The sequence below is a fragment of the Carcharodon carcharias genome, chromosome 9, assembly GCF_017639515.1.
Source record: "Carcharodon carcharias isolate sCarCar2 chromosome 9, sCarCar2.pri, whole genome shotgun sequence".
NCBI lineage: Eukaryota > Metazoa > Chordata > Chondrichthyes > Lamniformes > Lamnidae > Carcharodon > Carcharodon carcharias.
This window is the reverse complement of record NC_054475.1, coordinates 23,826,383-23,970,561: the sequence shown is the minus strand read 5'-3', so window position 1 is coordinate 23,970,561 and position 144,179 is coordinate 23,826,383. Positions and strand designations below refer to the sequence as shown.

General features: G+C 43.7%; 1 protein-coding gene and 1 non-coding gene across 3 annotated transcripts; both read left to right on the top strand.

The window, feature by feature from the left end:
- The first annotated feature begins 2,767 nt into the window (after positions 1-2,767).
- Positions 2,768-2,926, top strand: LOC121282686. The gene has a single exon (XR_005944111.1). It is a non-coding gene; the product is annotated as a U1 spliceosomal RNA (small nuclear RNA).
- A 54,462-nt stretch (positions 2,927-57,388) lies between these two features.
- LOC121282069 (hematopoietic progenitor cell antigen CD34-like) lies at positions 57,389-123,771 on the top strand. 2 transcript variants are annotated; one of them, XM_041195484.1, is made up of 5 exons: positions 57,389-57,704; positions 84,206-84,289; positions 94,319-94,524; positions 117,904-118,044; positions 123,486-123,771. In XM_041195484.1, the coding sequence occupies exons 1-5, from the start codon at positions 57,635-57,637 to the stop codon at positions 123,519-123,521; spliced, it is 537 nt and encodes a 178-aa protein (XP_041051418.1). In that variant the 5' UTR covers positions 57,389-57,634; the 3' UTR covers positions 123,522-123,771. The 2 variants fall into 2 exon arrangements, with proteins under 2 accessions (XP_041051418.1, XP_041051417.1); XM_041195483.1 differs by having other exon boundaries at positions 57,392-57,704; positions 123,431-123,771.
- Positions 123,772-144,179: the final 20,408 nt, after the last annotated feature.

Below are 144,179 nucleotides of genomic sequence, written 5' to 3'. Positions count from 1 at the left end.
CTGTCAATCTGCGATATGGGGAACACTGGTCCAAACCGGGATGCTGAGATTGCAAGGGGCTGTGAGAACCTCCAGCAGTGACTGCTACATGGCCAACGTTGGTGAGGAGATTGTACAACGTGTGCAGTCCAACTGCTCCGTGATCCAATAAAGTGGTGGCAGACCCAAAGTCTGTGCCAGGGGATGGGGGAGGAGGCGGCAGGGTGGGTTGGGGTTAAGGTATGGAGCGCTTGGTGGCCCTTTGGTGCCTTCACAATGCGTGCATGGGTGGGCAGGCTAGGAGCCCGACCCCAGTCATATCACTGTGGCTACAACTGATCTGCCTCAGTTGCAGAGGCATGATCAGTTTATACAGGTGTCCCTAATGTGTGGCCACTTCCCATGCTTACCCTGCCCCCCACCTCAATTGCCTGTGCACGGGATGCAGCGCCAGGGCAGCACTTGACTTCCCCACCACACCGCCTCTGAGGCTGGCCAGCACTTGCCCCAGACACTCCTACCTCCCCCCCCAGAAATTGTCTGATTTTCCATCCATTAAAAGTAATGACTATAGGAGATAAAAAATCTCCCACAGTGAGTGTTGGAAGGTTATTTAACACTTTGTCACCTTTAAGCTCACACTGGACTTTGGAAAACCTCCAAGATGTTGCGTCATCACTGATTGGGTTATTTACTAAAAGCTCGGTGTGATAACCAAGATCCCCATTGAAAATGATCTTGAAAAATGTTACTATCCAGTTCAGGGCCAGTAACTATTGTTGTAAGGCAGGTGAAGAGAACAAAGCCACAAGATTCCACGGTTTTTAAACAAACAGGAGAATTTTGCTATATAAGAGCCAACAAAGCAAACAGTCAATACTATCTACCTTATACTTCTTATCTCTTCTCCCGTGACTGCATTTCACTGGGTTTACAAGGCTGCATCCCAGCTTTTAATCAACAGCACAATCACAGCTCTCTAGCTGCACTGAGCAAAACACCACTGCTTATGGACTTTCTTTGCCCCAACTCCCAGCCTCATGGTGCAAAGACCTCTTCACCTTCACTGAACTGACAGTTTCCAGGCTTCTTTAAGCCCCAGGTTCCCAGCAGCACAGAGCTATATCTACTGCTTCCAGCCTTCTTCTGCCGAATCCTATCATGCCAAATCCTCTCTTTGCTCCATGCACATCGTCCCATGGTCGCACTTTCACACTGCACACCAGATCTCCTGGTTATGTTTTTGCACCATTTCCAAGCATGAATGGCCTGTGTCCCTGTCACTCTCTGAGCTTGCACTGGAGCCTGGGCATGCCAGGAGCTGTAGTCCTCTGCCCAGAAAACACACCGCATGAACTCAAAAATACACACTCCCCCTCACAATAATGATCCTTCTTACTTATCAAACAATGCAGCAGGAAGAAATGTCTGTCCCAGATGACCTCGTTTATAACTTGCAGACGTACTTGCATCACTTCTATTTCATTTTGATTAATGCAGCAAAACCCAGTGACCCCTTCCCATGATAAATTCGTATTTAACAATTGCCTCTTCTCCAGCAAGTGAAAATTGATCTTAAAGGAGCTGCACTTCGGCAGGAAACATGGGTGGCTCATTGGATGTGTCATCCAATGTTGCCTAAGCGTTTAGAACTTCAATCTCCAAACAGTCAGATTGTGAAAGATATATGAACTCGCCTCGCAAACGTGTCAAGAGACATCATTTACTTCTAACATCTGGTGTTGTGAATAGTTTTAAAAAACATTTCTCTCTTTATACAACCAATAGTATGTTTGTAAAAGTGCCACATTCGCAGTGGTTAAATTGGAATGAAATGGCTTGGACATTTTGGAAACTCTTGTTGGCTTCAACACATGACTGGAATTTAAGAACACAAAAAAAAAGCACAAAGAGGCCATAAGGCCTATAAAACCATTAAATAAGACCACGACAGAACAACTTCTACATCAGCTCCACTTTCCTGCTCTACCAGCAACTCCTTTGATTCCATTAATGGCCCAAATTTTACAGATTATTTCATTTCCTTTGAAAATTCTGTTTAGCCATTATATTGGGAGTTGCCAACCATCTTTGATTCTTTGTAATTATTCAGGAATCGATGTCCTGTATCCTGGATCTAGAAAGGCTTCATCCAGGATTTAATTTGCATAGAAAGTGCCTTGTGGGTCAGGCCTCCCATATCAGCAACCTTTACAATCTATCTTAAGGCTCGTCTGCAGTTTTTGCTGGTGGCAAAATATAAGTGTTCTGCTCTGTTACTAATCTTCCTCCATGGAAAGCCAGGACAAAAAAATGCTGTCTCATTTGGAGTACAGCATGAGAAAATCAATCACCTTCATGTGACCGTATACCAACCACAAGCAATTAAATATTTTTAAGGACCTTAAATGCTATCTGTGGGGAACATGGCCTAAGAATGCCACTTACCCAAAGTACTTCCATGTTGCACATTGGGCCCTGTGTCTACCAGTGGACAAGTGACTCCAAGCAATGCTTAAACTCAAGGAACCTTGTGCTTCAACCAGTGTAGCACTTAAGTTGGGAACAAATACCAAAAAGCACATGGATCTTCCTTGCCACTGATCTACAAAAAAGACCATTAGTTTTATATTCGCCTGCCTGCCAGCTGCAGGAGACCTGGGCTGCTAGTATCAGCAGCTAAAGATCTTTAGAAAAAACAAAGTGCCTGAATAATGGGCAGTTTAACATTGTTAGCTCCACTAACTCTCAAGATTAACTGGATTCATTGCGCATCCTTATGCCCACTATGCTTACCTGGCAGGGGAGAGACCATGATCATGAAAGTGGTATTCCTAGGACAAGGCTAGACCATTGCACTTTGGGTGTGCTGACTCCTGCAATGTCCCCTATTGCGGGATACTAGACTGCAAAATTTGTGGTATCGTTATGATGCTGCCTATTAATCTAAAGGCCTACTACCCACCAAAATAAGTTGTAGGAAGGGTGGTGGTACAGTGCTATTTTCACCGGACTAGTATTTTAGAGATCCTGGGTAATGCCCTGGGGACCTGGGTTTGAATCCCACCATAGCAGATGGTGAAATTTGAATTCAGTACAAATGAAACCATTGTCGATTGTTGTAAAAACCTATCTGGCTCGCTAATGTCCTTCGGGGAAGGAAATCTGTTGTCCTTATGTGGTCTGGCCTGCATGTGGCTCCAGACCCACAGCAATGTGGTTGACTGTTAAATGCACTCTGAACATGGGCAAATAGGGATGGGCAATAAATGCTGGCCTAGCCAGTGACATCCATATCCCATGAATGAATAAAACAATAGTCCCATGGCACGATTCAAAGAGCAGGGGAGTTCTCACAATGTCCTGGCTAATATTTGTCCCTCAATCAACACAACATAAAATAATTCATTAGCTGTAAAGTGCTTTGCGATATCCTGAAGATATCAAAGGTACTTTAGAAATGCAAGTTATTTCTTTGTGATGATCAGTTCAGTATGCTGCCTGTGGTTGAGAGTCTGTTTGGATTTTGCAAATGCTGTGATTCTCTGACTCTGTAACTTGTATAGTTAATTCAGTCTCTGTTGCTATGCTGCAGGGTTCAATACATATGTGTTTAACATTTGCATTATTCTGCTTCAGTCTGAGATCATGTCCCCAAATGGGACCCCATTGTGTGAATAAGAAACAGCTGTTTTAAGCATGATGCAATGTTGTTCACATCTAATAGAATCAAACATTCACAAAATTTCATGTAACGCCAATGTGCTCTTCTAGCATAAATACTTTCCCATGTTCTTGCAAGCAGTATGGGGCAGAATGGCAGCCATTTTATCTTGCATTTCTCACGGCAACATGCTTTCCTCACCTATTTCTGTCAATTCACACCAGGATCAACAGTTGGACCTCTGCCTACATCTTTCTCTCTCTCATTCTCTCTCCCAGCTACAAGCAGTTAACTTCAGCATGGTGTTTATTTCACTTTTCTGAATTTGGAACAGCATATTTTTAAAAAAAAATGAAAGGAAACCAACTGCAAAATTTCCATTTTGTAACAGATATTGTGGAAGGTATTGTAATGTTTGTGTATGGTAGCCTAGAGTTTATGGCACTGGACTAGCAACCCATGGGAAATTGGTCTCTGAATTCAATAAAAATTCTGTCCTACCCAGAAACAGAACCAAAATACTGCCTGTCTGAACCAGGCGTTAGGCTCATTGTCTTTGCAAATCAGGGGCCTACCGCCTATTGCAGGCCCTTTTCCAGTGGCCCTTAGAGGGACAAGATGACATATGAACAAGGAGCAGGAGTAGGCCATTCAGCTCCTTGAGACTACTCCACCATTTAATAAGATCATAGCTGATCTGATTGTAACCTGAAATCTGCATCATGCCTACCCCCGATAACCTATCACTCTCTTGCTTACTGAGAATCTATCCACCTCTGCCTTAAAAATATTCAAAGATGCTGCTTCCACCACCTTTTCAGGAAGAGAGTTCCAAAGACTCACGACCCTCTGAGTGAAAAAATTTCACCTCATCTCCGTTTTGAATGGATGACCCTTTATTTTTAAACCGTGACCCCTAGTTCTAGAGTTCCACAAGATGAAATATCCTCTCGACTTCCACCCCATCAAGAACCCTCAGGATGTTATATGTTTCAGTCAAGTCGCCTCTTATTCTTCTGAACTCCAGCGGATACAAGCCTAGTCTGTCCAACAATTCCTCACAAGACAACCTGCCCATTCGAGGTATTAGTCTGGTAAATCTTCTCTGGACTACTTCCAATGCATTCATGCACTAAGACACCCAGATTCCTCTGTTGAAGGATGTCGCCAAAAAAAAGTAAGTGAAAAACGTTTTCCCGGCCTGGACTCCATATTAAGACTGGGGGCAGCTTTACCTTCTTTATTATTTGACTTCTTGAACACTGTGAATTTTACTACTTTGATCTTAATGCCTTCTTCAACTCTCCCAGACCCTCCATAGAATTCTCGTCTATCTGACCTTCACCTAATTTCAGGGATAAATTCCTCTCAACTTTAATAATGATTACTTTAAAACATCCTCATATTTTTGCCACATCCTTTACCTTTGCTGTTTGTTCCATTTCATTTCCTTCATGTGTTTCCTATAATGTTGGCTCGCCTAAAAGTGACCTTTATAGACTCACTGCTGTTTTCCATCTCTGTTTTCCCTTAAAAGTGTCAATATTATGATCACTTGGCCCAGACTTTCCTTCACTACCACTTAATTTATTGCCTCCTCTTTTTTAGGTCACATTGAATCTAGTGTTCTACTATTGCCCCTTGCCAGTTAACTTGCATGGAGTTTAGAATCAAGTTCTGCACAGCAACACTGATTAATAAGACCATAAGACCATAAGACATAGGAGCAGAAATTAGGCCATTTGGCCCATCAAGTCTGCTCTGCCATTCAATCATGGCTGATAACTTTCTCAACCCCATTCTCCCGCCTTCTCCCCGTAACCTTTGATCCCCATACCAATCAAGAACCTATCTATCTCGGTCTTAAATACACTCAATTGCCTGGCCTCCACAGCCTTTTGTGGCAATGAATTCCATAGATTCACCACTCTCTGGCTAAAGAAGTTTCTCCTCATCTCTGTTCTAAAAGGACTTCCCTTTATTCTGAGGCTGTGCCCTATTAATGGAAACATCTTCCCCACATTCACTCTATCCAGGCCTATCAGTATTCTGTAAGTTTCAATCAGATCCCCCCTCATCTTTCTAAACTCCATCGAGTATAGACCCAGAGTCCTCAAACTTTCCTCATGTGTTAAGCCTTTCATTCCTGGGATTGTTCTCATGAACCTCCTCTGGACCCTGTCCAGGGTCAGCAAATCCTTCCTGAGATACGGGGCCCAAAATTGCTCACAATATTCTAAATGTGGTCTGACCAGAGCCTTATAAAGCCTCAGGAGCACATCCCTGCTTTTATATTCTAGTCCTCTCGAAATAAATGCCAACATTGCATTTGCCTTCCTAACTACCAACTCATTCTGCAAGTTAACCTTAAGAGAATCCTGGACTAGGACTCCCAAGTCCCTTTGCACTCCAGATTTCTGAATTCTCTCCCCATTTAGAAAATAGTCTATGCCTCTATTCTTCCTACCAAAGTGCATAACCTCACACTTGCCCACGTTGTATTCCATCTGCCGCTTCTTTGCCCATTCTCCTAACCTGTCCAAATCCTTCTGCAGCCTCCCCACCTCCTCAATACTACCTGTCCCTCCACCTATCTTTGTATCATCTACAAACTTAGCCAGAATGCCCTCAGTTCCTTCATCTAGATCATTAATGTATAAAGTGAAAAGTTGTGGTCCCAACACTGACCCCTGCGGAACTCCACTAGTTACTAGCTATGTCCTTCAGAACTCTGGTGTGTAATCCATCTGGTCCAGATGATTTATCCACCTTCAGACCTTTCAGTTTTCCTAGCACCTTCTTCTTGGTAAGGCCACCATACTCACCTTTGCCCCCCGACTCTCTTGAACTTTGGGGATATCACTCGTGTCTTCTACTGTGAAGACTGACGCAAAGTACCTATTCAGTTCCTCCGCCATTTCTTTGTTCCCCACTACTGCTTCTCCAGCATCATTTTCCAGCGGCCCAATGTCCACTTTTGCCTCTCTCTTACACTTTATATATCTAACAAAACTCTTGCAATCTTCTTTTATATTACTGGCTAGTCTACCCTCATGTTTAATCTTCTCCCTCCTTATTTCTTTTTTAGTTGTCCTCTATTGGACTTTGTAGGCTTCCCAATCCCCTGGTTTCCCACTGCTCTTTGCCGCATTGTATGCTTTCTCTTAATCTTTTATGCTGTCCCTGACTTCCCTTGTCAGCCATGGTTGCCTCGTCCTCCCTTTAGTATGCTTCTTCTTCCTAGGGATGAATTTTTGCTGTGTCTCCCAAATTACTCCCAGAAACTCCTGCCATTGCTGTTCCACTGTCTTTCCTGCTAGGCTCATCTCCCAGTCAATTCTGGCCAGCTCCTCCCTCATGCCTCTGTAGTTGCCTTTATTCAACTGTAATACTGTTACATCTGATTCCAGCTTTTTCCTCTCAAATTGCAGGGTAAATTCTATCATATTATGGTCACTTCCTCCTAAGGGTTCCTTCACCTTAAACTCCCTTATCAAATCTGCCTCATTACACATCACTAAATCTAGAATTGTCTGTTCCCTAGTGGGCTCCACCACAAGCTGCTCCAAAAAGCCATCTCGTAGACATTCCACAAATTCCTTTTCGTGGGATCCACTACCAACCTGATTTTCCTAGTCTACCTGCATATTAAAATCCCCCATAATCACTGTAACCTTGCCTTTCTTACACACCTTTTCTATCTCCTGGTGTATCTTGTGCCCCACATTCTGACTACTGTTCGGAGGCCTGTACATAACTCCCATTATCTTTTTTTACCTTTGCGGTTCCTCAACTCTACCCACACAGATTCTACATCATCTGACCCTACATCATTTCTTGCTATTGATTTAATTTCATTTCTTACTAACAAAGCAACCCCCTCCCTCTGCCAACCTACCTATCTTTTCGATAGGATGTATATCCTTGGATATTTAGCTCCCAGTCCTGATCCCCTTGCAGCCATGTCTCCGTGATGCCTACTACATCATACCTGCCAATTTCAATATGCACCACAAACTCATTTACCTTATTTCGTATGCTGCGTGCATTCAGATACAAAACCTTCAGTCCTGTATTTCCCATCCCCTTTCTCATTGTCGTCCCTTTATCTGATGTGCTTGAAGTTAGATTCCTAGCCCTTTCCAAACACTCTGTCCTATTTTGTGTTCTGGAGACTGTAATAGCTTCTCCGGGGCACTCCTTTTCTTTTCAGCTTTTTCATAATTTTCCATGAAGTTGAATCCACCAACCCCCACCACCCCCCCCGCCCCCCCACATTCTAACCTGCTGCTTTGTTTCCCAATAGTCATACTTCTTGGAATTTTACCTTTCCCTCCCCCCCACTTTCTAGTTTAAAGTCCTGTTGACCACCCTATTTACCCTTTTCGCTAGAACATTGGTCCCAGATGGAGACCGTCTGAACGGTACAGATCCCTCCTGTTCCAATGATGATGCCAGTGCCCCATGAAATGGAACCCCTCTTTCCCGCACCACTCCTTTAGCCACGTGCTTACTTCCCTTATTCTCGCATTCCTATGCCAATTTGCACGTGGCTCGGGTAATAATCCGGAGATTATAACCCTTGAGGACCTGTTCTTTAATTTAGTTCCTAGTTCCTGATAATCCCCAAAGAGGTCCTCTTTCCTAGTCTTATCTATGTTATTTGTCCTGACGTGGACCACAACAACTGGATCCTCCCCCTCCCTCTCCAATTTCCTTTCAAGCTGGTCAGAGATGTCTCTCACCCTGGCACCGGTCAGGCAACATACCGTGCGGACTCTCGATCCTGCTTACAAAGGAAGCTATCAGTTCCCCTAATTATAGAATCCCCTACAACTACCACTTTATAAAGTCCAAAGTCCATCTAGTTCATCTTCTACCATCCTGGTAGTTACATTATATACTGATAATGGAGACATTTACTACTTATAGCAGTCAGTCTCTATCTTGCAGTCTCCAACAAATCCAAATATGAGACAAATAAGCATCCAGTGGTGGAGAGCTTTGGCAACTATCGGTCCAAAGCCACCTATTCCTCTCAAAAGTTCTTCATCTACCACACCTCAAGTCTCAAATTACTCATATCCTAAAACATTATTTTCTGAAAGAAATCACTTCAATAAATTCATGCTCACTACAATACTTTCCATATTGTGCATATTCCAGTCAATATTCCATTTTCCCCCATATTACTGTGGACTTTATTCCCTCCCAGAGCATTTTACTTACTTTACTTCGATTTGTCGCTCGGGGTAAAACCAGGGAATGAAAGGTCCAACAACTAACTATGACAAAAATGAAATGCTTTTCTCTATGATGGATCACCTTATTGGCTTCTTTCTATCTGGTACAAAGGGATTTAAGAACAGTTTCACTTATAGAAAGTGGCCCAACACTTTTTGAAACATAACAGCTGCTGAACAGAAATCACTTCACCTATTCCTTCTCTCTTTCTCTGCCTTTTTTTTAACCGGTGGTATGCATGGTCCTTAAAGGGGCCACTTTGGGCTGTACAGAACATCTTAAAGATTTGCTGGGTTTTTTTTATACAATGGAACTGTTTGCCATGTGAGTATGGCTTATGGTAGGATTCTCGCCCCTGAATCAGAAGGTCATTGGATCGAGTCCTACTCCAGGGAACTGAGTGCATAATCTAAGCTGACAGTCCAGTTCTGTACTATCGGAAGTACTGCCTTTTGGATGAGGCGTTGAATTGAGGCCCCATCTCTCAAGTGGATGTAAAAAAAAATACAATGGCACAAGAAGAGCAAGGGAATTCTCCGGAGTGAGTGTTCTGGCCAACATTTATCCCTCAGCTAACGCCTAGAAACAGATGATCTTGTCACTATCACATTGCTGTTTGTGGGACTTAAAGTGTGCAAATTGGCTGCCATATTTCCCACATTACAACAATGACGACTGCACTTCAAGGTATCTCTGTCCCCTTCGGACTAACGCACCTACTCCTCCCCCTAGTGAATGCTTGACTTCCAGCTCAGTTCTAAGGAGGCACTGCCAGATTTCTCGTCCACCCCCAATCACCGAGCTGCCCATTGATTTGCTGGTGTTATTGTAATGAGGTCCGATGGTGAAAATGGTCCATTGGATGGTCAGAGTAGATGCCCTGCCCACTACCCACCCAATTTGGATGCAAATCAAAAATTTCCCTCAGGGTCTCCAGCTTCATTTGGTGAAAGAACTCAAACATGGTGTCTTGAGCCAACTCTCTGCATATGACAACATCAGCAATGATCCATGGGCTGCCTCATTTGCATTATTTGTTACTATGTTTCGTTAGTTGCTATGTGAACTTTCATTATTTCTGTTGTGGTTGACAAGGCATTTGTTTTGTTCTCTTCATCCCAGTGCGATATTTTATTTACATACCAGGTAGAATGGTGGGGAGATACCCAGGGGTAAAGTCACATACAGGTAGTGATCTAGGAAATATCATGAGGAAAGCCCCGTACAAAACATATTTCAGGAAAGGAAAACATTTATGCTGTGAACAAAATCTAACGGGTGGATTTCCAACAGTATGTGGGCACTTTTACGAGTAAGCTCAAAGCTTTTTTTTGTAAGTTACTTGTTTTTGAGTGTTTGCTATGTTAGAAATTGAAGTTTTTAATTGTATATAATAGACCTTTTAATGGATTACCTGCAATTCAGTGGAAATGGATTTGGGAGAGAAGGAGGTGGATCTAATAAACAAGAGGAGCTCGAAGAATGAGAAAAGATTGAAAAAAGTGATGATAGTGGATTTCCTCATGGAAACTGACAAGGATTCTTAGCACAGTGACAATAACACCACTCAGATTCTAGCCCCGGTGGTTTTTAAACAACCAGCTTTATTTATATTGATGAATAACAGTACAATATTAGGTTTTATATAAATATTCTATGTCAGTATATTGAATTACAAGATTACATGCAAATAATACACACTAGTGCACAGGCCTGGAGTGATCACTTTTAGCTGGCCAGGCTGCCTGTGTGGCTATGAGTTTTTGACTACCTATGAGAGTGCTCTGACTCCCAAGAGATCAACACAGCCCTGTTGCTGTGGTCTGGTGACCAGTTCCACACTGTTTGTGCCACTCTGTGGCTGAGAATGAACTGCAGGGTGTTTCAACTCAAATTCGGGGTCCAGATGGGGTGTCTTTAGGGTTGCCTGTTACCCAAATGCTACCATAGACTTTTATTCGTACAAACCATTCTTGATTATTTACAGGTCTATATATAGCTCAGTACTCTACACAAGATTGTACTTCTGCTTTTCTCCAGATCTCAGTTACTTAACCATGTGACATTGCATTATATTTACAACAGTACAACAGCAACAGGTGCTCCTGACTTTAAGCCTTTATTCTACATCCCCCCCCAAATTCTTTACCTCAATTATATACCTCCACCTACATCTCCCCCCAAAGTGTCAGACTTCATAGGGTTAGTCTCTGTAGTGCCTTGACCAATCTCCCTGATGTGGCCCTGACGTCATTTTGAAGTTGAGGACAAACTATGATCTCTGTTGTTCAATAGGACTGTCTACCACCTGGGTGGTTGTAGAGTTTCTAATCGTTTCTGGATCCTTGTCTCCAACTGGATCTGGATAATAAGTCTAAAATTCCATAGATTTCCTGCCCATTGATATCAAGGCTCTTCAGTTCCTTCTGATATTTCCTTGGTCCATCTCAATTCTGTAAGATCTTGGTTGTTGAGCTCCTTGTGTTACAGTGCCTTTTTTCTGTTAGTCTCATATCCACACACTCTCCCCAGGATGTAACAATTGTAAGTCACTTGCTCTGTGCCTGAAGTTGAAATCATGAGCTTGACTGTCTCTTTTTGCTCCTCACACTTCCTGACTCTCTCGATCATATACGGTAATGTTAGGTTATAGTTTGTTGTAGAGCTGGAAGTTATGTTTGAAGCCATCTTACCAACAATAACTCTGATGATGAGAACCCATTTTTTTTAAGCAGTGAAGTTCTGTATTTAAGAAAGGCAATGTTAACATGTTCATTCTTTTTCATCAATTCCTTGATTGTTTGAGCTCCTCTTTCTGCTTCTCCATTCGACTGAGGATATCTGGATGAACTAGTCACATGCATGAAACCAAATTCCTGTGCAAAACTGTAGAACAGCTTGTTAACAGAGGGCCACGGTCTGACACCACCTGCAGGATTTTCCGCACCCACCTGCCCCCATGATCTTCCAGCCCCACCACAAGGCAATGGACCTCTGGCTGGGCACCACCTCGCCTCCCATGGGTCCCGCCCGCGACAGTGCCAGAAAATCCCAGCCCACATATTGCAAAGCTTCTTTGTGGCGATGTAATGACCGACTCCAACATGGTGCTGTGCAGTCTACTCACTTCGAACCATATGGAATAGTAATCAATGATGATAATCAAAGCTTTGCCTTTAAACTCAAATAAATCCATTCCCAGGCACTGCCATGAACTCAAAGGAAAAGTGAATGGTGCCAGCGGTTCACTCTGGTGTTGGCTATTCACTGCATACTTAAGGCAATGTATTATTAACACTTCAATGGATTGACTGATGCCAGGCCACCACACTGACTGCTAGGCTCTTACTCTGCATTTCATTATCCCCAATGAGCTTGATGGATTTTCTGGAGAATGTCAAGTCAAAACTTTTAGGGATAACTAGTCTGTCATTAAAAACTAAGGGTGGAATCATCCCATTCTGCCAGTGGTGGGGCTTGTGGCAGGAAGTGACGGACAATACAGCAGGAGCTGAAACTTGGTTTTCCGATGGTGGGAAATGATGGCGGGAACTTGCTGTCCCGACTGTCATGGCAGAATAGTGGCGGGCTGCCATTCCCACCAGAGGTCATCAGGAAGCCATTTTGCATCTCATTGTTAAGATTCAAATGAGCGCTCAACCAGGGTTGTCCCCCATCCCGTCCAATCATCTGCCACGCCATTGGGATCGCATGCTGGTCCAGAACACATCTGGATCAACATGGCATGCACATGTCAGGACTTACCTAGATGGAGGCCTGGAGCAGCTTGTGGACCCTGAAGCAGGTGGCGGATTCTCGCGATGGTGGACCCTGGAGTAGCACATAGAAAATCGAGCAGGTGAATTACCGAGCACCTGGACAATTGAGGAGCAGGTATAAGGCTGCAGCAGATAATGGAGTGCGTCGATGATCATTGTGTTAGTGGGTGAGGTGGGGGTGGAAGATGGGGAGGAGAGGCACAAAGTGGTGGTGCAGGTGTGGAGGCCAAAATATGTGGGGGTAGAGATTGAAGTCTTGTGCGGTCTTGGATCTGTACGATGGGGGATTGGAGTGGAACCATGGCAAAGGCCATGAGCGAAGGAGGGGACTGTGAGAGAGAGGGGGTGGGGTGCACAGGTGAAGGAGTGGACTGAGAGTTGGGGGGCGTTGGAGGAGGTGGAGAAGGGGAGCATGAATGGGGGTGGCAGGTGGAGATGGGGACTATGAGTTGGGGGGGGGAGGGGCAATGCAGGTGGAGAAGGGGGCCGTGAGTGGGGGGTGGGGTAAGGCTGGAGAAGGGCACTGTGATTGGGTGGCAGGTTCAGAAGGGGACTGAGTGAGGGCGGAGAATGCAGTTGGAGAAGGGGTCCATGAGTGGGGAGGTGCAGGTTGAGAAGGGGTCCGAGAGTGGATGGTAGAGTTCAGACGCAGGTGTCTATGGAATCGATTGCTGAAACCTCAGGGGGCGAGGGGGGTGCAAAGCGGCGGAATTGCTTGTAGGTGGAATTATGACTGTGTAGGGGGTACTGTTATGCGGTAGGGTGGGGGGTTGAGGGTCTTACGATGATGGGTGAAGGGGCAATTAGGGTTGTTGGAGGGGACATGTAATGAAATGTGGATCTTTGGAGTGGGAAGTGTGAGAGTTCTTGGGATAAGCTGTGCAGGGAGGGAGGCGACGTGGACAGTGACTGTGATGGGCCGAAGAGTAATGGGGAGTGTGGGTTCAAGAGTGGCCATGGGGAGGTTGACTGTGATACAGGGTCGGAGAGGGTCAATGGTGATGGGGTGGAAGATAGAAGGTATTGGAGCTAGTCTCAAAGGACACGTGCACCATGGCCGCTGCGAACCTACCCAGTGCCTCAAAGTCCAGATATCGAAATCCTAGATGGGAGTTGGGTCATCAGATGGGCGAAGATGCAGGTCAACTCAACTGGACAACTGAAGGGGAACCCCAGCATGTAGATCTGACTATGCAAAGACATTTGATTCGAAGAGGGTGTGAAGGGCAAAGGGCCAGCATATGCGGGAGGCTTCTCGCACATGGCTTGTAAGGGCCTTGGCAAGGATCGATGCCCCCCCTGCACATTAATGATTCTGGAGGGCATAGACCCAGCCTGGGTAGTGCCCTTGAATATAGTGAGTGCACACAGGCTTTCAAACTAACAGACACAATAAAAGCACATTAGACCCCCTTAAAGTGCAAGTGGGCATATACTAACAACTGTGCACCAACAATAAACAATGAGAGTGCATCTGTGTTACCATTGTGAAATCAGAACTTCTTAATTTTCTGTTGCCTGTCACTGCATCTAGGTGCTTCCCTGGCATCTACAGAAGGGTTAAAGGCAGCTTGCTGATCACTATGCCTTGCTGCCTTTGGTGACTTTGGCGGGCATTCTCTAGATCCTCAAGGCCTGTAGGGCCCTGGCTTACTTTGGGTGTCCTGCTTTGGGGCAGGTGCACCTCTGTGGTCCTAGTGGCCGCAGCTGATGCGGTCATGGAGAAAGGGGATTCGGAAAGGCCCGACACCCTCAGAGTAATGAGTGGAGGTCCCAGGGGTGTTCACCTGAAACTCCTCCTCCCATTGGGTGCCTGAAGGCCCCTCCTTGAGGATATGGGGCACCTGGAGGGAAATTGAAGTGCCCCACCCCCCCTCTCCCATAGCCACTGAAAAAATTTGCCCATGGCTAAAGTGATGGAGTGCAAGTTTACGCGCATCTCCGGCAGAAACTGGGCGTTCTGCTAGACCAGGATATCCATGGCATCTGTCATCCTTCCCATGGAGACCTCAATGTGTGCATATGTCAGCACCACTTCATCAGCCAGCAAGGGGGGTGGACTCCTACAACTTATGTGCCACTCTCTTGGGGGCCTTCAACACTTCTGCCTTATGTTCCACCTCTCACTGCATCTCCAGCGTCTTTTCTAGGACTGCTTTCTGAGGCTCATCATTTGACTCAGGCTTCGCAGGGGTCTGTTTCCCAGCAGTCCTCCGAGTACCGGTGACCTTGGCTGTCCCTGCCTCCTCCTGCTGCAGACATGTGTCAGTCAGATGACCACCAGAATTTGAGGCCCTGCCTGAACTAGTTCTAGTACCCACTGAGGTGTGCGTCTCTGGGTTGGTGGAGGGTGCAAGTGTTTGCTGTGAAAGCTCAACAGGTGCACTATCATCCTCCTCGCTCCTCTATGGGCTGGAGCTGGAGCTAGACTGGGGTTTGGGGTTTCCTTCAACATAGCACCGAGCATGACCCTTAGGTTTTTATGAGAAGACATCAAGCATGGTTCCTCACTGGATGGCTGGGGGTGGCCAGCCTCGCCAACTCTACATTCATGGTCTCAATCCTCTCATGCCTGCTGGGAAACTCGCTCTTCGAATGGCGTGAGGGGGAAGAAATTGGCCATGCCCCTTCCTGTCTTCTCTCTCTCATACCTGTTGCTCATTAACTTGTCCTGCTCAAGGTGACAAGATGCTTTGAGAGCAATTGAGATGCAGGTGATGAATGCATGCTACCAATCCTCACCACCAACCCACTGGCAAATACATGCCATGTGAAAGTTACACCGCAGCTAATCGATAAGTGTTCCTCGGCAGCACCCTCCAGAGTAGCGAGCTCCTGCAGCTTGAAGGACAAGGTCAACAGAGGCATGGCATCAGCAGTGAATGCTGCAGCCCTTTATGCCAACACCCCACCCCCCCGACCCCCAAATTTGAGCTCTCAGTGCGGCAGGGTCAGAGACCCACAGTCTCCTCCCTACTTGAAGACTACATTGACAGCAGTGGGGCGCTAAGGCATCACTGCAGCATGCTGAGGCTCGCCTTTATGCATGGCAGTGCAAACGTTGGCCTTGCCACTGAGGCCAATGTCAGTTCCCATTCAGTGAGGTGAGTATGGGTAGTAGAGGGTTCATTTACCTGGTGGAGCAGATGAGGTCATTCATCCTTTTCCTGCACTGCAGGGTGGTCCTCCTGTGCGTGGAGTTATCTCTCACTACCCTGGCGACCTCCTCCCATGCCAGGGCAGTGAGACAGGTGGGTCTGCTCCTCCCATCTCTCAAGTGAAGGATGTCCTTCCTTTCCTCCACTACATTCAGCAGTACTTCCAGTGATGCATCGCTGAAGATGGGGACCTGTGATCTTTGGCTTCAGCATTCCATGTCCTGGTCCATTGTGAAGAGCGAGACAACAGTGGCTGGTCCAGGCGCCTTTTAAATATGGTGCCTGGATATGACAGTGAGGCCCACAACATTCTGCCCGCCCACCATGAGAAATGTTGGGAAAGCCCCAGCTGCACAATTAATAAGCCCAATATGGCTTGATTTCCTGCTGGACTCCATGGCAGTAAACATTCTCGCTTCCTGCTCTCCATGGAACCTAGGCCTGGAGTGGATGATTCCATCCTAAGAAATTATCAATGATTGTGAGATGTTTTCTCTGTTCAAAGAACTGTCGAAGTATTGGATTGTTAAGAGCATAATCTGGCCATCCGTTTTGGCAATACTCTTTTATTTTGATACATTTGTTATCCTGCTGTTGTGCTTCTTTAATCTCTTGCAATCTCTTTTCCGTGGCTGGTAAGTGTTTACTGTACTCTAAGTGTACAGGCCTATCTTTATATCTTTGACTGGAGCATATGATGTCTTGGTGGCTAGTCTTATCAGGATGGGCTTATTTTTGACCTTGGTGTTTATCATTCTCTTTCTAAGCTCCAAACTGTCTTTGGTTATACATTCGCCACAGAGGTAAATAATGCTCAACAAAGCATGCTGGGATATATTGACCAACTTACTGGGGACAAGGGAACCAAATCCTGATGGGAGGCAACAATTGAGCAGACCTACAGTTGCCGAAGTGGCGTGATGAGCAGCAAGCCAAAGGTTAGACCTAGGGGAGTTTGCAAGTAGAGATGCAGAGCATTGTGGGTGTGCCTGCACCACACAGTCTGCTGTGGTTCACGAAGGCGGCTCATCATCACCTTCTCAAGAGCAATTAGGGATGGCAATAAATGCCAGCTTTGTCAACAACATTCATATCCCATGAACAAATTTTTTAAAAGTAAGTGATTTTGGTGAGTTTTTCTGAGGACAGATGCTGAAAGAAGTGAGTTTGTAATTGGGATTGGGGTATGTGAATGGTGAGGAAGACAGACTGCAATCAGACATGAGCTTGTCTGTGATTCCAATGATGGGAGTAGAGAGGCCACCTGAGATGGAGAAGTTGAAGGGGTGGCTTTAAATATGGACAAGCATCTTCCTATAGAGGGTGACACTAAGGAAGGGAGGGGGACAGTGAAATCAGGGAAAAGAAGGCAAGGTAAATTGAGATGGAGATTGAAATCACTGTGGATAATGAGTTGTTCAGTGCAGAGGCTGAGGAATGGAAAAAGTGAAATTATCCTAGTGAAAAATTCAGGGTGGAGCTTGTGTGACAGTAGGGAGCAAGTACTTTAAATTGGAGGTGAGCAGGTGAAGCAAGGTAGAGTGCTTCAAGGAAGAAAGGTTTTCTGTAGGGACAGAGGTTAATATGGGATTATAATAAGGACCACATCACCGTGGCAGGGATTTGGATGGAGCAGATGATGGAAAGTATAGCAGGCAGGGATATTAGGGTTACTGTATCAATGCTTGTGACCTTCCTCAAAGCCATAATGTCATTGCAACTATCCCCAATAAGGTCATGGATGGCAAAGGTATGGTTTGTGAGTGAGCTGGTATTCTAGGGGGAAATGAGGAAAGGGGCAGTGACTCATGCTCTGCGGGTGGAGTCTGAGGTGGGAGCTGTAGATGGGCTTAATGGGTATGGAGATTGGTGAGATTAACTTCTAGCAGGGGCACACATAGCAGGAAGATCAGCAAGAGACAATGTTGAATCAATTGGGGTCAGTGAGCGTTTGGAGGTAGGTATGTGTGCCTTCGTGAACCCTTTGGAGAATGCTGAAAGAGGCACAGATACTTAGGGCTGAATTTTGTACATTCTCCATTGCAGGTTCGGTAGCGTGGGAGGCATTTAATTGAGTGAAATGATGATGGGCAAAACCACTGTCACTTCCACAAGATCCCGCACTTGGTGTAGGTTAATCAAGGGGGATTCAAACCTGGGATAGAAGCAGGAGAGTAAGATGGTAGAGGAATGCTGTCTGTGACTGTAACCATGGTGCAATATCACTCCTCATGTCTCAACCTTTCCACAACATTTGGCACAGTTGACCATAACATCTTAGTCCAATTGCTGTCCTCCATGGTCCAGCTAAGTGTGCCTGATCTCACTTAGTTCCACTCTCACCTATACAATTGTAGATAGAGCAATGACTTCTATATCATCGCTGCACTGTTACATCTGGTGTCCCCTAAGGGTGTATTCTTGGCCCCTTCCTCTTCATCATCTACATGCAGCTGTTGGTGACACCATCCAAACACGTTTGGGGTAATTTTAATATCCGAAACCAGATGGATTGGGATAGGATAAGATAGTAAAAAATTGACCAATCCCAACATGACCCAAGCTATCTGCAACCCACCCATATTTAACTGTAACAGATGTAGGATTAGCTGCTGGACCTGTACTCATTGGAGTTTAGAAGAATGAGAGGCAACCTTATTGAAACATGTAAGATTCTTAGGGGACTTGACAGGGTAGATGCTGAGAGGTTGTTTCCCCTTGTGGGAGAGTCTAGGACCAGAGGGCATAATCTCAGAGTAAGGGGGTGCCTGGTTAAAACAGCAATGAGGAGGAATTTCTTCTCTCAGAGTGCAGTTAATCTGTGGAATTCTTTACTGCAGAGGGCTGTAGAGGCTGAGCCGCTAAGTATATCCAAGGCTGAGACAGACAGATTTTTAATCAGTAAGGGAATCAAGGGTTATGGGGAAAAGGCAGGAAAGTGGAGTTGAGGATTATCAGATCAGCCATGATCTCATTAAATAGCAGAGCAGACTTGATGGGCCGAATGGCCTACTTCTGCTCTTACATCTTGTGGTCTTATGGTCTTATAGATGCAGAGGGTTGGGGTGGAGTTTTTTTTAATTAATTGACGGAATGTAGGTGTTGCTGTCTAGGCCAGCATTTATTGCCCACCCCTAATTGCCCTTGGCGGTGGTGAGCTGCCTTCTTGTAGGTACACCCACAGTGCTGTTAGGGAGAGAGTTCTGGATTTTGGCCCAGTAACAGCGAAGGAACGGCGATATAGTTCCAAGTCAGGATGGTGAGTGGTTTGGAGGGGAACTTCCAGGCGGTGGTGTTCCCATCAATCCCATGAGAGTGTGGGGGGTGGGGGTGGGGGGTGGGGGGGGGTGGGTGGGTGGTGGGGTTGCTTTGAACAATAGGTAGTCAAACCACTCCCAGGAGGAGAGTTAACAATTTCAATATTTTACTGTGATACCAGGGTTAAAAGTGGTAAATTATGAGGCTGCTTTCCCTTTAATATAGAAGATTAAGCATTGATCTAACTGATGTATTTTAGATGATTAAAGGATTTGACAGGGTAAATAGAGGAAAACCATTTTTTTTGATGGGAGAGTTCAGGAATAGGGGCACAACCTTAAAATGTGCTTTAGGCTGTTCAGTGGTGAAGTCAGAACTCAGTTCTTCACATAAATCACAATGGGTAATTGGAATCTGGAATAATTTCTGCCAGAGGCTGTTCGGGCGAATTCAATTGAAAATTTCAAAGCTAGCTGGCATTGGTAGATTTTGTTAATGTGATGAAACGCAAACACTTATCTTGATTTTTCATCAGCATTTCGGGTTTTTAAACGTAATTCAGACCTTTCATATTTGCGCTGGTGGGAAATGGCCGCACATGTGCATTAGTGTATTTTTCAGGCTAGGAACTGGCCTTGTATACCTGTGCAGAAGAAAAAGAGAAAAAGAAGTGAAATGGCATGAGAAAGCAAGTCAGGTGACCTGAACAGGACTACTATTCTAGAGGAAGTTGTCCCAGGGAACAGGACACGGGGAGGGGGACAGGGAGAAAGTCCCAAACCAGGGAATGGGACAGAATCAAGTCCTCGAAGGAAGTCCCAGGTAAAAGGCAAAGATAGGGATTAGAAAGAGATCCCTTAAGTAAAGTTAAAAGTAAGGAGCAGAGAAATAGGCTCAAAATTTAAGACAGAGCTGCAGTGAGCAGACTTGAAGTAAAGTGGGCTCAAGAGAAGCCCAGAAGATCTGAGAGGGCAGCCTAAGGTTGGTGACTCTGTGCTGTGGGTAGTAAGGGCAAAGCTGTCCCTTTGGAGCAGTGCTGTTCTGCTTGACACAACCAAAAATTTAGGAATGTGCTTGGGAGGTGAAGCCTGAGTGTATTCAGAGATCCAGGGGAAAGGAGTCTCCGAAGGTAAGATTGGAACCCTGGAGGTGGATCCTTGTTGAAGCCATCCGAGTGGGAGTGATGTTTGGAGAGAATTCCAAGGCGAGTTCTTCAAATATGGAGATTGGAAGCCCTCATGAGAAAGATGAATTTTCAGTGAGACCGATTGGCTCATGGTGTGACAAGCACTTGGATGGGTTGTTGAGAAATTCATGGACTGTGCTTTGGTCACACCTGTCATTTACTTTGGAGTGTGGTGTGTCTGTCCACAGTTTGCCAGTCAATTCACATGTACCACATACTTACCCTGAATATTAGAGTATAATATACATATGGTAAATTGTTTTAGTTTTCCTAATTTGTGTGTGTCCATAAAGATATAGCTGGGGTGAAGGAGTAGTGAATATTTGAATCTTTTTCTTGTGTTTGTATTGAGATTTTTCCAACCTCTTTCCCTGGTGTAATATAGTTCACTTTTTGCTGTTTAATATGTTTTATTCTTTGTGTTAAAAGTTCATTAGCAGACTCCTGTGAATTTGTTCAGTAACTTTCTTCCACTGTTTCTAAAAATAACAAAGTTAGGATCTATCAAGCCAAGGTTCACTCTGGGATCTGACTTATCCAGTATTAACACAGCAGGGATCATAATATTAGGCAAGGCTATTGAGGGTTACAAAACCAAGGTGTGTGGATGGAGTCAAGCTACAGATCAGTAATGATCTAACTAGAAGGCAGAACAAGCTCAAGGGCTGAATGGCCAACTCCTATTCCTACTTTTTTTTTCACACCAACTTCCAGCTCTCCACACCTCTCGCATCCCCACCACACCCTCAGTGTTCCCAAACTACTTGTCTAACTGCCAGTACTAGAGAAACCATAATTTTCTCCAGTTAAACATTGGGAAGACCAATTGTTACGAGCTCAAAGGCTATAACCTTTCTATTGTAGTGTCTTTATTGAACTGAATGTACAATTGTTGCCTGCAGAGATTTCCTCATGGTAGACTATGACTATAGCCAGCCAGATCAGACAAGTAGTAATGACTGCATTTCAAAACCCAAACATCCCTCTTTTCCTAATGAACAAAAGACAAATTTGCATGCACTATCACGCGTAACTGTGAGTTACTCAAGTTACCCACGATACAACAATGTTCTCATGCATTAACACACTATTCATTATTCTCATCGGTCACTGCACATGCATTGCATACATAGTCATTAAATTGTACAGGTCTCATAATGGTACCCATGCGCTTCGCATTTGCTGTTCGTCTGAGTGATGTTCTCTCTCTGGGAGGGTTGTTCCTGTGGCACTTGTTGTTGCCGTGGTAATTGTTGCTGTTGTTCTATTTCCATTGTTGGGGATTGGTGGACCTCTGCGACTGATGGTCATTCTGTATGCAGCTGCTGAGATCCCATCTTCCTGATCAGCCACCTGCAGTGAAGGAACAGCTTCTCTAGTTGTTCATATATATCTGTGGTTATGCCAGAATCTTTGGTGATTCACTTCAACTGCATACGATCAAGATGACAACTGCTCTAAGCATGTCCCAAGTTGCCAGTTGGACTGACTCCTGTTGAGAGCGTTGAAGGTTTGCATCCTGGCTGCCTCCCCAATGGTCAACTCTTACAATGGTTTGGAGGTCTTGTCAAAATGAAATGGCTTTCTGCCATTTCACATTGATTTTTTCACTCATGTCTGTTACTACTTCTGGATTCTGTAGGTTTTTTGCCATTGGAAGAGTAGTTTGAGTACAGCATGACATTAGTCTTTGGACTGGATTACTTTCCATGCCTTCAACTGGTATGTTTCTCCACTCCAGCATTGTCTTGTATACATCTGTACTAGATATGCTCAATTTCTTGATTCCTTTGGCAACGTTTACTGCCACCTCAGCCTTTCCCTTCGACTGGGGATAGTGCAAAGAAGATGTGAAATGTTGAATTTCTCAATTTTTTGTGAAGCAGATGATTTCTTCACTCGTAAACTGAGGGCCATTGTCACTCACCACAATGTCTGGAATTCTGTAATGACTGAAGAGTGCTTTCAAGCATTCTACTATCTGTCCTGTCATCACTGAAGTCAGCTAGTCTACCCCCCCCCACCCCCCCACCACCACCCCAGTAGTCAGAATAATAGTCTACAATGACAAGATAATCAGTTCCTGCTATAGTGAAGAGGTCTACTCCCAGCTTGATCCATATTCTGTCTGTGATATCATATGTCATCAACGGCTTTCCAGCTTGTCTAGCTCTGTACTCATTACAAACAATGCACTGACCTATGTGGTCTTTAATTTCATTGTTCGTGTTTGGCCAGTAGAGCATTCCTCTTGCCTTCCTCAGATTCGATTCAATTTCTTGATGTGCTTGCATGGATGCCATTCAGCATCTCTCCTTTAATCTCATTAAGGATGATGACTCTATTTCCTTTGTACAAGATGCCATCTTGGGCTGTCAGTTCATCTCAATTTGCCAAATATGCTCTTGTGACCACAGATGTGTTCTTGTGCTCTCAAGCCATCCTTCTATCCTTACTTCTTGCAGCACTTGGAGAGTTGCATCTTTTTGGGTAGTTTGCTTGATTTGAGCAACGTGCTTGTCTATCAGATTCAATGTTTCTGTTGGGTTGATGACTTCCAGATCATGTCAAGCTGTTGCTTCACATTGAATATGGAAGATTTCACATTCTGTTGGAGCATCCTCAATTTTCTTCATGGGGAGTGTTGCTCTCAACAGCATGTCAATGATGTACATCTGTTTCCCTTGTTTGTATGTTATATCCAGATGATGTATCTGTAAATGAAATAACATTCTTTAAAGATGCTTTGGTGCAGATAGCAATGGTTTGAAAAAAGTGTTCTGAAGCAGTTTGTGGTCAGACTCCACCATTATTTTGTCTCTCCCAAGCAAGTATTGATGAAAATACTCACAAGCAAAAACAATAGCCAGGCACTCTTTTTCGATCTGAGTGTAGCGTCATTCGTTTTGCATTAATCCCCTGAATGTAAATGCGACTGGTTGTCATTGCTGCATTAGGGTTGCTCCAAGACCTGTCTCGCTGGAGTCACACTGCAAAGTGACTTCATCATTGATGACATAGTACTTCAGCACTGGCATTGTCTTCATTAGTTGACTTAGCTAAGTGAACGCTATTTCGTGTTCTGAGTCCCAATATCACTGCACATCCTTAGCAGTGAGTTTGTGTACTGGTTCACACTCCCGATGACAAATTAGGCAAAAATCTTTGCTAAATAGTTCACAAATCCAACAAATCATTGCATTGCTTTCACATCTGTTGGACACTGCATTACTGCTATAGCTCTCACCCTGTCAGGATCTTGGCGAAGACATTTTGCTGTCAGTACATGACATATGTGCTTGAGTTCAGACATCTTCAATTGTAATATTTTCTTATTCAACTTCAGGTCCATCTGGTGACCTCTCTCTAGCAATCGTACTAAATTCTAACCATGGTCCGCTATGGCTTCTTCCATTATGTCTCCATATCCATAGACTAGTAGATCATCCATTATGACTTCTGCTCAGTGAGGATCACTGACTATCTCATGCTGTCTATGTTGACACTCTCCTGAAGCCTTGACAATGCCAAATGGCATGCGCAACCATCTGTATCTCCTGAACGACATCCAGAATGTAGTTAGAAAGCTGCTGCTTTCATCCAGCTTCACTTGCCAGAAACCATGCTTCACATCTAGGGTATTAAAGATCTTTGCCTTGGCAAGTTGCAGCAAAATTCCTTCGAAGGTTGACATGGGGTAGAGAGACTTCTTCAGAGCTATATTTAGATACATTGGGTCTAAGCAAACTCTCAGCTTTTCAGGTTGTTTCACTGCTACCAGGCTGCTAATCCAGTCTGTAGGAGTTGTCACTTTTTTGACTACTCCCTTCTTTTCCAGCTCTTCTATCTTGTTTTTTAGGCTGTACTTGAGGGCAGCTGGAACTCTTCTTGGCAGACGCTGAATTGGTCCACACTCTCATCTACTACTTAGATGATATTCACCTGGTAGAAATCCCAACCCTGGAAACGTATCCTGTACTCCTCTGGGATCTGTTCAGCAGTCAATGGTTTTGTGTGGTGCGACATGTTGTAAATCTCTGTTGGCAAGTTTAGGGTTATCTGTCCAAGCTTTAGACTTGCTCTAGCTGAGGTGAGTGGTTCTTGCATACTGTCTATGATCTGGAACTCCAGATCTTCATTCTTGCCATTGCATTGGGCTCTCAGACTAATTTGTCCTCTCAGTATGAGTATGATGCCATCAAAAAGCCTCGACCTTACTTTCGAGGGCTTCAGTCTTAGATCGCCATGTTGAGCCACTTCGCACAGGTCTGTGAAGATCATGATGTTTGCATGACGCACCAGAGTGACACTTCTTGTTCACTCGATTCCTTCTGCAGTCATTATTCTAACAGTCACAAAACATTTATCACCTAGAGACTTGACAGAACCAACATGTTGAATGGTGTATAATGCTTAATCAAATTCTTCTGCTGATATCTCTCCAGGGACTATCTGTATAGTTTTGTTTTCCTTCTTTCTACCTAAACACTTGTGTCCAAAATGATTTGGCTTCTTGCAGTTAAAATATTGCTTCCCCCATGCTAGACTATTCTGCTTTTCCTTTGTATGATTTCTTCCGCAGTTTTTGCATCCTGCCCTTTGTCCGTGATTGTTCTGCCCTTTCAGCCTGGAATGTCTTTCAGCATAATGTATCTTCTGGTCTGTTCTGCCATACATACGCTCTTGCTGATGTTTTATAACCTCCGTGTTTATGCACACATCTATTGCTTCCTTGAGAGTAAGTTTCTCCTCTCTCAGTAGACTTGCTGTCGCTGTCAGATCTCTTAAGCCTATGAAAATTCTATCTATAATGACATCATCTTTTAGTTGTTCAAATTCACATGATTCTCTGAGCTGTGTTACTGCAGTCACGTATTGATCAATGAACTCTTTTTCACCTTGAGCCCTAATGTTGAACACATACCCTTCATGTGTTACATTCACTTGGGGTTCACAGTATGCCTTCAAGGCTTTCAAAATTTCTACAGTCTGTTTTTTCTGTTCCTTGGATAGATTTAGGATGGAATACAATTTGTAGCTGTTCCTCCCCAGCAGTGTTAAAAGTGTTGCTACTCGTATCAGCTCTGGCTTATTAATTAAATCTGTTGCAATCTCATGGTTTTGCCATTGCAAGTGGAAAAATTGTCAGTTCTGTCATTAAGCTCCTTTCAGGAGCTGGGAGTGGAAAATTTACATCCATTTTTGTCTCAATCAGCATTTTACTTGCAGCCTTCAGCTTGTGCTGGCTTTTGCGTGTCTGTGTTTTTTTAGTGGCTTTTAGCAGGTTAGAACATTTCAGTGTTCCTCTTTCAGAAGCTATGGCTTCTCTTACAGCTTTTCAAATCTCAATCTCAGCTCCACTTCATAACACCATGTTATGAGCTCAAAGACTACAGTCTTTCTAGTGTAGTGTCTTTATTGAACTGAATGTAAGATGGCTGCCATTAGGGAGTGCCTTGTGGCAGAGGTCACATGACCACAGCACGCCAGATAGGCCATGTAGTAATGATTGCATTTCAAAATCCAAACACCTGCCTCTGCAAACACCTATTTGTTATTGTTATTGTCTTAGGTTGAAGCCATTTGTTTGCAACCACGGTATCCTATCTGACTCCGACTACTTATCTGACTCAATATCTTCTTTATCACTAATACTACCTCGATAAAGTCTATGTCTATGCTGCTGCCACAGACCATCTACCACCTGAAACCATAATCCTTGCCACCTCTATACTCAATCATTCCAATGCTCTCTTGGCTGACCTTCCATCCTTCAATCTTCATAAACTTCAGCTCAGCCAAAACTACTACCTTTGTGGTTGTGGACCCAAATTAGCAATCCAATCACTGCAATCTACCCTCAACCTCAAGCTTCCAATTTAAAATTCTCACCTTTATGCTGAAATCCTTTGTAGCCTTGCCGCTTTCTATCCCCATAATCTCCTCCAGCCCTACACTACTCCAAGGAAACTTCATGTATCCAGGTCTGATGCATCCCCTGTTCCATACTCCCCAGCACTGACTTCAGTCCTATGGGCTACCAACTCTCGAATTTTCTTCCTTAACCTATCCCTGTCCATCACTCCCTCCCTCTGGAAGACCCATTTGATCAAACTTTTAGCCACCTCTTAATATTTCATCCCTTGACTCAGTATCAATTTTTGTCCAATTTCTGTGAAATGTCCTGGGACATTTTCCAATGTTAAAGGCATTATACAAATGTGTGATGTTGTTGTTGAGGAACCAATATGGTAATTCAAAGAACCTGGAAAATATATGTTGTTTGATGTTGTTGTTGAGGAACCAATATGGCAATTCAAAGAACCTGGAAAATATATGTTGTTTTTGGCTGTTTTTATGCTGGTTAATGATTTCTGACTGGTGCACTGCTCAATATCTTTAATTGAAGGAAAATAAATGCCTCTGTTTATGAGTCATAACTTCTTCCTGGCCAAATATTCCTTTCCATCTCAATTTGTTAGCATTTCATTCTTTGTTTTCCCCACTCATGTTATTTCTGTAAGTTTCTTACTTATATCTTAACGCAAATCACCTACATTCCTGATTTCATTGTAATTTGAAAATTATGTATATTGATATCAAATTGAGTTAAAGTTATCATGTGTTTATGAGTATTCGGTTTTATTTGTTTCTCCTTTACAAAGTGTGAGTTTTCTACTAGAATGAAAGTCTTTATCAGTTACATCCAGCAGAAGAAATAAGCAGCCTGAATTAAATGGGGAAGAAAAATTATCTTGACACACAATGAATTTTATGCAAGAATTTAAAGCTTGTCCTCTGGTCAGTAAGACTCGGAAAGAAAAAAGTACAACGATTGTACTTTAGTGATCAAATAGTAAGATTCAAATGGGGAAATCTTCTCCTCCATTTGTCGAGAAGTAACCTGGCAGAGTGAATCAGACACCCACTGAAAACTAAAATTGTGCATGTTCTTTAATAGGCAGATAATTCACTCTGCCAGTTTACGGTCTAAGTGGTAAAGATGAATATTTCTCCTATAACCACACATTAGTTAGGATAACAAGCTTGTTTACATTTTTTTCCAAAGTGAGAACTGTATTTTTTCTTAGACTCGAACTTAAAAATCAGTGTTTTAAACTGTTTCAAAAAGATTGTTTATTAAGGATGCTTCAGCTTGCCACTTGGAACCACCTTTTCAAATCCCAGCTCAAAATGACTAATTTCCTGATTGCATGTGGTTTTACTCATCACAAAGTTCCCCATCTGTCTGAAACACAACTCCCCAATGATCTTGTTTAGGCTTGTTTTCCAATTGCGACTTGCAGCTGGAAATGTGCACAAACTGACTTTGAAAAAAAAAACTGCTGTTCATGTCCAAGTTGAGCTTTGTTTTGGCCGAGCCCAGTCAACCAGCCAAGCTAGGATAAGCTCACATTTCTGGTCCAGATTAAAATGTATTCCCAGCTGGTACTGCTTGTGCTGAGTTAACCACCTAATTATTTTCAATAACTCAGTTCTCAGTTGGGTCATTATGTGCAGTTTTCCTATTCACCCAGCAAAAAGACAAAAGCTCAGCATATCATAATTAAACTAATTAAATTGCCTTCCCAACTGCAAGAGCTTAGGGTCAAAGTGGAATAGTTGAAAATTAGAAATATAACAATCAAAACTGTGAACAAGAAGGAAATGTTAGTAGCACGACTATAATCGGCAGTTTAACACAGACTACATTTTTAAAAATGTGAGCTTTAGTTAATTTTTTCAAATGACCTTCATCCATCAAGGTTACATTTTTTAAACAGGTGCAGAACACAGATCTTTGCCGCACTCCTTTAATTCAATGTTATTAAACTTACATAGATCTTCCTTGATGCTTTCCCCTACCTATTTGATGTTCTATAACTTCAAAGCTGAAAAAAGAAATATTTTTATTAAGAGCTTCCATCTCACTGAGGAGGCTTCAGGCCAATTCACATCTACCAACCTACTCTGAAAACTCTGCTCACATTTTGACAGCTCTGACAAATTCCACCACAGACTAAGATAGTTCACAACATTGTAAAACAATCTGTAACATCCTAAATAAAATGACCCACAACATTCTAAATAAAAAAAGTCAATTTTCCCTAAGTCCCAATGTTAACAGATTCTTAAAAAAAAATTCCAGGATCGAATCCGGATCTGCATCTTCCCCAAAATCTGGTCAGTTCTTCCGTGGCCCATTCTCTATTTGTGTCCCAAGTTTCATTGAAATCCTTCCTTTTTTTTTGAGGTACAGGTATATCATTTACAGACAAGCAAACTAAAGGGTGAAGACATTACCTCCTGCCAGCTTCAGGAGGAGGTAACTAAAACAAGGAACTATGATTGATTGATACTTGGAAGCTCTGAAAAATAAAGCTATCCCACTTTTTCAAAGTATAATGTATTTATATTATACCCTCTTTCAAATCCTGCAGCAGTAATGATTTTGCAATTATGTCACTTTAGCTACAGTATGGTATGTTGGCCTTTATTGCAAGAGGATTTGAGTACAGCAGTAAAGAAATCTTGCTGCAATTATATAGAGCCTTGGTTAGACTGCACTTGGAGTACTGTGTACAATTTTGGTCTCCTTACCTAAAAAAGGAATTACTTGCCACAGAGGGAGTGCAACAAAGGTTCACCAGGCCTGGCATGGCAGGATTGTCCTGTGAGGAGAGATAGAGGAGACTGGGCTTATATTCTCTAGAGTTTAGAAGAATAAGTGGTGATCTCATTGAAACATACAAAATGCTGACAGGGTTCAACAGGTAGATGCAGGAAAAATGTTTTCCCTAGCTCAGGGGCTCTAGAACCAAGGGACACAGTCTCAGAATAAAGGGCAGGCCATTTAGAACAGAGATGAGGAAGAATTTCTTCACTCAGAGAGGGGTGAATCTTTGGAATTTTTTACCCCAGAGGGCTGTGGAGGTCCAGTCATTGTGTATATCCAAAGCAGATATTGATAGCTTTCTAGATATTAAGGATATCAAGGGATATGAGGAGAGTGTGGGAAAATAGTGTTGAACTAGAAGATCAGCCATGATCTAGTTGAATAACGGAGCAGGCTCGAGGGTCCAAATGGCTTACTCCTCCTGTTCCCTGTGTTCCTATTCTTTTTGCAATCTCAGTTGACGTTAGAATTCCTATATCAAAGCAAATTTGGTTTTCTTCACTCTTGTGAATTGGGCATTGCTGACAAGGCCAGAATTTATTGCCAACCCTAATTGCCCTTGAGAAGGTGGTGGTGAACCACCTTCTTGAACGACAGCAATTTGTGTGGCGTAGGTGCACCTACAGTGCTGTTACAGTGGGAGTTCCGTGATTTTGATCCAGTGACAATGAAGGAACAATGATATACTTCCAAGTCAGAATGATGTGTGATTTGGAGGGGAATTTGCAGTTGGTGGCTGTCCCATCTGCCTGCTGCCCTTGTTCTTCTAGGCGGTAGAGATTGAAAATTTGGAAAGTGTTGTCAATGATGCCTTGAGGAATTTCTGCAGTGCATCATGTAGATGGTACACACTGCATCCACAGTACACCAGTCGTGGAGTGATTGAATGTTTAAGCCAGTAGATGTGTGCCATTCAAGTGGGCTACTTTGCCCTGGATGGTGTCAAGTTGCACTCAACCAAGCAAGTATAGAGTTTTCCTGCATGATCCTGACTTGTACCTTGTAGATGGTGGACATGCCTTGGGTGAAGGAGGTTTTTTTTTATTCATTCAGGGATTGTGGGCTTCATTGACTAGACCAGCATTTATTGCCCATCCCTAATCGCCCTTGAGAAGGTGATGGTGAGCTGCCTTCTTGAACCGCTGCAGTCCATGTGGTGTAGGTACACCCACAGTTCTGGTAGGGAGGGAGTTCCAGGATTTTGACCCAGCGACAGTGAAGGAATGGCAATATATTTCCAAGTCAGGATGGTGAGTGGCTTAGAGGTGAACTTCCAGGTGGTGGTGTTCCCCGTATGTGCTGCCCTTGCCCTTTCAGATGGTACTGGTCATGAGTTTGGGAGGTGCTGTCCAAGGAGCCTTCATGCATTTCTGCAGTGCATCTTATAGATGGCACACACTGCTGCCACAATGCATCGGTGGTGGAGGGAGAGAATTTTTGTCAATGGGATGCCAATCAAGCGGGCTACTTTGTCCTGGATGGTGTTAAGCTTCTTGAACGTTGTTGGAGCTGCACTCATCCAGGCAAATGGAGAATACTTCATCACACTTCTGACTTGTGCCTTGTAGATGGTAGGCAGGCTTTGGGGAGTTAGGAGGTGAGTTACTTGCTGCAGGATTCCTAGCCTCTGACTTGTTCTTGTAGCCACAGTATTTATATGGCTAGTCCAGTTCAGTTTCTGGTCAATGGTAAACCCCAGGATGTTGATAGATGAGTTACTCTTCACCAAATAGTCAATCTCTGACCTGCTCTTGTAGCCACAGTAGTTACGTGGCAGGTTCATTTAAGTTTCTGGTCAAAGTTGAGTGCTTCTGCCAAAATCTAAACTGAGCAATGATGAGGTTATTGGTGAGTAAGTGCCACTTCATAGCACCATTGATGACACCTTCCATCATTTTGCTGATAATTGAGATTAGACTGATGGCGTGGCAATTGGCCAGAATGGATCTGTGCTGCTCTTTGTTGGTAAGACATACCTGAGAAATTTTCCACATTTTTGGCTTTAAGCCAATCTTGTAGTTGTGCTGGGAGAGCTTGGCAAGAGGCATGGCTAGTTCTGAGGATAAGTCTTCATCACTATAACTGAATGTTGGCAGTATCCATTGTCTTTGCTGTCTGAACTTTTGTGATTCCCTGATTTTAATTGCTCCAACATTGATGGTTGTGCCTTCAATTTCCTGGGCCATAAGCTCTGGAATTCTCTCCCTAAATCTCTACAAACCTTCAACTCAATCTCTTCCTTTAAGATGCTTCTCAAAGCCTACCAGATTTATCAAGCTTTTGACCATCTGTCCTAATATCTCCTTATGTGATTTGGTGTTAAATTTTGTTTTGCTCGGGTGAGGTATGTTGGGAGACATTTTACTACATTGAAGGTGCTATATAAATGCAGGTTGTTGTTGTTCTTCTTCTGAGTTGATCTGAGCCAGGCTTCCAATCAATGCCTCAGCACTCTTGAACTTCCAAGGGAAATTCAATGGTGCTCTCCTTTATAGTCTTAAAATGGGCACATAAGCTGCAGTCATTCCATGCCCAAAGTGCATTGCCCACTGTGTTCATAAACAACCCTGTACTGACCTCCAAGGCAGGTACTAGCCTCAGGCGTTTAATGCCCGTTTGAGGTCCCCTTTCCAAATTTTGTTTGTGTCCGACCTCGGCTTGTACTGCTCATTCTGTGGAGAGTATCCTGAGGCACTTGGTAGCTCAGCCAGCAGTCCTTAAAGGAACCACTGGAGGGTGCCACAGGAAAGACAAGTTATTATACTTTTACTCAAATTACTGTGGAGTCAGGAAGAAGAAGAGGACTGCTGCTTCCTGACCACATTAATGTTGTGGGCTGGCCATTGCTTGCTCCCCATCTCAGTTGCTTTGGGCCCAGCACATATTCCTCCCTGGACTTTTGAACTCCAACATCAGCAATTATTGGAGCCTATGCAGCCGTGACTGACACCTAATACTTGCCAATAAATAATGAGGCTGGCGACCAGTTTGCCTGTCACCAGCAGGCTTGATTCAGGTGTGAACCAGTTTCCAAGCCAAAATATAGATACTAGGCGAGGCCAAGATTGAGTTTCACTGTGATACCCCCACTAAACGCAAATACCTGATGACACTCCCCATCAAGGTTCACTTTTAAGGGAGGAACGGTAAAATTCCTGGTATCGAACAATTGTCCAACCGAAGCCCACACCAACAAGGAAGAAAGAAAATAAATGAAATCTACCCTAAATATCATATCTCATCAGGAAAATAAAGCATCCAGAGCTTTGCTGAAAGCAAAATAATGAGGATGCTGGAAATCAGAAATAAAAACAAAAAATGCTGGAAAAGCTCAGCAGGTCTGGCAGCATCCACAGGGGGAGAAACAGTCAACGCTTTGAGTCCGTATGACTGAAGAAGCGTCATATGGACTCGAAGCATTAATTCTGTTTCTCTCTCCACAGATACTGCCAGACCTGCTGAGCTTTGCCAGCATTTTTTGTTTTTAATCCAGAGCTTTGCACTCCCTATATCATAGTTTAGAAATATTAATTCAACCCATGTTCTGTATTATGTTGAAATAAAACTTGACAACCGTTAACAACCATAGAAGCACACTACAGTGTGCTAGCACACAAACAGTAACTGTCAATCACCTGAAGCCTGATTAGGGCATTGATTACTATTTGAAGCTTAACTAGTGTAAGTCATCTCAGCTGTGTTTAGGAAAGGGTCTGTTTAAAAGCATAGTACAGTGTGCTTGCACATGAACAGGGGAGAGAGCTCATTCTGAGTGAGACACAGCCAGAGTGAGTGTGGGTATTAGCAACTTGGTGCACAATGGGAATTGAATTGGTAAGTCTTTCTCTTTTCTTTAATTTCTCTTTAACTTTTGTAAGTTCGGCAGTCTAGTTAAAAGGCTGGTAAGACAGCTGACTCAGCTGACTGTGTGGCAGTTATCAGGCTTCAGGTGATTGATAGTTTAGGGTGTTAATTACTATTTGAAGCTTAGCTAGTGTGAATATCTCAGCTCTGTTTAAGAAAGGGTCTATTTAGAAGCACACTACAGTGTGCTTGCACACAAACAAGGGAGAGAGCTCATCCTGAGTGAGACACAGCCAGAGTGAGTGTGGGTATTAGCAATTTGGTGCACAGTGAGAATTTGGTGCATAGGGGAAAAGGTACTCTTTGCATTTTTTTCTTTGCTATCCAACTTCTTAAATCTTCAGAGAGTAGTCTTGCCCTGTTGCAGCAATAGAGGCTACCAGTAGGTAAGGTCGGGTAAGTATTTACTACTTCCATCGTTTAAAGCTTAAGGTCTTTTTGTGGTTTATAGTTTGTATATTCTGAGGTAACAGGGATCAGGAAAGAAGGGCCCTACAGTAATTGATTTAAAATGTTTAATTTAAAGGGATAAGTCATGACAGAAGAGCTCAAAGCCATAGTGTGCTCCTTGTACTCCATGTGGGAAGCTGGGAACGTTTCTAGTGCCTGGGACCAGCATGTGTGCAGGAAGTGTGTCCAGCTGCAGCTCCTGGTAGCTTGGGTTTCACAGCTGGAACAGCGGCTGGGGACATTGTGGAGCATCCGCGAGCCTGAGAGCATCATGGATAGCACATTTAGAGAGGTGGTCACACCACAGATGAAGGGACTTGAGGAAGGAAGGGGTTGGGTGACCACCAGGCAGCCCAAGAGAAACAGGCAGGTAGTTCAGGAGTCCCCTGGGGTCCTGCCCGCAAATCGGTATTCCATTTTGGAGGCTGGTTCCTCCAGGGAGTGCAGACAGAGCCAGGCTCCTGGCACCATAAGCAGCCTGTCTGTACAGAAGAGCAATAGTAATAGGGGATTCTATAGTCAGGGGAACAGATAGGCACTGCTGTGGCCGTCAGTGTGACTCCAGGATGGTGTGTTGCCTCCCTGGTGCCAGGGTTTGGGATGTCACTGAATGGCTGCAGGGCATCCTGAAGGGGGAGGGCGATAAGGCAGAGGTTATGTTGGTACCAATGACATAGCTAGAAAGAGGTCTTGCATCAAGAATTCAGGGAGTTAAGCAGTAGACTAAAAAGCAAGACCTCTTGGGTTGTAATCTTTGGATTACTCCCAGTGCCATGTGCTAGCAAGCTCAGAAATAGGAGAAAAGCACAGATGAATACATGGCTTAAGAGTTGGTGCACGAGGGAGAGTTTTAGGTTCCTGAATCACTGGGATCATTTCTGGGGAAGGTGGGACCTGTACAAGCGGGACAGTCTACATCTGAACCAGAGCGGGATTAACATCCTTGCGGGCAGGTTTGCTAGTGCATGTGTTGGTGTGTGGGGGTGACAGTGAGTGAGAAACCTGAGACTGGGTGTAAAGCAGACTCACACTGGGAGGAGTTTAATCTAATTCAGCAGGGGGAGGGGACACAGAATGTTAGCAGAATAAGGACACATCATAATACAGTAAAACAATCAAGTCAGAGGGAGTACAGCTGCGTTAAGTTTCAAGGGAGTAAGGCAAGGCTGGATGGCCTCTACTTTAATGATAGGAGCATTACAGGCAAAATGGATGAGTTAAGTGTGAGGATTGACACGTGGAAATGTGATATAGTAGTCATCACTGAGACGTGGTTGAGGGAAGTGCAGGATTGGTAGCTCAACATTCCAGGATATAGAATCTTCAGACGAGACAGGGGAGGGGGTAAAAGAGGAGGAGGCATTGCATTATTAGTTAAGGAGTCAGTTACTACAGTAAGGAGAGATGATATCTTGGAGGGGGCATCAAATGAATCTTTGTGGGTAGAGTTTAGGAATAAAAAAGGGGTAACCATATTGTTAAGTGTTTATTATAGACCCCCAGATAGTCAGCGGGAAATTGAGGAGCAAATATGTGCACAATTTGCAGAAGTGTGTAAAAACAGTTACAATAGGTTAATTATATTAGGTGATTTCAACTTTCCCAACATTACTTGGGATAGACATAGTGTTAAGGGCTAGGATGGAGTGGATTTTTTGAAATGGGCACAAGAGAACTTTTTAGGTCAATATGTAAAGGGTCCAACAAGGGACGGCGCAGTGCTGGACCTAATTCTGGGGAATGAAGCCGGGCAAGTGGCTGAGGTGGTGGTGGGGGAGCATTTTAGTGATAGCGACCACAACATGGTACAGTTTATGGACAAAGAAATAGACAAGTTGCAAAAAAAAATGTTTTGGATTGGGGAGAGTGGATTTTAGTAAAATAAGGCAGGATCTGGCCAAGGTAAACTAGGAACAGCTACTTGTGGGGAAATCTACAGAGGAGCAGTTGGAAGCATTCAAAAAGGAAATGGGGAAGGTACAGTCTCAACATGTTCCCTCGAGGGTGACAGGAAGGAGTAACAAGCCCAGAGAACCAGAACATGGATGACCAGAGATATTCAGGATACGATGAGAAGGAAAAGAGAGGCTTTTAGCAGGTACAAGGGGAGCAAATCAGCGGAGGCATTAGTGGAGTACAGAAAGTGCAGGGTGGAGCTTAAGAAAGCAATTAGGTGAGCAAAGAGGGGATATGAGAAAACTCTGGCTGGGTAAAAGTAGGGAAAATCCCAAGATATTCTGTAAGTATATCAATGGGAAGAGGATAACCAGGGAAAGAGTATGGCCCATTAGGGAACTTGGGGAGAGAGACTGTGAGGTTCTTGAGCAAATTGGTATAGGGAGTGACAAAGTAGTGGAGGCTTAAAAAGTGGACAAATCTCCCGGTCCAGATGATTTGTGTCCCAGACTGCTAAGGGAGGCAAGGGAGGAGATCGCAGGGGCTCTGACCCAAATGTTTAATTCCTGTCTGGCCACGGGGTAGGTGCCAGAGGAATAGAGAACAGCTAATGTGTTTCCGCTATTTAATAAGGGTTGTAGAGAGAAGCAAGGGAACTATGGGCCAATGAGTCTCACGTCAGTGGTCGGGAAACTATTGGAGAAAATTCTGAAGGAGAGAATCTATCTCTACTTGGAGAGGCAAGTCAGCATGGGATAGATGGATGTCATGCCTAACAAATTTGATTGAATTTTTTGAGGAAGTGACCAGGTGAGTAGATGAGGGTAGTGCAGTTGATGTAGTTTATATGGATTTCAGCAAAGCCTTTGACAAGGTCCCACATGGAAGACTTATAAAGAAGGCAAATGCACAAGGGATACAAGGTAATTTAATGAGGTGGATTCAAAATTGGCTTAGTTGTGGGAGACAGAGGGTGATGACAGAATGATGCTTTAGTGACTAGAAGCCAGTGTCCAGCGGCGTACCACAGGGATCTGTGCTGTGTCCCCTATTATTCATTATTTATATAAACAACATAGATGACACTGTGGGGGGTAGGATTAGTAAGTTTATGAATGACACAAAGATTGGCCGGGTGGTTAGCAGTGAGGTTGAGTGTCTTGGGCTACAGGAAGATATAGACAGGATGGTCAAATTGGCAGATAAGTGGCAGATGGAATTTAACCCTGAAAAGTGTGAGGTGATACACTTTGGAAGGAGTAATTTGACAAGGAAGTATTCAATGAATGGCATGACACTAGGAAGTTCTGAGGAACAAAGGGACCTTGGCGTGTGTGTCCAGAGATCTCTGAACTCGGAGGGGCATGTTAGTGGGGTAGTGAAAAAGACATATGGGACACTTGCCTTTATCAATCAAGGCTTTAGGTTACAAAAGTATGAAGGTCATGTTGGAGCTGTATAGAACCTTGGTGAGGCCACAGCTGGAGTACTGTGTGCAGTTCTGGTCACCACATTATAGGAAGGATGTGATTGCACTGGAGGGGGTGCAGAGGTGATTCACCAGGATGTTGCCTGGGATGAAACATTTAAGTTATGAAGAGAGGTTGGATAGACTTGGGTTGTTTTTGTTGGAGCAGAGAAGACTGAGGGGCGACCTGATCGAGGTGTACAAGATTATGATGGGCATGGACAGGATGGGGAGCAGTTGTTCCCCTTAGTTGAATGGTCAGTCACGAGGGGACATAAGTTCAACGTGAGGGGCAGGAGGTTTAGGAGGGATGTGAGGAAAAACTTTTTTACCCAGAGTGTGGTGATGGCCTGGAATGCGCTGCCTGGGAGGGTGGTGGAGATGGGTGGCCTCATATCCTTTAAAAAGTACCTGGATGAGCACTTGGCATGTCATAACATTCAAGGGTATGGGCCAAGTGCTGGTAAATGGGATTAGGTTGGTAGGTCAGGCGTTTCTCACATGTCGGTGCAGACTCAATGGGCTGTGATTCTATGATAACTCAGTCTTGTTGCACCAACACTGGGGCCTAACCTTTGTTCTTGTGGTTTGTGGCACCCTCAGAATCCCTTAGTTAAATCAGTCACATGATTTCTTTGACAGTCAATATTCTTTCTATGAAATAAACTCAATACTTAGCCAGTGAAGAGAAGGTTTCCTTTGGACGTCGGCTACAGCCAACATATAATCACTATCATGTATAAATGCATTTATGCTTTTGCTACATCTCATGCACAGAGAAAGCTTCTCCCCATGATTTTTTAGTAAAACGTGATTTTCTTTATGCTAATTAAATGTTTCTGTTCCAACATATTCATTTTAGTCTGATTCTGCCAGGAAACGACATTCACAAGATTGTAGCTGCACACTACACTTCTAATCCCAGTCATTTAAAAAAAGGAGTAAAATATTTTAAAAAGCAGGAAGTAGAATTGTAGAAGGTTTTGTAATCCAGGATGTTGGGTTGGGGGCTCCCATTGTTACATAGCCAAGCCCTAAATTGGTCATAAAAAGGAAATTGCCTTAAGAGGGCAAAAGCAAAGTCAGTTTAACATCCAGCATTAGGAGGAAAGAATCAGAGGAAATGACTGAAAAGTGGAAGTAAGTAAAAACACAGGCGACAGCTTCTTGCCAGTAGTCAGAAATAGTGCTATAATCATGTGGGTAGCCATGGGTGGGCACACAAACTGCCACTCAAAAAGGGCAACTTGATGGATCTGATAATGCAGAAATTGCAGTGAATATGGTGCAGGAGTTAATGGAGCGAGTTCAGTTACAATCTGATGTAATCAGCACAATGGATATAGTAGTGGATATAAAGAACCCCAACAGTAGATTAGAATCAAATCTTTGAGTCAACCTCTTTGATGTTAATCATAATTACTCTGCTATTGCAAATCACAATCTGAATTTCACAGGGGACAACGTATGTTAAAAAATATGAGGAGATGCTATCTCAGCAGTGGTGGTACAGATTAGGAGAATTTTTTCCCCCCAAAATTACAGTCCTTCATTCTAGACTCTTTTACAAATGATAGTTTATCGGGATGTAATTATTCCTGATGAAACAGTCAGTCTCTCCTGCAGGTATGCAGCTTTTGGTAGAATCTTAAGCTTGTCCAGCAATTAACCCTGTTACTGCAAACAAGAGTTAGTATAATCTATACTACAGGTTTGGATCCAGGAAGTCTTGTTCCTATGAACCTGAATCAAAGTTTTTAACATAACATTAGTGAGCAATGGTTGAACTAGCATCTCACGTCCATCCTTAGAGCGTATGCAGTTTTTGACCATGCTCCTTTCTGTAGATCCAGCTGTTTTATAAGACCATGGGCACCTTGTGATCACGCTGAAAGGGTGAGTAACAACAGCAACTTGCATTTATATAGTGCCATTAATATAGAAACATACCTTAAAGTGCTTAAAATCAAGCTAGACACTCCAGTGAGGTATTGAGGGAGTTAGCGTTGTTGGAAGTGCTATTTTTTGGATGTGTTAAATCGAGGCCTCATCTTGCCTCCCAGGTGAATTTGAAAGATCCCATGGCAGTATTTCGAAGAAGATAGATTTTTGATTTACTTGGGAGTCAAGGGTTATGTCGAGCAGTCAGAAAATTGTACTTAAGGTCACAATCAGATCGGCCATGATCTTACTAAATGGTGAAGCAAGTCATCGTAGAACATCACAGAAGAGATTCGGGGGAAGACCATAAAAGATCACAGAAGAGGTCAGGTGACCTCTTGGAACATGGCAGAAGAGATTGGTGGATATATGTGGCAAATATCTAGTTCACACAACAGAAATTTCCAGAAAGCCTATTCCTAATCTGGTACTTCTATACAGAAATGGTGGCAGCCCAGGCATCAGAGTACTGTTTGGAAAAGAAATAGACCCAAGTTTGAGCAATGTTCTCATGTAGTGGTTGCCAATCTCATCTGCTCCAGACCACAGATTGTGGAGGCAAACACCATGTAGAAATCATGTTAGTTAGAAAAAAACGGAACAAAAGTGCCACGACTACAGAGATGCTGAGAGCTATTCCATTCTATCAAATCTTGAGAGAGTTGTCAACAAGTCTTTTTCTTCAACTTGTAATTGGAGCGCCAATTTCTTGTTACATATGTCAATAATTATTAACACTACTAAGCTTAGCTTGTGTACTGCAACCAGTCGCTCAAAACATGTCTCTGCTGGTAAAATATAGCTCACAAGCGCAGCTCTGCTGAAATCAAGTCCTGATTTCAATGTATTTCAATAATGTATTCAGGTATACAACTTCTATTTAACTGTTAGTGCAAGAGCAGGTCTTATCTCGCCAGGTTCCGGTCCTTTATGGCAAAAGGTTGTTCATTCTGACACAACTGAGAGGCACTGTCATTATTACCCTTTAGAAATTCATGTAATGAAAGAAACATTTATTCCCTGTTTGTTCAATTGATTGTTTTTTTAAAGAATTGCCATCATTTAAGCAACTGCTGATGACATTTAAATAATGTATTTCATTTACACAATGAGTGCTGATGACATTACCAGGGGAACGAAAGAGTGGCATGTGCATTAACATGCACAGTTGAAGCTGAAACACTTGCAAGTCACTGACTGCATCTTAACCAATGTTAAATCAGCTGTCACACTGTCAGGTTCAGTAATGACAAAGACAGAAATAAATGAAGAGTGTGGAGAAAAATGCTTTTATGTGATGTACTCACATAAATAGGTTTCCCTGCGAGCAAGAAAGGAAGACTTGCATTTGTATATTGCCTTTTCCAACCACAGGACATCCTAAAGTGATTTACAACCAATGAAGCTCTTTTAAAATATGATCACTGTTCTAAAGTAGGATACGTAGCACCCAATCTGCGCAAAGCAGGCTCCCACAAACAGCAATGTGATAATGCCCTGGCAATCTATTTTTGCGGTTTCGCTTGAGCAATAAATATTGGTCAGTTTCAGGGAATGTTCACTTGGCTGATTCCATGATGAAGGGCTTGTCTTACGAGGATAGGTTGAGTAAGTTGGGCCCATCGCCATTGAAGTTTAGTAGAGTGAGAGGTGGTACTATTGAAACACATCAGATTCTGAGGAGGTTTGACAGAGTAGATGCTGAGAGGATGTTTCCCTTTGTATAGAAATCTGGACAGGGGGTACACATTTTAAAAATAAGGAGTCTCCCATTTAAGATGAAAGTGAGGAGGAATTTTTTTCTCCCAGAAAGTTGTTAGTCTTTGGACTTTTCTTCCACAGAGAGCAATGGAGGCTGGGTCATTGAATATATTCAAGATTAAGTTAGACAGATTGTTGATATATAAGGGAGCCAAGGGTTACGGGGGACAGGTAGAAAAGTGGACTCAAGACCACAGTCAGATCAGCCATGATCTTATTGAATGGTGGAGCAGGTTTGATGGGCCAAATGGCCCACTCTCCCATTTCTTATGACTTCTGATCTAAGACTCCAAGGATAACTGCCCTGCTCTTTTTAAAAATAGTTCTGTGGGGTCTTTTGTGTCAATGTGAGAGGGCAGACCTTGGTTTAAGGTCTCATCTGAAAGGCTGAATCATTGACAGTGTCAACTTCGATCTTCCTTTAGAGATCCTGGACTGGGTCTTGAATCCCCAAACATCTGGCTCAGGGGCGCGACTGCTGTACCAACTGATCCACAGTTGACATAGAGGAAATTATGGCCTAGAAATTTACTGATGTTGTGTCTGTTCTATTGATGTAAAATGGATGTTTAAACATCCAATATTGCATGTGGCTTTTGCATCCACATGACACATTAGAAATGCACCCTGGCCACAATGGTAAAGCCATGTTTATTTGTACTGCAACATTAGGAGGCACACTTCCTGCATGTGCACAGTGTCAGCTGCTGCACTGAAATGAGCAAGTTGTCTTAACACAGACTAACAATAAAATCCAAGCTACCTATTTTTAGGTCTATGCAGTCCTTATTCTAGTTTGCCTATAATTTATCAACTGTTCCCTTTGTGAAACATGCTTCTGGCAGTCCAGGAAATGATAAAGATATATAATCAGGAAATTTCAGTGAATTAGATTCCCAACTTCTAATAAATTCAGAGACCATAGAGAATTGACTGTAACATTTTTTGGTAAGAATGAATAAAAAAAGTATTTTGAATAAAATATTTTTAAAATTTTTCCTCATGTAGGCGTCGAAACTATGACCCTGGGATTAAGAGTCCCATTATCTACCAACTGATCTACCTGGGCTGCATTGATGCTCCTGCACAAAGCTTTAACATGCTGTGGGGAGAAATAGAATTTAAAATAAACTCATTTATTTGTTTTATTTTCATTGTTTGATTTATTATGAATTGTGGCAAGTTAATTGGTGTTCTGTAAGGTGTTGGAGGGGGGTGCGGTGGGGGCGTGGGTTAACCCTTCTGTAGTTCCAGTCATTTTTCTTCAAAGCCCTTGAGCAACTTTTTAAACCCAGGGCAGAATGGGTGTGAGGCATGAAGTGTCAGTTCACTTCCCAGGGTTTTACTGCTGGTCGCAAAATCAAAACTGTCTAAAAATCATTGTAATTACCCAGGATTTAGGCAAAAGTTCCATCCTACTGCCAACTGGAAAGGCATCAGGAACTGTTGCACATGCACGCCAGCTGCCGCAGGAGTTACAGTGCATTAGTTAGCATGCAGCTGCAGCAAGCAATTAGGAAGGCAAAAGGCATGTTGACCTCTAGTGCAAGGGGATTGGAGTACAAGATTAAGAAAGTCTTCCTACAGTTGTAAAGGGCTTGGTGAAACCATACCTGGAATATTTTTGGTCTCCATAATTAAGGAATGATATACTTGTCTTAGAGTTAGTACAGTGAAAGTTCACCTGCTTCCTGGGATGGGAGGGTTGTCCTTTGATGAGAGGGTGAGTAAATTGGGTCTGTACATCCTGGAGTTCAGAAGAGTGACGGGTGACCTCATTGAAACATATATGGTTCTGAAGGAAATTGACAGGGTAGGCACTGAGAGGTTGGAGAATCTAGAGCACAGGCCCACTCACAGGGTAAGGGGTCAATCATTCAGGACTGAGGCGTGTAGAAATTTCTTCACTTAAAGGGCTGTGAACCTTTGGAATTCTCTACCTCAGACGGGTGTGGATGCTCCATCATTGGACATATTTAAGGTTCAGATAGACAGATTTTTGGTCAGGGAATCAAGGGATATTGGAGAGCAGACGGGAAGATGGAGTTGAAGCCAAAGTTCAGCCATGATCGTATTGAATGGCGGAGCAGTCTTGACAGGTCATATGGTATACTCCTGCTCCTATTTCTTGTGCTCTTGCTGCCCATTCCTGGCCCCAAAATATATTGGAATGAATTTCCACCCCCATTACTTTTGACCGCCATTGGGATCAGAGTCAGTCACAAGTTAACCATTAGATTGTAAGTCGTCACTGCTACTAAATGTCTCTCATGCGGCTTTTAGACTAGGATGACTGCAAGAAAAGCAAAGTACAGACCTGACATGATTGATGTTGTTTTTAAGAAAAAAACCTGTCCAGTGTTTTCCATTAACTGTGCCTGTCTCACAATTCCAATTTCACCATAGGTAATATTTTCTGCTGTGATGGTACAAATACATCTAATGTTGAAAGAACAGAGGAAAGAAGAGAAGTACCCTGTTCTTTTTCAAATAGTGCTATGGGACATTTCTGGCAGTTTTAATGTTGCACTCATGATCAAATGTTTCATCCCTACTCCAGTGTCATCTTACCAAGAAACAGGTCGGAAATGGTCCATCCCATGTACAGGCTTCCCTTCTCCATATGTCCGTGATGGCAGCTGCCTAGTTCTGAGGCTGGACTGAGGGGAAATGTGGCTGCTGCTGTGCTAAAGGGTTGTTGCAGACAGCAGCACAATTGGAAAGAGAATTGGGCTGCAAGTACACACTTCAAGAGCGGACTGTGCCAGCAAATGTTTCAGAAAACATTTGTGGAAATAATAGTGGCAATCTTTCCTGAGAGGAAATTAACATCCTCATTAATAAAATCCTGAACCAAGTGAGGAAGAGTCTGTTTGGAAAGGACCAGAAAAACATACTTCTTCAATCAATATGATCTTCCAGGGTGGAACAAACAGGAACTTCATTCTTCCTCTTCAAAAATTTCAATTAATGGCCCCTACGACCTACTTTGAGGTTAATTTCATTCGCTTGAATCTTAATTTTTGCCATATGTTTTGTAATAATCACTATTTCACTGGTGTGATTTAAAGTGAAAAAAAAGGTTGATTGCCATCAGAAGTAAAAGATATAGACTGGAAATTGGGCTCTGTGGCATCCATAATTTCAACACCGTTTAGGTACTGAAATGGTGCCCGCGCCACACATGCGCCCATCTGGTGCCGCCACACAGTGACAAATACAATCCTGATGAGGGCATGAGTGCTGACGTTCGAACTCTGTGCTGAAAGCATGCAGAGTGGGCAGATTGTAACATCAATCAGCCTATGGCACTGATTTAACTCTACCATTGCCCTTTTAAACTTGTTACTCCAGTGGATATTAATCTCACGCATGCACTCAGCAGCAGGAAGGCCTCCACACAGTACTGTTTAAAGGGATCATTAAGAACTTGTTGCTAATTAATCTCTACTGGCTCGGTTTGAATTTGTAGAATTGCCCGGTGCTTTGCAGAGTTGGCTAAAGTTGGCGAGGTTGACAAAAAATGGGGCATGCATGTACAGAAGGCCTTGATTGTGACTTCCAGGAATTTTATGCCTAGGCATGTTCTTGGCATTCATCAGGTAACCCAGCTGGTTTTACCCAGTTTTGAGCCCTCTTAGTCAAATCATTGCATATCTTGCTGGTGTCCTGATGTGAGAAATGAGGAGGTATAAAGAGGCCTCAAGGGGAGTCAGACAGTCTAAGCGAGTGGCTAGAAACATGGCAGATGGATTATGAAGGTCAAAAGCATGAGGGTCTCCATTGTGGTCTGAGGAATAGCAACCGAGAGCTTTTCCAAGATGGTGAGATAATGAGAAGTGGAGGCAGCCAAACTGACCTCATTGTCCTAGTCCAAAAGTAATTGTAACCTCACATACAGGTGTAGCCAGCAAGTAAGGAGATAATTGGCAAATTGGCCTTGATTGCAAGAGGGGTTGAGTGTAGGATTAAAGAGTTCTGGAGCAGTTGACTGTAGCCTTGGTGAAATCACACCTGGAGTATTGTCTGTCCTGTTTGTGTCCTTACTAGGGAAGGACTGGTCTCAGATTAAGGGATTGCAACCAAGGTTCACCAGGCTTATTCCAGGGACTGGGAGATTATCCCATGAGCTGAGACAGCCGCAGCTCCCGAACTTGCCAGGATCTCAATGTTTTGCGACCCGTGAGTCAGGGAGCAAATCTGCTGTTGTGCTCTCCACAGAGAGGAGAACACAGCTGAGCATGGTTCTCATCCACTTGACTCATGATTACTAGAATCTCTTTAGTTGGCCAATAATGCTGACCATCAACACTACCCACCTGAGAAGACCCTTCTCCCGCTCCAAGGAATCAAACTTCTGGAGCTACTGCATTCTCAGTACCAGCTTCAAGAAATGTTGCGAATCACTTTCAAAACTAGATCCACCACTTTCCACACTCCCCCGTCATCCACTAACTTCTCCCCATCACCCTTGACTCACCCAATATTCCTCTCCCCTCTGTCACCTTTGAACCTCCCCCTGTTAGCCTTGAACATATAACCATCACCCTCCACATGCCTTCTCTCCTCTCTGAGCCTACATCTGTTAGTGTCCCATGCCCATCCTGATCCTAACCCCTAGTATTTTCCAAACCACCTGCTTTCTTCATTTCCATGACCCCTGCCCCATGGGACCATCAGCTACACAACCATTACCCTGGACCTGCACCCCCCCTCCCCCCAACCCAACCACCACCCACCACCCCCCCCTCACTCCACCCCACTCCCCACTTTCACTGTGATTGCTCCATCCACTGTCCAGTTCCCTCAGTTCAACACCCAGGACCCCATCCTTTAGATCCGACTCTCTCCCACCATCCCTGCCAGGAAACCCCCTCCTCCACCTGACCATAGGACCCCACACCCAACAAGTTGGGCCATTCCCTACCTCCCATATCCCTGCACCCTCGCATTCCCTCACTGCCTCCCTCCCTGCCCCAGACAGTCTGCCTTCCTTCCCCGGACACCCTCCCACTCTGCCTTGCTGACTCTTGACCCTTTGCCCAGGCCCAGTTCTACTCTTCCCCACTGCCCGTGCCTCCCCTGTGCAGCTTCCTTGACCCTCGCTCAGTCAACTGCATCCTGCCTCCCTTGATCACCCTCCGTGCACCTTGGACAACCGACACCCAAATTCAATCAAAGCCTGCCCTAGAGGAATGTTCCTGAAAGACAGCAGGTTTGAAGCTACTCACTCCAAAGCGCAAGAAGAAGTCTACCTCGCCAGGTGCAGCCTCTCATATATGGTTGTGTTTCTGAAGGCACGTTTTTCTTGCTCATTACTTACAAGATTGCAACTGTGAACATAATAGCGGCAGGTTGGAGAATTTAACGAGTATGCATTTCTTGCTTATGAATGCAAAAAAGAGCTTCCCGACCATCAGAGTTGGGAAGGTTAACCCACCTGAAACCTCCTTCTATCTTAAAACCAAAAGTTTAACCAGCCATCGGCAATGCAAATTTCGGCCTCCTGCACAATTCAATTCCCCATCCCGTCTTTCTTCCTGCTCCAGGCAGGCTTGGAAAATTCCACCCACTGTCTCTTCAGTTCCAGCATTGCAACTTTAAGAAGAGGCAATGCCACATCCTGTCATGATGTTGGGAGATCATCAGGAGTGAGTAGAGGCAAAACTTCTCCACGTATTCAGGCACCCTTGTCAGTTAGAATCTTTGCAGCCATTCTGACTTGATTGAAAGCCACTTAAAGCCCCTTAAATGACTTTGTCAAATGAGCTATGTCTGAGTTCTGAGGTTAAATCTAGTCCCTGTCCACAGAAGAAGGCATGATCATGAGGGAATCAATGAGTTAAGTGTTACGATCCCAGCTGATGTTAGTACTGGTCAAGCCAGATCCTAACTTTTTTTCAGAAGTGGTGGAGGAAATTATTGAACAAATTAACAGGAGTCTGCTGATGATCTTTTAACACAAAGAATAAAACACTTATTAAACAAGAAAAAGTGAATTATATTATACCATGCAAAGAGGTTGGAAAAATCTCAATACAAACACAAGAAGATGATTCAGGTATTCACTATTCCTTTACTCCAGCAAAGTCTTTACAGACACACACAAATTCAGAAAGATAAAACAATTTCAAATATGTATCCTATATGCTAATTTCAGGGTAAGTATGAGTTACATATGAATTAACAGGTGAACTGTGGTCAGACACACCACATTCCAAAGTAAATGACAGATGCAACCAAAGTAGATTCCATGGATTTCTCAGTAGCCCACCCAGATATTTGTCACTTTGTGAGCCAACCAGTCTCACTGAAACTTCATCTTTCTCACGAGGGTTTCCAAATTCCATATTTGAAGAGCTCGCCTTGGAATTCTCTCCGAACATCATTCCTACCCAGACTGCTGCAACAGTGGTCCACCTCACAGGATTTCAATCTCGCCTTCTGAGGTTCCTTTCCCCTGGATCCCCAAGTACACTCAAATTTCACCTTCCAGGTGCAATTTCAAATCCTCTGCCATGCCAAGCAGAACACCACTGCTCCAAAAAGCCCACAGTAAAGAGTCACCAAGCTTAGGCAACCTCCTCGGATCTTCAGGGCTTCTCTTAAGCCTACTTCGCTTCAAGTCTGCTCCTTGCAGCTTTCTCTTTAACTCAGAGCCTATTGCTCTGCTCCTTTCTTTTAACTTGGCTCCTGGGACTTCTTTCTGATCCCTGTCTTTGTCCATGTCTGCAATCTCCTGGGACCTCTTTCTGTCTCCCTCCCATGTTCTGCTCCCTGGCACACACCCAGCACAATGGTGCTCCATTATCAGGTCACCTGACTTGCTTTTCACACCATTCTACTTATTTTCCTCTGCACAGGCATGCAGGGCCGGTTCCAGCCTAAAGAACGTAAAAGACACGAACTGTGTGTGTGCAGCCATTTCCCGGCCGGCGCGCGTGTGTAAGGCCCAATACTCGCTGGAACTGGAATTCCCAAACTCCAAAGGTAAGTATTTGAGTTTCATCCAATAAGTAAATTTTATTTTCTACAAAAATAGATAGAACCAGGGTATATAATTACCTTGAGCTAAACATAACCTAAGGAGTACTATGTACACAACATCTGTTAATTTGTGGACTAACAATAGGTGGAATGATTGCAGACTTAATGAGCACATCTGAAGAATTCCTGATTTAAAAGGGAATTAGGAACTTAGGACTTAGCAGGAATAGGCCATTTGGCTCTTCGAGCCTGTCTGCCATTCAATATGATCAAGGCTGATCTGGTTGTAGTCTCAATTCCACTTTCCTGCCTGAACCTCATAATCCTTAACTGACTTGTCTATCAAAAATCTATCTAACTCAGTGCTGAATAAATTCAATGAGCCAGCCTCCACTGCTTTCTGGGGAAGGGAATTCCTAATGACCCTCTGAGAGAAAAAAATTCTCCTCATGTCCGTCTTAAAAGGGAGACCTCTTATTGTGTCCCCTGGCTCTAGTCTCGTCTGCAAGAGGGAACATCATCCTGGTAACCAGCCTATCAAGTTCCATCAGGATCTTAAGTGTTTCAATAAGATCATCATCTAAACTCCAATGAGTACAGGCCCAATCTGTTCAACCTTTCTTCATAAGAAAAACTCTTCTTCCAGCGAGTGAACCTTCTCTGAACTGCTTCCAACACAATTATATCCTTTTTCAAATAAAGAGACCAAAGTTGTACAAAACATGGCCTTACCAAGGCCCTGCACATCTGCAGTGAAACTTCCCTACTTTGATATTGCATTCCACTTGCAATAAATGCCAAGATTCCCTCCTAATCACTTGCAGTACCTACATACCAACATTTTATGATTCATGTACCCGGACATACAGATCCCTCTGTACCACATAGTTCTGTAATCTCTCTTCATTTAAATGGTATACTACTTTTCTATTCTTGCTGCTAAAGTAGACAAGTTTACATTTGCCCACATTGCACTCCACCTGCTAAGTTTTTGCCCACTCACTTAACCTATCTATATCCCATTGCATGAAAAGAGTAACATGAAATTGTCCTGATTATAACCAAACACAAATAATTTTCCTTGGAGGTAAACCATTTTGGCACTATTAACATGGCAGAAATTGCACCTTGTTTTGTGCATTTTTACAAATTGAGGTTCAAAAGGTCAATTACGGGATTTATGCCCCAGGACCGAATGACACCTGAAATATGTACATTCAGACATCCATTCAATTTTTCCTGTTCCTTCTGCATCCTAACCAGAGATTCTAAATGGGACTGCTGATGGCGGCCAACAGTAAGGTCAGGTTTGTCTTTCTTTTCAACGCAAATGGAGGCATGCTCCACAGGGTGATTACAAGCCATTGTTGAATCATGCTAACACCCTCTCATTAGCCTCCAAAACCATTCCTAAAAGAATCTAACTGGGAGTTGCTGTCAATGTTGCAGCTGTCCCAAGTTGATCCAGAGGGAGCCAGCATAGGTCCTCAGGGGACTTGAGAAGGCGCCTGCTATTCACTGGAATTAGATGAGGCTTGTGCATCAAGCCTCAGGCCAATCTCATTCTGGAGGGTGGTATCGTGACCATTTGGGGCCCAAAAAATGGGACTAATCAATTTCTTCCCACTGCGTTTTCAAAAATGTTCCCTGAGATTATAGCAAATGACCAGTTGAAACTGGAGAGGGAAGCACACATAAAAGATCGGTATAAATTGAAGGGCACTTTCAGCTCTGAATTGGGCTGAATTTTATGTGCCACAGGCAGGCGCGCGCACAACCTGATCGGACATAAAATCGTGTGAGGAGACATTGGGCGAGCATCCTTACGTTATCACGCACTCGTGCGATATTTTGCTCAGTGGGCATGCGCAGAAGTTGGAAGCACACCCACCGACAATAAAGAGGGCAATTAAGCCCAGTAACAATGCCACTGTCTCCCATTTTTCTTGTGGTCCATCCAACCTTACGGTTGACGGACGGGCTAATTGGCCAGTCAGTGTTTGCATTTTTCATCAAACCTCATCCAAGGGAGGATGAAATTTCCGTTATGAAATATAATAAAAATAAATATTTGTGGACAGCATTTTTATCAGTTATACTTTCAGGTGATTGATTATGATGCTGGGATATTTGAAGCTTTTTATGCTTTTATTTTAGCATTTTCAGGTCCGTAGCTCCCTGATGCTGCTGCCTGCCTTCTCGCAGCGCCCCACCCATGCACGTGGAAATGTCATCGCTCACCCTCTTCCTGCCTTCACCCTGGTAGCACTGAGCTTTTCAGCGTGCGTTTCACGCAGACTAGCCGTTAATTGGCCAGCCAGCGTGAAATTGTGGCCGGGGGGCTGATCGCAGCTGGGGGCTCATTTCCTGACTGCTCCCAAGCCCGCCAATTGCGCACGCCCTCCAGAGGTAAAATTGAGGCCAATAACACAGAATATACAGGCTTTGCTGTGAATTGTTCAAACAAAATCGCAAATAACTTGCAAAGCGTTTCAAATGCATTTCATACCACCACCCACATTAACATTATCAGAGAGGCAGAAAGCACAATTATTTCGCTAACCTTCAGTTCCACAGATCAATATTCCACCGATATTCAAATTGAGAAAGTCACGTTTCTAATGGTTAATTTATATTTGCTGTGATGTTTTTTTGAAAGTGTAATTCGAAAAGAATAGCATGACCAATTGTGTGAAAGCTCTGAAGAAAAGCACAGAAAAAAATGCACCATCATCACAGACAATATCATTGCCCCTGTTTTGCCCCAAGACGGAGCATTAGCCCATCCCTCTGTTTAGACCCAAATTTAGACCCAAAGTGAAAAGACAAATTCAAGCAATCCAGGGAAGTGGGCTTGAATCCCACCGGGGCAGTTTGTGAATTTGAATTCGGTTAATTTAATAAAATTGAAATGGAGATCAGGAAGCTTTTGGATTGTTGTAAAAGCCCAACTGCTTCACTAGTATTCTTTAGGGAAGGAAACATGTCGTCCGTACTTAGTCTGGACTAGACATGACTCCAGGTCTGTTGCAGAGTGGTTTTACTCTTAACTGGTCTCCAAAATAGTCTAGCAAACCACTCAGACTGCTATAAAACATACAATAACAAAACTAGACCGACCACCTGGTATCCGCCTCAACATCAGATTTGGCCATGACAAAGACAGGCCCTGCTCAGTTAGCCATGCAAATTCTTGCTCACTAACATCTGAGGACACATGGCAAAATTGGGGGAGCTGTCCCACAGGCTAACCAAGCCATAGTTACAGAATCACATCAATCAACCAAGGTCCCAGACTTCACCATTCCACCTGCAGGATAGGTCCATCAGAGGTACTGTCCCAATGATTTTTAAGTACTGTATCTTTTTAGAAATCTGCACTAGCGGTATACAATTGGAAGCGAGTGCCTCCAGAGACCTTATTATTGAACCCAGACCCCGTGAAGTCTCATGACAGCAGGTCAAAGCTGGGCATGGAAATCACCCGCTGATTACCACTTACTCTTGATGTTCAATGGCATTACCATCATCAAATTACTACTATTTGGATGCTGGAGGTCAACATTGAAAAAAACCTAACAGGACCAGCCACATAAATACTGTACCTACAAGAGCAGGTCAGATGCCGGGAATTAGGCGCCAAGTAACTCATCTCCTGACTCCCCAGAGTGTTCCACTACCTACAAGGCACAAGACACAAGTGTGATGGAATACTCTCCACTTTTCTGGATGAGTACAGCTCCAAAAACACTCAACACCATTCAATACAAAGCAACCTGCTTGACTGACACCCTGTCACCACCTTAAATATTCATTCTTTCCACCACTGGTGCATAGTGGGAGCAGTTTACAAGATGCACTACAGTAACTCATCAAGGCTTTTTCAATAGCATCTCCCAAACTCATAGTGTCTAACATCTAGAAAAACAAGGGCAGCAGGCACAGGGAACACAACCACTTTTAAGTTCACTCCCATCTTCCCCCCTATCCCAATCCAAGTCACACACTGTTCCTTCATTAAAGCTGAGCCACAATCCCAGAATTCCCAACGTAATAGGACTGCAGGAGTACTGTCACCACACGCACTGCAGTGGTTTAAGAAAGCAGTTCACCACTACCTTCTCAAGGACAATTAGGGATGGGTAATAAATGCTGCCCTAGCAGTTTTACTGTAAGCACCTATATATCGATAAAAAGACATATAAGCAGTGAAAATTCACTCTTTACAAAGCAAAGTTCTAGTAAACTTGGGGCAAAGAGGAGGAAAATTGCAGCGTATCTCATTTCCACTGGGTTTTCACTCCCTACCTGCTCCACAAACACATTTCAAAGAATGGGGGATAAGGGAATGCCATTCCATTTGGCAATATGTGCGTAAGGATTCCAAGTTCCCTCAGAAATTTGACCAGTTGCACCTACCATGCGGCCAATGTTAAGTGCATCTACATGAGCCAGACATACCTGCCGTTCAGTCTGTAATTGAGTCCCAGAGTGCTGTATTCAAATGGAAATCAATCCTGGAGAGATGAACTCCTATTTGAACATTTGGCCTACCAGTGAGAGGACAGCAGCAATGAAGATGTGGGCCATTGGATCTATGGTTATGCTGATCTGTCCTTCCCTGTCCACCCATGAAACAACAAGCCACCACTCTGCAAAACTCACTAAGCAGGTGAGGAGGTTGCTCCAGTAGTGCCAGTAATGGTACTTCATGAATCTTTAGGCTATGATCCACAAACAGATCATGCTAGATGTGCATAACTGTTGTCTCTCAGGTGGACGTAAGATATCCCATGACATAACTTGGAGAAGAGATCGTCCCTGCCAGTGTCCTGCGCAGTTCTTACCCCTCATTCAGTATCACTGACAAAAAAAAGAATGCCCGCTCGTTTCCATCATTGTTCTTTCTGGGAGCTTGCAGTGTACAAATTCGCTGCCACATTTCTTACATTACAACAGTGACTACATTGCAAAGCAGATTCATTGACTGCAAAGCGTTCTGGGACGTTGCAAGGTTGTGAGAGGTTCTACATAAATACAATTTCTTTCCTCCTTTTATTTCCTTTTAGTTACAAAGTGAGAATTGAAATACTCAGACTATTTCCAAAGTAGGGAAAGGGCTGAGATTTAATAGTGTTTTTTTTTAAATTATGAAAGCTTTATTGAGAATTATTTCCTTTGGTTGATGAGACAGTTATTAGTGTGATCACTTTAAATTATCTATGAACAAACCATCTCTCTATATTCCTTACAGGAATGCTACAGTTTATGCATTAGTCCAACACTAGTGTGGGAGAATAAAATACATCTACAGGATAACAAAGGGTTAAGTGGTTAAACGGTAGTGGAATACTACAACGCAGTTTCCTTGCACCAGTAGCAGACAAATCTGCGCTGTCAGCTATTGTGAAGGAAGAAAAAACAAGTATCATAAACAAACTACCAAGAGTCCTTGAAACAAAGTTAGGATGTCTGTTATCAGCACATGAGGCAGGGCCTAGTCATGCTGTCTGTTGTCTGTCCAGATGACTAGTCGCCAGATGAGCTACTCAAGGTTTTGCGTAACTACTCAAGGTTCTGTGTAATTATAAGCTAAGTTAGAACAATTGTATGCATGCCAAAGATAAAATTTCAATGTTATTAATTACTAAAGGTCAAGCAACTTTGTAATTTGCATGACCTCTGTTACGCACACTTTTACTATAACTGTGTGTGTACTCTGATGCTTCCTCAGAATGCCGGCTAGCTCCGTTGTATGCTGCTGGGCTCTCCATGATATCACAATTCAATAAAGGCTTCTGAGACAAACCTCCTGGGTCTGAGTGTTCACTCCGTTTTCTGCCACAAATTGGCGACAAGGATGGAATCCGACTGAAGTCCAGCAGCCTCTTAAGTTGGAGAGGTGATAATTAACGTCTCAGCTACCTCTTCAGTTGGAGAGGTGGCCTCTTAAGTTGGAGAGGTGAAAGGGGGACGAAAAGAAATTCTGGGCTGTCGGATCTCTAAAAAAAAGAACCCTCGCGGAAACAGGGAGGGACTACTCTCCCAAGTTGGGGAGAGTACGAACTGCATCCTAGCTGAAAGGGGGAGTGCGGTTAAATAGCGTCCCAGCTACCTCTTAAGTTGGAGAGGTGGCCTCTTAATTTGGAGAGGTGAAAGGGGGACGAAAAGCATCCTAGCTGAAAGGGGAAGTGCTTGAAAAAGGGTAGCTACCAACCAGACTCAAAAGACCCAAGGAACTGGAGGACTTGTTAAGGAACTCTTAAACACCGGTGAGCGCATAGGGTAGGAAATGCGCTGCGCTGTTAATTGAACAACAAAGGGTTTAGATTCTCTGTTGTTGGAGATGATCGTTGCCGGGCACCAGTGTGGTGTGAATGTTACTTGCCACTTGTCAGCCCAAGCCTGGATATTGTATAGGTCTTTCTGCATTTGGACATGGACTGCTTCAGTTTCTGAGGAGTCGCAAATGGTGCTGAACGTTGTGCAATCATCAGCTAACATCCCCACTTCTACCCTTATGATGGAGGGAAGGTCATTGATGAAGCAGCTGAAGATGGTTGGGCTGAAGACACTGCCCTGAGGAATTCCTGCAGTGATGACCTGGAACTGAGATGACTGACCTCCAACAACCACAACCATCTTCCTTTGTGCTAGGTATGACTCCAACTAGTGGAGATCTTTACCCCTGATTCCCAGTGACCCCAGTTTTGCTAGGGCTCCTTCATGCCTCATTTGGACAAAAGCAGCCTTGATGTCAAGGATTGTCACTCTCATCTCACCTCTGGAGTTCAGCTCTTTTGTCCGTGTTTGAATCAAGGCTGTAATGAGGTCAGGAGCTGAATGGCCCTGGCTGAACCCAAACTGGGCGTCAGTGAGCAGATTATTGCTGAGCAAGTGCCGCTTGATAGCACAGGTGATGATCCTTTCCATTACTTTACTGATGATCAAGAGTAGACAGATGGCCGGGTTGGATTTGTCCTGCTTTTTTGTGCACAGGACATGCCTGGGCAATTTTCCACATAGCTGGGTACATGCCAGTGTTGTAGCTGTACTGGAACAGTTTGGCTCGGGGCACGGCAAGCTCTGGAGCACAAGTCTTCAGTACTAACGCCAGAGTGTTGTCAGGCTCCATAACCTTTGCAGTATCCAGTTCTTTCAGCTGTTTCTTGAAATCACCAAAAGTGAATCCAATTGGCTGAAGACTGGCATCAGTGATGCTGGGGACCTCCAGAAGAGGCCAAGGTGGATCATCCACTCGGCAATTCTGGCTGAAGATTGTAGCAACTGCTTCAGCCTTATCTTTTGCACTAATGTTCTGGGCTCCCCCATCATTGAGGCTGGGGATATTTGTGGAGCCTCCTCCTCCAGTGAGTTGTTTAATTGTCCACCACCATTCGTGGCTGGATTTGGCAGAGCTTAGATCTGGTCAGTTGGTTGTGGGATCGCTTAGCCCTGTCTTTCACTTGCTGCTTATGCTGTTTGGCACTCAAGTAGTCTGTTATAGCCTCACCAGCTTGACACCTCATCTTTAGGTATGCCTGGAGCTGCTCCTGCACTCTTCATTGAACCAGGGTTATTCCCCTGTCTTGATGTTAAGGGTAAAGTAGAGGATATGCCAGGCCATGAGTTTCCAGATTGTGTTTGAATGCAATTCTGCTGCTGCTGATGGCCCACAGTGCCTCATGGATGCCCAGTCCTGAGTTGCAAGATCTGTTCGAAATCTCTCCCATTTAACACGGTGATAGTGCCACACAACACAAAGGCAGGTATCCTCAATGTGAAGGCAGGACTTCAACTCCACACTCCTACTGATACTGTCATGGACAGATGCATCTGCGGCAGGCAGGTTGGTGAGGATGAGGTCAAGTATGTTTTTCCCTCTTGTTGGCTCCCTCACCACCTTGCCGCAGACCCAGTTTAGCAGTTAGGTCCTTTATGACTTGGCCAACTCTGTCAGTAGTGGTGCTACTGAGCCACTTTCGGTGATGGGCATTGGAGTCCCCGTCCAAAGTATATTCTGCACCCTTGCCACTCTCGGTGCTTCCTCCAAGTGATATTCAACATGGGGGAGCACTGATTCATGAGCTGAGGGAGGGCCGATTATAGTAATAAGCAGGAGGTTTCTTTGCCCATGTTTGACCTGATGCCATGGACTTCATGGGATCCTGAGCCGATGTTGATGACTCCCAGGGCAACTTCATCCCGATTATATACCACTGTGCCGCCACCTCTGCTGGGTCTATCCTGTTGGTGGGGCAGGACATTCCCAAGGATGATGATGGTGTGTCTGGAACATTATCTGCAAGGTATGATTCCATGAGGATGACTATGTCAGGCTGTTGCTTGACTAGTCTGTGAGACACCTCTCCCAATTTAGGCACAAGCCCCCAGATGTTAGTATGGGGACTTTGCTGGGTCGACAGGATTGAGTTTGCCATTGTCATTTTCAGGTAGTCAATGCCAGGTGGTCCCTCTGGTTCCATTTCAGAGGGCATGTAAGAGTCAACCACATTGCTGTGAATCTGGAGTCACATGTAGGCCAGACCAGATGAGGACAGCAGATTTCCTTCCCGAAAGGCCATTCTTCAGAAGGTTGCAGGTTCAAGTCCCGCTCCAGGGACTTGAGAACACAGACCCAGATTTTCACTCCATTGGGGCGAAAATTCAGGAGATGCCATGGAATTCTAAGTCCCGACCCCAAACACGGCACATCCAATTTTCACAGGGCTGGGAGAGAGGCGTGTCAGTGCTCACGCATGCACAGTTCACAAAGGCAGTTGGCCAGTTAAATCACCAGCTGTCTCCATTGATGTGGGGTTTTGGTGGCCCAAGAGTGTGAACGCCAGACTGTGCAGATTCGACCAGATAAGAGGAGGTCTGAACTTGGTCGATTCTTTTGGATAGCTAGGGTATCCCTTTGAGAGGTAAGGTACCCCTTTGGATATGGTCCCTGGACGCTTTTGGGAGAGGTAAGGCATCTTTTGGGATTGTTATAAGTGAGCATTATTGTGGGTAAAGCCAGCACCTCCAATTGTTTGCATAAACTCATTGGAATGGTCGAAGCTGTCAAGGTGTTTTCAAGCTATCAAAGAACTGTGAAACTGCCAAAGTATACTCAGTGAGTTGGTATGGAGGGGGTAAGGTGAGTAAGGTGGTCAGTGTGGGTCATGGGTTGGCATGAGTTGGCACTGTTGGCATAGAAGCTATAAAGGGCCATAGGAATGTGGGAGACATAGGAGGTATGAAGGACCATGGGGGTGTGTAGAGGCACATGGGGATATGAGGGACCATGGGGTTGTTGGGGGCAAGAGGTGGCATAGGTGGGGGTGAGGGGCTAAGGGCTGTTTTTGTTGTAATGTTTTTAAAAATAATTTCAACAAAATAACAGAGCACAAAGGCAGACCTTCCGCCCAGCCTGCCTCCGGACCCAGCAGCCTCTGCACTCGTTCCAGGAGTGGTGGCTCTGACTTCCAATCCGACTCGCAAGGTCCCATCTACACTCTCAGATGGACAATGCAGATCCCATGGCACTTTTTCAAAGAATAGCAGGGAATTTCTCCTGGTGTCTTAACAAAGACTTAAAGCTCAGGCAACACTAAAACAGACTATCAGGTCATTATCACATTGCTGTTTGTGGGAGCTTGCTGTGTGAAAATTGGCTGCTGCATTTCTTATAGTACAACAGTTGCTAGACTTAAAGTGTATTTTATTGGATGTAAAGAGTTTTGGGGCATCCCGAGAAAAGCCTTATGTAAATGTAAGGTTTTTTAAAATTCAAAACAGTGCATGCCATAAAGTTGAACTTGTTAACTACATTCCAAATATATTAAGGCACTTTGCACATTTGTTCCAAAAGTTTAAGGGTGTGGCTGACTTAGCAGGATAGGGTTAAAAGTGACACACTTAATTGACGCGCGCTCCACTAGTCAAATCCCAAAGGAAATGAACTAGAACAGAGTCCTGGGGAAAATATGTTTCATGAAGGGGTGTATAACGTAGAGAAAGCTTTTGTGACCTAATAGTTCTTTGTATTTTTTACTGTTTCCTGATGCTGCAGCAGCTATCCACTTAGCAATTATCAACATTTCCCCTTACTTAGGGAGCTCCAGACATGGAGGTCTGCTTTTTGATATCCCTGTTCCTGAATGTATTTGTCATTAAAGGAGGTGGAGAGAATGGGAGGGGGCTATCAGTATAAAACATCCAGTCTCAGCGAGACCACTCCAAAGCACACTGTGTGTAATGCTGGGCACCGACTTTACAGAGTAACCAACAAGAAACTGCAGCACGAATTTAGCTTTTAAACATCATTGTCTATCATGTGGAGTTTAGTGAACATTTCAAAAGGACATCAGTTCTCCCTAATGCTGTGTGCATTGTGTTTGATTGGTAAGTAAAAGCATGGAAATAATTGCCAGCAAGTTGCTTCTGATAAAATGAAAAATATATTATATTAATTTCCAAATACGACAAGGAATATAATTTTTCTTTAGTATATTTGTTAAATATTTCCTTTCTCCTAAATATAAGTATTTATTCATAAACAGGGAACAAGGTTAATGCTAGATTTTTCAAATGCAGAGAGTTGTCTTAAAAGAAAGTCTATTGAGTATCATACTGTTAATTTTGTTAAAATGTATGCAACAATGTAGAGAATTAAAGCAATGGAAATTATCAATTTTCAGAAGGAAAATTATAGCATTGAGTTGTTGATAAGAATTCTGACCTTAAACTTTTGTTCACCTCATATGGTAACATTAGTCTGAGCAAAACTCCAACATATCAATGATTAATTAATACAGCTGTAACGCTTTTCATTTAAAGATTCAAACACATTTTATAATTCTCTACCATTTTCAAAAAGGTGCTTACTTGAGATTATGTGAAAAGTTTATATATTTCTCATAATTCTGACAAATACTCCATTGTTTTAAAAACATACCAAGCAAACAAAATTGTGCAGGCTATTACAACTTTAATAAATTTCTAGCAAGTTCTGCAACAAAGTGACAAAATTAATTTCAAAGAAATCATAGATTAAATCATTACAATCAAGTATGTTCTTGATCACATTATCTTGATACTGTTCAGGAGAATGTACAAAAGACAAGGAAATTAATTCATGTGATTTAGATACTAGTGAATGTCTTAAAAAAAGTCATTATGCATGGAAAAATAAATGTTTTGTGATCTAGGAGACGGTAGGTAGGGATAAATAGAGTAAAAAACTGAAGAGTGAATGAATGAATAATTGAAAGTGTGATACTTAGAAAAATGTCAGTGGAATCATTATTTCAGTTCGCATGTGCAAGCAATTAAGGGTGCTGTTTGAAACTGAATGGAGATTAAGCAAAATCCTGTTATTCCCTCAGCTCCACCCTGGACAAGAGAAGCCAAACATCGGCATATTTTGCTGGGCTTTAGACTTGGATTTATGATAGGGTTCCAATTGGTCAAGAGTAGGGTGTAAGGAGATTTCTACTTAATATTTGGACTCCTGTAGGCCAAAATAATCCATGAGCGTTGATACATTTATGACTTCTCATTTATTATTGTCTGATTCTTAGCTGATTGATTGTTTTAAATCACTTAGGCACGTCATCAAGTATAAGGGTCTCCAAACTAACCAACTGAGAAATCCAAACAGAGCAGAGTTTCTGTTTGTCCAATTTGGAGTGCAGAAGCTCTCCCTGCAGTGTCACACTCCAGTTACTGAGAGCTCAAACTCAGATTGGCGGAGCCAAATCTTAGCTAATTTAAAAGCAAAAACAGAAAATGCTGGAAATACTCAGCGGTCTAACAGCATCTGTGGAGAGAGAAAAAAGAGGGCAGAATATTGCTGTTGGCATGCGGGGGCAGGCCTGACATGCCGACATGTAAAATGACAGGCGATAACGTTCTCTCTAGGACACCCTCAATCACCCCCACGTCACCTTCCCGTGCAATCGCAGAAGGTGCAACACCTGTCCCTTTACCTACTCCCACCTCACTGTCCAAGGACCCAAACACTCCTTTCAGGAGAAGCAGTGCTTCACTTGCACCTCCTTCAATTTGGTCTACTGCATTCGCTGTTCCCAATGCGGCCTCCTCTACTTTGGATAGACTAAACGCAGACTGGGTGACTGCTTGCAGAACACCTTCGGTCTGTCAGCAAGCATGACCCAGACGTTCCTGTTGCTTGCTATTTCAACACCCCATCCTGCTCTCTGGCCCACATGTCCATCCTTGGCTTGCTGCATTGTTCCAGTGAAGCCCAACGCAAACTGGAGGAACAGCACCTCATCTTCTGATTAAGCATTTTACAGCTTTTCGGACTTAACGTTGAGTTCAACAACTTCAGACCATGAACTGTCTCCCCATCCTCACTCCTTTTTTTATCCCTTTTTTCAATATTCATTTTAATTGTTTAATTTGTATTTTTTATCCACTTTTATTTATTTATTTTCATTTCTATTCATTGTTTAATCCCCACCTTTTATCCTATTTTCAATCTTTTTTCCCACCACCATCCCCTCCCCCCACCCCCACAAGGACCATCTATCATTTGTTCATGTTTTTCTTTCCAGAGTGCTTGAGTTCTTTCCTTGTCCTGCTATTATCACATTCTTCTTTCTTACCTTAATGCCACCATCAGCACCTCCATTAGCCAGTATCATCATCATTAACACCCCTTTGTCCTTTTGTCCATGACATCTCTGGCAACCTCTCCTTTACCTCCACTTATCACTGGCCTTCTATCCAGCTTCACCTGCTTCACCCCCCTTAAACAGTATAAATTCAATTACATTTTTACTTCTCTTTAACTTAGCTAGTTTAACCAGCTAAAATGGCACATCATGCCAGACAAAGCACAGGTAGACTTACTGTTATTTCTGCAGCAAGAACTACACTACTGTACCCACTTTGGTACAGTTTTGGAACTGAATGCAAAGCATCCCTGTGTACAGTAATAGGTTGCCTGCACACTCCTCCCCCACCCCCACCCCCACCCCACCCCACCTTCCAGATTCCATTAGTGAAATGAGCAGGCTGGCTGGTGCTGGTGAATCATCGGATGTGTCCTGGAATACTGCTTCCAGTATTAGATTCCAACATCTGTTCAGAAGTTGGTTCTGAACATCCATGGGCGTATACCCTTGGATCCATCTAAAACCCAAAGGGACCTCAATCAGGTAGTTAATCATTTGTTGGCCATTAGCCAACTATGAGCACTGGTTTGAGCCTTCACTAGGCAGACAGTAGGTACCAGGAGCTCCTTATGAGCAGAATTAGGAACATCACTTTAGAAATTTAGAGCACTGGCTACTTCTCAAGCCATTCATTGTGGGCACTGTACCTGGATATAAGATTCTTCTTCTCTGGGTAGCTCGATTACCTGAAAATTGCTAAACCATGGCTTATGCATTGGTTTTACCACAGAGCAGGGCGATGTGGCAGGCCCCACATCTACCTCAGCTGGAATGGGGATTGAATCCCATGCTGTTGGCATTATTCTGAACCATACACTAGCCAACTGAGCTAACCAGCTCCACAGATATAAGATTAGATATTCTCATAACCACCTTCAGGTAATGCCTTCCAGCATCTGTTGTCCCAAGTCCTAGAATTTCCTTGTGGAGAAAATGGAGTGTGATATATGTCTATCCAGGAAGATGACAATAGTTACTAGCCACCGTCAGTTTTTTTATCACCTGTTCATTAGACATTTGCCATCAATGTAGTGAAAGAACCTAAAGAAGATAGTTTACAATGTGATGTACTGGATGCCCAAGTTTAACACAGTGTGCCAGGCTTAGTCATCACCAGTTGTATAATCCAGATCCATGGGCAGAATTTTACGTGGGTGCGCACCCGACCTGATCGGGTGTAAATTAGCGCGTGATGACATTGGGCAAGCCAGCGTGAAATCGCAGTCGGAGGCCGATCGCAGGTGGCAGGCCATTTCCCAGGCCTAGCCGCCCAACGACCCGAAAATCAAGCCCCATGTGTGAAGGGCCTTAGTGAAGAGTTATGTACCTGTGAAAGGTTAGTGTAAGTCAGCACTCTCCATTCCTGCAACTGCTTCTCACTCTTGCCACAAATTCACTTCATAGAGAATGCATTGCTCTAACAGTGATTGGGTCATCATGGGTGCATTTATGTTAAGCACAGGAGGATAATAGCAATGCATTCACACACTTTATGATCAGTTGTGCTGTTGCCCATACCATTTATGAGGAGTTCCTCAAACCAGTAAGGGTGATTCAGTAATCTACCATTCCCAACTTGCAATTTGTGATTTTCTGTCCCTTAAGTTCCCAAGTTAAATCTATAAAATTGCTGATTTAGTTGCTGACAAGCAGTGCTGTTGCTAGGCCCTTCATAGGAAGTTCCTGGAACCTGTTCCTCTGCCATTTCCACCAACTCCAGCATGATGCCATCACAAAACACAACTTCCCTTCAACCCCTCTGTCAGCATTCCATTCCCTTGAGGACATCCTGGTCCACTCCTCCATCACCCCCAACACCTCGCCCCCTTCCCACGGCACCCTCCTATGCAACTACAGAAGGTGCAATACTTGCCCCTTTACCTCCCCCCTCCTCACTGTCCAAGGATCCAAACACTCCTTTCAGGTGAGGCAGCGCTTCTCTTGCACCTCCTTCAATTTAGTCTACTGCATTCGCTGCTCCCAATGCGATCTCCTCTACATTGGAGAGACCAAATACAGACTGGGTGAGCGCTTTGCGGAACACCTTCTGTCTGTCCGCAAGTATGACCCAGACCTCCCTGTCGCTTACCATTTCAACAAACCATTCTGCTCTCATGCCCACATGTCCATCCTTGGCTTGCTGCAATGTTCCAGTGAAGCCCAACGCAAACTGGAGGAACAGCACCTCATCTTCCAATTAGGCACTTTACAGCCTTCCGGACTTAACGTTGAGTTCAACAAATTCAGACCATGAACTCTCTCCTTCATCTTCACCCCCTTTTTTAATCCCCATTTTTCTACATTCATTTATATTTTTTGTCCACTTATTTTTATTCATTTACCCGTGATTTTATTCCCTTTTATGTCCAAGTTTCTATCCTTTCTTTCCCCCACCACCATCCCTCACAGGGCCATCTGTTACTTGTTCCATTTTATTCTTTCACACAATGCCACCCTTGTTCTGATGTAATCACATTCTGCTTTCTTACCTTTATGCCACAATTAGCACCTTTTTTCGCACTAACCACTACACCAACACTCCCTTTGTCCTTCAGTTTATGACATCTTTGTCAGTCCCTCCTTTGTCCTCACCTATCGCTGGCCTTCTATCCAACTCCACCTGCAACCCCCCCCCAACCCCTTCCCCCCCCCCCCCCCCCCCCCACCCCCACAAACAGTATAAATTTCATCACATTTCCACTTCTCTTCAGCTCGGAAGAAGGGTCATATGGACTCGAAACGTCAACTCTATTTCTCTCTCCACAGATGATTCTAGGCCTGCTGAGTTTTTCAAGCATTTTCTGTTTTTGTTCCTGGTACCTGTTCTCTGTGCAGTGAAAGTTCAAACCCAAATAAGTAATTAAATTCCTTTTGTACTTTTGTAGCAAAGTACATTCAAATAATATAAAGTTAAGAATACTTTGCAATAATTGGTGAAAGAATCAGTGGGGAAGATGAAAGGAATTTATGCTATGCAGTGATTTGTTATGATCTGGAGTGCACTATCTGAAATCAGATTCTATAGTAACTTTGAAAAGGAAACATTTGCAGTGTTACCAGAAAAAGACAGAGAGTGAGACAAATAGGATAGCTCTTTCAAAGAGCTGATGCAAGCCCAGTGGGCCGAATTACCTCCCTCTGTGCTGTATGATTCTATGATTTCATAATTAAGTGAAGCCTTCATGACTGCTGGAAGCCATTTACAGATGCTTTAGGGAATTGTGCACCTTTGAATTGCTCTTGGTGGCCTGAGGACTAGTGATCAGTGTAGCAGCTGCTAAATTTCAGTGGTGAAAATTTGTTACATTACTTGCCTGGTGCTTTTCCATCTGTCAGTAGCTCATGCAGCTAAAGGAAGGACATCATTCCAAAGTTTACTGGATCAATACTGTAACTTAGACAACGCAGTTTCCTTTACCCAGTGTAGCCTTGTCTCCTCAGTGACTTGTGTTTAAAAGTTTCACACCCATTTTCTACATGAAAATTAACACAAATGTTTGGGTCAGTGTGTGTCCTCACCCACATGGGATCCTGTGAGCAGGTCAGATTTTGCAAACATACAGGTATTTTGAAACAGCGTTAATTTGGTTACACAGTGAGTTCTGTCCAAATGTGAGACAATGCAGAATGTTTGGAGATTACTATGTTCTGTTTTAAGATGTAATCTTCACCAGAGTATCCAATGTGATAATTTTGAAGCAGAGAAATTTGTCACTGGACCTCATTATTTTAAACTATCACTTTTAATACTACCTGTATTTGTCAAAACACATGCACTTTAGTTCCCTTATTTTTTATATTATTGACATCAAAGGGACAATTTTCTGAGACATCAGATAACTGTTAGGAAGAGATTTTTAGAATTTAGCGGCAATGTACAAACAAGGCAGTTAAGCTAAAGAGGGAACTAGATGGTTCAATGAGTTAAAACACTTGTCTCTCTGGGGGCAGAGTTTGAATCCAGCTCAGATTCATAGAGCCTCCTCTTTCTGCAGTAATAAATACAGGAAGACCTGCATGAAATGGGCCTGTGCTCTCTCAAGCCCAAGCATGATGCAACAGCACAAAAGGTTCACAATTTGTGCAGGCTTAATCAATGCCTGAGCCAGCATGATCACGTGTGGAATTGGGCCGTGCAGACGACTTCTGCTCCCTGTGAGTTAGTTGCACGCAGCTGGAGCAGCATTTGTGGTCTCACAATTGACCTCAGTATTTCCGGGTGCAGAGGCTTTGAATATCATCCAGTGTTCCCTCTTTTGACCGCAGTGACTCCTGCTGAAAATGCACATTGGTGTATATCAAGTGAGAGCAGAACTGGGCTCAGTTATGATGATCCTCATTAGACCAACGTTCACCAGGCAGGCTCACAAACAACAACATCGCTATTTCGTTGAGGCAACAGATATAGATCAGTGCCCATGAATCAGTGCTAATGGGAAAGAGAGAAATTAGAAGAGAAAAAAGTGCAGACCCATTCAGGGTGACGTTAGCTCTACCTGTCTTGCTGTACCCGAATAGGTAGGCAGTTAAAATTGCCCAAAGTACTTAAGCACCCTGAAGCCATTGAGAGCTACCTGATCCTGAATTTCACCCATTCTCCTAAGCATTTGGCAAGGACACCTGTCCAAATCTGGTAGCATCCTTTTTAATATTTGCATGTTAAGTCCCGATGGTGACTTGAGGCCAGATTCTATTTTCACTAGATGGCCTGATTAGACAGCAGCAATGATCGAGTTTCCCACCAAGCCAACCCTGTGGGGAAGAAGATCAGGGCCAGAAAATGTCTAAAGAGTTAAGTTTTTAACTTTGATCTTATTTTCCTTTAATTACGCCAAATGTGTGTCGGTGCCTTGTGAGAATGGTTAAATGGCCTGAACAATCTCGTCCTATGTGGGTTTAAAGGTCAAGCCACAGGCTGCATCTGAATAAACATCATTATGTAACTGCTGTAATTATTTCTTAGTCTTATTAATCATTGGTTCGATGACATATTTATGGTAAAAACACAGTTCAGCCAGATTTTAAAGTGCATCCTGTCACCTCTGCTATAAATAACGATCAAAGTGATTTCTTTTTCACTCAAACAATGCAGACCGTTTGTTTTTTAGAGGAACTTTGCATTTTAAGAGGCCAGCAGAGAGCCCTGTTTCTGTCCCTTCGCATGTATGCATTTGGCACTAATAGAGGCTATAACGTCTCACCTTTCATACTTCCTGGTTAAAACAAAGGTTGCATTGTCAACGTAATTCATTCTTCCTTTTGAAAATATTGAGCTGGATCTTGCTGAAATGGGACATCTCATGCCATACGGCATTAATTAGACCTTTTCTGCACCATTCTGCTCGAAAGAAAGTTTCACCATAACTTGCTGGAAGTATACACCATCAACAAAAAAGATGTGATGATTTAGAAAGAGGAACAAAGGAGTGTGAATTAGAGTCAGAACAAATAGTGGAAGACAAATAAAGAGAGCCAAAGAGGATTAGATTGAGAAAGAAAAAAGAAACAAAGTAAAATTGTTAAAATTTGACATTTGACATTTTCCCTAACAACAATTTACAGCAAGCAGCATTTGTTTCACCAATGGTGAGAGGGATGTCAGGAGGCTTGCGCCCACCCAAGGGCCAATTGAGACACTCCTCCTGCCACTGCTGGGATTTAACCAGCAGCAGGAGAGGCCTAGGTCAACCATTCAGACTGGCAGCTTTCACTTGGAGGGCAAGGAGGTGTCTCCTTAATGGGCCTGCTGGGCCCAACAGGGGGCACCCTTCCTTCGTTTTCGCCTCCTCCTGGCCTGTCTGCCCAGGCTCCCCAGCCCCCATCGTCCCCCTCGTTAACCCCCCCACCCCAGAATAAAATATCTTCTGTGGCCGTATCTTCCTCATGCAAGTTGGAATGTGCATTGTCCAGCCAGTAAGAACACTGTTTTCAAACACGGAGATTAAATAATATTTTACCTCTTTGGCTTGAATTGTGAAAACAAACTAAAAGGTGAAGATTTTTCAGAAAAAAGTTACCTGCTAGAATCAGAGGGCGGAATTTTCCATCTGCATTGGAGTCGGGCGTTATGGCAGGCGTGAGCAGACATTAAGGCAGGAAGGCCAAAAATCAGCTTCATGACATCGTGAAACCAGTTTGCTATTGTCTGCTCCTTCCGTCAATGTCTGGCCACCTTTCCTGCCACCACACGTTGGGAATGTCATTTTAATACATCTGCATCTACTTGAATGTGTGATGGATTTGTGAGTGTGTGAATTGAGAGTGATGAGAAAAGTTACTTGCCCCGCTGTAACAGATGAGAGCATTTATCCTCTTCCTGCACTGGGTGACTGTCCTCTTTTGAATGGCATTGGCAATGACCGCCTCCCATGCTGGGTTGGTGACCATGCTTGCTGGCCTTCACCCAGAGCGGGGGTAGAGGCCTTTGCGGTGGGCCTCCACTGCATCCAGTAGGCACTCAAGGGAGGTGTCGCTACATATGGAGGCAGCATGTTTCCTCCCTTTGGCAGCCATCAGTTCCCAGCAGCATCCTATCCCTTGAAGAATGCTAGCTCTGTGCAGGGGCGGCCTTTAAATATGGCGCCCGGTTTACTGAAAGCCTGAGGTGACAGCGCAGCCTGCAAATCAGAGGCCGGCCCACCAGCAGCCTGGCAAGTTTCCTGGGAATGCATAATTAATGAGGTGGGAACAGGAGGATTTAGCGCGAAAATCCGCCATTGCAGTGGGCGGGTAAAACGTCCTTTTTCCCGCCTGTTACCACATTTAGTGAAAATCTGGGATGATTATTCCCAGAGTTTTTAATGAACTCATTTAATCATTGCAGTGTATTTTGGATCAGGAAAAATATCTGATAACATGAGGGTCAGCAGTAGCAGTTTGATGCAAGGCTGGTGGCTATTTCATACTCTCATGCCGTGCTCAACCATTTTCTAGAGTTGCTATCCTACTAACTGTGGAGCCATTGTTGTGGATGCAATGTACAAAAAAGGTTCATGTGAAACAAACTAATGTCAAACACAGATGAGAGATGGATTGCTGCACAATAATATGACAATTACCCAAACCTCTAAATTGCAGTCTTTTTTTTTAGATAATTGGTAACATCTTTAATTCAGAAAACAGATTTAATACATAAACATACCAGCTTTATAACATTTTCCAAGACACATTGTTTACGTGTCCCAAATTACTTTCACATACTTGTGCACACAAATGAAAATGTTAGTTTGAAATAAGCCACCTGTTCATCATGACTTTTAAAAGCATCTCCAGTATTTCTATGTGCAGAAAGAATTACACTTGCCATTTATAGGAGCACAATGCCCAAGGTAGATCTTTGAGTCTGTAACATTTAGTCCATATTTCAGGTGAAAGTATCAAATGCAACTCAAATGATATCTCCCGCAATCTGTTTGGATTCTTGATATTTAGATCACATCGCTAATGGCCCAATGGTTAAAGGACATTGTTTAAAGCTCCATATCTATTCTCCATCTCCAGTGTTTTAATAAGAAAGTGCTTGTGGAACTTGAATTAACCAGTTTACTGATATTACCAGAAAGCTTTTAATCTCAAGAATTTAAACGTGCTTTGTTTCTAATCGATGCCCCTCTATTATTAAAATAACACAGTTTGGTTCTCTGTCCTTTTGTTCGAACCATATAAAATTATCAGTCATAGTTCACCATTGAACAATCTGATGTAACAGCTATAATAAGCAAACTGGCCTTGTTAGATTCCACACCAGTTTTCCTACTCTCAGCCTGGCCCTGTAATCAGCCTCCTGATGCCTATTCCTTCCAACTCTGCAGTTAGCTTGCTCCATCCCATTAGCATAATTCCCAGTGGAGCCTTTCTGTTTCCTGCCCCATGGTACCATATCTTAATCCAGTCCCTAATCTCATCCTGAACCTTGGTCCTATCTACAACCTTGGCTCTGAACTGCCTCATAATCCCCAGGTAATTTTACAGAACCTCCCATTGCCTTGATCTAACCATTTTGCCTGCTGTCAGCCATGGCGTTCTGTAACCTGGAAACCAACCATATTTACATGTTCAACCCTCCAACTCAGAGCTACTCCTTACAGATAAGCAAACACTGTGTGGAAAACAAAATCCAGAAAAACTTGTGAAAACAACTGAATTGCATTCAAATACATGGGCTGAAAGATCTGCAAGACTTATTTGCTTGGTAGCAGGTTGTATTTGATAAGTGAGGTCTGCATCTATTGACATACAACAACAATTTGCATTTATATAGCATCTTTAATTTGACACCGAGCCATGTAAGGAGATATTCGAGCGATAATCAAACCTTTGGTCAAAAAATGAAATTTAGGATGTATCATAAATAATGTTGAGAGATGGAGAGTTTAGTGAAGGAATTCCAGTGTTTAGGGTTGAGGCAACTGATGGTGAAGTGATGAAAATTGAGGATCATGCCAATCAGACAAGCAATGACTGAATTCAGCTCCATCTAAATCTTCTCCTTTTATCAAAACAATAGCATCCTCACTTACTTCCACTTTTACGGACACTGAGTAGGTATATTTACATTTTCATAGTGAAAGATGAGATAGTTGAGATACTGGATGAGTGCAAAATTCTTAAAGATGAGGTATTGGATGGGCTGGATGTATTTAAAACTGCTAAGTCACCAGGGTTAGATGGGATGCATGTGAGGATGCTGAGGGAAGTAAAAATGGAAATTGTGGCAGTATTGGCCATAATCTTCCAGTCCTCCTTAGATATAGGACTGGCGCCAGAAGACTGGAGGATTTTGAATGTTACACCCTTGTCCTAAAAGGGAGTAAGGATAAACCCAGAAATTACAGGTCAGTCAGTTTAACCTTGGTGATAGAAAAGATAATCCAAGATAAAATTAACAGTCTCTTGCAACAAGTTTGAATTACTTAAGAAAAGCCAGCATGGATTTGTTAAAGGAAAATCTATTTTAACTAACCTTATTGAGCTTTTTGATTAGGTACCAGAGAGGATTGATGAGGGTCATGCTGTTGATGTGGCTTACATGGACTTGCAAAAGCTGTATAATAATGTGCCACATAATGGGCTTGTCAACAAACTCATCACTTTATTGAGTTCTATGGCTGATGTTTCAGTTAACTACCATCCCAATAGCCTTCTGGCTTTACTTTTCAGAGAGCTTAAAATCCTTTTTTCTCTCTCTCTCTGACAGACACTGATCCCTCTCCGTGTCCCTTTGTCACTTGACCACTGCTGCTAGGTAACAGCACAATTTTTTCTACTTTGTGCTTTTCCCAAAATCACTAAACTCCTACTCCTTTCAAACCATTATTTTTTAACTTCAGGATTTGTAAAACCTTATTAAAAATGTACGTACACAAACAAACCCAAAAGGCCTCACCTTTTAGTCAAGAGTCCATCCAGACTTTCCAGCACTAAGGCTCACAAACACAACCTAAATGAAACTGGAACCCTTTCTCCCTTACTTAACACAAAAATATATATATATATATTCAACTTAAAAATTATACATAGGGCCATAACTTCCAACTAGCTTTGGGAAGTGCTGGCCCACAGGAATTAGAAGAAATAAAGGCACATTTACCTGGTCTTGAAAATGATGCTGGCCCTTCCTTTCACCAGAGCTGCTTGGGGCTTGCATCGAAAGATTCCTCGCAAGCCCCAGCGAAGTGTAGCTCTGGTGGAGTCAAGGAGGCTACCCCCCCCCCACCCCCCTTTTACAGCTCTCGCTGCGGTAAAACAGGTAAGTTTAAAGGGCCAGGGAAATTGACAGGCCAGGGAGAAGGTAAATGTCTAAGGTAAGTGGATAGGATTTGGGGGGTGGAGGGGTCCGGGTGGGGTGGGGGGATGGGGTCCGGTGAGGTGGGAGGGTGCTGGAGAGTTGGGGGGGTGTTCAATTGTGGGGGTTGTCCCATGAGGGGGCCAGGGGTGTGGGGGAAAACCCATGGGTCAGTCTGGGTCTTTGCAATAGCTACCTAAAATTTAGAAGAGGTTTTAATTCTTCTAACTTTCTCTGAGTAAATATTGTAACCCTGGCGGAACCATCCGAAGTATGCAATTTAAACCGCATTTTCAGTTGGTTCCCAGCACTGGGTAGTTGTCCAGAGAAAGTGTGCACTTCTGGGTAATGGCCATGCAAACGTTTACCTGGGTCTTCCGAGAGGCATTCCCCAGCACATCTTTGCGATATCAGCCCCCGCAAATCCAACACTGGGGAGCTCGAAGGTTATGGCCCATTGTTCCCAACAATACATCATTGAAGATGGCAGGGCACTTTAAGAAAGTGGTTAGAAAGGCATACTGGATCCTAGGCTTTATAAATAAAGTACAAAAACACGAAGGTTATGATCAACTGGTATATGGTGTCCAATAATGAGCAGCACACTTTAGGAAGGATGTGATGGCATTAGAAAGGGTGCAGAAAAGATTTATGAGAGTGGTTCCACAGATGAGGGACTTCAGTTACATGGATAGATTGGAGAAGTTGGGACTGCTCTCGTTAGAGAAGAGAAGGTTGAGAGGAGATTTGATAAAAGTGTTCAAAATCATGAAGGCTCTGGACAAAGCGGATAGAAACTGTTACCATTGTTGGAAATATCGAGAACCCACAGGACATTGATTTAAAGTAGTGAGCAAAAGAACCAATGGCAACATGGGAAAAAACAGTTTCAAGCAGCAAGTGGTTTTAGGATCTGAACTGCACTTGCTGACAGTATGGTGGAGGTAGATTCAATCATGTCTTTCAAAAGGGAAGTAGATAAACACCTGAAGAGAGACAATTTGCATGGGTAAAGAGAAAGGGCAGGGGCGTAGGACTAGGTGAACTGCTCTTGCAGAGAACTGGCAAGGACAAAGTGGGCAGAATGGCCTCTTGCTGTGATGTAACCATTCTATGAAATGCATCTATTTACAATCTGATATTTTACTTTATAATCAAATATATTTATATGTAACAATGTGAATAATTTTAAATTATATACTTGAATTTATTTACTATCATATGGAATTGGAAAATGTGATTAATTTTTTCTTTTACACTGATATTTATTCATTGTACCCTATATTGTATATTCTCTATGTTTATGATGGTCAGCTACTCATTTGTAATGATTTTATAACAAGGTGCAGCCACAGCTGAGAGGCACACATTGAATTTTGTTAGTGTTGTTCATGTAAGAAATATTTATTTATCCAAGTGCAGTGAGTGTATATGCATTTATTTATTTCTATGTTCCATTTTTCATTTTTATTAAAACAAAAATCATGAGGAATGCCTTGTGAGATCTGTTAGTTTTACAAAAAGTTTCAGATGGAATAGTGCAAAGCTCTAATTATTTTGCAGTTTTGAATATTTATTTACCAGAGATCATTAGAAATTAAAGAACATCACCTTTGAAAGGAACTTAAGATCTAGGTTATCTCTTGAAAAAAATGAATGTCAAGCCTGCTGTAAAAGAGTTTGTGCAGAACATTTTGTTATTTTTAACCTATAATCTACACAGTGTAAAATTCTTATTCAGATTCTATTTGCATTACACATTGGGATAACCATTGTTTATTTAAACAATTAGCAATGCAAGAAAATCCGTAATGATCAAATCTACAGAAATCTTTTGGGTAAATAGAAAATTAACTTTCAGTGTTCGGTTCCACTGTGTGTCAATGAGGTACATTCACATGTGCGTATTGAATAGTAAGTCTTCGTATCACTGTCATGATTTGGATACTCTCCAGATACTATTTCACATGAGCAACACAAAAGATTGCATACAAAGGCAAGTCCTTGCTTCCTATGAGCTGAAATGTTGCATACAAAGCAATCATTGGGCAATGATCTTATATATTTTCAAGGTGTACGCAGGAAACAAATGGATTCAATCTTGACTTTTGGAGGCTGACTGGCTTGGCCATTTCCACATTTTAAAGGCACAGACAGTGACTCCATGTTAGGGTGTTTGTAAAGGCTGTGCATATAAGTGATCAATATAACTATTTTTTAACACCTGGACAAGCTTCATATTCAATGCGGCTTAAACAGTTCATTTAGACAAAGGTGAGTCTGCCATTGCTCTGGTATCGGCACAAGAGACAGATAATAGTAATGCTGAAATCCTACAAAGAAATGTTACAAGTATAGAATCCTTCATGATTTGAAACAAGACTTATCTGTCAGACTGCCTACTTCTAAAACTTCTCAATCATATTTAATGAAGACTGACATCTGGATATTATTTTATGTTGGATTATCAACAGATTTCATTTCATTGGCTTCAGATTTCCCAGTGTCTCATGCTGGTGGTGAGCAGTAACTGCTAAGAAGGCTGAGGGTGGAACTTTCTCTGAATTGCACAGAGTGCGGTAGCAGGCAGGTAAAATGGAGTCCTACCCGCCGATAAAAATGGTGGGTTTTCACGCCTTATCTTCCCCAGTCTGCCTCATTATATATTACTCCTGAGAAACATGCCATTTCCATGGCAGGCGGGTTCTCATTCGCCCGCTCATCATCACCCTGCAGTTGAATCATGCCGGCTACCATCTTTAAAAGGCAGCCTCCAGCAAAGTGCTCATTGCCACCAGCTCACCACCGCAGCCTGGGAGACATGACCAGCAAAGGCAAAAAGACTGCAGCCCTCCTGCTTCAACAACGGGTCCCTCGAGCGACTGCTGGTGCCATGGAGGCCCGCCAGGATGTGTTGTATCCCAGCCCTGGCCACAGGATGGGCAGCAGTGTCACCAACATGGCTTGAGAGGCAGTGGCAGTGGTGGTCAGCGCGAACGCTCTGCAGAGGAGGACTGCCACCCAGTACCGCAAAAGGATGAATGATCTCCTCCATTCCACCAGGGTAAGTCACTCTTCTCATCACTCCCAACTCACACACTCACAAACCCATCACACACCCACAGGGCCCTCACTCACTGCCAGTGCAAGGAACATCACCATTCACTCTTTCACACACACCATCATTGCCCTCACCCCATCCATGGGACCAGGCACACAGGCCAGGTATACTTAACATCTGGCCTGGCATGTGTCTTGATACAATCTCCCCATCTCTATCCATGCAGGACAAACTGGCTCACAACAGGAGGGAAAAATCACAGACAGGTGGAGGGATGCTGGAGATCAAAGTTCTGACAGAATTCGAAAACAGGGCCATCCAGCTGGCTAGCGATGACTGGGACCGGTACTGTGCTGGCGGTGAGTCCAGCACTGTTCTACCAAGTGAGGATCCAGTAGTGCAACACCCATCAGATAACCATGTTGTGAGTGATGTGTCCTCTTTCACAGGCCACTGCCATACACTAATTATCTCCCCTTGCTTTCGCAGGCACACCTGCCGAACAACCGACAGAGTCCATGACCCATGGCCTCCAATCAAGCTCTGAAGAAACCTCTGAAGAGGAATCCGAAGGCACCCTCCCTGAAGTCCCGTCACAGAGCGCCCCCTCACCCTCAACCAGTGCAGACACACATCTCGGTGGCTTTAGAGTAGCCTTGGGATCACAATCTGGTGAGCACAGTAGGCAGCAGCAGGGAATTCCCAGGTTCCCGGAACTCAGAGGAGTGCTGGAGGCCAGAATATTGCTGAGTCCAAGTCAGATGACAAGCCTCTGGACTTGGTCATGTCACAGTTGCTGGAGATGCAAAGGCAAGCTCAGGAACATCAGAAAGGGATGTTCGCTGCAATCCTCAGATTGCAAGGCTCGATGGAGGAGTCCGTCCGCCTTCGGACCAACACTGACAGGATGGCATCCACCATGGAGGCCTTGGTCCAGGACGTTGCTCCTGCACTGCTGCACGGGCTTAACTCCATCACTGATGCCATAGTTGGCCTCCAACTGTGCATATGTGAGAGGGATGCTGAGCAGCTTGATCTCACTCCAGCTAACCCTTCCACTCTTGGAGTCAGCCAGGGGCCCTCAGATATCCATAGGGAGGAGGATCAGCGGGTGCACGCTCTGGGGCCACCCAGTCAGGTGACTCTGGGAGTGATCAGCCCATCTGAATCCCCTCTTCTTGTGACCTCCGCAGATCCAGCTTCACAGGCCAAGGAGGGTGCAACTACCACACTGCAGGACCCCGAAAGCAGACCAAGGCCCTCCAAGTTTCGGCCCTCCAGAGGACACCAGCCAAAGTCATCATAGACAAGGCATCACAGTCAGCAGGCTGCCTTCATCTCTGCTGTGGATGTCCGGGGAGCACCAAGACATAGCGGCAGGGTTAGGAAAGTTAGGCAAAAGTCATTGCACAGCCTGGGCACAGGTGTTGATCACTTGTACATACTGTTCACTATTGTCAATGAACTGCGTAGAATGTCTCCCTGCCTATGGTTCCTTGTTCTGATGAGCAGTGTTCTTGTCACTCAGATGTGAAACCTTTCTGCAGAAGATAACAGGCAGGTGTCTCAGTCCAGGGCCTCTTCCCTGTGCTCTGAGTGGCCTTCAGAGCACAGTGATGGTCCAGTGATGGCGGTGCTGGTCATTGCTGCCAGAAAGTAGTGGGCAGGTGCCACAGAGTTCTCTCATTCTCTCTGTGTGCTCTCAGCACATTTAAAGTGGGGCTGGCCCCCATCACACCAGCATCTGTGACCAGTGATGCTGTGCACCAGCTCCTGAAGGGCTGAGGTGCTGAAAGCGGACACAGCATCAGATGCGTCTAAAGTTTCATGGCTGCATCTCTGAAATGGCCCTGATCACAGAGCACAAGCAAGCTGCCCTCAACCAGACAGGAGTCAGACATTCTCAGTGTCTATGTGAAGATCTATGGAGTGTCCTCACTGCATGTTGTCATGATCCTGCGATCAAGCGACTATTAGGGCCTCCCCTGCATCTGCATGACAGGAACATTCTCACAGTCAAACGTTCACAACTGCGATGTGACGATCTATGGGGACACCTCACTGCAGGTCGTCATCATCCTCCACAAATCGGGCAACTATGAGGGCCTCCTGCACATGTCTGCCCTGTTTCGCCAGTGCAAGAGCCTCATTCCCATTATCGTCACCATGGAGGGCACCCTCACCCTCATCCTCGTCGGAGGAGATGTGCAGCTCCTCCATCTCCTCCTCAGCCAGATCCTCTCCACGTTGCACCGCCAGGTTGTAAAGGGCGCAGCAGATGACGATGATACATGATACCCTCTGCGGACTGTATTGCAGGGCTCCACCAGATCGGTCCAGGTACTGGAACCGTATCTTCAGCATCCCGATGGTCTGCTCCACCAAGTTGCGAGCTGCTGCGTGAGCCTCATTATAGCGTCGCTCTGCTGCAGTCTGAGGCCACCGCACGGGTGTCATCAGCCATGGCCTCTGTGGGTAGCCCTTGTCCCCAAGGAGCCACCCTTGCAGCCTCTGTGGACCCTGGAAGACTGCAGGGATCTGTGAGTGACTCAGGATTAGGCATCGTGCACACTCCCTGGAAACCGTGCGCACATCTGCAGGATCCATTTCTGGTGGTCACATAGGAGCTCCACGTTCAGTGAGTGGAAGCCCTTGCAGTTGATGAAGTCCACTGAGTGTAGTGATGGAGACCTGAGCACCACATGAGTGCAGTCAATCACACCCTGCACCTGTGCAAATCCTGGGATCAGGGCAAATCCAATGGCCCTTGCATCCCGGCTGTCCTGGTCCCGGGCAAAATGCACAAAGTTGTGTGCCATGGAGAAGATGGCATCCGTGACCTCATGGATGCATTTGTGGGTGGCAGATTGTGAAATCCCACAAAGGTCACCTGTGGAGCCCTGAAAGCAGCCACTGGCATAGAAATTGAGCGCCACGGTCACTTTCACAGCCACTGGCAGTGGATGCCCTCCATGTCCCCTCGGTGCCAAATCCTGCAGTAAGTGGCAGATGTGAGCCATCAGGTCCCTAGACATCTGCAGCTGTCAGAGACACTGGTTCTCAGTCATCTGTAGGAATGGCAGGTGGTGTCTATAGACCCTGGATGTCGCTAGGTGCCGACCAGCCTCGGCTCACTGCCGCTCCTGGGCAGCGTGTGTGGGAGCCCCTGCTGCCCTTTCTTCCTGAGGTTGCTGCTTCTGCCTTTGCATGGCCAGATATAAAGCCCTTGGTGGCCCTTTGATGCCTCCGCGATACTTGCATGGGTAGGCAGGCTACCAGCCCGACCCCAATCATATCACTGTGGCTGCGCCTGATCCATCTTAATTGCAGAGGCATGGTCAGTTTGTGAAGGTGTCCCTAATGCATGGCCATTTCCCTCACTTACCCTGTCCCCCACCCTTATTGCCTGTGTGCAGGATGCAGCACCAGGGCAGCAGTTGACCCCCACCCCCCTCAGCAGTGGCCTCCGATGCTGGCCAGAATTTGTCATCAGACACCCCCAACCCCAGCAGTCACCTCCGAGGTTGGCCAGCACCTGCCTCCCGACATCCGCCCCCAGACACCCACCCCACCACCCCCCCCACAACAGTCGCCTCTGAGGCTGTCCAACACTTGCCCCCAGACATCACCCCCCACCCCCCCAGTCAGAAGTCGCCTCCGAGGCTGGCCAGCACTTGTCCAGAGACACCCCCTCACCCCTCAGCAGTCACTTGCGGGGCCGGGCGTCAGTTTCCCCCACTTCCCCTTGCGCTCCTAAGGCCTGTAAAGAACGGGCAAGCTGTGGAGAACGCTACTGCTCAATCATCCCAGTTCCCCCCCAAAGTGAAGGCCTCCAAGTGCACGTCACCTGTTTGCTGTTGTGAAACACGTTGGCATGCTTTCCCGCCGGCGTGGACGGACTATATGGCGGCGTTCCAAGAGCCAGCCATCATGAAGTGGGTCCCGCCATATTTTCCGCGCATGCCACCTATCACTCCCGCCACCAGCGGACTCAGAAAATTCCGCCCTTAGTCTGGTCGTACTTTCACACTACATGGCATGATTTCAATTCCCTCTGACCAAACAAGGGGTACACTTACCATTCATTTCCACCAATTCAGCTATTTTAACACTGCTGTTTTATGATCAAGCTTTTAGGTGCAAATGGGGGGTCATATTACCTAGAAAGGACCCCAATGTTATTTTAACTGCCTACTGACTGGGCCACTTGCCACAAACACACCACTTCCAAAGTGTAACTTCCCAAAACCCCTGCCCACCTGTCAAGCAATCTTCATCAGTGTGGATCCAGCAAGCTGCTTCAGGACACATGTTTCAGCTGGCCAGCAGGATGCAGGGTAATGCAGGCCCATTCATCCTGCCAGATTCTCCCCCAAGAATAAAAATTCTCCTTATTTGTATTCTTTTCAAGTCTGCACTCATTTTGACCACAGCCGAAAATCTGTCAGGCAGAACACAAAGCTCTCTTATTTGGGGCCTGAAAAGTGCAGTGAACTAGATACTGGGGTTTCAACTCTGGCATTTGATTTCAAATTCAGTGCCCAATGGCTCAATGGGATGAAAATCTTCTCTGTCTGTTGCTTGTAAGAATTTTGCATGATTTATATTGACTGTTCTCCAACCAGTTCCTAGGGGACATGGGCGGTGTTTCCACAGAGCTGTCCTTAATAACAACAAATTTGGCACATCGCTTTGGGAGGTCAAAGGTTATCTGGCGTGGGAAATGAAAAATGGCATTTGCTACAGTAATGGTGCAGCGCAAATTGCCCACCCAATATGGAGCCTGCCCAATTTTTCTTCCATGTAATCAATGGATGGGTGAGAATCAACTCTGCTAGGCTACTGCTAGGTGATGAAGAAGAAAATTGACCCACTGCTTAGGTAAAACTTTAAAACAAAACCCTGAAATCACAGCATGGATGCTGGTAAATGAAAACTAATGGTTTTGTCTGAAATTATCTGGCCATTTTTACTAGTAATTTAAAGCTCCAAGATTCTTCCCAAGGTAAAGAAATTCTCAGTCACTGTGGTGTAAGCAGGAACCTACCTGGGTCAGTGTTCCCCTGGGAAGATTAATTACCCATTACTTTGGTTTCTCCCATAAGCTTAGTGTAAATTCTGCTGGTTTTCATGATAAGAGTATTTTTTTTTAAAGCATCACATTGTCGAGCTTTCATGGGAACATCTTGTCTGAGGTATACTAAGAAAGAAAATGTCTTTAATTCGGGGAACGCTTTGCTCCATATTGCAATTGCAAATTCTAATCTGTTAACTGTTCCTCTGTAGTTCAGGCCATAGCTAGTGTAAATATGCTTAAATCTTATAAAAGCTCTTAAACTTTGGTCAATACACAATAACATTTGTCAAATTAGTTCTTGTAGTAAGCACACTTCATGTTGATGCCTTCCAGGGGATAATCATCTGAAAGATTAATTAGGAGACAGGAATGTTCTACGTGTTATCTCTCAACCACTAGCTAAAAATCTTCAAAGTGAAACATTTGTCTTTGGCAATGTTTGGTATTTGCTGTGCAAAATGTTGCTTTATAACAATGATTTTTTTTAAAACAAGATTCAGCATTTGAACATTCAAAAGCTGATCAACCTGAAATGATAAATTGGAAATATTGATTTTCTCTCTAGATTTTGTCCTATTTCTTGCAGAAATATACAATCTATTCCAAGGACATCTGTAACTTTATTATAGCTCATCAATGGATTCAAATTTGCCAACTATTTGCTAAGTAGGATTTGTGAAACATGATGAAGGCATTACATCAGTACAATTAGGTAAGATTTTCCAGAGTACAGCTGGAAAACATAACCCAGTCAAACCACTCTTTAGAGGCTTCTTCAATCCAGTTTCAACGTATTAACCCTGTGTGGAGTTTGTTGACAGTTACACATTGTTTAAAAGAAACCAGGATGTTTTAAATTGAATACTGATGGCCCTTACTGTTCCTTAATTTGTGGGTTGGCAGCCAAGTGTTTTGCTATATTGGTTCGTCAAAGCAATGGCTGAAATGAAAATTGTTGCCATGTACTAACAACTGAATTCATCGAGATATTTGACGTATTGTTTACTTGTAATTATTTTTATCAAGGTGAAGGATTCCATTGGTGAGCCAAAAAATATATGGGCCACGATTTTAATGCCCAGTGTACAGCAGAAACTGGGTTGGGGAAGTGGCAGTTAAAACGAGGACAGGGACCTATCACCTCTGATTCCGTAGCAGGAGAGCAGGTCACAAGCAGGAAGGCAGAGGGGTCCTCTTTAAAAATGTAGATTGGCATCATCAGGGCACACCCAGGCAGTTTTAGTTGGGGGCCTGAGTGGGGGAGCAGACAGCTTCTCCATATGGCCTGACTAACTAGGAGGTGGATCATGAGTCAGAGGAGGCCCAGAAAGGTAAGTTATTAGATTTTATTTTAGATTCCTTGTGGACCAGGAGGAACAAGACAGCTTGTTCCAGGCTTCACAAGGATGAGTTGGGCTTCCTTTGCCGTGGGGTCCCTGACCTCACTCTCCCTTCTCCCTCACTGATCATATCAAGTGCTTCTCCACCTCCTGCTGACTGCCAGGAATAGTTCTCACAGGCCCCTGGCTGCAACCTCTTCCTGCCGAATTCCAGTTACCCTTGCCAGTCAGGTAGTGGAACTGGGAGGGTTCGAACGGAAGTCCGAGAAAATTTACAGAAATGAGGCTCAGCAATTAAAATTGAGCCTGGCTTAACCTCTCAGTTCCATCCAGGCATTCTTCAGGACTCACGTACTCCATTCTCTGCCCTTACCCAATTGAAATCAGGACCATGAATTAGTAAAAATTACTTGGCTGATCAAGCCAGTTCATTTTAGCTATACACTGTGACCTATGTTGATTTCCTTATTTCAGACTGGGATGTGTTCCAATATTTCTGCAGTTTTGCTATTATCATAAGAAAGAACCCTGAGCTGCATCTGAAACCAATTTGATGTTATTTCTGAGCTGGAAAGAAATTAATGGTCCAAATCTACTGGTCTCCGGATCATTAGAGACTGGACATATGACTGAGATGTATGTTGGGACCCTGTGGAAGTCATGACGCACAGACATGGCATGTTAACGACATATGGGGCAGAGTTTACAGTCCCATCGCAGCAGGGGCATGACCAAAAAATGTGGCAAGCCATTTGAACATCTATTGACTTTGGTGGGACCATAAAATCCAGCCAGCATAAAATTCCACCCATGGTGTTATTAAGGTGAAAATCAGCCAGGAAATTCAGGGGATTAAGAGATTTTCATGAGTTGCGAATCTCCAGAATTGCTGTCCAATTTACACTGTACTGCCTTTGTCTTCACACAAATAACATCTCACCTTAACCTCACCATTATTTTTAAGAAATTACTGGAATTGAACATTTATTAGCCATTAGACTTGCCATGGAAAGTTAAGTCTGATAATTATAGACATGATATTTACTGATGCGATACCAATCAACCTCTCTGGCCCAGAAAGAGAACAATTTAAATTGTTCAATCTCATTTTTGCATGTAGTCAATTGTTATTAGAGATTTTATCAATGTCATCTTTTGAATTATTAAATATCTTTCTTACTTTTTCTTTCTATCTTTGTTTCTTTCTCTCCTAAATTAATCTATCATTTTCTTTATTTCTCTTTCTGGTCCTGATTTAACTCTACTTCACCCTCCTTGTCCATTGTTCCTCTGTTTCTTTCTCAATCCTTAAACTGCATTTGTTAGCGAGATACACAATTGGTCCTGCCATACACTGAGGTTTCAGATGCCTTGTTCCCTCATTGAGACATTATCGGCTTGCACTCCCAGTGAGTTAAGTGCAATAGCATTTCAAATTGAAAGGTGCAGGAAAAAGCCTAACTAACATCGTGGACCATGAGATGCCCTGATTCAACAAGACACGGTCCATTATGTTGGGGAGTCCCTCGGTTTAATAGGCTTAGCTGGACTTCACATGGTGCTAGGTCATTTGTCTATACTGCAGAACTGCTTTTACATTATCTGAAAAAAATATTCCTGTTAAGTTATACCTTTTATATACAAAATTGCAAAAAAGGATTATTGAAAAATGCTTGCATTTATAAGAATTAGAACTGTCTTGTTGGATGTTCCTTTATTATTGGTGCAGATATGGGATGATCAGAATGAAGAATAACAATATTTGGAAGCTTGCACCCAGTATCATTCATCAGGTGCTCCTAATGACAATGTTAATAGAATTTATGTACAATTTCTGTTGATACACTGAAACTGACCTCAAGCTACTTCAGCAGTGTGATATTTACTTGCCCATATTTTCAATATTTTTCTCAACAAGATTGCTGAATTAATCCAATGCAGTAATGCAAAAGGAACAGTTTATGCCATGAATTTTCTCAGTTGGGAAATTAGCCCAAACCACTTAGCAGCAAACTGCTGAGGCACAATGACTTTTTTATATTTAGACCCATTACTATCAGCACACTACCACTAATCCTTTCTTCTCAATCAGAAAGTTATGGAATGATATAGCACTGAAGGAGGCCATTCAGCCCCTCATGCCTGTGTCATGTCTTTGAAAGAGCTGTCCAATTACAAGAGTTTCACCTCCTGCTCTTTGCACATGGACTTGTAAATTTGTTCCCTGCAAGTATTGATCCAATTCCCTTTTGAAAGTTACTTTTGAACCTGACTCCCCCACCCTTTCAGGCAAGTACAATGCAGATAAAAATAACATGCTGCATGAAAAGAAACAGTTGTGTGATGCGGTTCACTTTTATAACTCTAATCAAGATTTAAAATTTTTCTCACAATGGTAACAATTATTATACATGATTATCCAAGATTGTTGAAGAAAATACATTAGCCTTTAGGGTGCTTAATATTCTCATCACTTCTCCAATTAACCATATGCTTGCTTAATATAGTCCTCACTGAATAAGGCAGTACTGAAAACAGGGCTGAAAAATAAATCTACACATACAAACTGGTGGAAAAATAAACACAGGCATGGATATCTTTTATGAACATTGTTGTTGCAAATACTTTGTGATGTTGGGATTCCTATTGAATAAGATCATACCCAATAACTTACACAGTGTGAAGGTGTCTGCCATGGGCATAAAAAAGAATAAATGCTTCTTGCAGATTTCAATGATCAGTTAGAAAAAACAATAAAAGTGAAGGGGATTCGCCACATCTTAACAGCATGTACTGGTATTGTGGAAGTCATAATCTTCAAAGCTGCAAATTGTTGGCTTCACATTATTAAAACTATAACTCCAGGGACCACTTTAATTGGTTAGTTTAGGCCTCCTATTCGATGATTATGGAACTGTTAAGGGAATATTTGCTTGTCGATGTCCGAATTACTGTATTGCGCAGGAGAAGGGAAATAACTTCTGGTGTTTAAACTTGCAGCATGCTCTGCTGTTCATATATAAGGAACAGAGGTAATAGCGTTATAAAAATACCATATGTTTGTGCCAACATCTCCAGTCCTTTCTCGAATTTCTTGCTGCCCTGTTTTCTGTTACTCACACAAATACTGCAATAACAAACTTTGGCATCAAGGTTTGAAGCGTGCTTCATTGTTTTTCTACAATTACTTCTCTCTAACTGAAGTTTTTGGTTTGTGAAAGAGTTAATTTGTGCAGGTATAAAATAGAAATCTAGTCAACAAGCGATAAGGAATTTTGAAATTTTATTATTGAAAAAACAATAAGCAAACAAAATTCCAGCATAATTGTTAATTATGCATGTAAATCAAGCTTCTATGAGAATGCCTTGCAGTAGAGTTCTAAAGGATCTGACCTTTCTGACAGGAACCTGATACTCTATCCCTTGGGATGCTAATTTCTTACTTGTTCTAAAAAGAGGAAGTGGAGCTCAAATCCCCATGAAAAGGCTTCTCAAGGGATTACTGCCAAGCAGGAGAGCAGGAAAGAGCAAGTCAGCAAAAGTCCTATTGTATAGATTAGTTGTCATCACCACACTCCTGTACTGTAGTGAGACCTGGACAGTATATCAGTGACACATAAGAGTGCAAGAGAAATTCCATCAACAATGCCTCCGTCACATCCTCCAGGTTAAATGGGAGGGCCGTCAAACAAATGCTAGTGCCCTTCTTGAAGCCAGCTCCTCAAGCATTCAGGCAAAACTCCTGCAAAATCAACTTTGATGGATTGGACACTGTCCAGATGGTCTAAAAGCATCTACCCTGCCAGGTCCTGTTTTCTCAACTCAGCTTTCTTGGGACACAAAGAAACTGCTTCAAAGACACCCTGAAGCTCTCCTTGAAGTGTGGCAGCATTGACATTAATGACTGGGAGGAGCTTGCCCCAATCATTCAAAATGGCGACAATTTGCCCATCAAGCTGCATCACGCTCTGAGTCTTAATGATGAAGCAGAACAGTGGCAGAGAAAAAAAGAAAAGGAAGCAAATCCTGTACTCTGGATCCCAATACCTCATGAGCTATCCTGACCCACATGCCCAAAAATCTGCAGGTGGAGAATTGGCCTGTTCAGTAACATGAAGATCCATGGCAGAAACTCGCGACCCTGAGTAAAGCCAGCTTAAAATTGAAGGACAGCCGCCAAGGATGACAACATTCAAGCAATCTAGCTTCCATACAAGATGGAAGTTTTCAACTGTAGGATAGGATAGTGTGTGTGTGTGGATTTTTTTGTTTTTGGTAGATGAAGAAGCCCATACAAGATATAGCAGCTGAACAACTTTACATCAGAAAACTCATTACAATAAATTGTCTCTGAAATGTAATCTTTATGCAAAGAAAACCTTCTGAAATATCAACCCAAAATTTGCCTTTTACTAATTTAAACCAGTGCCTCCAAATGTCCAATACTCTTCATGTAATTTAAAGTAGATTTCCAGATTAATCTCTTCCACAATAATATTCATTTGGTAGTGCAAAATTTGAGTATTGGTGAAAAAAGTGACTTTTTTTGTTAAAGCTTTTCATCTTGCACACATCAAGATAATTCGCAAGAAAATGCCAATGTCAGGGGAAACAACAAATTTATACTGTATGAGAAAAGAGTGCTGATTGGTTTGCAAATGGTCTCTACTTGGTGGAGGCATTGCCATGTGGAATGCACCAGTTGATGTGACTGACAGTTAACTGCTAAGCATTCTTTGAAATTTAAACCAGGCATCTTGACTCTGATTGGTCAAGACATTGCCCTGTGGAATGAACCAACGAATGGCTGTCACTTGTTTTGTTTACCTGCAACAAGTGCAATGTGTGTTCTTGTTCTTTCTGCCTACAGCCATTCGCTCGTTCAATGATGCAAATGATGTCACCTTGTTAACCACCTTCTGATTCTTTTTCAATGTAGTCCAATGGAGTTGTCACAGTTCAGCACAAGCCATTGACACAACTCCAACCGTTGCTGCAGCAAAGAACAACAATACACTATCAGGTGAGTTTAACTATCATTGGTAGACTATCAGCTTCATTATTTATATTTAATGTATTAGTATTTTGAGCATAATTAAATCAAATTACAAATGTCAAAGGCCATTAAAGACTCAAATTTATGCTAAATATGTAGAGAATAATTTTGTCATCGGGAGAATAATTGGATAGATTTTCAACTTGTCAGTTGCATATTATAGGAACTGTCCTTCTTTGTCTTTCTACTGATTTCAACACTGTCTATAGCCCAGGCGCTAAGTTGTAAATCTGCTCGAAGGTCTTCAGATGTATTCTCTGATGTAAACTACTTGCTCACTTGTCTCTCAATGTTGCCAACTAGCCTCAGAAGTTAAACATTTTTCTGAAATGAATAAACTATTTTAATTTTGTATCTGCCTAACTCTAACCCCTGCATATACTGTTGGTAATAAATTGGACTGTGATTTTGTCATTTGGTTTCATCTCTCACCTGCCTGCTTGTGTTAACATGCAAGTAGCTTGGTGGAAACTAGTTTACATGTTTTGAAAGATGTCTGTGTATATAATGGGTTTTAATGTGCTCCGGAGAGAGGAGGCAACAACACCTGATGTTACAGGTAAGATGAAATGGCCAAAGTCTTAATCTTGATTATTAATAATTGCTCCTAAAGGATTTTTAAACATCAGAATTAATTATTCCTGATTAAAGCTTGATGCTAAATAGAATGACATGAGTTTCAAAGATCCTCCACTCTTATAAACTCTATTGCAATTGTTAAAATGATGAGTGAAAATGCAAAGCAAATGGTTTGTATTTTGATGATGCTTGTGATTCCACCAAGACTTTGTTAAATTGCATTACCAGGAGGCCCACTTTTTAAAGTATCTTTACCCCCATCTTGTTTCGGTCATAAAGAAACCTGCAGCCACTATCTAATAAATTATTGTATTAGGATTTTTAAAAATCAGGTTGTTGGCAAAACACTAGAAATTCATTTCATCTCCTCAATCCTCTGCGGAAATTACTCTGATTCCATTCTGATATCAGAAATAATAGTAGGTTGTAATACATGAAAATTCACTACAATATATTTACAGCATCAATTGAGTACCATATGCTAAAGTATCTGTTGCTATATTTGTACCATTTATCTATTATGAGACAGAACAATGACTGCTTTATGAGTTGTAAAATTAACTTCATTTGTATTAAGTACTTCAACAGGTTGAGTCTCTCCCTCACACATGTACACACATGCAGACACATACACACACACACATCCATCATGCACATCTTGACAAACACATACAAATGTAGACACACCTTTGACCCAGAAGGAGTAAAGCAAGGAAAATTTGTAATTTCTTTAAAAATGTCAGTGGAATCTGTAATTGTTTAAAAAGATTTTTAAGAGTTTATATCAATTGTAAAGGGATCAGTTGTAATTTTATAGTCGTTTGGTAGGACAGAGCTTGAGTGTTGCTGAATAAAGAGACAACAGGATGCTGCCATCAAGCCAAAAAGATGCTCTGCTTATCACACAAATGAGTAATGTGGTATATGAATTTCAGAACCAAATGTCCCAACAACTGGCAAATCATATTGTTACGACCAGTCCCCGGGCAAGGTTCCCCCAATTTGTTATGATCTTGGACAAGCTGCCCCAAATTGTTATGCTCCCAGGTGAGGAGGGATGAACTGGCTCCCCTTCTTTATTCAACCCCCTAGGTTGGTTGCAACAAGGTTAACTTAAAAGGATTCCTTCCCTCGTGGATACCTTTTCCCAATCCAAATGTATTTATGTTTTAAAAGGAGCCAATTTAACCGGGCTTCCTTGAGTTAAAGAGTGAGTAAGTTTATTAGTTACTAAAACACAAGAAAAATAGTAAAAATGCAACACACATACACACAGATTGGAAATGAGAAATGTGTCCAAAAGTAAAAGTTAAAAAAGATACATACGAATCAGTCTTTTGCCTTGTCCGTGAGGGTAGATGATGAAACATTGCGGTGCTAAGTTGGGTGATTCTGGTAGGGCTGACTCCAGCAGTTGAGCAGAGGGTTTGGAGATTCTTGATTCTGCAGGTTAGCTGAAAGGAGTTGTTTTGTTTCCTTTACGACTGTAGGCTTTGGTGACTTGTGGCTTGCTTCCACAATCAGAGAAAGATGACTTTTTTACCTGCAAGTGCAGGGATGCCTAGTTGATGTTCTGCAGCTGTGACGTTCACAGCACACTCTCACACACCAGGCCTGGAACATCAAAACTAGCACACCGAACTAGGGTTATAGTTGTCTTTTTTAAAAACCCCTTTCCTTGTGTATTCCTGGAGGGGGAAAAACAAACAGATCTTTCGCCCAGATCTGCTTTCTTTTCAACTCACACCATGTCCACAGCCTGGGATATAACTCACAGCAGATGGTTTCTGCTGAGATGTTAATCAGACTTCATTACCTCCACAACCACAGAAAATTACAGTTCAGTTTTTGCATTGCATTTTTTCCGTTGAAATGTCTCTGTCTGAAGTAGGCCTTGACACTTTTTAGGAGTGACATTCCATTCTCTGGACTGGTTGGTCCACATAGGAATTTTCCTGCAAGTGGTTACTTAACAATCTCAGTTAGCTTTTGCTTGTATGTCCTTTTTTAAAAAATACATGACTTACTTAAAAGTTCAATATGTCCATTAGTAATACAGGGCTATGACTTGCTAGTCATGACAATATCAAAAGCACTTGCCTTCAGATCCAACCAGTCCATGTCTGCAAAACTCAAAGCATAGAGTCCAATATTAGATGTGATTCTGCAATTGGACTACACTTGCTATGCAATCCTGATTGTGCTAAGAATTACACTGAAAACCAATTTAAGATTATCAGCTGAATTCACAGCATAGCTCAGTTATGCATGCTAGAAGCCACATATATTCACACACAGGGCCCTATCTTTTGCAGACAGAAGGATTATGTCCATGCATTGCACTCTTTTCAGCTAAACAAATGCATTTACCTGATAATTTGCATTGGTTCTAATTCATGCTAAAATAAAAGTTACAGAAAGTGAAATTTTGTTGGTAATTTCTTCACATGGGAGTCATAGGAACAGGGTCATTTGGTTATTTTGGTTTTCAGGGCTCATAATAACAAACACACACACACACACGAAGAAACACACACACACTCACGAAAAAACACGTACACATTTGTGCGCACACACACACACGTTACCAATGGACAAGCCAGGTCCCAGAGTGGAATCCAGCTTGATAGATCCTAACTTTTATTTGTTTGTTTAGATACATTGAGAGTGGCTACTGACCAGAGTCATCAGAGTCAGCTAATGAACATTTAACAAAGGAATAAAACATTTATTACACAAGAAAAGATTAAATATACTAAAATACTCCTTCACCCATAAATACACCTTTACAGATATATACAGATTTGTAAGGATGACACAAGTCACAAAAGCAATCTTATACTTTAAGGTTTAAAGTAAGTACACAGTCCATGTAAACGTATGGAGACATCTGGTCAGGCACACCATACTCTGAAATAAGGTGACAGATGCCACCCCACATAAATGCTATGGATCTCTCCTCAGCTAACCCCCCAGACGCTTGTCACACCGTGAGACAACCAGTCTCGTTGCAATCCATCTTTCACCGAGGGTTCCAATCTCAACCCTCCAAGAACTCACCTTGGAATCTTCTCCCAAACCGATGTTTTCTTTCAGATGCCTTCTGCAAAGATTCACCTCCAGGGTTTCAAACTCTCCTTTTGATGTTCCTCTCCCTTGGGCCACCACATGCATTCAAGTTGTCTTCCACACATTCTCTCTCACTGACTCAGCCATCAACAGTACACCACTGCTTCACATGCCCATAGCAAAGAGTTACAGATCTTCAGCCACCTCCTTGGACCTTCTTGCCTCTTGCAAGCTGTTCTCACTTTAAATCTGCTTTCTGCAGTGTAATGAAAATATAATAATTCTCATCATATTATTGTGATTTATTGTAAAAGTGGGTTAATAGCGGGGTTTGGATAGTGTCTGTGTATTGTGAATCAATAGGATTTAATTGAATTGGAGACAACTGGCCCGGGGGCTTTGATGTGTCAAAAAGAAGCTAGGTTTGAAATGCTAAATATGTAAACATGGCTGAAGTTTTAGAATATGAGGTATGAGGAAAATTTGCATTTTTAAATAAAACAGAGTAGTTTGAATTTCAAGGAGATGATAAGATGTTACATCTATCCAGAAGAAGCTAAGCCAAACACCGTGTTTATTTTCCCAAAGGTTACTGATAAAATTAGTACTATGAAAAGATTTACATTATGAGAAAAGTAAAGTTGCAAAAACATATGGGAACAATGGAATTTGTACTAAAAGGGAGAAACGTAGATAAAGGAGATGAGGTTATGTGTAAGGGGAGAAGGAATCCTAAGGTACCACAAGTGTGAAAAGCCTCCAGCCTCTGTGCATCAAGTTGTTGTCTATAGGAACCGGAGCTGAGAAAACTCACTTTGATTATCATTGTCCAGGTTATCATGTTGTGTTGCCTGGGTCTGTTTAAATCTATTTGTATTTACTGTTGCCTTAACAGAGGTGTAACTGGGAGCCAGGTTAATTAGGGGTTTTTAGGAGTTATTGGAGTAGTAATTTGTAGACCCATGTGTGTACTTAAAATCTTTTATTAGTAAATGTTTAATTTAGTTTTCTAAAACCTCTGAAGCCATGGTAGTCTTATTACTTCTGAATTCAGGGCAGACAACTCAAAAATAAAATACAAATTGCAAAACAGTTGTGGCAGATGTTTCAATTTTCCCTCTGGGATTTGAGCAGCTCAGCATTTTCATCCACTGTGCCATAACATACTGTTTTTGTCTTTGCTTATCTTCACTTTTAACTTTACTTAACAGGACCTTTCCCAGGCTTCTATCCTTCCCTTTGACTAGAAGATCTTCTTAGGACCTTCTCCTGTTCCATTCCCCGGGACTTTGGGGTATTTTCTTTAGTTTAGGACTAGCTATCTGTCTTATTTGACTCATGGACTCAGCGCTGAATTCTCCCCCCATCAGTGGGGGGTTGTGCGGGGGAGGGGGAGTGAGCATGAACCCAATCGACACCCCCGACCGGGCGCACGCTGCCATTTTATGTGGGCGGGCCAATTAAGGTCCACCCAGCATGATGCACACCTGGAAGCACTATGCGCTCCCTGTGCGGGCAACAGAGGGATTCCCCGAGTCGGGATCTGCGCTCTTTCATGCATGAGGCACGGATGTGCCTCAGGGAGATTAGCTTAAGTTCTGAAAAATTTAATAAAGAAAAGAAAATATTTCAAGGACTTGCCCTCTCATGTGAAACTGTCACATGAGCTGGGGCATGTCTATTCATTTTTTCAAAAAGTTTTATTCAATTAATAAACCCTTCATGAAACCTCTTCCCACCCGTGGATGAGGATTCATGAAAAATGCGAAGGCCGCCTGGGCTCTTCGCCTGCCCGCCAACCTTAAGGTTGGATGGGCAGCATTCTTAACAACTTTAATTACCTTCTTAATGGCCTTAATAGGCCTTTGACAGTTCGGCGGGCGCACAGCCGCGTTGGCTGCCCGCCCACCAAACTAACAATCTAAATGACGCACGGTGGCATCGGAACGCCCACCTGACGTCACCACACATCATTTTACACGTTGGCGAGCGGGCCCCGCCCTTACCCCCGCCCACCAACTGGAACATTCTTCCCATAGACTCATAAACATTTACAGCACAGAAGGAGGCCATTCGGCCCATCATATCCGCGCTGGTCAACAAAGATCTGACTACACTAATCCCATTTTCTAGCACTTGGCCCATAGCCCTGGAGGCTATGGCAATGCAAGTGAATATCTAAATGCTTCTTAAACGTTACGAGAGTTTCTGACGCAACGACCCTTTCAAGCAGTGAGTTCCAGACTCCCACCACCCTCTGGGTGAAAAAAATGTCTTCTCAACTCTCCTCTTAGCCTTCTACCTCTTACCTTAGCTCTATTCCCTCTGATTATTGGCCCCTCTACTGATGGAAAAAGTGCCTTCCTATCCACCCTATCTATGCCACTCATAATCTTATACAGCTGTATCAGGTCCCCTCTCAACCTTCGTTGCTCCACGGAAAACAACCCCAGCCTATCCAATCTTTCCTTATAGCTCAGACCTTCCAGGCCAAGTAGCATCCTGGTCATTCTCCCCTGCACCCTCTCCAGCGTAATCGCATCCTTCCTATAATGTGATGACTAGAATTGCACACAGTACTCCAGTTGTGGCCTAACCAGAATTTTATACAGTTCCAGCATAACCTCCCTACTCTTGTATTCTATGCCTCGGCTAATAAAGGCAAGTATCCCATATGCCTTCTTAGCCACCTTATCTACCTGCCCTGCTACCTTCAGGGATCTGTGGATATCACAGAATCACAAAATTACACAGTGCAGAAGAGGCTCTTCAGCCCATCGAGTCTGCACCGACACGCGAGAAACACAGTCACACCAAGGATATGCACACCAAGGTCCCTCTGATCTTCAGTACTTTCCAGGGTCCGACCATTCATAGTGTCTTGCCTTGTTACCCCTCCCCAAGTGCATCACCTCATACTTTTCTGGGTTGAATTCCATTTGCCATTGCTCTGCCCATCTGACCAGTCCATTGATATCCTCCTGCAGTTTGTGGCTGTCCTCCTCACTACTTACCACCCGACCAATTTTCATGTCATCCACGAACATCTTGATCATGCCCCCTACATTGAAGTCCAAATCATTTATATACACAACAAACAACAAGGGCCCCAGCACTGAGCCCTGCAGAACCTCACTAGAAATGGACTTCCGGTCACAGGAACATCCCTCTACCATCACCCTCTGCTCCCTGCCTCTCAGCAAATTTTGGATCCAATGTGACACTTTGCCTTGGATCGCATGGGCTCTTACTTTCTTGACCAGCCTGCCATGAGGGACCTTACAAAAGCCTAGTTAAACTCCATGAGGAGCACATTAAATGCATTACCCTCATCAACATTCCTGATTATCTCCTCAAAAAATTTGTCAAAAACGACCTTCCCTTAACAAATCCATGCTGACTATCTCTGATTAACCCATGTCTCTCTAAGTGCAGATATATCCTGTCCCTCAGAATTCTTTCTAGCAACTTCCCCACCACCGAGGTTAGTCTGATTGACCTGTAATTTCCTGGTCTATCCCTTCCACTCTTTTTTAATAAAGGGACAGTGTTAGCAGTCCTCCAGTCCTCTGGCACCTCATCTGTGGCCAGAGAGGATTTGAAAATTATTGCCAAGGCTCCTGATATCTCTTCCCTTGTCTCCCTCAACAGCCTGGGATACACCTCATCCGGACCTGCAGATTTATCCACTTTTAAGGCCCCTAAACCCGTTAGTACCTCCTCTCTCTTCATGTTAATTTCCTCTAATATTTCACAATCCTCCACTCTGATGTCATACCTGCATCATCCTTTTCCATTGTGAAGACCGACTCAAAAAATATTCATTGAGGACTGTACCCATGTCTTCCAGGTCCAAACACAGATTACCTCCATGGTCCCTAATTGGCCCTATTCTTTCCCTAGTTATCCTCTTGCTCTTTATATATTTTAAAAAACCCCTTTGGATTTCCCTTATTCTATCCACCAATGCTTCCTCATGCACTCTCTTAGCTTTCCTTTTTCTTTTTTAAGATTCCCCCCCTGCACTTTTTATAACCCTCTAAGGACTCTGTCGTATTGTATCCTCAGTATCTGCCATAAGCTTCTCTTTTTTTTCTTAATCCTAACCTTTTTGTCCCTTGACATCCAGGGTTCTCCAGACTTGATCCCCCATTTTGTCTTTACGGGAACGTATTTGCCCTCTACTCTCGCTATTTCCTCCTTGAATGCCTCCCACTGCTCTGACACAGTTTTATCTGCAAGTAGCTGCTCCCAGTCCACTTGGGCCAAATCGTATCTCACCTTAGTAAAATTAACCTTTCCCCAGTTTAGAACTTTTATTCTTGATCAACCTTATCCTTTCCCATAACTATCCTAAATCTAACTGAGTTATCACCACTAACTCCAAAATGCTCCCCTACTGATACACCTTCTACCTGCCCAGGCTCATTTCCGAATATTAGGTCCAGAACTGCCCCCTCCCTTGTGGGGTTTTCTACGTACTGGCTAAAAATATTCTCCTGGATGCAACTTAAGAATTTTGCTCCCTCCCTCCCTTGTACATGTAAACTATCCCAGTTAATACTTGGATAGTTAAATTTTCCTACTATTACTACCTTATTATTCTTACACTTCTCTGAAATTTGATTACATATTTGATTCTCCATCACTCCCTGACTTTTTGGGGGCCTATAGTACACACCCAACAGCGTGTTTGCTCCTTTTGTGTTTTTTACTTCCACCCATACGGCCTCATTTGATGATCCTTCCAAGATATCTTCCCTCCTCACTCCTATAGTTGATTTCTTGATCAATATTGCAACCTCCCCCTTCCCCGAAGATTACTCCCTTTGAAGTCCTGCTTTTCAATTTCCTACCTAACTCCCTAAAGTCTGCTTGCAGGACCTCATTTTACTTTCTCCCTAAGTCATCGGTCCCAACATGACCACGACCTGTGGCTGTTCACCCTCCCCCTTCAGAATGCCCTGCAGCCATTCCATGACCTCCTTGATCCTGGCACCCGGGAGGCAACGTCTACGGCCGCAGAAGCACCTGTCTACTCCCCTCACTAACGAATCCCCTACCACAATTGCCCTTCCACACTTCTTCCTCCCCCCCTCACCCCCCACCCACCCCGAGCAGCTGGAGCACCCACAGTGTCATGGCCTTGGCTCTGGTTGGTCTCTACCTGCCTGGTCCCCTTCTTCTGTTTGGCGGTCACCCATTCCTCTCTGCTTGTATTTCCTTAGGCTGCGGGGTGACCATGTCCTGAAACCTGCTATCCACGAACCTCTCAGTCTCGTGAATGCACCGTAGTGCCCCCAGCTGCCGATCAATCTCCAAACCTGGAGCTCGAGTCGCTCCATTCGGAGGCACCTCCTGCACACGGTCATCCCGACCACTTGGAGCGTTTAGGATTTCCCACATAGAGCAGGATGTGCAAATCATGGCACTGAGCTCCCCAGATATATCTTAACTAAATAGAATGTGGACCCTTGCTTTTATTTTATCCTTACTCCTACTTGAGTATAGACTGGATGCTAAATCCTCTAGATAGACTAGATTCTCTAGGTGCTGCTGACTGCCTATCCCAGGGTCCTCCTCTCGCACTCTCCTCAGGTGCTGCTGACTGTCTGTCCCAGGGCCCTCCTCTCACACTCTCCTCATTTGCTCCAGTCTCTCCTGGCAGCTGTCTTCAAAACCAACTGAACTCAAACAGCTTCCAAATCAAACTGCTGTTTCTAGTTTATTCTGTGTGTGTCTGTGGGAACGACCTGCCTCTCTGGACCTCAGTTTCTCTGCTCTGGTTTCTTTAACTCAGCTGCAACAGTCGTAAAACTCTCATCTTTTAAAGTGAAACTAAAACTCAATTTCTCTTAACACACAGATGCAGAAATACAAATCAAACTTAAGCTTTAAAGCTAAAACTCATTCCTAACACCCACAGGTACAAATATAGCTTACTTAAACTACCTCTTTTTCCTAACACTACATACACACACACACTGACATATACTTACTGGTCTCAATGATTACGAGAGTATATGTGTAAACTTTGGGTGAGAATTTCAGCTCTGCCGCAATATCATCTATGTCAATCTGCCTGCCAACACTCACTGCCCATACACAGACATGCAACAGAGGCCTGTTAGTAGAAGGGTTAAATGGGAAGAAGAGTGGTGAAAAGTATTAATTTCTTAGTTAATTAATACAATACGACATATCAAAACTGAGATTTGTCCAACTCCCTGACATTTAGTGTTAAAGCTCAGCCAGATTTCTTACAACATTCATAGCCTGTGAATACTGGCACCAGCCATGTACTCAACGCAAATCTTTCAATGATTCAATCTATTTGTATGCTCACAGGTGTTCCTTCTACAATCAAAAGTACACTGAATAATTCTGAAGACTTAAGTACTCTTGCTGAAAATTTAACTATCCAATCAAGAACAGATAATTTGATCAGTGCCACTTCTGGCAGGATACATTCTGAAAGTGAGATCAGTCACCTTGAAACTACTCTACTTCCTGCAAAAGTAAATGGGGCAGATGAACCAAAGTCAGAAATGCAGGTAAATAGATTATTTATAGCTTTATGTATTCTATTCATGTAAAAATTTGCTGTGTTGTAAATAATACTATAATAGTCACTTGGCAGTTCAGAACATGAGTGTTGCTGAGAAAAGAGACAGACTGTTGAAGGTTTTCATCTTGTACTCATCAGGTCAGTTGCAAGAATGCCAAATTTCAAAATAAGCAATAATTTATATTGCATGAGAAAAGGGAGCTGAATTGTTAGCAAATCAACTCTGATTAGTCGAGTTATTGTCTTGGAGAATACACCAGGGAACTATTGCTCCCCATACTTTAGTTGAATTCAAAAATGCACAATGTCTGTATATGTTCCATTTGCCTGTAGAGGACAGATGCATGGGTATGAATATATGTTGCTTCTAGCAAGCGTAAGTGAGCTACATTGTGAGCCTGACTGATAATCTTAAACTGATTGTTGATATAATTCTTAACCTACTCAGGATTGTTCAGCAAGTGATGTCCAATCATGGAACAACATCTAATGTTAGACATTGGGCAGAATCTTCCATTCTGAAGTCTAAGTCCAGTGGCGGGCACGGAAGTGATTCCCATTGGGGGCGGGGCAGGATGGCTGAACACATGCAATCTTGCACTGCTCAGCTCATTACATATTCATCCGTGTGGAGCACAGTTCATCTTGTGGTGGGAGTGGACAGGAAGCCACCATCCCTGCCATCACCTAATGGTGTCAAAGGCCGGGTGCCATATTTGAAAGGCACCCAGACAGCCATTCACTCACTGTAAGCCAGGAACTTCAGTCTGGCTGTCATTCTACATTGAACAAGAATCTCACAGAGAAGAAAACAACCTTCAACCCCACGGTTCAGCGATGCCTCTTTGGAGATTCACTTCTAGGCCGTCCAGGAAACACAGGAAGTGCTGTTTCCCAGATATGGCAGCAGGAGACCCTCCCGTCTGATCACAGTGGCCTGGGAGGAGGTCAGGAGGTGATTAGCACCCATGGGACCCAAAAAGGAACCAGCCAGCAGTGTAGGAAAGGTTGAATGATCTGCTATGCTCCGCCAGGGTAAGTGCACCATCCACTCACCCTAAAGTGACACTCTCATAACTCATAAGGGCATCAGGCAGCCTAAGGGTTGGAGTCCATAGGGACACCACACACAGCCAGCAGATGGGACATCAGCAACGAATGTGTGCCAGCCACTTTATGTTCTCAATCTCATAGTTGCAGTAGAAATGGTTTCTTAATCACTTACTGGGGAGGGCTTAGCAGCAGCCAAAGGCATGCATGCTCCTGAACTGCTCATGCAACCATTGGAATCACAACCAATTCTTCTGTCTTCCTGCAGTGGAAGAATGACCACAACCAGCAGGAGCAGGCCAAGACTGGAGGGGATTGGCAGACATCCCAGTCCTTACACCTTATGAGATGCAGGAGGCCAACACAGCCAAGGAGGAGCAGGGCCATGCCGGTGCTGAAGGCGAGATAGGGCTTTCCCAGGAAGACAGTGAGGATGCATCCAATCTGCAGATTTCAGTTACATGCACTGACTGTGCGATGTCTCTAATTTACAAGCCTGTGTGGTCAATCACAAAATCCTTCTTTTTTCTTTTCCAGGTATGGGTAAGAAACAGGGGAAGCCTGCCACCCAGACACTCCACAGCCCAGCTCCAAAATCACCTCCTGAGGAGGATACCTCAGAAATCTCAGAGGATGCACTGTCAATGCATTCTCCTGCCCTCCACCAGTGCTGATACACTCACCTTGGCAGGTCCAAGTTTTACGTTAGGCTCGGGATCACAATCTGGTGATCACAATCTGGTGAGCACATCACTGACACGGGTCCACAGCTGGTGGAGGCAGTGACAGCCAAGTCTCTGACACTTGGGGGACTGCTGGAGACCAGGCCTCTGCTGAGCCCGAAGAGAATGACAAGCCTCTGGACTCAGCCTTAAGACACCTGTTGGAGATGCAGAGACAAGCATGGAAACATCATGCAGTGTTGCCAGAGGCCATGCGCAAACTGGACCGAAGGCTGGAGGAGTCTGTCTGTTCTGTCTGCTGTCATAGCTCCAGCATGCAAGCACTCGACTGCCTCTGTGGAAAGCCGCCTTGGAAACCCAGGTCCAGCAGGAGACACAGTGGCTGCCAGATATGTGCTCGGACCTGCACTGCATCACTCTAGGCATTGATGCAGTGCAGCAGCGGCTAGGCGAGACGGGGACAGGGCACATTGACCTCCCTCTAGATGCCCCTTCTCCTCAAGGAGTTAGAGAGGTGCCATCAGGCACCCATAGGGAGGAGGAGCCAGAACCATTTACTGGGGGGTAAGGAGGCTTGGAGTTGGGATTTTGCTGCCATCCACTACTCATGCACCTTGGAGGTATCCACCTCCCTCCCTCCCTTCATCCTTTCATCCGACAGCAGCAGATGCCAATCAGCACAGAGGGTACAGCAGCTCGAGACCTTGATTCGTTTCCTCTGGAATGCAACTCATTAGTCATGGAACAATACTGCCTTATTGGGCATTGGAATCTCAAGAGCTGTACTCAGTTAATAGGGTGCCCCTTCACTCTGCTCAAAAAGATGAGTATTTAACTCCTCCCACCCATTCTGAGACCCTGTCCCATATCGAATGCTGCAAAGTTTTAGTTTTTTTCACTTTATTCTTTCATGGGATGTTGGCATTACTAACGAGGCTAACATTTGTTGCCCATGCCTAATTGCCCTTGAACTGAGTGGCTTGCTAGGCCATTTCAGAGGGCAGTTAAGGGTCAGCCACATTGCTCCAGGTCTGGAGTCACATGTAGTCTAGACCAGGTGAGATTTGAACCTGTGTCCCCAGAGCATTAGCCTGGGCCTCTGGATTATTAGTCCAATGACGTTATCATTATGCCTCCGTCTCTCCCTCAAGTAACTGCGCAACAACTTTTAGGAATTGAAGATGGTGCATGTGGGGTTTGGCAGCACTTTCAACACATTCTACCCTCCCTCAGTTACTCACCAAGCTCCCCCACCATCCTGATCCACAATCACCGCCTGATAATTTCTCTCCCTTCTTTAACCATTCAGTCTCTCCTTTGACCCAATTATAGTTTTGTGGCATTCCTGCTTTCCCCCCATTCCCTTCACTGTCGACATGACATGCCCTTCTTGATCCTGACCCCTCCCATTCTTGAGGCCAGTTGTGCCCTGACTTTCCAAGACCCTCGCCATGAGAACATCCACACCCCCTTGCACTTCTCCCCTACCAGAACCAACTCCATCCTCTGATTGTGACTGTAGCCTCTGAATCTCAGTACCCTCCTTCAAACCCCTAGGACAAAATTCAGGAATTCATGGACCACACCCTTTAGACACATCTCTCCATGATGCTCACTGCTCAGAGAGACCTTTGAGCACTCCACAATGGGACCAAGACATTTGTGATATGCTTACCCTTCTAGGATACCTTGGACAATCTCCTACCCATCCCCATTGGTCCTCCCTCTCCTGGGTCCTTCCTTTGCTCTACCCTCCCCTGTTGGTCCTGCCTCACCTGTCCTGTCTTCACTCCACCCTTCTCCACAGGTCCTCCACCCACTGATCCTTCCTTCTCTCCATCCTTCCCCCCTGCCCCATGGGCCCTGCCTCCCATGCCTAGCCTTGGCACAGCTTTTGCAACTGGCACCCAATATGAGTGAGGCTATGAGCAGTCCTCAAAACAGCGAAAGCAGCATCTACTGACTCAAAGTCATGGAAGAAATGAAGCTCGCCAAATGCACGTCACTTAGGCACAGTTGTAAAACTGAACTTTCTAACTTCTCGCTGGCAGGGAACCTAATTTGGAGGAGGATCTCAACTCTGATGGGATGGCCTTTTATTGAGCATGCATGACATGCTAATGCATGCAAAAGGGATTCCTGACATTGCTTGTTTGCTTGACCCGCCATTAACCTGCCTTTAAAGTCCCAAGAACTAAATTCCAACACTTCATCCCGCCGTCAGGAAACAGATTTTTGGCCTTCTTCCAAATTTAAGTTCCCCTGCCTGCCACGATACCCACTGCTGACAGGAACAGAAGATCCCGCCCGTTATGTTCCAAGTTTTGCAAGCATGGGTTGGTTGGCTATAGTCAGTGCTCTACCTATTGTGAATGGCCAAAGGGATATGCTGCAATCTGGAGGGGTGTGGTATATGAATTTCAGTTCTGGTGCGATGTCAGGTACATAGGCCATACGTCCTGATGACTGGTGGATCATATCAAACAGCACATCACTTTAACCATTCACAATAGACAGAGTACAGATCGTACTCAACCAGCCCATGCTTGCAAAACTCAGAACATGATGTTTAATATTAGATGAGGTTCTGCAATTGGACAGTGTCTGCTGAACAATCCTGTACACTAAGAATTACACAAATAGCCACTTTAAGATTATCAGTTGGGTTCATAATGTAGCTCACTTATTCTTGCTAGAAGCTACATGCATTCATATTCAGGGACCTATCCTCTGCAGCAAAAGGACCATGTAGAGTCATTGAGCCTTTTTTGAATTAAACTAAAGCGTGGGGGACAATAGTTTCCTGGTGCATTGTCAGTGTTGATGACTTGACTAATCTAAGTCAACTTGTCAACCAATCAACACCCTTTTCTCATGCAGTATAAATTGCTGTTCCCTTTGAAATTTGGTATTTTGCATCTGTCCTGATGAGTGCAACATGAAAAGTTTTGTCAGAATGTCTCTTGTTTCAGCAAAACCACAAGCATCATCCTGCAGTAGATTAATGCAACCGTAATAGTGATGCACAAAATTTGGTTTTCATTTTGCATTTGTGATTTAAGGAGTCATTTGCATTAAAAGATACACATGTTAACGTCAGAATTGAACAGAACAAGAAGTGAGAAAATGAGTGAAGGCAACAAGTGCCTATCTTCTGAATAAATCCAAATTTCTAAAGGCTTGCAATCTAAAGGATCACATTCTTATTCTTGCCAAACCAAGTTTTGGATCAAACATTCTGCTATGAACTTCAGATTTCAATATATGTGTTTCAAAAATAGGAAACATGCTTCTCCCACTATTTCCTCACTTCCCACATACTATAATAGATTTATGGAACATTCACATCCACTGTCGTCTTGCAAGAAGTAAACTATTAACATCCAGTCTCAACAGAGAAACAGTGTTTCCTGGTGTTGTTGATTTGCTCTTAAAACACATTTTGAAACAAAATGGGTATCCTTCATCACGTAATTCCAGGAGCCATCGGTTCATCCAAAACACTGTAAACATTTCCTCTTCTTGCCTTTGTCTTCTGTGCTGTGTTAATAGGACAGATCCCAATGCCACTAACAACTTCAACAACAGCACTATTAGGTGATTGAGTTGGTGCGGTTAGTTCCACCAGCACAGAGAACCACGTTGACAAGTAGCTGACAGCATAGTACCTATGCGGGAAAACGTCACATGGCCGGCTCTGTTTCTCCACAGCATCATTCTTTCTTGGTAGAACTGGGTCTGTAACATTAACAATATCTGTAGGATGTTATCAGCTTCAAGCTAAAGACTGGGTGATTGGGCTGGGGGAAGGTGGGGGGCAGTGGGGGGGATGTTGTTGTGGTGTCAGTTTTATATTTCTAGAGGTTTCAGCTTTGAGTATTGATGGAGAGCTTTTACAGGCTGGTATGAGATCCTTTCTAAATTACCAATACATCCCTTGCATGGACTGCTGAATAACATATGCATGTTGACCATGAAATTGACCTGAATAGGTTACAAGCACCAGAAACAGAACACAAACAAGGATTCATGCTTGAGATCTTCCCTGAGAATGTAGTATATAATGTTGCTCTGTGGAAATTAAAATGAGATATAACCAGAGAGAATTATGAATGAGGCATATAATTTATATTACACTATTGTAAATCACTGCTTTGTTCTCATGAGTGAGTTTAGAGATCATCGAGAACTTTGCAATATAATTGTACCTCATCCAGGACAGTAGCATTCTGTTGAAATACACTGATTTTTTTTCTTTGGCTTAATTGTTACAAAGGTTTCTTGTTATAAGCTTGGCAGAGGGAATTTGTGCCCCAGTTGGTGTGCTGCCAATTTAAAATGGAGCACATTGTTTAACAGCCTGATGTTATTGCAGCAGAGTGACTGTGCACAACCAGCATTGGTGCGCCATGTATAGTGCAGAGTTGATTTCAGTGTATTTAACTACCCAAAATAACCTGATAATGCTGATGCAATGAAATTTTAAATCACTAATCATGTGTTTTGATGCTCTTTACGTTTAAGCAGAAATCCACAATCAATGCAATGTACACAATCTTGAAAATACCAATTCTTCTTGTATCATGTTTCTGGAATATTACGATGTATAGCATTTTAAAAATACTATCAATGAGCATAATAAATTAAAAGTCTTCTTTATGAGGTACACTTTCTTGTACCTGTAATATTCAATTCTCATCACACTTTCCTGTTGTATTATTTTTCAACATGCTATTCCCTTCCTGCTTGTCTGTTTTGCCTGTGTCTCAATTTCCTTTATGAAAGCCATTCATTTCACTAACCTCCTCAAGTGAGACCTCCAAGATTAATCTCCAAGTTAGATGATGCTGTTGTCCACAGTACATTTGAGCTGATAAAATCTCTGGACCAATACTACCTGCTGTAGAGTAAAGGGTTAACTCTAACACAATTTAATAATAGCTACTGAGCATGTGTGTAAGGAGCTACATCATAATGATGTCAGTCTGATAGAGATGAAAGTGCCAGTAGCTCCATCGCAATGTACTGTGATCTTGTATATAGTTAGTTATGTACATAAATTTATTTTGAAGGGAAGATATTTGCCTCCAGCCAGATCTCTTAACAGAGTTAGACACCTAATGTCTCCCAAGACAACCCAACAATAACAGGTGGTGGCAGCAATGACTATACCCACAGGGAAGGACTAAACAAAATGCAGGAAGCAGTCTGAAGAGAAGCCCAGCAGCAGCAGAGACAGCGGTTGAAGGTCTTCGAGGCCAACCCAGTAATTAGACCAGAGAAGGAAAACGTGAGGACAGCCCGGTAGCTAGCAAGGAAAGCAGTGCAATAAATGGGAATCTCAGATGAGGGTGAGCTATGACATCTACCCTACCTCTCCCAGAGTTGTTCTGGAATGTAGGAGACCCCAGACATGTTGAGCAATGGCAAAACTGGTGAAAGCGCTGCATTTGGTATCACAGTGCTTCGGGTCTTGCGAGGAAAAATGACAAGGACCAAGTTAGCACTTTGTTATATGCAATTGGTATCAGCACAGATGATGCATTGGCCAGGCAAGGGGTGAACAAGGACAATGTCTTAGGAGCTTTTGACTCATACTTCAGTCTCCATCAAAACATTGTCATACAGGGCAAAAGTCAACTGACAAATTCAAAAACCAGGTGAAGGAATCAATTCATTCATGAATGATCTCCACTGTTTGCCTGACAATTGTGAGTACGGAACATTAAAAGACAAATTGATAAGTGATAGAATAGTGGTTGTTGTTTTAGAAGAAATCCTGTCTGACTTTCTACAAGCTGGACAACTGGCTAGGCAGGCCAAAGAGTGAAGGCAAGATTGAGTGCTCATGAGGGGTGAGAGAAATCCTGCAGGAACAGCCCGATGAGGCCATTCACTTTATGGGATGCAAAACTGAAAGTATATCACGGCAGCAACCAGGGAAGTGCACTGAAAGGGCGCCATCTGCCATTTTCCAAAGTTTTCACTCAGGAGGGAAGAAGGCCCATAAGGTGGGAAGAATGCCCTGCCCAAACCACACAGAGCCATAGGTGTGACCAGGTTGGTCATTTTAAAACAATATGTTGTTCAAAACATTCTGTGCTTGCAAAGGATAAAGAGAAATATTTTATAGGAAGCTCTATACAAGAAATACAGGAACCAAACAACCAGGAAATCACCTTCCTAGGGGAAATAAAACAGAAAACACATCAACACATCAATACTGGACCGCTAACATTGAAGTAATTGGACATCATACAGAATTTAAATTGTGTACAGGAGCTAGAATCTCAGTTTGATCTGATAGAATTCACTGGCTGCAAAAAATCACTCTGCAACCTTCATCAACCAACTCCAAGATCCGGGAGAAATCAAGCTAAATGTTAAAGGTCAGCTTGATGCGACACTAAAGTACAAAGGTAAGAAAATATCTGAGGGACTATATGTCTATAGAACCAGGAATGCTCTTTGTTGAGCAGCAAACTCTGTATAGGTCTGAACCTAATCCTTAAAATTGGTGAAATCAATGACAACGAATTTAGAACAGAATTTTCAAAACTCTTCAGAGGCTTAGGAAAATTGAAAACTGTGTACCACATCACACTCAAGATAGATGCAAAATCTATTTGTCTGTTAACACCCAGGAAGATCCCACACCCACTTCTGAAATGGGTAAGGAATGATGTAGAGGCAGTGCTTCAACAAGAGGTATTTTGCCAGTCATTAACCAACCAGGTGGTGCTTTGGTATGGTACCAGTTCCAAAATCAAATGGCTCCATCTGTATCTGCATTGACCTGATGCAATGGAACAAGGTGGTGGAACAAGAAATACATCCAATGTCATAGCTAGACAAGAACCTAGCCAAACATGCGAAGAGTACAACCTTCACCAAGCTTGATACAAACAGTAGATTCTGGCAGTTACCACTAGATCAGGAGTTAAAACTTCTAACCACCTTCGTAACCTTTTTAATGTTACTGTTTTCACTGTCTGCCTTTTGGCATCACGTCCACACCTGAAATTTTCCAAAGGACAATGTCCAACATACTAGAAGGCATGGAATGTGTCATATGCCACATGGACAATGTTTTAATCCATGAATCAACAAAGGAAGAACATGACAAGATAGGTAGGAAAGTAAAAGCAAAATACTGCAGATGCTGGAAATCTGAAATAAGAACAGAAAATGCTGGAAAAACTCAGCAGGTCTGGCAGCATCTTTGGAGAGAGAAACAAAGTTAATGTTTGCGTCCATGTGACTCTTCTTCAGAAACTCTTCTTCTTTAGGTAGAAGAAAGGTACTGAGATGAGGAGAAATTTCTTCACCCAGAGAGTGGTGAGCCTGTGGAATTCGTTACCACAGAAAGTAATTGAGATCAAAACATTGTATGTTTTCAAGAAGGAATTAGATATAGCTCTTGGGGCGAAAGGGATCAAAGGGTATGGGGAGAAAGCAGGAGAAGGCTATTGAGTTGGATGATCAGCCATGATCATAATGAATGGCGGAGCAGGCTCAAAGGGCCAAATGGCCTACTCCTACTCCTAGTTTCTATGCTTCTATGACAAAAGAGTAACAGAAGTATTAAGAACACTGCAAGACGCTGGCTTAGCGCTCAATGAGATGTGTGAGTTTTCCAAACACCCAATAAAATTCCCAGGCCACATTATGCAGGCAACAAGAATCATTGCAGAATAACAGAAGACAAAAGCCATAGAAGAATTCCTGCTGCCCAGGAATATCACTGAACTGCAAAGGTTTATGGGTATGGTGAACCAACTGGGAAAGTTCCTACTTCGCCTATCTTAAGTAAATGAACCTCTAAGACAATTGTTACGACTGGAGCAGGCATGATGCTGGACTGAACATCAGCAGCAATCATTAGAACAAATCCAAATGATGTTGATATCTTCGGAGATCCTAGCTCACTATGATACCGAGCTTCCAACTATTGTGGCGGTGGATGCGTCAGCAACAGGACTGCAAGCAGTGTTATTCCAGGTCTAGAGTGATGGAATCAGAAGACCTGTCTATTATGCATCAAGGTCCTTAAACAAGATTAAACATCACTGTGCTGTCATAAAGAAAGAAGCCCTCACAGAGTCTTGGGCATGGAAAAATTTTCTGGTAACATTTTGGGCCAACAGTCCAAGATTGAAACTGATCACAAACCCCTGGTAATTTTGTTGAACATAAAAGAAATTGCAAAGATGCCAGCCCAAATCCCGAGACTCAGGTTGAGGCTGGTGCGATGTGACACTACTATGGACTATGCAGAGTAAATACCAAACTACAGCTGACGCCCTGTCATGGATACACACCAACTACCCAGAATGAGAAGATGAAACTTTCATTGAAGAAGTCAAGGCCTTCATGACTTTAACTACTCAATACTTGCTAGCAACAGAGTGGAAGTTGCAAGAAATATGAGATGCTCAAAGGCGAGATGAAGAATGGATGGCCACAGTACTTTCTTAGTAACCCTCCCTTGAGGCACTACTTTGAACAACGTTGCCACATTAGCCTCATTTTAGGTGAATCCAAGGAAGGGGTGAACTTATAGCTGCGCGTGCCCCCAGTTTCATTTTATTCTTCGTCTCATCCAACGCCTCAACAAGAAACTTTTTCTCTTTCTCTCAAGTGCTAAGGAACGCCCTCCATCCCCACCCCCTTTCTGTTTCTTCCCCCTTCCTTTTGTTTTTTCCAATAAATTATATAGATTTTTCTTTTCCCACCTATTTCCATTATTTTTAAATATTTTTAAATCTTTTCTGCTCCCCCCACCCCCACTGGAGCTATACCTTGAGTGTCCTACCATCCATTCTTAATTAGCACATTCATTTAGATATATATCACCAACTTCAACACCTATGTGTTCTTTTGTTCTTTTGTCTGTGACATCTTTTGATGATCTGCTTCTATCCCTGCTTGCTTGTCCCTACAACCACACCACCACCACCGCCCCCCCACCCCACATACGCACACACACACACACACACACACCTTAAACCAGCTTATATTTCACCCCTTCCTTGGATTCACTTAATGCTTTTGAAGGGTCATGAGGACTCGAAACGTCAACTCTTTTCTTCTCTGCCGATGCTGCCAGACCTGCTGAGTTTTTCCAGGTAATTCTATTTTTGTGTTAGAGGTAATTAGTGCATGGTAGCACAGTCAAAAGCAGGAGAGAGAGCACTCAGTTGCATTGAGAGAGGGATGATGTGGTGCAGGATCCTCACAAGGGTGTTTGCCACCCACCTTACCATTGGCGCAGGCACGGTCAGTGTCCTCACCAGTTGCCGCGATGGCATGACCTTCAAAGTAAGTGAGGGGCTTAATGTGGGCCACTACACCCCAGATCTGGGACTTCTCCCTGCTGCTGTGAGTCAGCTTCTCCTGCATGGAAACAGATGGAAAGAGTGTGAGCAGGACACATGGCACTGCGTTGAATGTTTGTGTGGTGAACGGAGCCATGGACAGGATGAGGATGCGAGCTCAAGAGGATATGAGCCTGATTGAGATGTGAAGGTGTGTGTGAGAGTTAGGGATGTTGTCCCATGGGGTGTGAGATCCATGTGGATGTGTGATATGTTTGGGAGTGTGCGAGTTGAGAGTGATGAAAAGAGTGACTTACCCTTGTGGAACAGATGAGGCCATTCATCCTCTTGTGGCACTGGGTGGCTGTCCTCTTTTGCATGGCATTGGCACTGACAACACTACCACCATCTCCCATGCTGGATTGGTGACTTTGCTTGCTGGCCTTTGCCCCAAGTAGGGGTAGAACACATCACAGCGGGCCTTCACGGCATCCAAAAGGCACGCGAGGGATGCGTCACTGAATCAGTGGAGGTAGGTATGCAGTCTTCTTGCCTTTCAGAGCCATGTCTTCTGTGTAGCAGTCCTGGGCTGGATATAAGAGAGATATGCATGTGGCTATACCTTAAATATGGTGCCTAGCATGAGGAAGGGGCGAGGTGATGGCATGAAGGGCGAATGAGAGCCCGGGAATGCATGATTAATGAGGTGGGATTGGGATGATATGGCGTGAAAAGCCACCATTGTGGCCAGTGGGTAAAATGTTCTATTTCCCGCCCGCTATCGCACTCAGCGCAAATCTGGGATGATTCTGCTCATGGTCTTCAACAGCGTCATCTGCGCCATTCAACATTCGGCGGGTGGGGGTGGGGAGGGTTACCATTGACCAGGAATTGAACTGGACGAGCCATATAAATACTGTAGTTACAAGAGCAGGTCAGAGGCTAGGAATCCTGCAGTGAGTAACTCACCTCCTGACTCCCCAAAGCCTGTCCACCATCTACAATGCACAAGTCAGGAGTGTAATGGAAAACTCTATAATTCCCTAGATGAGTGCAGATCCAACAACACTCAAGAAGCTTGACACCATCCAGCCCACTTGATTGGCAACCCATCCACAAACATTCACTCCCTCCACCACCAACAAGCAGTATGTACTATCCACAAGATGCACTGCAGGAACTCACCAAGGCTCCTAAGACAGCACCTTCCAAACCCATGACTGCTACCATCTAGAAGGACAAGGGCAGAAGATAGATGGGAACACCCATTGTCTGGAAGTTTCCCTCTAAGCCACTTATCATCCTGCCTTGGAAATATATCACCGTTCCTTTACTGTCGCTAGGTCAAAACCCTGGAACTCCCTTCCAAACAGCACTGTGGTTGTACCTACGCCACATGGACTGCAGCGGTTCAAGAAGGCAGCTCACCACCACCTTCTCAAGGGCAACTAGGAATGGGCAATAAATGATGGCCTAGCCAGTGCTGTGATTATAACTTATCTGAACAGCATGTTTCCACACACAGCATTCCGGATATCTTCATCTCTAACAAGGGGCCACAATTCACCAATGAGTGTTTCCAATCCTTTGCAGCATCATGTGGATTTGTCCACGTCACAAGTTCACCAAAGTAACCTCAGGCCAATGGAAAGGCTGAGAGAGGGGTTTGTACTATAAAATATCTACTCAGAAAATATGAAGACTTTGAGTTAGCCCAGCTATGCTATTGGTCTCCACAATTGCAGGTTTCGTCCCACGCTGCAGGCCAAGAAGCTAACTTCCTTTCTTTCTCCACACGTTGATATCAAATGTCACAGTAGAAGACCATGGTCGTGCCAGGCAAAGGGAAGAAAGTTACAGAGTATGTCAAGCATGCACTTTCAACCAATGACACAGGATTCATGACCTTCCCAGTCTCCAAAGGGAGAGATGGTGTAGATTAGAGACCTGCATGTGAGAAAGTGCCGAAATGGAAGATTTACAACAGCCGAGATAGTATCTGGTTCAGACAGAAACAGGCATCACCTGAAGAAACAAGAGTGCTTTGATTTCAATGAACAGAAAACCATTAGCAGGATGGACTGCATATCCTGATGCATTAAGCCTACTGAACCACTAACAAGGGAAACAAGGAGCGACAACCCTCAACGAAAGTGGTCAGAGCAAATAGATCCTCAATAACCTCAAAAAGAATTCTGCACACATTCAGGGAGATTGGTGAAACTACCGAGGAGACTACCCCTTTAAACATCAGGGACTTTGTGGGGAGGTGTAGGAGGATGTGTATATAATAATGTAGGGATAAAGACTTAGGGGGAGATGTAAAGTTAAGGGTTAGTTCTGATCCTACTCTATGTGCATAAGGAGCTCTGACATAATGATGTCACTTTAAGAGAGAGAAGAGGGAGAGAATTCGAAGAGAGAAGCAATAGCTTTTTCCCAATATACTGTTACCTTGTATAAAGTTAGTTATGTAAATAAATGTACTTTGAAGGAATGACCTTTGCCTCCAGTCAGATCTCTTACGTCCAATGTAGTCTGAGACAACCCAACAAAAGCACACTTGTCCCTCCCTTTTGCCTTCTCTCATTACTGCAATTTCTCCTTTCCCCCTCAGTGCTATAAATATCTATTTTAAATAATTGCTATTTCACTGCTTCATTAGTATTTAATATTTCAAACAGATGCTCAGCAATATTTATTTTAAATTGCATCAGATTCCCCAGGTCAGTGCCGGATAAACCAAACCCTAGGAAGTGATAACTTCTTATTCTACTTCATCCAACTCCACCTTCTGTATCAATACACCCATCACTGCCCTGTCAAGGTACCTTGGTATTTTCCCCTTATTCACCATTCAGCATGGCCTCTGACTCCTCCCACAATGAGCTATAATTTCTTCCCCCTCCCCACATTCCCCTGTTGGTTCTCCTCACTCTCATGCTACCACCAGACCTCTTCCTTACCTACCATCAGGAAACACAGTTGGCATGCTTTTGCCAATGGCATTCCACAATCCCTCTCCTACTGTTGCAATCTCCATCCTACTCCTCACAGTCACACACAAAGGGAAGCCTCTGAGTGCTGCCATGCCACCACAGCCATTGCAGCCTTGACTCACCCGAACTCCACCCTACCACCATTGCCAACCTCTGCATCCACTCCCAGTGGGCCTGCATCTTTGGGAATCTGTACAAAGCATACAAGGACTTTCCCACCCCCTATTCCCAATTCCCATCACGCTATTCCCATTTCTACCAGAGCTGATATCCTCATTCCGTTACTCTCAAATGGTGTTCTATCCTACTCTTCCCACACCCTAGGACTTCCCCTGCATTCCATACACTGACACCCCTCTTGACTCCTAACTGGATCCTCAAATCCCCTTCCCAATGCTGCCAAGCAGTGGCACTGCCCATTCTAATGTGCCCACAGCCCCATTCCCTGTTTTCTCACATCCCATGACCCATGCTTATATTGCTTCCAAACCCCAGTACCACCCCCTTAATAATACTAATTCGCATGGCTCTCCAAATCCCCTGTATTGGTGTACATAGTTCCTAACTGCAACATAGGGACATCTTCTCTACCACCCATCCCTGCATTCCATAGCTTTAAGAAAAGGTAAAAGATAAAATTAGCTAATAGAAATCATGGTAATTGATTTATGGTTTGTATGTAAATTACACATGATCATACAAATTGAGCCTGAAAGTGTCATTGACAATTTTACATTATATGAAAGAAGTCACATGTTATTGCAATCACTGCAAATCATTGGCCCTGATAAATTTATCTGTCCCATATCTCCAACTCATCATGAGCACTACCGGGAGAAATGGTACAAGCATTGTGCATTACAAATAATACTGGACTACAAATAATTGTAACACAAATATTATTGAATGGTTACCAATGAAATAAGTCTGTATTTTGAGAGCCACCTTTTAAACATCAAACAAATTGATTAGCAACTCTGCAGTACTTGTTCTCTATCACCCTACGTTTGAAATAGCTCTTCAGTCTAACCGGAGTATCTTGCCAGTGGGGATGGAGCTTTCATTTTCACTTTTAACATTTTAACATTTATCACTTTTAATTGCAATGACATTTTTTTTATGGAAAACAACAAAACTAATGTAAACATTTGAAGAGCAATGTTTGACTGCATTTGAAGAAACACATCTTGCTGACTTCTGCTGAATAAATATTGTGCTCCTAATGTTTCTGTGTGAATGCCATGCTGAATGTAAGAATTGCAGACTTTAATCCCAGCTACAAAAGATCGTTTTTATTTATTCTTGTTACGGGAAGGCAATCTGAGCGTTAATTCAGCCTGAAGGAACACTTTAAATAAGCTGAGGTACAACTATTGTGAATTAGCCAACTGTTCTGCAGCAATAATCATCCAAAGATAATTAATCCTGACCTAGACATAAAACTTCTTGGCAACCGAGTCAGAAGTTTGTCACGCTTCAAATACTGTATACATGTAAAAGAAATACTCTGGATGACAAGAGTTTCCACTGTGTAAAAATATTTATGTGGGTTAATCTATTCAGATTCCTGTTTGCTGGACTTCTCATTATTCCCCATGAAAGAGTTTATTTTCCATTTGCAGTTTGAGATATGATTGGTTATTATTTCTTGTAGTTTTCCCATTCACATTTCAACATTTTTGGTCCAGTAATGAAATAGATTTCTGATTTTCATTAATTCTCAATGCCAAGAATTTTCTCTTGACAGCTGCATTCTCTGTATTATTTCTGACTAACTTTTACCTGGCTATAAAAGCTAGGCTTATTCAAAACTTATTCCAGCGACTTACTGACAAAAGGGATATCATAGTTAGTAGAGGGGTGAAGTGAAGAAATTACTGAACCAACTCATTTACTCCACATATTATGCTGAAAAAGGCCTCTGCCTTGAACATTTGTTCACAGCAAGTTAGGTTTGGGGAAGAGTGCAACAAATGAATTGGAAATGTTTATTGAAAACCCCACTTAACATATGCTTTCTGCATCACCACTGGATTTAATGTAAGAGATAGGATAGGTCCCCACATTCCAATATCTTAGGTTCTTTTCGTCTCTGCCCCACTCAGACACCAGCCTAGAAATCACAATAATTAGTTATATTCTGCAATGGACACTGGGGGAAGTTTTACCTCCTGATAGCATTCCTGGAATCTTACCCTTGCTAAAGGAGCAAGATCAGGAGGTACCAGGGCTGCTTAACAAAGATGCATCAACAGAAAACAAATACAGGCATGTTGGATGGATGGCAGGTCCAAAAAAAATAATTTGCGCTTCAAGCAATTCAAGTATTTCCCAGCAATACCCTGATCATTTGCTGATGGCAAGCCAAATTCATGGGCAATTATATCTTGTGGAATAGCAAAAAAGCAGAGTTACAGAGGCAATGATGGCTGTGGGCTAATATTGAACGTTGGACCTTAACGTACTTCTCTTTTTTGGCTCCCATTTTTGTTTTGTCAGTGACCTAGAAATAGGAATTGCTCGGGGAGTGGTGGAAAAGCGATATTGTCACTGGACTAATAATCCAGAAACCCAAGATAATACTCTGGGGGGGTCCAAATCCCACCAATCCCAATTCAATCAATAAAAATTTGTAACTAAAAGTCTAATGATCACCATGAAACCATTGTCGATTGTTGTAAAGACCCATCTGGTTCACTAATGTCCTTTAGGGAAGGAAATCTGTCCACATGTGACTCCAGATCTACAGCAATGTGGTTGTCTCTGAAATGACCTAGCAAGTCACTCAGCTGTATCAAGCTGCTAGATCACCCAGTGTCAACCTAGGCACCGGAAATGACAAAGGCAAAATCAGCTCTGTCGACACTGTAAAGTCCTCCTGACTAACATCTGGGGGCTTGTGCCTACATTGGGAGAGCTGTCTCACAGACTAGTCAAGCAACAGCCTGACATTGTCATATTCACGGAATCATACCTTACAGGTAATCTCCCAGATACCACCAACAGCATCTCTGGGTCTGTCCTGCCCCATTGACAGGACAGACCCAGCAGAGGTGGCTGCACAGTGGTGTATTGTCAGGAGAGAGTTTCCCTGAGAGTCCTCAACGTCGACTCCAGACCCCATGAACTCTCATCGTATCGGGTCAAATATGGGCAAGGAAACCTCCTGCTGATAATCACATGCTGCCCTCCCTCAGCTGATGAATCAATACTCCCCCATGTTGAACACCACTTGGAGGAAGCAATGTGCATCACCAAGAGTGTCTCAGTGAACCACCACAGACCAAGCTGTCCGAGTCCTAAAGGACATAGCTACGAGACTGGGTCTGCGGCAGGTGGTGAGGGAACCAACAAGAGGGAAAAACATACTTGACCTCATCCTCACCAACCTGCCTGCTGCAGGTGCATCTGTCCATGACACTGTCAGTAGGAGTGACCACCATTCAGAGCTTGTAGAGACTAAGTCCCATCTTCACACCGGGGATACCGTCCATTGTGTTGTGTGGCATTACCACCATGCTAAATGGGATTGATTTTGAACAGAACTAGCAACTCAAGACTGGGTATCCATGAGACACTGTGGGCCATCAGCAGCAGCAGAATTGTACTCAACCACAGTCTGTAACCTCACAGCCTGGCATATCCCCAATTCTACCATCACTGCCAAACCAGGGGATCAACCCTGGCTCAATGAAGAGTGCAAGACATCATTAGATTTTCAACTCCAGGCTTTCACTGATTGTATTCAAATTTCACCATCTGCTGTGGTGGGAATTGAACCTCAAACCCCAGAACATTACCCTGGTTCTTTGGATTATTAGTCCATGCCAGGAGCAACACCAGGCATACCTAAACTTGAGGGTCAACCTGGTGAAGCTACAACACAGGACTACTTGCATGCCAAACAGCATAAGCAGCAAGCGACAGACAGAGCTAACCGATTTCATTTCAAAACAATCTAACCAGCATCCTTTGATATTCAATGGCATTATCATTGCTGAATCCCCTGCTATCAACATCATAGTGTTACCATTGACCAGAAACAGAACTGGGCTAGCCATATAAATACTGTGGCTACAAGAGCAGGTCAAAGGCTAGGAATCCTGCGGCAAGCGATTCACCTCCTGACTCCCCAAAGCCTGTCCACAAACTACAAGGCACAAATCAGGAGCGTGATTGAATACATTCCACTTGCCTGGATGAGTGCAGCTCCAACAACACTCAAGAAGCTTGACACCATCCAGAACAAAGCAACCCACTTGATTGGCACCACTTCCACAAACATTCACTTCCTCCATCGCCGACGCACAGTGGCAGCAGCGTGTACCATCCACAAGATGAAATGCAGGGACTGACCAACGCTCCTTGATTAGTTCTTTCCAAAACCACGATCACTAGAAGGACAAGGGCAGAAGACAGATGGGAACACCACCACCTGGAAGTTCCCTCCAAACCACTCACTATTCTACCTTGGAACTACATTGCTGTTCCTTCACTGTCACTGGGTCAAATCCTGGAACTCGGTCCTTAACTGCACTATGAGAGTACCTACACCACATGGACTGCAACAGTTCAAGAAGACAGCTCACCACCACCTTCTCAAGAGCAGTTAGGGATGGGCAATAAATGCTGGCCAATAATAATGATGCCTAGATCCCATGAATGTATAAAAAAAGGACATTAAAAGTAAAGTTTTGAACAGAGAAAACACAAATTGCACAAGTTGCAACAAAATCATCATATTTACCTGTGCAACATTTTTTCTTCAACAACACTGGTGGAGGCGCTCACAGCCCCTTGCAATGTCTTTATTAAGGTTTGGACCAGTATCCCTCATGATTTAAGCTAAGAGCGCAGCCTTGCAGTGCGGGTTAGGAGAATGCCTGTGCCTGAGCTGAGTGTCCAGTGGGCAAAGCTGCTGCCAATTGGTCAAGTGGAATGGGGCAGAGATGGGTGGGGTTTCAGACAGTCATGAAGTGCACTATGCACTGGCCATCCAAGTGGTGGCCAGCGCTCTCCTGAAGAGGCCTTTAGACTTAACCAAGAGATGTTCTTAGGGCACATATGCTAACACATGTGTCACTCTCTTTGATCCTGCAGTGGAGGCGGTGACTCAGTGATATTCTCACTTGACTATATTCCAGAGAGAGACCCAAGGGTAATGGTCTGGGGGAACTCGGGTTTGAATTGCACCACGGCAGATGGCAAAATTTGAATTCAATAAAAATCTTGAGGCTTGACTGACACGTGTAGATTCTCCTGATTGGATAGCAAATAATAAATGACTATTGAGGATTCTTTGCGGTCCTGTGTTTTTTTTTATTCATTCAAAGGGTGTGGGCTTCACTGGCTGGGGCAGCATATATTGCCCATCCCTGTGTCTCATCTCTTACTCTGAAATAGTTATGCCCTCAGGAATGAATACAGCGGAGCTGGTCTGGATTGAAACTCAGGGGACAAGAGAAACTGATTAAAACACTTGGGCTGAATTTTCCCCCTGTTGGGGGTGGAGGGGGGGGCGTGGAGTTGAATGGCGGGCATGCACAGACGTGCTTCTGATCGGCGACCCTAATTGGGGGCGTGCTGCCATTTTACGTGGGCGGGCCAGTTAAGGCCCACCCAGCTTGACAGCCGCACAGCAGCACTATGCGCTCCCTGTGTGGGCGCGTAGGGGGGTGGGGGTGGGGGGGGTGGATCCCAAAATAACATGCTCTTTTGCGCTTGTGCACTCATCTCACTGAGGCTAAGTGCTGCCTCAGGGTGATCGGTTCTAAATGTTAAAAAACCTAAAAATAGAAAAGTAAAATTTCCCTAACATGTCCCCTCATGTGACACTGTCACCTGAGTTGGGGCATGTCCATAATTTTCACAACAACTTTATTAAACATTGATCTTTATCAAATTCGTGCAGGGGCTCTTGGCCTGCTCGCCAACCTTAAGGTTAGGTGGGCAGGTCCTTTAATTGCTTAACTGTCTCTGTCAATGGCCTCAATTGGCCATTGACAGGTTGGCGGACATGCAGCTGATTTTGCTGCGCTTCTGCCTTCCTGAAAGTTTAAATGGGGCAGGGTGACGCGGGAGTCCCCCCCCCCCCACCCCCGATGTCATCCCGGGTCATTTTACGCATTGGCGAGTCGGCCCCGCCCCCTGCTTGTTGACGCGTAAAATCCCGCCAACTTGACATGCCAGAGAGTCTGAGAATAACCTATGCTGTTAAAATATGTCTGCGCTCCTGATTAAACAAACTGACATTAGCAAACTAATTCAAGCAGCAATAATGAATGGTATTTCAAAACAAACCTGCTGTGTGTATTAAATTTTCCAAAGGAAACCATTTTTTAAGCTTGCCAAGCTGTTGAGACTTCGGGGATCTAATCTCTCTGCTGTGTGTTCATTGAAAATGCTTGGCCAACATGTGCTGCAGGCACGGATGTATTGTTAGGCATCTCAGGGCTCTCCTGGCATATTTACGGCCATTTCTTATTCTAATCCTGTTTTTGAGCAGCCTCCCATTTCAGATTTTGTCCTTTGCCAGTAAACCTGCAGTATTTGTTGTATTAGGTGTCAGCCTTGGCTCAGCAGTAACATTTTCACCTCTGAGTCAGAAGGCTGTGGTTTCAAACTCCGCAACAGAAAACTTGAGCACGTAATCCAAGCTGACGCTACAGTGCAGCACTGAGGGAGTGACGCACTGTCAGATTTGCTGTCTTTTGGTTGAGATGTTAAACCAACAGAAAAGGCCCTCTCAGGAGGCTGTGAAAAAAAAACTTATAGAACTATTCAAAGAAAAGCAAGACTGTTCTCCAGGGCAATACTTAATAAATAACCCACAACCAACATCACTAGAATAGGTTACCTGGTTATGTATCTCATCACTGTTTGTCAGAATTTGGTGTTCACAAATTTGCTGCCATGGTTTCCTGTGTTTAAATTTTGACTACATTTCAAAAGTATTGTGGCATTCTGAGAGCACGAAACACGTTTTTATTTTGTTCTTCCTTGGGATGTGATCATCAATGACAAGATCAACAATTGTTGCCAATCCCTAATTGCCTTTGAGAAGGTGGTGGTGAATCACCTGCAGTCCATCTGTAACTTATATCAGTGCAAGTCATTTCAGATTTTTCAAAGTCAACATTTGGGGTGGAATTTTACAGCCCATCATGGTGGGGGAGGCGGGGCCATAACATGCCATAAGCCATTCAAAAGCCCATAAAATTCCACCCGTCAGGGGCGAAGTTGAAGGGCGGGTGTGCGCAGGCCAATTAAGGCCCATCCCTCGTGACATCTGCACAGAAGTGCTATGCGTTCCCTGTGCGGGCGGTGGGGGGGGTATCCCAAAATCGAGAGAGTGCTCTTTCATGCACATGCTAAGTTAGCCTCAGGGAGATTGGCTCTAGATGTAAAAAAGCTAAAAATAGAAAAATAAAATTTTCCTAGCATGTCCCCTCATGTGACAGTGGCACATGAGTTGGGACATGTCCATAATTTTCACAAAAAAACTTTATTAAAATTTTTTCAAACCTACATGAAACCTCATCCCGCCTGTGGATGAGGCTTCATGCTTTTTCTAATTCGTACCGGAGCTCCTGGCCTGCCCGTCAACCTTGAATTACTTAACTGCCTCTGTCAATGGCCTCAATTGGCCATTGACAGGTCGGCAGGAGCACAGCTGATTTCGCTGTGTCCCCGCCTTCCTGAAAATTTAAATGGGGTGTGGTGATGTCCGGAGATCCCCCCAATGTCACCGCACGCATCAGCGATCGGGCCCTGCCCCCTGCTCGCAGACACGTAAAATCCTGCCCTTGGAGTCTGGAGCGACTTTTATTGCAAAGAAAGTATCTACATATTTAACAGGGGGAATCTAAAGTAGCAGCGATTGATTTTCAATTTGCTTTTCCCACCCCTTTTTTTATTTGTATCGGTTTGTATATATTAGGATATTTAATGATCCATTCATGCTTTTGTGACCCCCAGGCTTGACTATTCCAGAGCACTCCTTACCCAATGTCTCACATTGAACCCTCCGTAAACTTCAGATCATCCAAAACTCTGCTGCCCGAGTCCTTGCTCACACCAAGACCCATCACCCATCGCTCCTGTGCTCACCAACCTACGCTGGCTCCCAGTCAAACAATACATCAATTTTAAAATTCTCATCCTTGTTTTCAAATCCATCTATGGTCTCATCTCTCCCTAGCTCTATTGATCTCCTCCAGACTGACAATTCTCCGAGGTACATGTATTCATCTAATTCTGGCACCTTAAGCATCTCCAATTTTAATTGCTCCACGATTGGCGGCCTTCAGCTGTCTGTGCCGCTAAACGTTTGGAATTCCCTCCCTAAATCTCTCCACCTCTCTATCTCTTCATTTAAGACACTCTTTAAAACCTGTCTCTTTGACCAAGCTTTTGGCCATCTGCCCTAATGTCACCTTATGTTGCTCAGTGTCTAATTTTGTTTTATAATGGCTGCTACGAAGCGCCTTTGGACATTTTATTACATTAAAGGCCCGATGTAAATATAAGTTGTTATCATAATGTATCTTGTTTCCATTTGCTGAGATGATGGATTTGAAAACAGCTGACTTCTGATGGTATGGCCAGAATTTTACCGACATACCAAAGGTCTTAATGTCAGGACCAGATGTATCTTCCAGAGCCTGCGCAGACAGGGTCCAGCGACTGGAGGGGTGAACCCTCCGGAGGCAGCATCAGAGCTGCAACGGTGGGTATCGTCGTCATGGGGGTCCTCCTAGGGCCATGAAACCTCTGGAAAGCCACTGATGATGCTCTGTTCCAGCTGGCAGATACACCGCACAGTTGTGGGGGAGGGAAGTGGGGCGGGGGGGGTGAGGGGTGGTTACAAGTTTCGTAGAATCCTGGAGGCAGTGAAGAGGCCAAAAAAATGGATTAAATGGCTGCCTGCCCCTGGTAGGCAAGTGGCCAATCTGTTATAATTCCTGCTTCTGAAAATTTCCCTTGGTGCCAGGAATACATCAATTCCCTCCCAACACCTTTTTCTACCACTTTACCAACCCTCTCACCTCCTGGTCTGTCTTGGAAGGGCTGGTGAAATTTAGCCCGTGTCCTATTTTGATGACGGCCGTAAATTAAGACAGTGTTTCACTAAATTTGTGGCATGAAATGCTCAATGCTGAATGAATGTACTTACTGCTAAATAGATGTGTAAGGCCCCTTAATGCCGACACATCACCTCATTTGCATTTAGAAATTTTAAATGTTTGATATCCAACTCTTTGTAGGCTATTGAAATAAATACTGTCACACTGAGATTATGTTTCTTTCTTTCCAGGATGGTAAGGTATATTCCAAAACAGGCCCACCTAAGGTGTTAATCGCATTGCTTGTATGTGGTTTGTGTCTTGCTGCAATAATTCTGGCTGTGCACTATTGGATGAACAAGCGGACTTGGAGCCCACAGACCAAGAGACTGGTAATTGTCTAAAGATTTATTGACATTTAGTAGCAGTGATAAAAACAAAATGGGAAGCATTATAGTAGATTGTATCTTTTGATGCCAGGATGTCTTGCTGCTGATGAGAGTGTACACGGGCAGAGTAAGCTGTGTGTGGTATGTGTAGGCTGAGGACAGTTTGCGTAAAGTTCATAATTTCCTGAACTGTTGTCAGGGCACCCGGGGAAATTCATCTGCTGAACACCAGCGTCACTCGAAGTTTCACATTATGTTGTGGTAAATTTAGTGCCTATGCTTGTAACTTAGAAACCTATCAATATAAACACAGCTGTAAATCAATCAATTGCTCAGCGCAAGCTAACATGAAAACTTGCCGAATATGTGAGGGGTCAAATTGGTGCCAAAATAAATGTTCCTGTTAAAAGACTATCTATCAATTGGATGCCTACTAATAGTATCAGACACTGTCCCCAAAGAGTGAACAATGTTCAACTAAAAATCTTTGCACTTTAAATTGCTTATTGCATGCTATGTACAGCCACCTGGTGGACATTTCATACAGACAGGAAAGGGAAGGGGGCAGAATAAATATTTGAGTTTTCTTCACTTCTTTCTAATTACAGAAGCCTTTTTTACGTCTACAGAAATCAACCTTTGATCATTTTTAATAGTAAACATAAGGTAGGATTGGAAAACATATATAAAGATTTGAACTTAATTTCTGGAATAAATAAAAAATTATTGGGCTTGATATTCAGTTCTCTCCCATCCTGATCATCTCCCCCATCCCTCCCATCAATGGATAGGAGAGAGTCAGGGTGGGAGAATGGTAAAGAGCCAAATGTGCGCAATCGGACCCCAATCAGCAAACGCGTGCCCTCATCACCTTTCTGACGCCAAAGAATACCGGAGCGTCTGAGAGACCCTGACACACATAGCAAACTCCAACCTGTGACACAGAGAACACGCTCTATCTGTGACACAGAGAACATGCTCCATCTGTGACACACAGAACACGCTCCATCTGTGACACAGAGAACACACACCATCTGTGACACAGAACACGCTTTACCTGTGACACACAGAACATGTTCCATCCGTGACACAGAGAACACGCTCCATATGTGAGACAGAGAACACACTCCATCTGCGATATAGAGAACGTGGTCCATCTGTGACACACAGAACATGCTCCATCTGTGACACAGAGAAGACGCTCTATCAGTGACACAGAGAACACGCTCTATCTGTGACACACAGAACACACTCCATCTGTGACACACAGAACACGCTCTATCTGTGACACACAGAACATGCTCCATCTCTGACACAGAGAACGAGCTCCATATGTGACACAGAGAACACACTCTATCTGTGACACACAGAACACGCTCCATCTGTGACACAGAACACGCTCTATCTATGACAGGGAGAACACGCTCTATCTGTGACACAGAGAACATGCTCCATCTGTGACACACAGAACACACTCCATCTGTGACACAGAGAACATGCTCTATCTGTGACACACAGAACACGCTCCATCTGTGACACAGAGAACACGCTTCATCTGTGACACAGACAACATGCTCTATCTGTGACACAGAGAACATACTCCATCTGTGACACAGAGAACATGCTCCATCTGTGACACAGAGAACATGCTCTATCTGTGACACAGAGAACATACTCCATCTGTGACATAGAGAACACACTCTATCTGTGACACAGAGAACATGCTCCATCTATGACACACAGAACACACTCCATCTGTGACACAGAAGGCGCTCTACCTGTGACATACAGAACATGTTCCATCTATGACACAGAGAATGCGCTCCATATGTGAGACAGAGAACACGCTCCATCTGCGATACAGAGAACACGCTCTATCTGTGACACAGAGAACATGCTCTATCTGTGACACACAGAACACACTCCATCTGTGACACAGAGAACACACTCCATCTGTGAGACAGAGAACACGCTCTATCTATGACATAGAAAACCTGCTCTATCTGTGACACAGACAACATGCTCTATCTGTGACACACAGAACACGCTCCATCTGTGACACAGAGAACACGCTCCATCTGTGACACAGAGAACATGCTGTATCTGTGACACACAGAACACGCTCCATCTGTGACACAGAGAACATACTCTATCAGTGACACAGAGAACATGCTCCATCTGTGACACAGAGAACACACTCCATCTGTGACACAGAGAACACGCTCCATCTGTGAGACAGAGAACACGCTCTATCTATGACAGGGAGAACACGCTCTATCTGTGACACAGAGAACATGCTCCATCTGTGACACACAGAACACACTCCATCTGTGACACAGAGAACATGCTCTATCTGTGACACACAGAACACGCTCCATCTGTGACACAGAGAACACGCTCCATCTGTGACACAGAGAACATGCTATATCTGTGACACACAGAACACGCTCCATCTGTGACACACAGAACACGCTCCATCTGTGACACAGAGAACATGCTGTATCTGTGACACACAGAACACGCTCCATCTGTGGCAGACAGAACACGCTCCATCTGTGACACAGAGAACATACTCTATCTGTGACACAGAGAACATGCTCCATCTGTGACACAGAGAACATGCTCCATCTGTGACACACAGAACACACTCCATCTGTGACACAACACGCTCTACTTGTGACAGACAGAACACGTTCCATCTGTGACACAGAGAACACGCTCCATATGTGAGACAGAGAACACACTCCATCTGCGATATAGAAAACATGGTCCATCTGTGACACAGAGAACACGCTCCATCTGTGACACAGAGAACATGCTCCATCTGAGACACAGAGAACATGCTCTGTGACACAGAGAACACAGTCCATCTGTGACACAGAGAACATGCTCTATCTGTGACACACCAAACATGCTCCATCTGTGACACAGAGAACATGTTCTATCTGAGACACAGAACATGCTCTGTGACACAGAGAATACACTCTACCTGTGACACAGAGAATACGTTCTATCTCTGGTGCAAGGGACACACTCTTTCCCTGACATAACAACAACTTGCATTGATATAACCCCTTTAACTGTAGTATATCATTCCAAAGTGCATAATAAGGCAATTATCTAACAAAACTTGACACTGAGCCACATAAGAAATTAATGGCCCAGATGTTCTGGATTGTGAGACCTGAAGTATGACCCAAGATGTGAGGTGGGATCCTGTGAAAGTCCTGACACGCTGACTCTGTGGGAATTGCCTGGGAACTTTAAACTTCTGATGGGCAATTCTCCTGCTCCCAGAGCTGGAGATGTCGGACCATTCTGATGTACTTCTCTGGATAGTTACCCAGGAAACTTCAGACAGAAAAATCCTAGTCTAACTCCTGGGTAACAATACAACTGCACCACCCCCCCCCCACCACCACCCCCCCCCCCCCCTCCAACAACCAACTCACATTGACTCTCCCCAACCTCGAATCCCTTGACTAGCCCTTGACTCTTCAGACATTGTGGACCCAACTACCCCTGACCTGGCCTGACTGGCCCCCACCATCCGATTACACCCCCGACCTAACTTAACTAGCTCTAGACCTCACAACCCCTCCCAACCTGACCCGCTATCCTGTGACCCACCTGCCACCCTACCCTCTTACCCACCTGCCCCCTTATTCCCTACCCACCTACCACCTCACCCACCTGCCATCCTACCCGCCTGCTGCCCTACCACCTCAACTACCTACCCACTTATGCACTCACCTCACCCATCGGTCATTTTACTCTCTGGTAGTGGAAAGGCAAAGGACGAGCTTCCATCCCAGAAGTTCAGTTTGAGCTTGTGAAAGACAGTTAAAAAATTTTCTTATTAAACTATTGTTTATAAATTCCTTGTCCACCGTTGGCTGGAATACTGTGCACTAATTACATTCAAGGGGAGGGAAGAATGAAATCTCGAAAAATGACATGTTTGTGGAAAACTGATCACATATTTGTCATTATCGTTCCTGAATGTTGTAGGGTCAAGAGAGGCTGGTAAACCCATCCTTCCACCTTCTATTCTGCCCACATGGGTTAAAGAGCATTACTGTGTGTGTGAGCACCATCCTGACATTGACTCTACCTGACCACCATTTGGGCAAGATGGTGGCACACTGATAGCGTCACTGGACTCGTAATCCAGAGGCCTAGGCTAATGTTCTGAGGTCATGAGTTCAACTGACATAAATCCGAGTAATAACTCAGTAATATAAAGCTTGTCTCTGTGATGATGATCATGACAGCTATCACTGATTGTTGTAAAGAGAAAGGCCCAACTGGTTCAGTATTGCCCTTCAGGGAAGGGAATCTGCCATCCTTACCCAGTCTGGCCTACATGTGACTCCAGACCCACAGCAATGTTGCTGCCTCCTAGCTGCCCTCTGAAATGGCCTAGTAAGCCAAGGGCCACTCAGCTTAAGGGCAGTTAGGGATGGGCAATAAATGCTGGCTTGTCAGTAACACCCAGATCCTGTGAAATGATAAAGGAATTAATGATTAGTAGCATTTCTAGAAAAGCCAAGCCACCATCACTCACCATGTTTGTTATTTCAGTTTTTTGTCTTACTGCGAAGCTCCATTGAGTTTCCCTCATTGTTATTAACTTAACGTGAAATACATCAGAAATCGAAAGGAGGTACAATACTGTGTATGGGCGCCTGATTAGTGTTTAGGCTGTCACTAATGAAACAGACAAAAGCTTTGTCCAGTTAATTTGCCATGTTCATGTTCTGTTGCTGACTTAGTAAACTCAAGAACTAATGTAGATGTCAGTGTTTTGCCTTTCTTCCAAAATGAATTTGTGTAAATTAGTCCTGCTCTCTAGTTCAAATTCTGAGGAAGGGTAGGTCAGTTACACAGGCAGTGAGAGCCCTCTGGTGGCCTCCACTGTACCTACAGATCAGAATCAATGACAATCATATAAGCAACTGTTACTGTATGGTTAGGAACTGGTCTGTACAATTTTCAAGTTGACTTATCCATAAATTTGTATAAATTGAGGACCAAGATTCTATGTAAAAAAATGACTAGATTTTGTTTCATGGAGGTCATTAGTTATTAAGGTGTAAAATGAATTTACATGGTTAGTTAAGAAAAGAAAGCTAAGGCTGTGATCTGGTCCAGCAAGCCCTATTCTGCTCCCCCATTCAGTTCCTGTTTTGCCAAAAGCCAGCACTCCCTCAAGGTGTAACAGTCTACCAAACTCAAAAAAACACTCTTTAGAAAATCACTGGTCAAGCAAAATCCAATAGCTCAATGTCATCAGCAGTTTTAGCAAAACAGAACAACCAGTTATGCCTATCCTCAGTTCAGAAGCAGTGCGCTGGCAAAAAATTCAGCTTATCCTTTCTCTTTTAAGGATGAAGAGCCTGATGCACAGGATCATGATAGCACAATGTTTTCTCCCACTTCAGAGGACCAATCAGATGCACATGAGAAGCCAAAACTGAATGGGGAAGCACAGGAGAATGGGGAGAACCAAAGAGCTGGGGCAGGAGCAGCAACAGGAAATGGCCACCAGAGGAAGAAAGCAGAGGAAGCGGACACAGAACTGTAACTCACAATGGAAAGAAATCAAGGTCTCATTGTCTGATTCTCTAATTTATGACTCTATGCCTGGTACTATATGCTTGGCTTACAGAACCGAAGAATAATCATTTGATTTTAAAATGAAATTAAAACAGTTGCTCACACAAAAAATGACAAGTCTGTCCTTTAGCTATTAACCTGGTTTACAATTCATTGTACATAAGTAAGGTGTGAAAGCTGCTTTTTCTGTGACAGGTGGTAAACCTTCCAGTTTAAATCAGTTTGAACAAAAAAAATCAGCAAGATGATTGAATGCATATGAAATGAATGTATACTGCTGGTGCAGTGGATAGTAAGAGGCAGTTTATAATTAATTAGGGTAATATACAAGGTGAACTTCTACATTGAATCAGTGCTTAATGCCAGCACTTGATGTAAGATAGTAAAATATTCTGTTCCCCATCACTGCTATGCCTCAATTTGATGAGTATGTTTCCAGATGGGAAAATGGCATGTCACATCACATTACATTCATTTTGATGCAAACATAAGTTAATCAGATATGCCACTCATTCAAATAGCTAAGTTTCCTTGTCGTACAAACAGATTTGGAAGACGATCCAAATACTGAAGTTGCTGAAACGACAAGGGAAAAGTGGAAGAAAAATGTTACTTTGTACAATCAAAATAGATGCAGGTATTAAGAGGCCTTCTATAGTTACAGTTATTATAGTTATAGTTTGCCCACCAGCACCACAACCCCTCCCCACAACCCCCATGCCACCATTCCTGTCGGGAAATGTCTGACTTGCTCTCAATAGCCAAATGCAGCAGCATTACTAAACAGAAAACTCATGTTGTATGGGAATATAGGCACTGGAGTAATGCAATTATCTTCGTTACATGGATTCAACGGGCCAAATGGCCTCCTTCTGTGCTGTAATGACTCAATGGCTTTATGTTCTGCTCTTTAAAGCCCTTGAATAATGAGTCTGCTCTTCACATGGGTGCAAGGGAATTACATAGTGATCCACAAAAATCTGGGAAGACATATATATAACCATCAGCTACTTCCACCTGACAGGCGAATATTAGTTATTAGAAGCAAAGGCGGTGAGTGATGAAAATGAATGAAGTGCCGGCTGGCTGACACATGGAAATGAAGTAGCTTAGTAAAGAATTCACAACAGTCAACTAGATACATCCTAAGTGACATTATTAGGCGACCCACGTTATTGTGTACCATACATTAAGAGCACTGAAAGAAAAGTTACCCTCCAAAGTAACTTAGTCCCCAACAATCTTAAATTAACTATTCCTTTTCACCGAGTTCACTGCAAATATTCTTTTCGAGTGTGTCTTCAATTCTGTAGCGCTGACAATTTGTAGGGGATCTTCCTGCTGTGTCTACAATAACTCACTAACCCAGTGAACAAAGGAAATTGTCGACACTGATTCAAAGTGCTGGCAGCTTCAGAAACATAGGAAGGGTTCACTCCAGTTACTACATTGCGTTCCACCAATTTTTTTTTTCCTGCATTAGTATCGGGGGAGGTTTGTGCTTTTTTGTTGGGGTTCCATAGATGCAGGTTTCAGTGGCTCCAAATGGTTGACATTAAGGCTGCCACCAATTGTGGGAGGCCCTTGCTTCTGGGACCTTTGACACAAGCACCCCACTGCTGCCAACACGAATACAGAGATAGAAAGACTTGTTCAATTTCCTTTTGAATAAATTGTTTTACCAAAAATTCACCTTGTTCTGAGAGCCAAACTATAGTACCAGATTTTGTGACGATACTGCAGATTGGAACTGCAGTACATTCTACATACAACATTTCATCTGGGAACCATAAACACATGTTATAGCATACTGTAAAGTTAGTTTCTAACTATCACTTTAGAATGTTATAGATATAGCATACAAGGTAACTTAATGATCACAATATATTTTTCTTTGCCAGTCTAATACTGCATAATGTGATCACAAAACCATAAATGGCAGCATCCAATGTGGTCCACCTTGAATAGATAAAACAGATGCTGCCTGCATCAATGAACTATCTTTTAAAATGGTAAATTTACATTTGCCTGAGGAGATTTGAAGAGGAATTAATGTCCTAATCTATCGACTCATTTTGCAAGATTTTCAGGATCCCTTAAAAACTGAAAAATGGTTGCAATGTTTAAACTCAGCAGGTCTGACAGCATCTGTGGAGAGGAAGACAGAGTTAACGTTTTGTGTCCATATGACTCTTCATCAGATCTAAAGAGAAATAGAAATATGGTGAAATATAAGCTGTTTAAGGGGGGCGGGGGGGGGGACAGGTGGAGCTGGATAGAGGGCCAGTGAAAGGCAGAGTCAAGCCCACCGACTCCCACAGCTACCTCGACTACAGCTCCTCACACTCCGCTTCCTGTAAAGACTCCATCCCATTCTCTCAATTCTTTTGTCTCTGTCACACCTGTTCCAATGATGCTTCTTTCCAAAATAGTTCCTCTGACATGCCTTCCTTCTTTGCTAACCGAGGTTTTCCACCTATGGTGGTTGACAGGGCCCCAAACCGTGTCGGGTCCATCTCCCGTGCATCTGCCCTCACACCTTCTCCTCCCTCCCAGAAACATGATAGGGTCCCCCTTGTCCTCACTTATCACCCCACCAGCCTCCGCATTCAAAGGATCATCCTCCGCCATTTCCACCAACTCCAGCATGATGCCACCACCAAACACATCTTCCCTTCACACCCCTGTCGGCATTCCGTGGGGACCATTCCCTCCGGGACACCCTGGGCCCACTCCTCCATCACCCCCTACCCTCAACCCCTTCCCACTGCCCTTTCCCATGCAACCGCAGAAGGTGCAATACCTGCCCCTTTACTTCCCCCCTCCTCACCATCCAAGGCCCCAAACACTCCCTTCAAGTGAAGCAGAATTTCATTTGCTCTTCCCTCAATTTAGTCTATTGCATTCATTGCTCCCAGTGTGGTTTCCTCTACATTGGAGAGACCAAACGCAGACTGGGTGACCGCTTTGCAGAACACCTTCGGTCTGTCCGCAAGCATGGCCCAGACCTCCCTGTTGCTTGCCATTTCAACACTCCACCCTGCTCTCATGTTCACATGTTCACAAGCCATTCCTTGGCTTGCTGCAATGTTCCAGTGAAGCTCAACGCAAACTGGAGGAACAGCACCTCATCTTCTGACTAGGCACTTTACAGCCTTACGGACTGAATATTGAGTTCAACAACTTTAGATCATGAACTCTCTCTGCCATCCTCACTCCCTTTGTGATCCCCTTTTTTCTAATAATTATTATTTTTTTATATATATAGTTTTCTTTTCCCACCTATTTTGATTATTATTTTTAAAATTTATTTCCATCCATTGTTTTATCTCCACCTTTTAGCCTGTTTCTATCCCTTCCCCCCAGCCCACCCCCACTAGGGCTATCCGTCACTTGCTCATCCTGATTTCCACTCTTAATGTCACCATTAGTACCTCCTTTAACTAATATCACCACAGTTAACACCCCTTTGTCCTTTTGTCTATGACATCTTTGGCAATCTCTCCTTTGCCTCCACCTATCACTGACCCTCTATCCAGCTCTACCTGTCCCACCCCCACCACCGCCCCCCACACCCCCCTTAAACAGCTTATATTTCACCACATTTCTATTTCTCTTTTAGTTCTGATGAAGAGTCACGGATTCGAAACGTTAACTCTCCACAGATGCTGTCAGACCTGCTGAGCTTTTCCAGCTATTTTTGTTTCTGTTTCAGATTTCCAACATCCGCAGTATTTTGCTTTTAGCAAAGTTTAAAGTGTTTTTCATTGTCGATATACGGTAACACGTGTTGGTACTTTGACACCTTGCTACTGACACCTGTGGACCTCAGATTTTTCCACAATGTGTCTTAATATATGCATCTAAAGTTTGATCTTCAGACCAGATTTTAGAATATTTGAAAATATGAAATACATTGTGGGAAGTGGTTCAATTTGTTGTGGATGCTTTTTAAAAAAAAGTTAAGTGCATGTTTTTGATTAAACTGACAAAACATTTTTAAATAAAAATATTGTGTGTAAAATAACCCTAATATGTTTTGCCTCAGCTTACAGCTTTTCTAGGATTGCAGTGTTAAGATTACTAACATATGGCTCACTGTGGTAAGGTGTCAAAAATGTTTTAACATTTGTCTGATAAATATGATTTATACTTTTAAGCAAAAATAATAAAGATAGTTAAAACAATGGAAGTTTTTGATTTTGCATAGAACTCATTGATTGCAGAGAAACATGGTAGCAATGAATAGGTTCACCATGAGATAAAACATCTATTCTATTCAGTGCATGCAACTCAATTATTTTTCATCACTGGGAAAACTCAGCTGGTCTGACAGCATCTGCAGAGAGAAATACAGTTAACGTTTCGATTCCGTATGACTCTTCATACGGACTCGAAACGTTAACTGTATTTCTCTCCGCAGATGCTGTCAGACCTGCTGAGTTTTTCCAGCTATTTTTATTTCTGTTTTATTTATTTCTGATTTCCAGCATCCGCAGTATTTTGCTTTTATTTTTCATCACTGTTTATTAAAATACTTAATTAAACATTAGTTCGCTATACCAGCACATCACCGTTAATTCACAGGAGCACAGGGGCCTTGCAGCTGCATATCTTCTTTGTTCCTACACACCATTGTATCAGCATCAAAAACAAAAACAGAATTACCTGGAAAAACTCAGCAGGTCTGGCAGCATCGGCGGAGAAGAAAAGAGTTGACGTTTCGAGTCCTCATGACCCTTCGACAGAACTTGAGTTCGAGTCCAAGAAAGAGTTGAAATATAAGCTGGTTTAAGGTGTGTGTGTGGGGGGCGGAGAGATAGAGAGAGAGAGAGGTGGGGGGGGTGTGTGGTTGTAGGGACAAACAAGCAGTGATGTATGTCATACATGGAAACACAGAACATTGTGATAGTTTACATTGCTAGCCTGTATGGATTTTCCCTGTCATTGGGCAGAGCCAACAACCACCAAAATGAAATAAACAATTGTGGGTGCCCAATTACTTCACTATTGCTTCCGGTGCTCACAATCCCAGCTGCCTTGATAACAAGGCTAATTTCAGAGAACTAACGGCCAGCACGTGGAATTGTTAATAGAAATGGCTCTGTAGCCATTGCATTGGTTACTTATTTAAAAGCCTGAAATGATCATTAATGATATTTAGGATCTTTCTGGGTCTCATTTAAAATTGTGCATTATAAACATTCACCTAATATTTTGATAACTGAGGGGCATTGCAACTTTAACCTTAATCCAAAACTATCAACAGACTGAACTGAGTTATGGTTATTAAGTGTCCTTAGTCAAACAAGTTTGTCCAATTCCAATTTTCTATGGCCCACAATATAAAATTCAGCTTCAGTAGAGCATTCAATAGACAGAGAGATAAACTTCCCATAAAACACAGAGATTAAATGTATCAGCTCTGTTGTCATTGCCATAAGAACATACAAAATAGGAGTAGGATTAGGCCACTTTTCAGGCCCCTCAAGCCTGCTCTGCCTTCCAATAAGATCGTGGTTGTTCTTTGATTTCAACTTACTTTCCTGCTCAATCCCCATACACATCATGAAAATCCCAGATCAATTTGTGGCTTGTGTTGAGGTAGCTGATCTTTGTCGGAGCATCATAGGGATCACTATTTACACGAGAAACAAACATCATCCAAGATGCCTTATCACATGTGTTATCTTGTGACACTTGATAGAAGGTAAATACTCATGTTGGATAAGGACAGGTTTAGGTTGGACTGTAATTCTGCAATCGCAATGTCTGAGTTACACATGGAAAACATCTTCTTGCAATAGCTTTAAATGCAATGCTATAAATGAATATTCACCAAATGTTGGTGAATGAAACTAAACAGTAGTCTACAGGAAATTTGGTGACAGGTCTAAAATGAAAATGACAATTGGTGCCTATGGAATGATCGTTTTGCACAGTAATTATTTAAAATTCTTGTGCTTGGTTTTATAATCACTCCATGGTGTCACCTCTCCCAACTCTGCAATCTCCTCCAGCCCAACAAACATCCGAGATCTCTGCATTGCTCCAATTATGGCCTCTAGTGCATCCCCAATTTTATTCACTCCACATTTGCAGGCTGCCTAGACCCTAAGTTCTGGAATTCCCTCCCTAAATCTCTCCACTTCTCTACTTCTCTTTCTACTTTTAAGATGTTCCTTCAAACCAATCTCTTTGACCAAGCACTTGGTCACCTCTCTGAATATTTGCTTATGTGGCTTGGGGTCAAATTTTGTTTGATAATCACTCCTGAGAAGCACATTGTAATGTTAAAGTTGCTACATAAATGTGAGTTGTTGTTAAGGCATAGTTAAAAGAAATCTCCAAATCAGTTACCAATGATAGCATTTTAAGCATGACAAATGATGGAAAGCTTATTAAAGTAGGACTGTTGACAGGTTAAAAACCCTGAAAATATATGTTTAATGTAGTTGCCGGATGTTTGTAGGCCCCTGTTTTGGTGGACTATTGACTCCATGGTTTCAATCTCAGCCTTCCTCCTATGGAGTAATGATTCACCTCTGAATATCCAATGGAATAGGTCGCATAGAAAAATATTTTTTCTCCTTGACTTTAAAGTACACTTTCTGAATTGTACACTTTTCTATCATTGGTTTTAATTCAGTCAGAATGTTTTTTTTAATATCCCATGAGTTGGCTCTTCAAAAGCTCCTCAAAGTGCTAAAAATACAATTCATCTTGTGTATTGCTGAAAAAAAGAGTCAAGCTGTTGAAGATTTTTATCTTGCACTCATCAGGGTAGACTCAAGAATACCAAATTTCAAAGCGAGCAACAATTTATGCTGCATGAGAAAAGGGTGCTGATTGGTTAGCAGGTGGACTCTGATTGGTCGAGACATTGACATGGAGAATGTACCAGAAAAAAATTACACCTCAACTTTTGCTTGAATACAGGAAAGGCAAGTCAACTCTGATTGGTTGAGGCATTGTCATGGAGAATGTACCAGGGAAAAGTTGCCTCCCATGCATTTGTTTACTTGAAAAGGCACAATGCCTGGACATGTTCTTTATGTTTGCAAAGGACAGGATCCTGCATTTGAACACATGTAGCTTCTAACAAGTATATGTGAGCCAGTTGACGAGCCTGACTGATAAGCTTAAATTGTTTGTGAAATTCCTAGCACGCTCAGGATTGATCAATAAGTGCTGTCCAATCATGGTATCACATCTAATGTTGGACACTATATTCTGAGTTTTGCAAGCATGGGCTGGTTAAGTACAGTCAGGGCTCGCAATTTGGCTCATTTACACTTGCTAGAAGCTATATGCATTCATATATAGGGGCCTGTCTTCTGCAAACAGAAGGAACATGTCCGGGCATTGTGCCTTTGCAATGAAGCAAAAGCATGGGAGACAACCTTTTCCTCATGCATTTCCGATCGAAATACCTTGACCAATCAGAGTCAACTTGCCTTTTTGAATTTAAACAAAAGCTTGGGACATAACAGTTCACTTGTGCATTCTCAATGGCACTGCCTTAACCAATCAGAATCCACTTGCCAACCAATCAGCACCCTTTTCTCATGCAGTATAAATTGTTGTTCCTTTTGAAATTTGGTATTCTTGTGTCTATCCTGATGACTGCAAGACAAAAAGATTCAACAGCATGTTTCTTTTTACAGCAATACACAAGTTCTGTACTACCAAGCGACTAGCTCATCTTGTATTAAAATGTTTAAAAATGATATAGTTTTACTTCTGATATGTAGGCAAAGGGACTAAAGACTGTGTGGGACTGATGTGTTACAGGTGATTGTGAGCTCCAGACATACTTCCACTTAAATGAATGACCTTCTTGACTTACAACTTCTCCAGTCATGAAGAACTGTGTAGCACAGCATCTTCATTACTGACCCATCCTTTGTTTAAGTTAACAGTTCAGTCAACAATGCAGCCAATTTGTGTTGCCAAAGGTTTGTGTCAGAACTCCCGGATCCTGTGCAGGTCTGTGCCTAAGATTTGATGTGCAGGTTTACAAAGCTTTCTGTGCACTATCATAAATTAAAATGTTTCAATAAAGTATGGAAACATTAACATTTTGTTGCTGCTGTGCCAATGTATATACTGCATGTTTATCAGTGCAAGCGTAATTAAGCCTTTGAAGCTTGATCTTAATTACTCAAGATCTTTGATGCTTCAGTTAGTCTCAAGCACAATGGCTATAAATGTCATCCCATGGGACGGGTCTCACTCGCTGATGCGTAAAATGACGCGTGGTGATGTCAAACGGGCATCCCAACGTCACCGCACGTCATTTAGATTTTCAGTTCGACAGGCGCGCAGCCTTAAGGTTGGTGGGCAGGCGAAGAGCCCAGGCGGCCTTCGCATTTTTCGTGGAACCTCATCCACAGGCGGGATGAGGTTTCACGAAGGGTTTAAAAATTCAATTAAATTTTTTAAATATCATTGATATGTCCCAGCTCAGGTGACACTGTCGTATGAGGGGACGTGTTTTAAAAGTTTTCAAATACTTTATTTAGAAATTTTAAACTCAAACACCTCCGTGCCTCAGGGAGATTTCTGCACTCTTACATGCGCACGCATGAAAGAGCGCACTCCCGACTCAGGGAATTCCCCCCCACCACCCTCCCCCCCCACCCACATAGGGAACACTCAGCACTTCCAGGCAAACGTCACACTGGGCGGGCCTTAATTGGCCTGCCCACATAAAATGGCGGTGTGCACCCAATCATGGGCACCGACTGGGTTCACGCCCGCCCCTGCACAACCCCACCCCACCCCCCCCCCCCCCCCCCCCCCCCCCCCCCCCCACCACCCCCAACCCCAACGGGGGTCAAAATTCAACCCCAGGAGTCTGCAGTTATACATTAATTATTTATCATAGTGAATACGTTATTTCCTCTACTTAAGGCACTTTCAGCTTTCCACGTTGCATTATGGTAGCCAAGTGGATGGAGAAGAGGGAGAAGTAAAGTCACCTTCTTTATGTTAGATCCGATAACTTCTTCAAACAAATGAATTTATTTTGGCGAAAGGTGAAAAATAGGAACTCTGTGTGCTGTGCTAATAAGATACCTCGTTTTAGCACAAAATTTTGCTGATTCTCATCATTTGAACTTGCTTGAAGATGCTAAAACAGACACCCGCTGAAGCACCGAATAGACACAATTTTCGTGGAGCAGGATCCACACACCCATGTCACTGAAGGTGCGCAGTATTCTGGTTGACAGCAGCAGGTTTTAAGGTGGATTGGGGACCAGATGAGTGGGTGCACAGGTTTTCAGACACATCACTGGTGGTCCTGGTGGAGGAGGTCCAGAGGAAGTGGGACATCCTGTAGCAAGTGAAAAGTATGTTCTTATTTGCCCTTAAATAGCACTCATAAACCTCTTCAATGATTTGTTTATTTTCAAACCATCTGGCTGCTGTTAGATGGTGTTAGATCAAGCACTATCCATTAGAATACTGTGCAGTCTCCTTAGTGAGTGCAAGCCGACAATTTAAGATGGTCAGTGGGACATCCAGTCCCAGCGCTGGCTTCAACTCCTTTCCCAAGTTGACGTCTTGCCCTAAACATGGGCTAAGCCAGTGTTTCAGTTTAAAACCCCAGTTTGCCCACCTTGGAGGCTCCCTAACACTTAAAGTAACTGAGGAAAACTGCCCCCAACAGGCCACAGATTGCATTGAAACCAAAGGCAAACAATAGATCAGAAAAACTAAAGTTGCTTTCACTGCAACGTGGTTAGCCTGCAGAAACCAAGCAACCTGCTTCTATGTGGTCATCAGATTAGCATATCATAAAAACTCTAGCAAACACATTGAGGAGGTGGGATATATAATTTTGTTAGAGCACAAATATAATTTGATTGCAAGATATGAAAAACTTGGTCCATTTTGTCAAACTGTAATGCTGAATACACTAATGATAAACTGTTGATAACTGGAAAAAGTGGTATTATTATGAATATTCTGTTGAAACATATGGTGTTCACACCATGTCACTTTGGATTTTATATGTAGACTCATTCTTAATCATCAATTAGCGAAAGGTAGATACAAAGTCACACTGGGGCTGACATTATATTGCTGATGGATTTCATGGCCAGAATCTTCGGGTCAGCATGCAGGGGCGGACTCCACTTGCCGATGCGTAAAATGACGCGCGGTGACATCGGGCTTGCGTTCCGACATCATCGCGCGTCATTCAGATCTTCAGTTCGGCGGGGGCGCATCGGCGTCGGCTGCACGTCCGACGAACTGTCAAAGGCCTGTTAAGGCCTATCAAGGCCATTTAAATATCGATTAAACTAATTAACTGAGCTGCCCTTCCAACCTTAAGGTCGGTGGGCAGGCGAAGAGCCCAGGCAGCCTTCACTTTTACAATGAAACCTCATCGACGGGCAGGATGAGGTTTCGTGAAAGTTTTTAAAGTTTAATAAAAATTTTTAGTAAAATTCATTGACGTGTCCCAGCTCATGTGACACTGTCCTTTAATAGTCTTAAAATTTTTATTTTCTTTTTTTAAATTTTTCAAACTCAAACTAATCTCCCTGAGATAGCTCTGTGCCTCAAGGAGATTTCTGTGCTCTTATGCACGCACGTATGAAAGAGTACAGGCCCCCAACTCAGCCTACTCCCCCCGGCACAAAGGGAGCGCTCAGCGCTTCCGGGTGTGTGTCACACTGGGCGGGCCAATTAAGGCCCGCCCACATAAAAATGGTGGCACGCAGCCAATCGTGCTGCACACCCACATGCACCTGCTCCCGCTCAGCAACCCCCCACTCTCGGACAGGGAGAAAATTCTGCCCCACAGTTTCTTGTATCAGTTTTTTTATTCCAAACCTGATTTCATATTAAAGTTTGGCTTTTGAAATATCATTAATGCTAAATGAAACTAGAAATATCTACTGTGTAATTTTAATGGTCCAAGTGTCACGCTTGATGCTGCAAAATTAATCTCTGTAGAAATGATTTGTCTCATTGTTAAAGCCTGCTATGGCAGGCTTTGGCATTATTTATCCAATTACAAGCATTATTAATAATTATGAATTTGATTGCTGCCCAAAAGTTCAATAAGAATAGATTCTGAATCTAAACCAGGGGTCCATAAATTTGAGTCCGTTGAGTTTACTTGCTTCTGTTGGATAAGTTTTGTCATCTTATCCAACCCTGTGAGATCAAATCCACTGCTCCAGTGATAGTTCTGACTCTCAGGTAAGGAAAATCTTCTCCATTCCTATTCACTCCACAAAAATATATTGTTCTTAGCTAGGCGAGATTGTGTGGAGATTAGAGTCACTTGATGTAATGTGTTACTTGGCATTTAAAATATATTAAATGTTTTATGGAACATTTGATGATAGTGGTATTTACTGGAATTGCACAGTTGATAATAACTAATTGTTTTAATGAGGTGATGGGGGGTTTTGATGTGGAAATTGAGGTACACCACTTCATTAGAAGGGTTGGCGCCTCTATGCAATTGTTGTTTTCCCAAGACACAATTCCACCACATGCATCAATCACAAAAAGGATCCATATGCAAAGTAAGAATGCTTGCAAGTGACTGCAAACTCTTGTGTTCAACTCACAACGCCTTCGTGCTGCCAATCAACACTTCCAAGCACTTTGAACAAGGAGCTCAAATGAATAGACAGTTCCTTAGGTCCATAATTATAGTCTGATAAAGGTCCTGTGACGACCCTCCATCATCTCAAATCACCAGAACAGTACAGGCATAATGAGACACAATGGGCAAAATAAAAGATAACTGAAGTAATATTTGGCATGCTGCAGCTAAAAACCCAGAACTATTTGCCAATATAAAAAAAACATGCATGAAGCTACTGCAATCTGTATCACAATGTCTGCTTTTGATTTCTTTTGTTGGGGTCTGCCTATTCATTGAAGCGCATGGGTCCTTTAAATCTTCTTGTGTGGCTGCAAACGCAGTGTAATTTAAAGGGGCTGACTTGTGTTAGGCCTTGTTGGACACTGCATGTGTGCTGCGCTGCTTAGAGAGAACATGGCTCCATAATCACGCCTGTCAGGATGCATTGCAGCAACACATCAAGATTAGTTTGACCACACATCCCACCCCTTGAGCTCCACCAATGAGAAGGGCAAAAGCATGAGAAAGGCATCTCCTCCAAATTATATGCCACCCTTCCTTAGACAGGTATCACCACTGTCCATTAACACTGGGTTAACATCTCAGAATCCCCTCTCTAACACCACTGGGGAAAAGCCATTTCCGCTAAGACTACAGGAGTTCATAGAGGAGACCCACCATTATCTTCTCAGGGCAATTAGGGTTGTGCAATAGATGTGGATGTTTCCAGCATCAACCACATCCTGAGAACAAATTGAAAAGAAGATGAAATACATAGAAATCTCATAATGGCTCAGTGATTAAAGACACCAAACAATGTAATACTATCTATAAAGAATAGAATGTTCCTGTTCTGAATGGCTAACTGGTCCCCAAATGGGGCAACCGTTGAAGCACCACAGTTGGCTCAATACATTCAGGCGAGGCGAGGTGAGAGTGACTGCCCTTGACATCAAGGCAGCATTTGACCAAGTGTGTCATCAAGGCGCCCCAGCAAAACTGGAGTAAATGGGAATCAGGGGAAAAACTCTCTGCTGATTGGATTCATATCTAGCACAGAGGAAGATGATTGTGGTTGCTGGAGGTCAATCATCTCAGTTCCAGGACATCACTGCAGGAATTCCTCAGAGTGGTGTCCTAGGCCCAACTATCTTCAGCTGCTTCAATGACCTTCCTTCCATCATAAGGTTAGGAGTGGGGATGTTCACTGGTAATTGCACAATTTTCAGCACAATTTGCGACTTCTCAGATACTGAAGCAGCCCATGTCCAAATATAGCAAGACCAGGACAACATCCAGGCTTGGGCTGACAAGTGACAAGTAACATTTGCACCACACAAGTGCCAGGTATGACCATCTCCAACAAGAGAGAATCTAACCATCGCCCCTTGACATTCAATGGCATTACCATCATGGAATCCCTCACTATCAACATTCTGGGGGTTACCATTTATCAGAAACTGAACTGGAAAAGGCATATAATTACTGTGACTACAAGAGCAGGTCAGGGGCTAGGAATCCTGTGGTGTGTAACTCACCTCCTGACTCCCAATCTACGAGGCACAAGACAGGAGTGTGATAGAATACTTTCCACTTGCTTACAGCTCCAAAAACACTCAAGATTCTCAACACCATCCAGGACAAAGCAGCCCACTTGACTGGCACCCCATCCATAAACATTCACTCCCTCCACCGAAGCACAGGTGGCAGCAGTGTATACCATCTACAAGATGCACTGCAGCAACTCACCAAGGCTCCATAGACAGCACCTTCCAAACCTAGCAGACAGATGGAAGCACCACCACCTGGAAGTTCCCCTCCAAGCCACTCAACATCCTGGCTTGGAAATATATCGTTGTTCCTTCACTGTTGCTGGGTTAAAATCCTGGAACTCCCTCTCCAACATCACTGTGGATGATTCTCCGTCACCTGGACTGCAACAGTTCCAGAAGGCAGCTCACATCACCTTCTCAAGGGCAATTAGGGATGGCCAATAAATGTTGGCCTAGTCAGTGATGCCCACATCCCTTGAATGAATAGAAAAAATTAAGGAGCAGAAAAATCAGCTAGGGTTCCCTTTCCTAAACAGGCGTAAGCATATAGTTTGTCTGCCTCATGCATACCTAGATGCAGGAAGCCTTCTAAATCTAAGTATAACTCAAAGTCCCTTTCCTGATTGTTTTCCACTGTTCCCTGTTAAAAAGTGTGCAAATGCAATCAGTGTGAGAATAGAATCAGTTTCATTTGTAATGCTGCTAGTGCCCAGTAACCTCCTGATACTTGTTCCTTGGTTCACATGTGAAGAACCACCATTTGGATAAAGTTCCTGAAGAACCTACTTCTGGAGAAAAGGAGAAATTGGAAATGAAAATAGCCATAGAAATTTAGGGTGAGGTGAGAGTCCTTGCTAAAGAAGATTCGAAGCTCCAACAACCAGCAAGAGAATAAGACACCCTGGGAATTCAAAGGGAAGTGACCTCCACTCTCTTTTCGAATTAACAGAAAAGATCTGTCCTTTATCTGGCCAAAATATATCTGACTCACCAAGATTCCATGACAGAGGCTCGAGAATCTTACAAATAGACATAGTGTATCAGTGAAAATGACAGGAGGAGGTCAACTGTGTAGGTATTATCTCCTCAATGCATTTCTAATAGGAGAAAATTGAAAAGAATCTCTTCTAGACTGAGGACAATTACCAAGGTAAGAAAGGCTAATGGGTCCCCACCAAACACATGAAGTTGCTCAAACATTGCAGGCTCCAAGCAGTCAGCTCAAAATATGACACCATATCTGCCCAGTTCCTAAATATCTGAAACTGCCTCTACAACTTGCTTCCAAAATGGTGGGTTCCCTTTCATAGACACAATGCTGGATCGAGAATACAGATAATACCAGTTCAAATCCCACTATGGTAGTTTAAAATTCAAATTCAGTTTTTTTTTAAATGGAAATGAAACCAGTATCAGTAAAAGTGACCGTGAAGCTCTCACATTACCCAACTGGGATCACTCATTCCTTTTAGTGAAGAAAACCTGTTATTCTTACAAGGCAATTATAGGTAAAATGCTGAGATTATTTGTCATGTGGCAACTGCTTCTGCTGCTTGGTTTTGATAGTTTAGGGTTAGTAATGATAAGTGGTCCTGATGCTGGAGCAGCTTTATTGCTGTAAAATTAATAGCCACGTCTATCCCTCTGCTGCAAGGTAGTGTACAGTGTCCAAAACCACTGGGACCAGATACAATGCTAACACATGTTCCTTTTCTTCTGCTGTAGGGATCTCCCAGGGTGAGGTGCTGGTAGCAGGGAATAGGGACAACCTCAGCACCCATCAAATATTCCAGATCTCATGTGCAGCAGCCCAAATAATCCACTGTCTGGAATTTAGATGGGAAGGTCAGGATGTAATACAAAAACAGAATTACCTGAAAAAACTCAGCAGGTCTGGCAGCATCGGCGGAAAAGAGTTGACGTTTCGAGTCCTCATGACCCTTCGACAGAACTTGAGTTCGAGTCCAGGAAAGAGCTGAAATATAAGAACAGAACTTCTTCAAGGAGGTAGGCATTTCTTGAAGAGCAGTGGCAGTCAATTAAACACAGAGATAAAAACAAAAAAACTGCAGATGCTGGAAATCCAAAACAAAAACAGAATTACCTGGAAAAACTCAGCAGGTTTGGCAGCATCGGCGGATAATACCTGGTAAAGCAATGAGCACCAGTGACTAGGGGCAAGAGGAGGTGGAACCAGCAGAAGGAAGAAGTAGGATAGGAAAAAAAACAGCTTATGCAGGATTTGTATCTTATGCAAGAACATAAGAAATAGGAGCAGGAGTAGACCATCTGGCCTGTCGAGCCTGCTCCGCCATTCAATATGATCATGGCTGATCTTGGGCTTCAACTCCATTTTCCTGCCCGTTCCCCATATCCCTTAATTCCCTGAGGTGAAAGATCTGGCTTTCCCAGCTTTAAATGTATTCAACAAACAGGGACTGCAAACTAATCTGCACTCATTAATCAGCAGGTGTTTACCATGTTGTCCTTAGATAATCTCCAGACTCATCTATCCTTCACACTTAAATTACTACAGATCTGCCAACAGGTGAGCAGGGAAAGCAGCCATTGCAACAGACACTGCACTAACAATTGTAGAGCCATCTCATTCACATAAGGGACAGAATTTTAACTGCGATGGAGGGTGGAGTGGGATGGAGGGGATGGGGGTCTGTTTGCGTGCATGCGAGGTTTGGGCTTGGGTGTGGGCAAGGGTTTAAAAACCTAAAAAGTGCTGTCAGCTTTCACCACTGCATTGGAGAAGGATATGCAGTTCTACCTTGCACCTCTGACGAGGAACAAGGAGCAGCAACACCAATAGCATCGGGAGGAGCAGGGGAAATACCAACAGCAGCCTCAGCTTCCTTCTCCTCACCCATATGCCACCCCACAGGACAGAGGGTAAAGACACAACTCCAAGGAGGTGAGATCCCTAACATAGTGCCTACAGGCAAAGAATCAGCTTTCTTGACATGTGTGAATGCCAATTTCTCAGGAGGCTCAGCCTTTCATTGCTGACACCTGCAGCCTGCTGGACTAAGAACTCCTTCCCAGTGGACCAGCATGGCACACATTGCCAAAGGCTGACAAGGTGGCAATTACTGGAAGCATCCTGCCCCAACCCCACCCCCAAACCACAACCCCACCTCCACCAGTTCTATGCCCCTGCCTGGAATTGTGCGCTCTCTTCTCCTGCAAGGACAGAAAGCAGAGAGTTTTAAATGCAAGAAATGGATTGTGTGGAGAGGCGGGAAGGACAACAATTGTGGAGACTAACTGTAAGGCAGAGGGACAAGATGGCACAAAGATGAGTGCATGTGTGAGTATTGCCTGTTCAGACCGGGATGTGAGGAGATTCTTGGAGCTGCAGGGTATGTTGGTCTGAGGGGTGTTGTGCAGGAGAATGCTAGGAAAGTCAGAGGCTGAGATTTTCCGGCCCCATTGCGGGTGGGACCCACCGCGGTCGAGGCGGCGCCTTAGCCAGGAGTCCATTGACTTGCGGTGGGACCGGAAGATCCCGGCGGTGGGCAGGTGCAGAAAATCCAGCCCAGAGTGTGGGACTTGCCACTGACCTTCCACCCACACCCCCACCCCCTTTACCGACCTCGCCAAAGTTTTTAAGACAGAATCCATCTCCAAGTTTGAGGGACCTCACTCTTGCTGTTCACTTCCGTGATCACTTCCATCCATGCCTGCCTCTTTGACAGGTCGGCACCTTCCTCCTGTGCCTGGGAAACATCATGTCCCAGTCCTTCAGATCCTGGATCAGGGCCTCCAAGTAAAAGTGGTGGGTGGAGGGGGGGGTGGTGGGGGGTGATTGAGGGGGGTGGTGGAGAGGTGGGAGTGGTTGGTGGGAGCATCCTATAGTTGTTGAAGCCTCAGGAATCAACGTGCAGTTCAGCCAATGTGACCCCTGGCAGGTCCCTTTAACTAGTAATCCTTTCTTTGCCAGGTTTGGCACATCATTCCACCCACCTTCTCTGATTGGTCGGGGAACACAGAAATGAGATACTGATACCTTGGCTGAGTTAAAGAGCCATGGCAAAGCCCGCTTCTGAGTCAGACGCAATCCCAGCCTGCTAGCGTCCTTCCCGCTGTGTGCTGGTCCGTTAGGATAAAATTCTGTCCAAGGAGTCAGAGAGCTATAACAAAACAAAGTGACTTGCGCTGAGATGCAGCAGCCAGCTTCCTTATTCACTCCTATCACCGGTGGAGAACTGAGAAGGTACCCTATGTTTCTCTCCAAAACACTTAAATTATGGACTGTCACCAAAAGGAAGCACCAGAGTGAAAAACACCAGCTACAAATTTACTCACATTTCAGGAATTACATTTGGTTGCAATTTATTTCAATTGTGTCTAGACAGTTTTCTTCCCCTAGTGCAGGGTACGCCTTTAGCAGATGAAGGAACAGGAACCATGATAAATGAACTGGCGCAGCTGCCAATTTTGGTGAAGTTATAGTTGGACACGACATGATGCAGATGTGATGATGACTGTTAATGGATTGGACAGATGAGGCACTTGGTCTAATGGTTGAGACCTTCAAATGTTGCAAGGCCCCAGCTAAAAGTAGCATCAAATATCTCCTCCTCCTGCATTGCTACATCTCAAAATGGGCGCAACATGCAGCACACAGTGGGCAGAATTCGATGCCTCCGAGACAGGGGGTAGGTACCGTGTGATCTGGTTGAAGGGTTCAGGGTGGAAGCCCCAGCTCCTTTCCATTTCCCTCTGATTAAGTCTGGAATGGGAAGGCTTCAGGGCGGCCTCTCCACCCAGAGGCCAGTTGAGTCCCTTAAATGGCCATAAAAGGGCTGCATCCCACACTTGTTATTATTCAGTCAGCAGTAGGTGGGCAACTTGTCATCCAGAGAGGCCATCCACCAGACTCTGACACACAGCACAGCATTCCACCTTGCGGGGGGCGGGGGGTGGGGGGCGGGGGGTCTCTCGCTCATGGACACTCTGTGCAATTGAGGGACCCAACATCGGGAAGGTGCAGCAGCCCCTTCTCTTGCTTCTAACTCCCAACCCCTCTTTACCCGGTGGCCCACTCCACAGTTCACCTTTATCTCAGGATCCATCACCGATTCCTCTGGCAGACCACACTGTAGTACCAACAGTGGCCACCTCTCCTGGTGATGCTGACCGCACTGGAGAGCTGCTGACCTCTGATTGGCCAGCAGGTCTCAGGAGTGGGATTTTCACCCTACTGTGGGCTTAATCAGATGGGAGGCCCAATACTGACCAGGTAAGTGCCTGATTGGAATTAACTCATGTCGGGCTTCCCGGAGAAAAACAACACGGGTCTCCAATCGGTACTCCAAGCGATAGGCAAGAGCCCCATCGCATTATTAAATCCTAGTCAATGATTCTGAAGATCTTAAATGGGGCTGTATTGTAGGATAGCATAACATTTGTCCCGATATCTTGAATGTTTCTTACTGTGCATTCAGTAATGATCTAAATGGTTGCACACCTAGTTGTAGCTGCTTTGCACAATGTCCCACAGGGGTGGCATGAGTCAACGCCCAAAAGGGCAGCCTTGTTCTCCAAAAAGCCAAGCACATATTCTTTTTGGTGATTCCATTAAACTTGGCACTATGGACTGCTTTCAAATGCAAGTATTATACAAAAAGAGAAAATGTTGGAAACAAACAGTGGGTCAGTCGACATCTGTCGAGATAATAGGCAAGTTTCCATTCCATCTTCAGAACTGAAACATAAGGGTTCAGTAGGCAGTGAATACAACCAGGAAGAAGGGGAAGGGAAGAAATATATAACAGCGACAAACCCAGAGAGGAATCATGAGTAGAATAATGTGAAGCTCATTTCAGTCAAGTAATGGTCAGAAGTATTGAGATATTTAAGAAAAAAAGGGGAGCAAAAATAGTTAACATATGAACATATAAACATGCAAATTAGGAGCAGGAATCGGCCATTCAGTCCCTCAAGCCTAAGGATGTGGGAATCCTGGGCAAATGCTCACAGGAAAGATGGAAAATGTGGTAAGCCTAGGGGTCAGAAACTAAAACTGGTTTGATAACAAAAACAAAAACTGAGGATGCTGGAGATCGAAATAAAAGCAGAAAACGTTGGAAATACTCAGTGGGTCAGGTAGCTTCCGTGGAGAGAGAAAGAGAGTGCGGAACCATCCCAGATTTGCACTAAGTATAGTAGCGGGCAGGAAAAAGAACATTTTACCTGCCAGCCGCAAAGGTGGCTTCTCACTCCGTATTGTCCAAATCCCGCCTCATTAATCATGCATTCCCGGGAAACATGTCAGGTTGCTGGCAGGTGGCCTCTCATTCATGCCCCCCACGCCATCACTTCACCGCTTCCTCATGCCAGACGGTGTATTTAAAGTGCAGCCGCACGCACACCTCTCAGTGCATCCAGCCCAGGACTGCAGTACAGACTTTGAAAATAGAGTCATCCAGCTTGTCGGCAAAGATCTGGACTGGTCCTGTGCTGACGGTGAGGTTGTCGGTGCTCAACCAAGTGAGCATCCAGCAGTGCAACATCCATCAGACCACCATGCTGTGAGTGATGTGTCCTCTTTCACAGGCCCCTGCCCTGCACTAATTATCTTCTTGCTCTAAAAGGCAGGAAGACTGCAGCTGCCCCACCACACACCACCCCCCCCACCCCCGCCCGCCACCACCCCCCACCCGATTCAGTGACGGGGCGCTCGAGCACCTTTTGGATGCTGTGGAGGCCCACAGTGATGCCCTCTACCCCTACTCTGGCTGCAGGAGGGGCAGCAACAGCATCAATGCAGCTCGGGATGCTGTTACAGCTGTGGTCAGTGCCAATGCCCTTCAAAGGAGGACCGCAACCCAGTGCCAAAAGAGCATGAACGATCTTTTCTGTTCTGCCAGGGTAAGTCACTCTTCTCATCACTCTCAACTCACAATCACAAACCCATCACACATCCACAGGGCCCTCACTCACTGCTGGTTCAAGTGACATCATCATTCCCTCTCTCACACACACCGTTATTGTCCTCATCCCATCTATGGGACCACCCACACATGCCAGGCATACTTATCTCATCTGGCAGGTGTCCTGCTTACACTGTCTCCATCTGTCTTCATGCAAGACATGCTGGCACTCAACAAGAGGGAGAGGTTGCAGAATGGTGGAGGAATGCCCGACATCAAGGTCCTCACTGACTTTGAAAATAGAGTCACACAACTAGCTGGCAAAGATCTGGACCATTCCAGTGCTGATGGTGAGGTTGGCGGTGCTCAACAAAGTGAGGATCCAGCAGTGCAACTTCCATCAGACAACCATGATGTGAGTGATGTGTCCTGCTTCACAGGCCACTGCCATGCACTAATTAT

What these genes read in the sequence shown, in the direction of transcription:
- LOC121282069 (XM_041195483.1), top strand. Translation starts at nt 57,635, where the DNA reads ATGTGGAGTTTAGTGAACATTTCAAAAGGACATCAGTTCTCCCTAATG. An exon ending in GTGTGCATTGTGTTTGATTG is followed by an intron (nt 57,705 to 84,205) that starts GTAAGTAAAAGC and finishes TTTTCAATGTAG; the next exon opens with TCCAATGGAGTTGTCACAGT. An exon ending in GAACAACAATACACTATCAG is followed by an intron (nt 84,290 to 94,318) that starts GTGAGTTTAACT and finishes GTATGCTCACAG; the next exon opens with GTGTTCCTTCTACAATCAAA.